Source organism: Argentina anserina, chromosome 2 (assembly GCF_933775445.1).
Source record: "Argentina anserina chromosome 2, drPotAnse1.1, whole genome shotgun sequence".
Lineage (NCBI taxonomy): Eukaryota > Viridiplantae > Streptophyta > Magnoliopsida > Rosales > Rosaceae > Argentina > Argentina anserina.
Window position 1 is genome coordinate 7,585,443 of NC_065873.1, and position 120,293 is coordinate 7,705,735.

Here is a 120,293-nt window from a genome sequence, read left to right on the forward strand (position 1 = left end):
GTAAAAGAGAGAGAAGATTGTGTGTGGGCAGGTGTAGGGTTTTTTTGTCTTTATAAATTGATCAAATAGTTAAGATAAGATGAATGAAATGAATGAATGAGATTTAAAAATGGAAATAAGAATTTATGAAAATTACTTTAAACTAATATATCTAAAACACACAAAAAACTCTAAAGTTCGTAGAAAATAAATAAAGTGTCACAAAAATATTACGTGAATACTCCCGTGTTCGTGACAACATGTAGTTCAATACAAAAATGATAGACTAAAAATTTGGCATCTCGTAAAAATGTCGGTTAGTAGTGACGACTATACCGGAAAGATAAATAATTTTTTTAGGGGCTCACACTCCGTCACCAAGGAGCCAGCCTTATTCAACGGGTCAATGCAGTAGTTTCGGCCTACCTTTGGCTCGTTAAGGGATCCGCTCCACACTCTGACCAGTTTGTGTAGGGATGGCTTAATCTCTTCTTCAGGATCAAGTCCTCGACTAACGATAAACTCCCCAAACTTAATTGGGTCGGTCTGCTTGAACTCTGAAAAGTAACACGCATATGCTCACACACTCCTTGATCCCAGAGCAATCTCACATGTGCTTTGAGCTCTATCAACCAACAACGCCTAGCAATAGACACTCTCGAAAGCAAGATGTGACATAGTAGTACCTTATCTGACACCGTTTCTTCTACCATGTTATCCTTCTAAGTTGACACCTCTTTAGAACATAAGCTTTCTTTCATTCTTCTTCTTTTGATATTAAATTATTTTCACCATTTCCTCTCCATCATATTCTTCCCCACAATATGCGTTTATTTTAGAAATATGAGAAGAATCAATTCTAACTCCATACTCTCTTTCTCAAGTCCTACAAGAATTTCTTTCTCCCTTTCAACACACGTCGAATCTCTACATTCTTCAGTTTGTATTATAAGGTCTGAGGTCTTCCACATTTCTTCTTATTGGGAAGTGTCATCACCAACCTTCTGTTCTCATTAAGCAATCTCAAAGACAAACTCAAGGAAGCGCCCCAGTTCATTTCTTTGCCACAAACCAATGATTTTTGTTGTTCATTCGTAGGGGGAGCTATAAAGACTATTTTAATTAAAAAATTATATTTAAGCTATTTTAGCAAAAACTATTTTGGGTTTTTTTTCTAAAACCCTACACCCTACACTCTAATACCCTCAACTCTAAAACCCTATACCCTAAACCCTAAATCCGAAACTATAAACCCGAAATTTTAGTTCCAAATCATCAATACACATGAATGTCATTTCAAATTCATCAATACACATGGACGATGCTCATACGTAGCACGTAACAATTAGAGAACCTGATACATCCCATGCTTGTAGACCATTCTTCCATTAAAAGTTTCAATTGTAGCCAAATGTGAGCATATTTGCACGTTCTGCCAATCAATTGTGTCCATGTATCAGTCAAAGCTTATAGAGTTTAGTGCTCGAACTAATTGTCTTGGTTGTGGAAATGGGGGTGAGGAAGTGTAGTTGCTCACAAGTTAGTGATGGATTGTTGGGAACGAATAAGTTCTCTCTTCATGAGTTAACAACAATGGAGATCTAATCAACTTGTTCCTTAGAAGCTCTCGTGAGATATTAATAAGCCAAAAATAATTAGGAATCTCTCTTTCTCAATCCATTTGTTTTTTTTTTCTTAATTAGTGACTCTTCTATTAAATTTTTTAAACTTAAATTCAACTCCCATTAGTAGAAAAGAAATTAACATGAAATTATTTGTGCAGTAAGACACTTGTGAAGCAAATTCAGCTCCAACCAAATCATATTGAACTACAACCAGCCAGATTTTTCGGTCCGGTAACATTCAAGCCTCTATCATTTTTAGAAATGTTTTACCACCCCAACATTTTTCTCAATACATACGTCATTAGTTGTAAGTAATGACTCACTTACAATACTCATATCCTTGATATCTTTGTAGATGGACTGCATCACAAGGCTCATATCGTCAGCTCATTCTACCTGCTATAAGCATTGATTATCTTGATTGTATTACAAATCAAGCCAAACCTCCTGAATTCATCCAACTTCATAAGCCAAATATTGTTGATACAAAGTATTGACAATTAATTATGAGACTATCTTGAGAGATTTGAAAGAAAATTTTATGATCGGATTCCGAGCGTGGAGAACTTTGAGGAGACAAAAATGATACCCCAATGAAGATGAAGCTGAAGCTCTAGCAGCTTAAGGTAAAGATTATTATATAATGGATTCATATTAAACTATAAACTATGAAAATCACATGTCGGCCGCGTTTTTGTGACTTCTACTTATTGGCTTAAAATCGCCTGGGCTTTTAAAATAAGTGTCTCTTAAAGTGTTTACCAAACACCACAATCAGCTTTACTTATAAGTTGAGGAGCTTATAAGCTCCCCCAAACGCAACCATGTTGTGTCACTTTAATTTTAATTTTCTTTCAACATAAAAAATCCATATAGAAATTGATGTTCACTACACATACAACATAGTTGAGATAACCAAAGAGATTATAAGCAAATATGGAGTTCTTCATCAAGAAGAAAATATAAGATTTAGCCCATGGTGCAGATGAGCCAAGAATCAAGGTCCCGTTTGGAAATTGAATTTGGATTTCAAATCATATGTATTTCAAATTTGACTAGTTGAAATCCTATGACTTTAAATTCATATGTTTGGGTAACAACTAAATGATGAAGATTTGAATTATCCATTTCAAATGAATGTTGTGATGTTGTCATGATCCATAATTGTTTTAGCAATACAAGTTTTCTTTTAAAGAGCAATACAAGTCTCGGAAGAGTAGAATTATCAATGGTTTTATCTTCTCACCATCTGAATTGAAATAAAAGTTACATATTTAAATTGAAATAATAAGATAATAATCTAACATGCTCATTCCTTTTTTTCTAATCTTAAATTGTCTACCCTCACTTGTAGTAGCTTTTTAGTATTCATTCGACAACAATAAACACGATTAGTCTACAATATGCACATGAAACATAATCTGACAAAATATGTTATAAATATAAACATATTAGTCTACAATAGTCATATATGTTAAAACTACCACAAGATCATTTATCGTGGTTGATGAGAGGACTTCTCATTTCTAATTCCCCCAATAGAATTCAATTGATTAATCCACTTTGTTAAACTCTTACAATCTTACATGATTAGAAGTTAGTTTTCTTTTCTTTTCTTCATAACTAAGTTTACATATCCAATTCTACACACCAAATAGAGATTTAGCTTACGAGTTAGGGATTCATCCAATTATGGATGCATTGCATCAATGACTCTCCAAAATATCCAACCAGGTGCAGAGCAGCCTAGCTATGGAGTATTCACCTTTTGGAAGGCTGAGTCTGTATGTGATGTTGTGAAAAAGAATGGAGTCAATACCTTGTACATTAGAGACAAAGAAGTCAAGGTCTACCCCTATGAGGTTAAGAAATAAGCTCCATAAACCTCTCAGTAAGGTTGGGGTTGAGTGACAAGATATGACATAATTAGACTGATGGATGAACAGTGGAAACAAGTCCTAGAGACTAGAGAGACATGGTGCATTTTTCTATAGCTAAAAGTTTAGTAATTTACATCTCATCTATTTTTTAGTTCATTGCTGAAAGTAGCTCAATGTTAATACCACACCTCCTACCTTGGAGGATGTGCATATCGAATCTGGCTTTAATGTTTAGATTATAGATTCCAGTAATTACAGTGTCAATTGATACATATTATATAATGGTTTGGTAGTGTTGATTTTTATTAAGAAATGGATTCTATTTTGTACCTAGTACCTACAAATAGAGGATTGTCTCTACTATTTCTTAATTTTTTTTCCCAAGCCGGTAGTTCTTACTTGATGCACTGTGGGATGCCTCACAAAAATTGATGGGTTCAGAATAATTTGTTGCTTTCAACGGATTGTAGCACTGTCTATTTATCATTTTTTGGTTTGTTTACATCTTACATCTGCAACAATGTGACGGATGTGCGGCGCATATGATTTCACGCTCTCCAAATCTTTTATTTAAATCTAAATTGAAGAGGAAACTATTGCTACGTATAAAATATTTATTCAGAAATCAATCTGCACAAGCACACAATATGTTTTTGAATTTCCAGCTTTTAAAGTATAATATCAGACCACCTTTTCATTTCTTATAGGTCTCTCTATAAGCTAAATTCTAAGAGAGATTCAATATAAACAAACACAATAATAATAATAACAATACAAATAGAAATTAATGATGGCCTTAACAGTATATATAGCAAGAAAGAAAAGAATTAAGCCACACACATATTTGTCTTATCATGATATTTTGATGGTAACAACAAGCAAGATAAAAAGATATGTGTCATCAATATTTTACTAGTACTACACTATTCTTCTTAGCTACTATGAGGACCACATTATAATTAAGATTTTCATTATCATAGTCCTTCCCAGATCTATAATCTAACTATTTAGATTTGGTTAAACCCAAAACATCTTCCTCAATCTAAGGATAGCTCTGCAAACCACATTATCCTTTCCTTTTCTACTTATCTCCACCATATGACTCAATACCAATCAATACACAAAACCACAATTTCAAATTCAACCAATGAAGCAAAAAAAAAACACCCATCCTAAGATGAGTTTATGGGATGAGCCATCAAATAACGAGACGGAAAACATACCACCATGACAAATTTGTCTAAGAAATCTAGCACATTGCCTGGGATTTGTCGAGAATCGGTGTGTAGCAAGACCGAGTTCTGGTGTTGCGAAAGGCGGAGAATAAAAGATTTGAAATAACTAGGATACTATCATTATTTCGAATCTGGGTTTTTAGTCAGATGAAATCGGTGGGCTAATTTCATCAAATCCAAATTCTGTGTGAAAAATATATCTCAAATGGGTTGCTTTGGGTTTGGGCCTCCCAAATCTAAATCCTTAAATCCAAATGCAGCCCAAAAGATATTGAAGTTAATTTCATTTGAATGGTGATGGATTTTTGTAGCAAAACAAGACTTATATGGCCATGATTAAATTGTTACCCAAATATAGGAATTTGGAATCTTGGGATTTCAATTGCCTAGATTTTATAGCTAAATCTAAATCCATTGTCCTAGCCAATGATCTAAAAATTATTGTAAGCCAATATGTGGAACCGGAAATAGCTAAAGAGCAGATTGAAGGTGTCCAGTTTCACGTAATGTAACAATAGAGTTTCAAACTTTTATCAACAAATATTTCGCTATTCAAGACCAGGGAACACATATGTTGCTACAAGCTGATCTTGTTGAACATTTGTTGGAACATTGTTTATGTAGAATCAAAACATAGAAGGTTGGTTGAGTACATGTATATTTTCTTTTCTTTCAATCAATGTCTTTACTTTTGTATTTGCAATTTTGCAAGTTGGTTTCTAACTAATGATGTTTGTTTTTGCAGAATGATACTACTAAGAAGTAATGATAGTGAAGTTAGAGTACGAATGCTTCCATTCATTCATCTAGAATAGTTTTGAATTATGAATTAGTGTATGAATGAGTAACTATATCATAAAATGGACCATGTGAATTGCAAATGAGTAATGGTTAAGTGATTATATATGCATTAGATTTTAGTATCAGAGACGTTTAACAATTGTTCTTGCACCTAAATATAACTTCATGTAATTATCATCTCGGACATTTATTGCACATTATGAGCTCGTTAATAATGTCAATTGTTGAGCTTTTAAATTCTATTCTTTTCTATATGTAAAGTTGAGACTAGTAGTCCTTATTATTTTGCATCTAATGTATACATTAACTAATTAACATGCATGCCTTGTTTTGATTGGAAATAAAACTTTTTTTTTTAAGAATGTTTCTCTAAAAGAGTGTAAGGTCTTGCTCAGAGTACATTTTATGCTCTTTTGTGGTGAGTTTTATCTCAATGTTGGTATTTCTCTTCTATATATATGTTACCATGCTGATGTGGTTCTAAATTTTTATGCTTTTTATTATTGTTCATCTCCGTATAATGGTAATAAATGATATACGACTTATTTACTTTTTCTCTAAACCTTTAGAGCCATTATCATTTATATTTTTTGCTTGACATCTTGAGGAATATATACTGGTGAATATTTATAACTTATACCAGTATTATGTACTTCTCAATCAATTTTTCTTCTAATTTAACTAATATAAGTACAATATCAGTAGAATAGTAAGTGTGGCATTAATTATATCATCTTTATCTGAATGACAGAGTTGGTTCGCAATCACTCTGCCCAGGCCATTGCTGGCATTGCATAATGAGATGACCATTGGTTAATTTCAACTTTGCAATAACTCTACTTAACAAGTACTTAACACATTTTGTGATAGAAATATTTTTTTTGAAAAGTGACGAATATGTCATATTAAAAAGTAGGAAAGTCTACAAACATGAAACATCCTCCATAGGACTTCAAGAAAATAGAACCATGCGAACCAACCAAAACTTAGAAACTTAAAATCTATCTAACTCTAAATTGATCAATTATGGCATAAAATTAGAACCAAAGTAACCAAAACCAATGCCTCAGAAAATGCAACACTACGCTTACTTATTTTGACTCTCTGAAACCACCGTACGTAGAGGAGGTCTCTCCGGAAGGAGAAGTAGGATGAGTCAGCCTAGCCTCATCCACTGGTGCACTTTGCTCCAAATGACCAACGGTGAGCATGAGCCAATTGTGGAAGAGTCTCAAACATCTAAAAAACCTGCAAGAGGTCCAAACTTCACACCATAAGAGGATCAACTCCTTATAAATGCTTGACTGAATACTAGAATGGATCATATACAAGGCAATGAGCAGAAATTTCAAACTTTTTGGAGAAAAATTATAATTTATTATCATGAAAACAAGACATTTGATAGTGATCGTTCCCAACTAATCTTGTGCCAACAATGGGGGGAAATACAAAGGTTGGTGAACAAGCTTTCGGGATGCATTGTAGCCGTATATGAAAAGAAATGAAAGTGGCAAGGTAAATTATTGTAAGACCAATTACTCATTGATTATACTTTATTCTTCAAACTAGAACTAAGTTTTAAGTAACTTGTCAATTTTCAGGTTCTAGATGCAAAAGCAATGTTTGAAGTACAAGAAGATGGTTGTAAGTTTAATCTTGATCATGCCTAGATATTGCTGAGATTTCAACCGATGACTAAATCAAGAGCTTAACAACAAGACTAGTAAGAAAAATCTAAGCCTCATGTCTCATCATCTTTGAATATAAGCATTGTTATAGATATTGAGGAAGAAGTTAACCTTTGCGATCCAATGTCTAGACCATTAGGCAAGAAAACTAAGAAAAGAAAGCTAAAAGAAACAATTGATTAAATGGTTCTATTTGAAAAAATGCATCTATGGGGAAAATAAAGAGATGAAAAGAAAATTGCAATTATGAAGCCATGAAGGAGAAAGTTGAAGTAGATAAAGAGAAATTGCGGATTAGGAAACTTGAAGCTGAAAATAAGAAGTTTGAAGCGGAGATGAGAATTGTGTCTATGGATACTTCTATGATGAATTATTATTCCAAGTTGTAGATGAAAATCTTGCGAGGTGATATGTGAAGTTTATATTGAAGTCTCTTTTGTTCTAGTTGTTGCTTCTCTAGTTTCTAGTTGTTATTCTCTAGTGTTCATTTAGTTGCATGTGTTGGTTTTTCTTTTCATGTTCTTGTTGTAAGCCTTTTGCCTCGTGCCCCTTGTGCCTTATTGAAACACTCTTTCATTTTACAGCAGCAAATAAGCTTGTGCATTTGTCTTTTTTTTATATGTAATTTGGTAACATAGCAGCAAACCAACCTTATAATAATGATTCAAAACAAAATCAGCCATTTGGTTATATGAGAGGTTCGCCCCGGCTATGCTCAAAACATATCAAAGTCCTCGACCCATATTCCTCAATGCTCAAAACCCACACTCCTCCTCATACCCACAGCCTCCCTAATCTACTTAAAGCTCGCATCTCACTGAGCCTCTTTTGTCATGGCGTCTCATTCCAGCAATCCGTTGTTAATGGGTTTCCTTCAGATGCTTGTATTGCCTCTTTAGTCCCAAGTGATGTGCGTATGTCCAAAATGCACGGAAAGTGTTCGATACAATGCCCAAGATAAATATGCTCCTTGGGCTTCCGTTATCGGGTGCTTTTAATGCGGTGGAAGGGTTGGAGTTGCGTTTGGTATATTTTGGTGAGATGCGGTGCTAGGGAGTTCCTCCCAATTCTGTCACTTTGCCAGGTTGCTCTCTGGAGCTTCGAAACTCATTGATTACAGGGTATGCACTTGAAAATTGAAACATCGGTTATTGTTATGTACTTGAACTGCAGTAATAGTGATCTTGCTTTTCAGATATTTGAAAGGACGATGCATGAGAATTGGACGTCTATGGCCTTAGGGCTTGCGTAAACTGATTCTGCAGACAAGGCTCTAATGGTTTCATGTCAGATGTCAGAATCGAGAACAAAACCATCTAGTGCCACCATAGCTACTGCTCTTGCAGCGGAAGTCTGTGTGTAACTAGGTTCTCTTTAGCCAGGAACCTCAATTCACGATTTCACGGTTATGTGTTGAGGCAAGGAATGAACTTTACATTCCTATCAATCAATTGTTCCCATGTATGCAAAGTGTGCACATATGGATCAAAGTCATGTTGTTTACCAAAATATGACGAAAGAGATTTGGTTTCTTGGAAGGCTTTAGTTCTCAGATATGCTCAAAATAATCATCTAGGCGAGACTCTGGTCAGGGCCGGCCCTGTTACAAAAAGATCTCAAGGCAAACAAAAATTGGAGGCCCTTAGACATTTGACAAACAAGAAAAAAAATTATATTAAAATATAAAAATATCATTGAAATATAAAGCGTCTTGCATTTTTAGATGCAAATGTGTCACGACCCCGAAATTTGGAGTATGAAACTCTAAAATCGAAGCCATGAAAAACTCAAAAACAATCTCAATAAATCGAAATCATTTTAACGTTACAGTGGATCATTACTGAGTTCATGGTACAACTCAATTAAATTGATTATTACAAACCAAATTTATAATTCAAGCATTTTATCAAATGGAAATGTAAAAATACTCTCAATCCTCACCACAAGATAAAATAAAACAACTTTAAAGTCTTCAGAGTTGTCCGTCGATTCCGCTAATCAACACATGCGGAACTATCTCATGCACTAAGATTGTAAACACAAACCCGGTAAGCTTTGTAGCTCGTATGAGTAAAACAACAATACAACTCGCATATAAATACATAAGAAAATACATAAAACATTAATCATAAATGCACTCATGAGTCATTGGATGACCCATCTGGTTGTCTAATAATATCATAAAATATATGTGCTCATGAGAAATCGGGCAACCCCTATGTTTACCCAAATACATTTATAACACGGGTACTCATGAGCGCTGGTACACCTCTGTTACCCCTCATGTTAGTACGCCGCCTGACATTGGGCAACCACTTGCTACACAATATCCAAAATATGGGTACTCATAAACCGATAACCCATCTGTTACCTCTCATGCAGTACACCGGCAGACAGTCTAGAGCTCTAACTGTATCGTAACTGTCGCCCGGCCAAGGCTAGGTTTCGACATGCCAACACGTCCGAAGACAGGTCCGAAGACAACAAAACGTTTTAACGTACTCAAGTTAAAACCACGTACAAAACAATCATCACATGATATTGTACAAATCAAAGTGACATGCTCAGATAAATAAATATCAACGTTATAATGAACTTATTCGCAAACGGAAATTATGACAGTATATAATATAGCAAACCATATATATATACCTATTTTACCAATTATACACATACACAATCCACTATATCATATACATAACATAGTTCATTCTTTTTAATTAAGTGTAATTATGAATCTCTGCAATGGTAGATTTGTCACTGTGAGATTTTACTCACCTTATACTCCTGAGTGTAATTCCCACAATTCCACAAGCGAATCTTTTACTTGTTGTGTCGATCACCTAGAATAGATAATAAGTGAATTTAGAAGCGTTACGTAAAACCTTAAATGCCGAAACAGTAATAATGTTTCACTGTTCAACATTTTTTGGTTTTTACGAAATTATTATTCACGTATTCCTATTCAAATATGTACTGTCTACGTATTACTTTTCATATACGTACTATTTACATATTAATGTACACCAATGTACTATACACAGTAAATACAATGAATAGTTTAATTTCAGGCTCTTTTGGTTGGAAAACTTCTTTTGGCTATCTCGGGTTTATGTCTGCTTCTAGCTCTCTGTGAGTTAGTAGATTTGATCCTATGGATTTTTTTAATGTATGGGCCGCTTGTGGCCACGGAGCTTGTCCCATTAATGTAATTATTCATGACCAAAAGAGAGAGAGCACGTTAGAAATCATGGATTGATGAATATATAAAAATATAAACCCAAAGAAAAAAGCAACTATCGAAAGTTTTCCAACACCTCTTGAAAGAAAAAAAAAGAACAACTTATCTAAATTCATTCCACTCACAGCTCACTTCAGTCAAAAGCAACTTATTTCAGTCAAAAAATACTTGGATCAAAAACACCACGCTTATATTAAAAAACAATTTGGAGCATGCTTATATTAAAAAAAAAAATTTGGAGGCCCTTTAATTGGAGGCCCCAAACACTGGTCTGCTTCGCCTTGCCCCAGGGCCGGCCCTGACTCTGGTTCTTTTCTCTGAGATGAGGGAAGCTCTTCAGAAGCCTTATTCTTTAACTGTGGTCTCCTTTCTCCAAACTTGTGTTTCGAATGGGGCTCTCAGTCAAGGAAACTGGTCCACAACTTTGCTATCAGAAGTTGCCTCAGACCGTGCATCTTGGGAAAACACAGCTCCGGTTGACATGTACTCATAATGCGGTGACACGCATCAGTGCTTGATTGAGATGCATGTCTAATCATGGAGCACTATTCTATCTGGTTATGGTTGTCATAAAAAGTCACTAAAGGAGATTGCTTTGGAGTTGTATGCAGAACTTCTGCAGAATAGAATCAAACCAAATTATGTCATTTTCCTCTCCATTCTTTCAGCTTGTAGTCATAATGGTATTGTCGGCAAGGGTTTGAACATATACCAATCGATGACTGAAGATTTTGGTATCGCACCAAGCCTTGAACATCGAGCTTGCATTGTCGATCTCCTCAGTCGAGCTGGAAGGGTGGAAGAGGCATATGATTTCTACATGAGGGTTGCCGAGCCTGCAGATGATGTATTGGGTGTAATTCCCTATCCTATCCATGTCATAAATCAAGGGCAATGTGGTTCTTGGGGACATTACTGCAAGATATATTTTGAGGGTGAGAATTTTTTGAGCTGGAAACTACGTGCAATTGGTGCATACCTCTGCTTCAATAAACAGATGGGATGGCATTCATGAAGCATGGAACCAAATGAAGTCTTTTGCCTTGAAAACACTCCCTGGTTGAAGTTTTATCGAGTTACATGGGTTGATCAGAATCCTCCCTTCACTTTGGTGGTTCGATATACAAAGAAAGAACAAAGCTAAAAAGAGAAGCCCCTGTTACATATCCTCCTTTCACTTGATTAAAGCGAAAAATAGCAACAATCATGACCTTTACACCATCGCCTAAGTTCAAATCCCTTTCCAATATGAATGTCACTACTTGTGCAAAGAAAAAAAGAAAAAACAAAAACGTCTTCTGATGGCAGATAACTACTTTGTCTTCAATCACTTTCTTACGTATACTAATAATTGACCTATCTGACAGTGTGAAATTACATTAAAAAATGATGATGACACTGATCTTTGGCAGCAGGGCTGGACGGATATGCTAAATTTCACGATTCAAGAACCATCAGCAGAATCCATGGAAGCAGCATCTTCAGAGTCTCTTCTTTTACTAGCAGTATGTAGAAATGAACCAGATATCAAGTAGCTTTCAACTTTCCCACTTTATAGGAGCCCATCTCCTCTGAATGGAGCATGCCATTGGGAGAAAGAAGCCGCCGGAGAGCCAGGAAAAATCGAGCCTGTATGAAACTCGTGTCAGTAAAATGCACCAACGAAATCAAATGTAACAAGTACTGAAAACTCCTTCCATAAGGCAGAGAGTCTCAATGAGCAAGAACAAGAGAGCTCTTATGCTTGGTCACTGATAACGAGAAGCCTGCATTTGGGGGCCCTTAACATATTTTGTGTTCGATTGTATTGTTGAAAAGACTAGAGTATCAGGTAGAGAGATCTAAGGGGTGCTTACTGCTTTGATATTAGGCACTTGGCTCAACGATAGAATGGTGTGTAGTATAAGCAACAAGAAAAGGGATGAGGATTTTTTTCTTACCCATTGAAAGCCAACAAGGGCAAACCAGCAGCCTGTCAAACCAAATCCTCTGCTGTTCAAAAGCTGATGACAACAAGAACAAGAGGAATTATAGTTATATAATGATGACTGACAAAATTGCACCACCACACCAGAAAATTTGACAGAACAAAAGAAATAGATCTATACCAACAGTAGAAGAGCACCCAAGGAAAAGCAACTGCTCATTGAGAAGCTGATGAAGGTAAGATCACGTCCAGCCTGAAACAGAAAATAAAACATTTTGATTCTAAAACACAAGGGTTACAAATACAGAGAGACACAATCCCTCAGTACTTGTAGCTTCTTTTTCTTTTTTTTTCTTTTGAAAAGTACTTCTAGCTTCTTGCATTTGATAATTACTAATTAAGTATCATAATCTATCTCAGTTGCACCTGATTACAACATGTGAGAGAAATTAATAAGATCGAGTAACCTATAATTGGGTATTCAGGAAGTCTCAGATTGAGTGATGTCATATATAGTTCACAGTACTTTAGTTGTATGAGAATTGAGTTTGTAAACAACATTCTCTACTCAAATTTTATGTTTTACTAATGTGTTATTCACCACTTGATTACAACAAGTGATTCTAGTTTAAGGGTTAGCATGAAGAGTTTCTGTCAGGGGATAATAAATGGAGGCGTCAGGCTTGAAATTATAGTTGTTATTTGTTATGGCTGCATTAGTACATAAAAATTATGTCTTTGAGCTAGTAGAAACTTCGGATACAAATATCAAGAATTAAACTAATACAACTCGTATATATGCTGCTACATAGCACATGCGTGTGATATTGAAGAAGAAAGGGGAGAATAAAAGAAAGAACAGAGGGGTCTGATTAGAGTTATCAAGCGTACCAGCAATGTTCCCTCAAGGCTGTGAGTACAGGGCGTAATAGATAAGGACAGGAAGAACAGAAACAAAACTTTGTGCATCTGCATGACACAGGTAAACATCTATAAGAAACATTCAGATATCCTAAGTTCACTGTTGTTTAAAAATGGATATATTCATATACGCATGAGTTAATGCATAATGCAATATCCAATTCTGTCAAACCTATATAGTTCTCATGTGCAGCATAAAATTTAACCACACAAATTATCACAGGCAATGCTGCAACCACTAAACCAGACAATCATCATGTACTTCCTCATGAAACATTTACTTCCCTTTTATCAATATATTTTTCTGTCAGATTAAAAATCACATATGAAATTAATGAAGTTTATACTTCACTAATAAGAACCAACCTCTTGTATGACTTTAAGATCAAATGTAAAGATATTGGGGAATAACCAAGGGACAGACATCCCAATAGCTCCTATTGCCAATCCAAGTACAGCTCCAATAATCATGAGTGACTTTAACAACATTCGGGCCTGTTCAGTATAGATAAAAATATCAGAACACGTTTGGCAGATGAAACATCATGGGTAAGTACTTTTTCAACAAGAAAATATATACATCAAGTTCATATGAAGAAAGGAAATCTGCATTATTCGCCTATCACAGACACATAAACATCTTGGTAGAAGCAGATCACAAAAATACACAAATTTCCTGACGATAAGTCAATAACGAACCTTCTCCAAACTTCGGTCAACTCCATATAGTAACTCAGGCATAAACGATTGCGCAGTTTGAGAAAGAGGCTCACCCCATACCACGCACATCCCGTACATCTGTATCATGACCTATATTTAATTGCACATGTCAAAAATAATTGTTGTTTGTTCCCTGTGGATAAATACTATAGCTACCTATGAGAGCAGATAAAGCTAACCAACCTGATGAGCAGCAACTACACTCATACCCATAGCGGTAGCAAAATAAGTCATCAGTGAGTAGAAGGCCACCTAATATATCAGATGTGTGAGATACTGAGATGTGTTCACATGTTAGCAATATTCAGCTATACATTACAAAATAGATGCGGCAAACCTTTGAGAACATTGTTACAAACACTGGACCTGCAATCCCAAATATTTGCAGACATTCACGAGGTGATGGAACAGAGATGGAAAATGCACTGAATCCTTTCTTGTTCAGAGCTTCAATCATCATACCAGCTGCAACAATCTGAAACAAATGATGATCAATGATTCAGTGGCAGGATATAATTTTTGTCTGAAATATTGGGCCAGGCTAATTAAAAGTGTTGGCCATACAATGGAACAAATAATTGAGATTGGATGTCATAACCATTAAAATCCTAATCATACATACCTGTGATGCCATTGTTGCCCATGCTGCACCAGTAATACCATAGTGTAAGAAGTTGCATAGGACAACATGACCAAGGCCATTCACAACACTAGCAACCACCAGAGACTTTAAAGGTCCCAATGAATCTTTCATGCCAAGACTGAAATGACAAGATATACCACTTTTAACTTTAGCTTGGGATATTTTGCAAATGGAGAAAAGACAAGGTAAAATGTGTACATGAAGTAGACTTCATGTGTTACAGAATTTAAGGTGTACCCATCAATCAGTCGAATAACTTAATTAGATTCAATCAGATAAAGAGTAAACCTAAGTTTCTAGCAACACTTGAGACTTGCAACCTACACTACCAGAAATGTGGAGTAAGATGAAATAGATTACAGGTAATAAACCTGATGACCTGTAGGGCTTTAGCAGTATTAATAGAGAATGCAATCATTATCCAATATAATAAAGGGATCTCCCTCCATGCCTCCTTATAATTTAGCATGACTCTATGAGGCTTAGTAAGATTGTTATATATGAAGTCCTTGCAAGTAATAAAATGATCAGTCTTCAAAATATCTATGCCAACTGATAAGTTGATCCATGATGCAGTAGAGAAGGATGGTCACCACACCTTGCACTTTGTGCAACCAATCCGAAAAGAATCGCAGGCCACGCTAACCCACGAATCTACGGACAGCAAAGAAACGTTCAGTTGCCAAGATAGTATTTTGTAACTTTGTACCACATATTAGAAGTACCTAAAAATAAGAGGAAAAAGTTTCAACTACAAGAAAAGAACCTGAACATATTTGCTTGCTGCAGGTATAATATGAGCATTCTTGGGCCCAGCAAAAGCTGTAAAACAAAAATAAGCAAATTCATCACATTTTGGCCTATGCAATTTGCTGCATTCAATGCTACCCCAAATTGGTAAACAAAATATGTTGTGACATTCCAAATCTAGCACATCATATCTGTGCCAACTGTGCATCTGAGAAAAAGACTTTCCAGTCTTCAATACCTGTTAGAGCCCATGAGCCAAGGAATTGTGTAAACAAGAGCATCAGAACTCCACAAGTCAATCCAACAAAGAGCAAGATAGATATCTGATGCTGCAGTTCCTTTTTATCCTGCAGAAAGAGTATTTTGTCAATATAATAGGAATGAATTCTAGTATCAACTAGGGACTTCATAGTAAAAATAAAAACCAATGCATAAGACCAGCAAGGGACATGGTTATTCTCACAAGTGTTACAAACATATAGCGTAGTATGCTAAATTTCTCTATTTTATGTAAACAAAATGTAAAACTAATCAGTAATTTCGCTAAGTAATCACAAACATATGCACTATGTAGTAAAGTCGGAAGCATCTATCCAAACACTACTTCTACAAACTTCAGTACAGGTTTATGTTATTTGAACTTCAATGAATTCTCAACTATGCCTTTACACAGGCCAAAAGAACTTCACCTCAGTTTCTCCTAAACTAGCAGCTTCTCAAAAACCACACAATCTCTAACTGACCCTAGAGTCGATTTATATCCTCTCCTCTTATTTCCCCTTGGTTTCTTTTGTTGGATGGAATTATCACTAAACATGTTCACTCATGTATGAACTTGATGTTATGTAAAGCCACATCCAAGCATATAATGCAGTAATGATCTCAGGAAACAAGCTTGTCCTCACAATATGTTACCAACCTTTTTGGCGAGCGCGGTGGCGACCATGTTAGAAGTAGCAATGGAGAGGAACATGAACAAAAGATTCATGTTATCACAAAAAACTGTTCCGGGACCTGCCCATCCAAAAAACCCAAACATCAACTGATCAAATCATTACTCAATTCAAACAAAATCCCAGTTCAAATAATAGTTCTAATTAACTGAACCACCAACAATTCCATAAGATTTGTTTTTCAGTAGTACTACACTACTACTAATTACCCAAAGCAGCAAGCTCAGTAGAGCTAGCCTGGCCGATAACAGCTGTGGAGATGAGACTCATCAACGGCCCACAAATCCACAGCCCTGTAGCCGGACCCGAGAACATGACAATGTCCTTCACCTGCTTCCATAGACTCCGCTCCACCAGCTCCTCCTTCTTCGCAGCCACCACCTCCACCACCACTCCCTCGGACTCCTCCTCTTCAAATGAACCAACACTACTACTTCCAGCAATGCACGCCGGAACTAATCTACCGGCACCCTCACTTCTCGCCACCAAAGTCGGCAAACCTCGGGGCTTAACGTCGTAACGAACAGAGCTGTTAGAGGTCCGAAGTGGGTTGTAGAAACGTGGAGAGTAGGATAAGCGGCTGCGGGTTTGGAGGTGAGTAATGTGGGAATGCAGAGACATGGTTTCCAGAATCATTTTCGATGATGCGAGAATGATTGAGGAGGAGGAAGAAGAGGTTGGCGGGTTGAAGAAAGCAGCCGAGAGTGTATATCATCATATGCTACCAGCGGCAATTCCATAACAACTTTTCAAACAAAACAAAATTGCAGCTGGCGTGTCGTTTTGAGTTGCGGGGTGGTGTCGTTTTGGCGTGTACCCGAAGTGGAAATTTGGTGGGAGTTAAGGAAGTTGTGGCCGCCAAGATCTGGGGGGTGTTACAGGTGGAATACGTCTGATATAAACTACTTAGTGTAACCGTCTTTCTTGCTCCCCTCCATTATTTTCTAGTATTTTTTCATTTTGGTACAACAACGTTAGGCTGAAATAATATGAATGTTTTGACCATGAGGCACGTACAACTCTACTACCCCTTGCATTGTGGCTGTGAAAAGCAACGTTCGACAGCGTTTGTGCGATGTTTATTTCGGTTACTTCCTATCTTCGTATTTTAAAACTCGGATATGTATTTAATTGTAATCTCTTAGAATGCAGTGATGCTTGAAAATAGAAATTAGAAAAGCAAATGATGTGACTGACAATCAAAAGCTCATGTTAGATTGTTCATATTTTTCAACATGTAACTTTAGAGACGTTTTTTTTTTCTTTTCTAACTCCGATTCTCAAAATACACCAAGAAGAAATGTTCAATCGAATGAAAAATAAAAACAAAAAAAATAAAAAATGAGGAAACAAACACACACTATCGACCACTAAACAATTTTTTCTCATTTAATATGTTATCGTTACTTACTTGTCCACACATATTTTCAAATTTCTAGACGTGTCATTTGAATGTCAAAATTATTTTTTCTATAACTTCTAATAATAAAGTTAGAAGAGAAGTCAAAAAAGTCAAATGTTTAAATTTTTAAATTGTCTAATTTACTTGAAATTTATTAATTATCACTAGGTATATTCTCAGGAGACATAATAGTGTAACTTGACAAATAATAAATAAAAAAATAATCTTTTTTTTACAATTATTATTGATTTGCTCACCACAATCTCTATAATCGAAGGGAATTACTATAATCATCTTACAGGCTAGTAGTGAAGTAAGACTCGGGAATATCACGTGTCTATGATCTAAGACAGGAAAACCATTAGTCGATAAAAAAATACTGGAGTATATATATACCAATTAAGTAATTTCGCGTGGGTATATATAAGGCTGTTCCCGCCCGGTGAAGCCAAAACCCTCTTTCCCATTCCATCTTCATCATCTTCAATGGCTTCTGCGGCAAAAGAGAAAGCCTCTCACGTCCCTGACCTGGCGGCGTTTCTGATACGCCACTACTCTCACCAGCTTCACTCCATCACTCTCTCCCCTGACCCCAAGCTCCATTACCCTCTCCGCCTCCAGTAATCTCTCTCTCCCTCTCTTTCTCTCCCACTCTAATCTCAACTCGATTCTCACTCGCTTCTAATCTCAGCTTCGCAGAGCTCATGGACGACGACCCTCCGCTGGCGCAGCTCGTCTTCTCCCAACCCACCGACTACCTCCGCCTCCTCGACGACGCCGCTCTCTGGGCTCATGTCAGTAATTCCAATTCCATCTCTCCATTTACTTATTGTTACAATTGCTTATACTCTTGATTAAATTGAGCACACAAGATTAGGATTATTGATTTGGATTAGGGTTTGATGTGTGCAGAAGGTTGTATTGGGGGATTTGCAAGGTTCGGGTAAAGGAGGGGTCAAGAAGGAATTCATTCATGTTCGGGTTGATGTCAGTGGCTCACCTCTCGAATGCCCCGGTTGGTTTGAGTTTGAGTTGTTTGACTGTTTGAGGATGTTGTTTTGTTTTGTTTTGTTTTCGTGTTTACGATTGTCGGTTAGATTTTGTTTTGGTTGGGTGGATGTGTCTGTGTGTGTAATGCAGAGACGTTTCCGAGCATTGGGCGTGTGAGGGTGAAGCAGCGCGGGATTCTGCTTACTCTCAAAGGGACAGTGATTCGGTCCGGGGGAAGTAAGATGTATGAAGGGGAGAGGAAGTATATGTGCCAGAAATGCAAGCACGAGTGAGTGACTTTGGACTCAATTACTGTGTTTGTGGGATTTGACAGAAATTTCTTGATTATCATGTGTTTTGATAACTGTGCTTGATAGATAAGATGTTTGTAAATTGGTGCATACCGTGGTATATTGCATCTTTTCTACTTTGAGGAAAAAGTTATCATGTGAATTAAGTTCGTCTTTTCTTGTTGGTTGACTATGCTTGTCTGCAGATTCCCTGTGTATCCTGAGCTGGAATCGAGAAACTCCATAAGACTACCTTCATATTGCCCCTCTCAGGTAATTACTTATTCCACCCCCGATGATCTAAAATTTTAAAACTTTTGATATTGATCATTTCCAAAAGTCCCATGAAAAAATTGAAATAGTTAGCTAATCCACTATCACATGAGGTCACCTGTGCACATGTAAAACATCATAAAGTCAGTAATTACTATGTATTTGTTTCTTCAAAATAGTGAAATGGTTATGTACATCTTTAATTGTATAGGATTAAATGCTATACTGCTTTAAGTGATCAAAAGTGAGAGGGGACATTGCATCTCAGTTCAAGTGTGACATTATTCTGTTGCATTGTATTTGGATTGGAATTTATTAGTTTAGAATGGAGGCCTTGCATCTGATTTTCAGTATGGTTGTCTTTAAAGTGTGTTTTCAGAGTTTGGTATCTGATCTGATGTATATGACAGGCTAAAGCCTGTGAAGGCACAACATTTGCGCATTTGGAGGGTTCTATATCATGCCATGATTACCAGGAAATTAAAATCCAAGAGAGTACCCATGTTTTGGGTGTTGGGGCCATTCCGCGCTCAATTCATGTCATTCTAAAAGATGATCTTGTTGATATTGTTAAAGCTGGAGGTACTTACATTAAATTTTGAAGTTTACTATATATATATATATATATATATAAAGTGCTAAATTTCAGATTCTTCTTGTTGGATGGAAATGTCATTTCTGCGAAGAAATTGTTGCAGTTGTACCATTTGCGAAGAAGTAATTATACCCTTTTGGATAGTAGACACGTCCTCTTAAGGTTCTTATTTTTTCTCTTTTTATTTTTAGGACTGAAATGAGATTACCAGATATTGATTGATCTATTAAAGTAATACAATACTGTTCAGTGATGCTCAAAATGAAGTTACTGAAAACATAGCAATATGAAAAGAGTGCTATGAGCGAGGAAGTCCCGAAATTGTGCCAGATGGCAAGAAAAAGAAGTGTAATTTCTATATTGTTTGTCTTTTCAAGTCATATTGCAGGTACTTCTGATTAACATCGAGAAATACCAAACTGACCCGGTCAAACAAAATAGTCAATAGAGCACTAGTTGAGATTGTAATTAGTGGCTAACCTCGACCTTAAATCCAAGTGCTTTTAACCTTTGAAATCAGTTTCCATCAGTTACTCTGCTGTCTTAGTCTTTAGAGTCCTTCAACGAGGGCAAAACAATATTATGACTTGCGGCTGCATTGTGTTTTCTCAACTCTCATTCATAGTTCTGCCATAGATGCATAAGTCAACAACTTATTTTTTCCTGGTATAAGTAATTCATAATATCATCAATTCCCATTGATATGGTCAAATTTATTGTAACTAAATGCCGATGCAAATGACATAATTGTTACTGGGATATTAACTGCAAAGTGGTCTCCAGACTTAAAAGATGTACGTTGTGACCTTGATCCTGTATTAGTCGCTAATTGCGTGAGGTAAGTATAATATATGTCCTTGTTTAACTTACATCATATACAAATTAAATAGTACTGAATTGAATATATGTATATATATATTTTTATCTTGTAGGTGTATAATGCTTGATATTGAGTTGTGTACTTGTATAATTGAAAAGGACATGAATAAGTACCAGAAAAATTGAAAGTTAAATTGATACAAGTAATTGATTGGACAAGGCTTTGTGCTTCTTCCCTAAGAAAGATGAGAATCATATTACTCAACATTAGGATATTAAAATATAAGCATACCTCGTCATTCAATTGCCATTGTATGGTTGGTAAAACTAATTCAATGTTTGAAATAATAAATAAGTCGAAGAAGAAACACTAAAATATTTTCTGGTATGCTTTCAATTTTATATATTCTTGTTTTGGAATGCAAAATCTTGATTATTTTTGTGCCTATCTTTATACATTTGTCATTTGATTCTATACAGAGAAATTGATTCCTTTCGTCTTTCATAATTATGAGAACTAATGAGCTGAAATCGGACATAGATATACCCCATGATGTTATCAAAAAATTTGAGCAGTTCTGGTTGGAGTTCAAAGATAGGCCTTTGAAAGGTAAATAGTAGTCCTTGTGCTGTGCGTTGAAGGGTGTATTGGCTTCAGCTATCTTCTGTTCTTTTATGGAATTATGTTATTATGGAATATATCCGTGCCTAACATTTCTTTCCGATATAACTCCATTTTTTTCTGGAGACTTGAACAGGGAGAAATGCCATCCTAAAAGGAATGTGTCCACAAATCTTTGGACTGTTTACTGTAAAGCTAGCAGGTATTCCCCACAACTCATTTTGTTTTTTGTTTACTTTATTTGGATTCAAAACAAAATCTTTGTTAAAAACTGATATGTCTAAAGAGGAGTGTGTATTGTGTCTCATGTTAGAGGAATGTGTATTGTGTCTTATGTTAGACAAATTTGTGAACATCTTTTGACTATACCAAAAAAAAAATTACTCGATATGTCTGTTTATTACCATTTACTAATATACTTCAATTTCTGCTCCCTCATTTTTTTTATTTGTATCCTTTCAGAGGTTTCATAAATACATTTTATTTGTTTAAATAGTTGCATTAACACTTATTGGAGGCGTGCAACATGTTGATGCTTCTGGGACAAAGGTTCGACGAGAGTCTCATTTGCTTTTGGTTGGTGATCCAGGTTCGTTTCTATAATTGATTTAACTATTTTAAACCTCAGCGTATGACATCAATAGTGACTTCTCAAGCCTATTTTCTTTATATTACAAAGAACTTGCTCTTTTTCTTGTGACATTACTTGATCTCATTCCGCTAGCTTCAATAGATATCAGTCTTAATGTACGCACAACTAAACATGCATTCACCTTTCAACCGTCTAATTACAGAGATGTTTCAGGATCACCACCAACATTGTGACCTTGCGTTCAACTCTTGGGCTGTACACCTATATGTAACCATTACTATTGAAACTCTCAGGCACTGGAAAATCTCAGTTCTTAAAGTTTGCTGCAAAGTTGAGCAACCGATCTGTTATTAACACAGGACTAGGAAGCACAAGCGCTGGATTAACTGTCACTGCAGTCAAGGATGGTGGTAGGTAATTGGTCCTTCAGCTTAAGCATCATGTTGTAGTTATGGAACTGGTTACGTTAGATTGTTCTTCCATAAATAATTTTCTATAAAATTCATTTGTTATTCTTTGCATTGGATATGTTAGTGTTAAAGAAAATATATCTTCCTCCTAAATTATGCCTGATTCTCTGCCAAAATGATTTCCATTTGTTATTCTTTTGTGTGATTATGTATTTATTGAATTCAATGCAGATTGTCAACTGTATAGCTGTAGTATAATCAGTGGTGAATCCTATATAATGTAAACTTCATAATGAGTTTTAAATTAATGAAAATTATCTATCTACATGTCTTTCATCCTTTTGTGACTTAATTGGAAATCAATAGGAAATAAAGCATCAATGGTGAGTACTGCATATCATATATACAAATTTTGCTGGAGGCCTTCTTAATGAGGAAACTATGTTTGTGCCACATTTAGGTGAGTGGATGTTGGAAGCTGGAGCCCTTGTTTTGGCAGATGGAGGACTTTGTTGCATTGATGAGTTTGATAGGTATGTCATTCGATTGTGTCATATAATATTTGTTTATAGCCTTTTACTTTCCCTTATGAAACTTTCTATCCATTGTTTTTCTCTTGCATCCAATATACATGCGTATACAACGACCTTACTCCATGATTATTTTCTTGTGATTAGAACTTTATAGTCACTAACTCACTATGATCAACTATCCAAATCATCTCACAGCTAAGCGAGCTTGTTCTAATCCATCTTGGAGTGGTTATTTTTGATAAGTCTCCCGTTGTTTGTGTTCTTTTTTTGTTGAAACAGAGAGGTCTCCTTTTAAGTTTTGTATTAAAACAACGTTATGAAGTAATATGCTATGATGTGAGTGAATCTCATTAGTAGGCGATTTTCATGAGGAAAACTGTCCAACTGTCAAAGAACATTTAGCGAATGGCCCAAGAACTTGTATCCAGTTGTATTCCCCGAGAACCCTGATATGGAATGTATCCTTTTCAACCGGTGGTAAATGCATTAATCATTTTGTAAGATCTATTCTTGCATATCTATTTTTCATGCTAATATTTACAAAACACAGAAAATTTAATAATAGAGAAATTATTACATTTTCAAACGTTGATCACTTGACTACACATCAAATAGATTCCAAGCAAGAAAAACTGATCCTCGAAAAGCTCAGATCAATCGACGAGTTCCCCTGAAGATGTGATGTTTCAGAAGCTTACGTTGGGATGGAACAGTATTTTGTATGCTTCGTTTTACTATATGTATGGAATCACTCTTTTCATTTACACCCAATGACAGACACCACAAACTACCTTATGGAGCAATTCAAGGTAGCCATAATTTACTCGCAATCAACATAACCCCTCCTTGAGTGGGTAAAGCTTCATTTATACTAGACTCGTATATATGCGATGCGTTTATCACAAATGTTACTGGGTAAAAATGAAGAAAAACAAATTTTATTTGTGGTTACATCTATTTTAATTTTTATAACACATAACCTTTTTGTGTAATTGTGTTTAATAAAAAGGGTGTTTCAGGCAAAATATATTTTGGTGATTTTTGAAAAATGAGACTTTATAGTTGTAGAGATGTACTTTCAAAATTAAATTCCTTGTGCAGTTAAAATGCTGAATGATGTGATATGACCTAAAGAGTAAATAAAAGGACTTTCAGGAACGGCCAAACAAAATGTAAAATTAAATGGCCCACAACCGCCTCATCATCTCTCTATTTGATGTTGTTCTCTTTGCCACAGTTCGTGCATGAAAGATTTTAGGTTTCCGGCAACGAAAAGAGCGACGTGGAGACGGACAACGGACATGAAGTCACCTCGGTCTATTCAATCCCTAATGAAATCCCAGGTACCTCCCTCTCCTCTGTTATACTGTAACTGGTTTCTTCACGCTGAACATATTTACCATCTCTATGTGATTCTGAATTATAATTCATCTTCTCCCCAAACACCATTACAGTATGCCCGGCCATGACTTTTCTTTATCAGTTACAAAGTTGCAAGAAGCTTGGCCCCTGGTGGAATTGGCTTTGGAAGAGTATGACATATCATGCACACTGAATCTGGTATGTATGAATGTTGCCCCTATTCTTTGTTGATCGGGTTTGTTTCACATTCGATGCACATATGACATTGTTGATTTGCTGAAATTTTGTCAGGTTGCGCGTTCCATGACAATCTCGACAACCGAAAGGAGTATCAATCGACATGTTATTAGCAAAGCTAGGGATGTCCTTGAACTTCTGTCAACAACTCCTGTCCCGCCATCTATGGCAATCGATATCCTCAATGGTAGTCGGAAGCATATCCTCATCAAAATCGGGGATCAAGAGGGTGTCCTTTGCTCAAAATTTGGAATCAACAAGGTAGTTGTTTCAAAAACTTCCTTGTCTGCTCTTGTCATTGTTGTTTTGTCAAACCAGATTAGTTATTGTCGAAATTGTTACCTACATATGGTGCGCTGTTATCTTACCCAGCTTGATATACATAAGCTCACGTTTCTGCCTTTCTCTGATCTATCCTTTGTAGGAGGACTATCTTAAACGACGGGAATGTCTCTTCTCTTCCTTTGAGGGTTGTGGAAGACTGCATTACTAAAAATGTGTGTCCTGCGACCGCTGTCCACAACTTTTTTTTGAAATGAAAAAGGCATATGTCGGACGCAGATCTTGCAGTCGACCCTCATAAGAAGCACTTGGAGATGGAGAACCCTGGTGAACACAGCATACTTGAATTGGCCTTTCTTTATGCAGAGGATTCCTCAAAAGAAAGGTACCTTCCTCTCTTATTTTTATTCTTCCTTATACTCTTGGTTCGAGTCTTGCATTTTCTGTACTAGTTTTGTGTTACTGCATTCATTTATGTCTTACTTGTATGCTTAACACCCTACTTCGATCTAAGCTTGCTACCTATGACAAAAACTGACCATGGCTTAATGTTCGATTGTTCTAAAAAAAGGTGGGAAATCAGACTCCGAACGTACTGATGATGTGTGAGGATAAAGGTTTAGATATAACATAGATCAATATTGAATGTCAAAGCCCAATCCAAAGAGTCGTTTAATTTCTAGAAACACCGTATGAAACTATTGTTAGTGCTGTCTACTTAGTGCTATTGTTAGTGTTATTGTTAGTGCTATCTTTTCTTAGTGCTTACTTAGTGCAGCAGCTTCTTTTGTTAGTGCTATCTTTTCTTAGCTAGTGCTTACTTAGTGTAGTTTCTTTTCTTAGTATTGTTTGCTTTACTAGTCTATATATAGTTGTTTCCATTGTAGCTACAAACATAATTCAGTTGTAAAAACTAGCAGTTCAATACATCATTCATATTCAAACTATTTCCTTGTGTTACCTTCTTCAGAAACTAACCCGAGTAAATTCCCATCATGTGCCTCATTATGTATAATGGGCTCTAATCCTATTAAAAGTAAATTCACCATTTTTAGGTCCAGAATAAACTAGAACACTTTAAGTCTCTGGTGGTGTACGTATGTATATATCATCCATGTTATATATATGTAGCGTTTTTATAGATTATGATTTGACTATTAGCGTTTTTATTGTTTTGTGCAGCAATAAAGTTGGATGCAGTATGGCCGATGGTAGAATCGTTGTTGAAAGATTATGGCTTTTCATGTGATCTGAATGCGGTATTCTCTTATGTTGTGTTATAAATTAGTGAATCGATTAATCAGTACGTGTTTTCTTATCAAATTACTGTCAGCTACATGGTTTGATCCACACGAAATTGATTATTAAATTACTGTCAGGACAATGGTTGCATGAAAGCCTGGATTACTGGAAGGACAGGGGATCCTTATATTGTTGTTGACAAGGCTTGGAATCTTCTTGAACTATTTTCGAAAACTGATGTTTCGGCTTCTATGGTACACATGGCAGATCATTTCTTGTTATATTATCAAATAACAAGAAGGGCTTAGGAATAGTAATGTAAAATGTTCTTTTATCAGGAAACATATTGAAATACTTTATGCTTCATGGTGAACAGTTATTACAAATACATATGGTTTTATGGAAATCACATGCTTATTATGTCACCTATGATACAAACATATGTTATATGGAACTGATTCTATTATTTTTTTTTTTTACAACAGAAGCTTTATAAACCACACAGAACAGAAACATAACAAAACAGGGGCCATGAACAAACCCTCATGGGGAGCACTAACTGCATCACACTGAAGAACATGAAGTCGAGTAGGAGGATTCTGAATCCAATTCAGACTTAACTCCGACTGAGAAGCTAAATGAGCTGCCATATCAGCAGCACGATTGCTTTTCGACTGGTCCACGACCAGGTAACAGAAGAAAAGGACAAGGAAGAGTTCTCGATTTTAGTGATCCAAGGAGCAACTAACTAAGAAACCAAGTCCTTAGGGGATTTCAAAGCTGAACTAAGAGACAAACAATCAACTTCTAAAGTAAGAGAATGTAATGACCAGAGACTGAGCAAGGGTAGGACCCAACAAAACAGCTTTAGCTTCAGCCACTTCAGCAGAGAGAGCAAAAGAGGTGGAAAACAGACCACCAACTAAAACACCGTCAGAGTTTCTAGCCAAAGCAGCCTCCACCGAGATCAAAGACTGAGAGTTCCAAGTAGCATCTGTATTTATTTTTAAAGCAAGTCCGATAGGAGGAGACCAAACAGGACAATGTTCAAGAGCTAACTCAGATTTCCAAGATGGAAAATTTAGGGAAACTGAAGCCAGGAATTCTTCAGCAGCACCATAGGCTTTCTGTGATATCAAAATTGGATTCGAGACTGAGTGATTGTAAACAAAGAACAAAAGCTGCTTCCAAAGATGGTGGACTTTGCTCAAGATTTGGAATCAAGAAGGTGAGTATTATTGGATAATAATGCAAAATGCTGATCAAAAACTTTCATTTGTCGTGAGGAAGGTTATGGAGCTAGCTTAGGGTAGTATGAGGAATCTGCATTTTAGTTTGTGTGCTGTTATGTAAAACTCCTTGTCTGACTCTTCTCATTCCTCTGATACTGAAAGAATGGGGGGTTACTAATATCTGCTGCTGTGGCAGGATCAATTCTCTAAACAGCGACGACATCTCAAGCGTGCCTTAAGGCTGTGTTTGTTTTAAGGAATGGAAAGGAAAGTGAGAATCCTTTCCACCAGGGAGGGAAAGTGAGAATCCTTTGGGTGGGTGGAGGGAAGCAGTTTCCGCCATATTTTCCTTCAAATTGGGATTCACTTTCCTTTCCTGCTCTTTTTACTTGGGATTTCAAACGCAGGAAAGCAAAGGCTTTCCTTTTTCATGGGTTACATTCCGTAAAACAAACACAGCCTAAAAGTGTGTACATATTAGCTTCTTCCCACTAAAAAAAAATATGACAAAATACTGGTCACTCCTCGTACTTTCACAAACTCGACAGTTTATTTCTTCAAGTTTCAATTTCAACTGATCACTCTTTATGTGTTCTAAATTCGAACAATCTGATAATTATGTCATCTATTTATTCAATTTGAGTGCTAAATTGCTGACTAGGCAAATTGACATGCCACGTGAATCCACCTCACTCTCTGTAGTGCCTTCAATACCCCTAGGTTATTATTTTTGGTATCTAACCCAATAACCCCCAAACCCAGCGCAAATCTCACTCCTCAAACCTAAAATATGAAAATTAGAAAAGAGGATCCCTAGATTTGAGAACGTCATCAACTCTAGTCACCATAATCAAGCCCTTTGAAGAAATAGATCTCTAGGTACTCAGATTTTTAGGTCTTTCAGCTGACTATGATTTAACTTTGGATGCAGGCACTTGCAAGCAAATTGAGTTGTGATGTGTTCATTAACGTAAGGGTCATTGTTCTTTTGATATGTTTATATAGACAAATATGCTCGCAATTTTTAACATGGTCTTTGCACCTCAGATAAAATGGAGTTTGTGAGCTGAACAATTTTCTATTTGCAAAAAATAGGCAAACACTGTTACTGTTGTGGGCATCTCACCTGCAGAATTAAAGCTGGTGAAGGATCTTGTGGAAGGCTACATAGTTAAAGATGCGAATCTTGAGGATACCATTTGGACTTTGGAGAACAAGTTTTAGTGTTAAAATGGATGGAGTGACAGAGAGACTTCTTTTTCTTTTCTTTTTGGATAATGATACTTCATTAAGACAGGCAATGCCCAAAGTAGGCTAGCCCAAATAATACAATGCAGAAACATGGAAGCAAAACAATTAGCTCAATCTATAAAAAGAAAGAGATATAGACTGAGTAGCTCAACAACAAAAAATTGGACAGAGAGCAGACCCTATGCTGCTCCCTCCTCCATCATAGGCGGCCCCGGCAAGCCATCACTTCGTAGAACATTGGATAAACAAAGTGGCAACGTTTCCGCCCATAGGTAAAGACCCACCTTCGACTTGGTAAGCAAAGCTACCATATGCGTAGCTCTATTCACTTCACGGGGACACCAACCCAGGTAATGGCATCAAAAAAACCCAGCTCTTCTCCTGATCCCTTCCATTAGAGGAAACAAGGGCCAGTCCTTACAAGATCGTATGGATTTAATGCAGGAAATAACATGGAGGGAATCTGACTTAATGCAGACCCTCTCAAGCCCCAATTCAATCCCCATAATTACCCCCAATCTGATAGCAAGTGACTCCGCCATCGCCGGAGAAGAACAAAGTGCATTGAAGCATAAAGTACTGCATGATAACATCATGTCGATAGTGATAATAATTTGAACATTTTCACTTCTCTCTCTAACTTCGCGTAGGGATGACACAATATTTTGTATCCTTTGTTTTTACTATGTATAGAATCATTCTTGTTATTTATACACAAATAACACAATGATACCACTCTCTATGTAACTAAACATTACAAAGTAACTTGACGAAAATGGAGCAATTCAAGTTAGCCATAACTTACTCGTAATCGACATGACCTCCTTGAGAGGGTAAGGCTCCATCTATATGTAGCTTCAAAATAATTATTTTCAGGATATTCGCATTTCTTTATACCGGATCATTGTGCTAGAGTTTGTCTTGTTTTTATTATTCAAGAGATTCCAAACAATCATCCTTGGTCTAGTAAATATTGCTAGAGACAGATTGCCCCAACCGTGGTTAAATACCCTATAACTTAAAACAGCTCAAGTCACAGTATCGGACATCAATTTTCTACACGTGGTTAAATATCCATTGACATTAACAACTTAACATATGAAGTTGTAGTGTCATAACAGTTCAACCGTAGTTTATACCACAAACTACACCAAATAACATCTCTTGAGCATATCTTAATGATGGAATATATTATGGATTAATGATTGGTAAATTTGAGTTAGAATCATTTAAATGAAGAGTAGGGGTTATTCTGTATATTAGGATAAAGAAATTGCTCTTTAGTCTAGTTTTTAGCAAAATTTTTATAAGGCCCTGTTTGGTTGACAAGAATGTCGAGACATGGAAATGAATTATTTTCTTTTGCAAATTATTTTGGAATGGAATAAGTTTTTGTATTTCCATCAATTTCATGTGTGTTTGGAATATATTGCAATTTGAAATTATTTTGGTAAGTTATTAGAATGGAATATTTAATCAAAATTTTTATTAAAACTCATTTATAAGGAAATAAAATACAATTTAAAATAAAATTAGTCTTTATCGATGAGAATGGAAATGAAATCTCACCCTTAGGTAGGTAATTCATTTCAGGATTAAGAGGGAGTCAATTTCCAGTCAAATCACTTTTTTTATTTTCATTCCAATATCAAATAACAACCAAACAACACCAAGAGATGAAAATTGAAATGAATTCATTTTCCATTGAATGATTTTCTGTTAACCAAATGGGGCCTAAAGGTGTCTTGGGCCAATATTCATTTATCCGAGTAATTTAATGTTAATAATATAATAATAAAATAAATAAAAGTTTATGCACTATCAAAATACCAGAATGTGTACCTGGGATTAAACTATGATTTTGATCCTGAGCATATTGAAACTAAAAAGTAAAAATTTCATTCATTTATGCCTAGAAACTTCTTCCACTAGAAATGCCTAGATAAAATGGTATATTTTATAACTATTTAGAGCATCTTTAGCAATGCTAGCTATATTTTAGTTAAAATAGCTTAAAAGTCATTTTGCTAGTCAATTTAGAATACGTCTGCATCAGTTCTTTCTATTTGAATTCAAAATATTAATTACATGCCTAAAATATATTTAAATTTAATTATAAATTATATATAATTTCATAAAAGGAATGTTTTAATTTTGAGCTATCATTCTAGAAAAAAATTTCGAGTGTGATAACTCAAAGTTAAAAGCAAAGTTATAATAGAAAGTCTGGTGGAGTTTCAAATTTTTATAGAAAGTTAAACATGCTCTCCAAAATAGCTAAAAAGCTATAATAGAGAGTCTGGTAAAGATGATTTTAGTCTTTCTTTTCTTTTTTTTTAACTATTTCGATAGTGCTGATAATATATCAACTTTCGACCAAAAATGATAGGATAATCTCAACTCTTACCTCATTCAAACAAGGTCATAAGTCTTTTTCTACAAAAATATGCTTTAAAGTTTCATCAAAGTTAAATGGTTATTGACATTGAAACATTTGAAAGTGACTCTACCATCCTAGTTACTACCTCTCAATAGTGAGGATTGGAAGAAGAATGTTTCGGTGGTAAGTCCATTGATGACTAGTGGATTGTAAGAATCTGGTTATTATACTGCTGTGTGGAAATGAATTTTAGATAATAGATCTATCTTACTGGAAGTAATGCAGCTGAACTAACTCGTTGGAATCCACCAACGACAGCCTTGAATTCATAAGACTAGAGTTTCTCGAATCTACGAGAAGTTCTGGAATCCACCAGGAATATTGAGAGAACTCAAAAGCTTTATAATATGAAAGATGTCTCATACAGCCACAAGAGGTAGCTTAAATACTAAAACGAAACCTTAGGGCGCTAACAAAAGCCTAATCAAGCCCATGGGTTAAAATAAAATAAATTCCAAAACAAATAAATTTCAAAATAAAATCGGAAAACACTAAAAGCTGTTTTTGAGGTCCTAAATGACGTCGGATGCCCAAAAAAGCACCCACGTTGTGGTGAAGCTACGAGTTTGATTTCTGAAAAGGTATCATTCGCCCTATTCTGAGCTCGTAGCCCAAACATGAACAATATCGGCCTTCCCTTTCTTGCGTCGATCTATTTGCTCTTCGATTCTTCGTGTCATCTGTTCTACATCAGTCTCCTCTACTTCAGAAGAACTCAACCCCGAGTTATTATCACCACTAACGGACTCATCCTCATGATACTCATGCATATCAGCAACATTAAAAGAATTGGAAATTCTCATAGAAGCAGGCAAATCAATAACATACGCATTATCATTAATCTTCTGAAGTACCTTGAATGGACCATACTTCTTTGGCTTTAGCTTGTAGTAAGTACCAACTGGAAACCTCTCTTTCTGCAGAAAAATCATGACTGAATCGCCCTCCTGAAACACTTTCACTTGCCTGTGTTTGTCAGCTGTAGATTTATACTTGGCGTTTGTCTTTGCTAGTTTTTCTTTTTATCTCCTCACGAACAGTCTAAACCTCTTCAGCCATCTTAATAGTAGCCTCACTAACACTAGGTTGTCTTTGGCTAAATCAACCACATGTCTTGGAACAGAGGTATAAACCACAGTAAAAGGCGACTTACCAAGAGCACTATGCACAAAACTGTTGTAAGCAAACTCAATCTGGGGCAAAGCAAGATCCCACTCTTAGGTCTATCTCCCCACACACTTCGTTTCATGTTTCCCAAACTCTTGTTGGTAACCTTAGTCTACCCATCTGTTTGTAGGTGAGCAGTAGTACTCATTTTCAATGTGGTGCCAAACTGTTTCCACAAAGTAATCCAGAAGTGGCTCAAGAATTTTGTATCACGGTCAGAAGTAATAGATTTAGGCACTCCATGCAAACGAAAAACCTCCCTGAAAAACAGTTTAGCTATGTTTGCAGCATCTGCAGTATTCTTGCAAGCGATAAAATGAGTCATCTGGAAAACATATCCACCACAACCGAAACAAAATCCACACCTCGTTGGGTTCGTGGCAGTCCCAACACAAAATCCATAGAAACATCCTACCAAATATCATCAGGGATTGGTAAAGACATATAAAGACTAATATTTTGGGACTGACCTTTAAAAACCTAACAAATATAGCACTTCCTCACAATATTACCGACATCCCGCTTCAAATGAGTTCAATATTAGCGTTCCTCTAAGCTTGCAATTGTCTTATCTCTACCCAGGTGGCCACTTAAACCTCCTCCATGCAAGTCTCGGATCAACTTCTCTCTAAGAAATGAGATGGGCACACACAACTGAATTCCTCGAAACATATATCATTCACTAGCAACTGGTTGTTTTTTAATGACACACTGCTCCCATACCTGCTTAAAGTCATAATCTGTCTCATATAATTCTTTCAAAAATTCAAAACCGATTACCTCTTGGATAAAGTAACCAACAAACTAGCTCGCCTGCTCAATGCATCTACTACCTTATTGAGAGTTCCAGATTTATGCTTGATCACAAAAGGGAATTTCTGTAGAAACGTTATCCATCTAATATGCATCTGGTTCACATGCTTCTGGCTATTTAGGAATTTCAAAGCCTGATGGTTAGTGAACAAAACGAACTCCCTTTGAATCAAATAATGCTCTCATTGCCGTAGAGCCCTCACCACGGCATAACACTCCTGGTCATAAGTAATCCATTTTTGGCGAGCTTCACTTAATTTCTCACTGAAGAATGCAACTGTCCTCTTCTCTTGAGATAACACAGCTCCTACTCCAACCCCACTAGCATCACACTCAACTTCAAATACTATGTCAAAATTAGGGAGAGTTAAAACTGGTCAAGTACAAAGCTTCTCTTTGATAAGCGCAAAGCTCTTCTCTTGTTCCTCACTCTAATGAAACTTACCTTTCTTCATGCATTCAGTGATTGGTGTGGTGATGGAGCTAAAATCCCTCACAAAACGCCTGTATAAAGTAGCCAAACCATGAAAACTCCTCACCTCTGAAACTGTCTTAGGAGCTCGCTACTCTCTAATTGCATACACAGAACCTCATCAACCTGTATACCATCTTCTCCAACCACAAACCCTAAAAACAGTCGTTTGTTGGTATAAAAAGTGCACTTCTTCAGGTTAATATACAACTTGTTAGCTTGCAGCACTTTTAGAACCTGCTTACATGTTCCAAATGCTCCTTCTTATCTCTATTATCAATAAGAATGTCATCAAAATAAAGAACAACAAAAGATCCAATGAATGGACGAAGAACCTGGTTCATAAGCCTCATAAAAGTGCTAGGGGCATTGGACAACCTAAATGGCATCACTAGCCACTCATATAACCCATCCTTGGTCTTGAATGATGTTTTCCACTCATCTCCAGGCTTCGACCCATTTAACTCATCAAGCATGTCTTTTAGACGTGGAATAGGGAACATGTACTTGATAGTTATCTTGTTAATAGCCCTGATATCCACACACATCTTCCATGTTCCTTCTGTCTTAGGCACCAACAAGACCAGGAATGCACATAGACTCATACTCTCTCTAATGAATCCCTGCCTCAACAGATCTTCAACAATCTCCCGTAATATTTCACACTCCTTAGGGCTCATTTTGTAATGTGGCAGATTTGGTAAGCTAGCTCCTGGAATAAAGTTGATCTGATGTTGGATGTCCCTCATGGAGGAAGTTCATTGGGGATCTCAACATAAATTAACTCTTTAAACCCCTCCAACACCTCCAATACCTCCTTAGGAACCTCCTCACATTGCTTCTCTGCTGCCATTAAACCCTTAACCACTAAAGGAAAAATGGTTTTGGATTCTTTGAATGCATCATTCATCTCCTACTCACAGTTGATAATGGTAAGGAAACTCGAAGTCTCCTTTCTGGAACCGGTAGAAGTGCTTGTGGGAGTCATCGCAATCTTGTGCTAATTCAAGGTAAACAACATTACATTATCCCTACCCTTGTGAGTAACATCCAGATCATATTGCCAAGGCCTTCCTAATAGTAGATGACAAGTATCCATATCAATCACATCACACATAACCTCATCATGATAGTCCTTCCCAATTGAAATAGGAACTCTACCAACTTCTGCGACACAAAATTCTCACAACTTCCATTGTCTACAATTATCTCACATACCTTGTTATTCACTTAGCAAGCAGAGCGAAATATGTTGTGTCGTTGGCTTTCCTCCCTTGGTGCCAGCATGACTCTATGTAACACTAAAGTAACTTTCTCCAGCCCTTCTTCGATAGCAAACTCAGCCCCACAATAATCATCATCTTCTCTATACTCTTCCTCTTCATCGTTCTCTCCTTCATTCTCTACTAAATTCATCTTCTTTCTGTATGGATAAACATTAGAACAATGACCAGGTTTCTTACAACGATAAAAAATATCTCCAAAAGGCTTAGTATAAGGATTCTTCTTCTGGTTTTGATTAGGGTTCCCGGTCTGATTAAGATTTCTGGACTTTTCAGCAGCTTTGCTACTTTCTCCTGTCTTGATATGAATGATAGTCCTCTCATATGTAGGATTATGCCTTCCTCGTTTGGATGAGTAGAAAGGTTTCTTCGCCTTTTCCATAATCTCAGCCATTAATGCTAAATTTTGAGTTGCAGCTACAGTCCACACAGTCTACAGTCTGATTCTCTCCTGAATGGAAGGTCTTAATCTACTCAAATACCTCGCCACCTGTTGAGCCTTTGACTCCCTCAATTTATTACGTTCTACTAGCCTCAGAAACTCATGAGTATATTCATCTATTGTTCTATTGCCTTGCACACAGTCTATGTACATGCAATAGAGTATTTATTCATAATCTGCAGGTAGAAACCAATCCCTTAAGAGTTGCTTCATTCTCCGCCATGTTTGAACTGGTTTCTTTCCTTGCCTCAGACGTTGTTGTTGTAACGTATCCCACCACACAACAGCACTACTCTTAAATCTAAAGGCCACCATCTTTACTCTCTTCGTCTCTTGCACCTCCATCATATCAAAGAATCTATCAACTTCTACCAGCCAATCATGGAAATCCTCAATTTTCAGATGCCCTGAGAAAGTTGGAATTCCAGCCTTCATCTTATAATTAGTTTGATTAATCGGATTATACTACCAGCAACCGAAATTTCTCCCTCCGACTCAGAGCCATCATCCTCTTTATGTTTTCTGATTAATTGTTATTGTTGTTGTTGTTGTTGTTTTTTTGGCCTAACAACACCAAAATCTGACCAATCTGATTTTGCAACTCAGTTATTTGAGCATTGAACTCACCCTTCGTAACAGGTTGATCAGCCATTGAATACAAATTTAAAACCACCAGGAAAATAACCTGCTCTGGTACCAACTAATGCAGCGGAACTAACCCGTTGGAATCCACCAACGACAGCCTTGAATCCCCAAAACTAGGGTTTCTCGAATCCACGAGAAGTTCTAGAATCCACTAGGACTATTGAGAGAACTCAAAAGTTTTATAATATGAAAGATGTCTCATACAACTACAAGAGGTAGCTTAAATACTAAAACGAAACCCTAGGGCGCTAACAAAAGTCTAATCAAGTCCATGGGTTAAAATAAAATAAAATTCAAAACAAATAAATTTTAAAATAAAATCTGAAAACACTAAAAGTTATTTTTGAGGGCCTAAACGACGTCAGATGCCTGAAAAATCTCTCACATCGTGGCGAAACTACGAGTTTGATATATGAAAGGTATCATTCGCCATATTCTGAGCTCGTAGCCCAAACATGAACAGTACCGGCCTTCCCTTTCGTGCGTCGGTTCATTTGCTCCTCAATTCTTTGTGTCATCTGTTCTACATCAGGAAGGTATACAATGGATTATTGGTAATGGTCAACACAGTCCAGCTCACCTGCGGGACCGATTTTGAGTGACAAAAAGGGACAGACGGTTAAAGGTCGTTAGATCTAAATGCACTAAATCAAACGGTTGATATAAAACTTGCAAACATTCACAACCCAAAGCCTCCTCCTTTCTCAATTTCTCCTCCCTTCTCTCTTCATTTCTCCTAGAAGTACGATGGCACCGGCTTGCCGCAAACATGCTGAGGGTGTCGGGGAAGGTGATCGACTTGATCATGAAAAGCAAGGTTCTTGAAAAGCGGGCTGGCGAGAAGTGATTTTAGCTCGCTTAACATGTATCTATGGCGAATTCCCAATTGATATGCCTTGTTGATCTACTATTTCAATCTAATCTGCATGAAATACTTTTCCTCAAGTTGACTAGACTCGGTTTGGAACTGGGCCGATCCGTCGTTTTGTGAGGCCCTGTGCGACTTACTTATTGAGGCCTTCCTACTTCTAATAGAAAAAAAAACAAACAAACACTACACTAAATTTTCAAAAAAGGGGTATTCTCATATCCTATGTTTACAAAACATAAGTACATAATCGCTGTTTACATGGCTTTAAGAGAAATCTAAGTTTTAGACCTCAAATCTAGCTGCAACAAGCACAAATGTAAAAACATAAGCCATGTTATCCATAAAAACATGTCTGATTGCCTTGAGATTTAGGAGTAATAAAAGTCATTAAAAAATTACTAACTAAAAGCAGAATTTTACCAAAAGAACATGATAATCTCATTAATGCAATACTACTACTTTTGGAACACTAGTCTTCTAGCCTTCTTAGATGCTAAGTCATCAATCAAATTCTCATAATCAAACTTTTCTAAAAACTCATGTTCAATTGAAATCAAAGCTAAATAACATTTAATCTTTCTTGCGTCATGGTTGATCGCAAGTAAGATTTCAAGAATGATAGAAAAATCAGAGAACCACATATTTATATAATTGAACTAGATGAAAAGACCAATATAACATCTATGAAACTAAAAAGTAAAAACTAACAAAATAAAGAGATCTAATAAGTAAGGATTTTAGATTACCTTTCGAATCATTGATGTTGAATTGTTGATTGCAATGATTGAATTGATTTCACTAGATTAGTTTTTTTTTCCTTTCGTGAATATGGGAAAACATAATAGGGGAATAGCATAAGAGGTTTTTTTCAGTAGAAAATATCTTTTTGAGTGTTTTATGGGTTGAGATCATGTGAAAAAAAAGATTAAAAAAAATTTGAGTGAAAAAATATTAGTAAGGTGATTCGAACCCAGCTCGCCACATTTAGAAGACGAAAGCATTGGTCAATTGAACTATTGAGTAACTTTGTAACTAGTGACTCTTTTCTAACTATAAGTAAGATTAAAATTTTTTTGAGGCTCTCACAAATTTGAGGCCCTGTGCTATTGCACAGCCCATGGGCCGCCACTGGTTTGGAGGCTCTAAGGTTTATCATGGTGTCATTTGAATTTTGCAAAGTTGGTGTTTACAATCAAACTTATTCATAGGTTTTATGGGTTTTGCCCGAGTCCTTATGCAAACTTATTCATATCTCCAATATGCTATATACAGTAAAATCTCTATAAATTAATATGTTCGGGACTGAAGAAATTTATTATTTTAGCAAGATATTATCATATCGATAAATGAATAATATATTAATTTATCAATTAATTAATAACTTATTAATTTATCAAGGTATAATAAATTTTTTCTATCAATTTTTCAAAGAAAAAAGTTTTAATTTTTGTTCATGCACCACATTCTTGGATTTATCACAGATACCATTGTTCAAAATATTATGTTGTCCGATGTCTTGTATTATTTTATTTGATAATAATTAAATCAACAAATGTTTAAAGAAATCCTCATAAATGTAAAATTTATTATATAAATTATTTCATTATTAATTTATATATTTAATAGGGTCTATATGAATTATCAAATTTCTATTATTTTATAAATTTAGCGAAATATTAATTTAGCACGTTAGCTCCGAATCAGGACCGGAAAAAGTATTATTTTAGCGAGGTTATTAATTAATTTGGTATTAGTTTAACGTGGTTCTATTGTGTCACATCCCAGGACCGGCTCCGCCATAACACGATATTGTCCGCTTTGGGCATAGCCCTCACGGTTTTGTTTCTAGGAGCTCACGAGCAACTTCCCAGTAGGTCACCCATCCTGGGAGCTCGAGCAAGCTTAAATTTCGGAGTTCTAATCTCCTCCAAAGCCATTAAGCCCCCAAAAAAGTCTCATGTTAGATGGAGGTGTGCATGTACATATAAAGTGCATCACCCCCTCTCCGTTGGCCGATGTAAGATATTATTTGAAGAGACGTGTCTTATTTGAAGTCGGAATTTGAGATGAAAGACCTAGAGAGGACGAAATTCTGTCTCGGCCTTGAGCTTCTGCATAGGGCCGACGACATCTTAGTGCATCAGTCAAATTACACGCAGAAGATGCTTCGACGTTTCAATATGGATCTATGCAGTCTATTGTCTACTCCCATGGTCGTCCGAAGTCTAGATATCAAGAAGGATCAATTCCGTCCTAAAGACGATGATGAAGAAGTTCTTGGTCTGAAGTTCCATACCTTAGTGCGATTGGGGCACTATTGTATCTTGCTCAATGCTCTAGACCGGACATATCTTTCGCAGTGAACTTATAGTTAGATTTAGCTCCGCGCCTACGCTACATCATTGGAAAGGAATCAAGCATTTGTTTCGGTACTTGAAAGGTTCCCTTGACATGGGATTGTTCTACCCCTATTGCAGAGAGAACACCGCCACGGTATCTCCCCACACCACCGCCGTCGCCGACCCCGGCCTTGCCGCCGTACGCCGCAGCAATGCCTCCGGCCGCCATGGCGTGGAGACCGTGCACGGTGCCGAGCGCAGCAACCGGTCCCGTGCAGCTCCTTCCACCGATGCAAAGACTCCAAACAACTTGTTAGTTGGTTATGCCGACGCATGGTACCTCTCTGACCCGCACAAGGCTCGTTCTCAAACAGGTTATATGTTTACCATTGGGAATACATCGATATCTTGGAAATCCACGAAGCAAACTCTTGTTGCTACTTCTTCGAATCACGCGGAGATCATCGCTCTCCATGAAGCAGTTAAAGAATGTGTTTGGCTACGATCACTCTTCGCCATATCCGTGATTCTTGTGGATTAGTCTCTACAATTGATCAACCTACGTGCATTTATGAAGATAATGCTGCTTGCATAGAGCAGACAAAGTTAGGTTTTATCAAGGGAGACAACACCAAGCATATTTCGCCCAAGTTCTTCTACAATGTTCAACAACAGAAGTTCTTGAATGTTCAGATCAATCAAGTGAGTTCAGAATCCAATGTTGCGGATTTGTTCACCAAGTCTTTGCCTAAATCTACTTTTGTGAAACATGTGAAGAGCATTGGCATGCGTTGTTTATCGGAACTCTAAAATTTGGTAGACTTCAGGGGGAGTCTACATCACATGTTAAGATCTTTAAGTAGTTGGTGCGTTGTGCTCTTTTTTCCTTCGATCAAGCTTTTGTTTTACCCAATAAGTTTTTGTTTTGCTTGACAAGGTTTTTACCGAGGCAACGTTGTGCGCCATGCAACCTAGGCATGCGACACAAGGGGGAGTGTTCCGGGAGAATTACTATTCTACCCTTGTGTCTGTCTTAGCCTAATAGGTTTCCTGTTAGGAGATAGATTAGCATCTCCGTAATAGATTAGAACTCCGAATCCTACGGGATTGTGGTTTTGTAAATGCCTATATATATGCCCCCATATCATTCAATAATACATAATTATTTCATCCTACATCAATACTTGCTTATTTTAATTAATAGATGAAGGAAAAACTTAGGCGGATGTGTTGACCCACCCATTACACAAACTTAAACCAACGATATTCTAGAATCACATTCAATTGTTCCATAATAAAGGTCGTCGCGCCTATTTGCGAAAGTCATCCTAATAAAACCTAGAGGAAAAACACTACTTTTATCAGAACTTTTGCATTCACTTATTTTGATTAAAATCCTCAGTAAGAAAGTGTGAGTGATGTGTTCGCCGCATCAGCTTAACCCTCCAGAACCAAGTCAACCAACAACAACATTTTTGCCAAAATATAACAATCGACTCTCATGTATTTGCAAGCAAAACCATAATAAATTCATACATTATTGACAGAAATCTCAATAAGGATAAGTTGGTAGCTAATCCTTCGCAGCTGATCCTCTATCCCCATTTCTCTATTCTCTTCTTTGTACCTCTATGAAATTGTGACATCTGGCATGCCGCCATGTATTCAAAAGCATATCGACCTACCCCTAAAATTTCAGTTTCTCTTAGAAGGCCAAGTGAGAAAGACTAACTCTCCTACTTGAACTATATGTACTAGGGGTGGCACTTTCGACCGAAAAACTGAGAACCGAACCGAAAAAACCGAACCGAACCCGAAAAAAACTGAACTGACAAAAAAAACCGAACTGAAAAAAAAAACCGAAAAAATCGGAAAAAATTCAGTTCAGTGGTCTAACCGAACCGAATTAACTGAACCGAACCGAACCTAATACTGAACTCGTAAAACGACGTCGTGTTACATATGTATATATCAAACTGGAAAAAACCCTCGCCTCACTTGAGTCAGTCTCACTCCGCCTCAAACCTAAAGCGAAAGGATTCGCTCAGCCTCACTTGATCTCTGCTCAGCTGCTCTCTCATCTCAAGACTCACGCCTCTCTGAGTCGCTTGGCTCGCAGCCATCAACCACGGTTCACCAGTCCACCGCACCACGGCCGACACCACTTCTCTACCATCCTAACTCCTAAGGTGATTTGCTTCTCCGATATTAATCTCTAAATATTCTCAAATTCTTTCCTTTTAAACTAATAGCTCTCAATTTCTTGATTTCAGTCCCATTTTAATTCAATTTCTATGTCCTGGGTTTCTCTGATCTGTCGAGTTCTCTGGCATTAGCCGAGTCCATGGCTTCACCTGGGCTACTCACTACTCTGTAGAAGATCCACTCTTCCTCCTCTATTGGTATGGGTAAGTAGTTTTCTTCGTAATTCAGTTTGGAGATTTTGTATTTTTCTTGATAAGCAAAATGTGAATCCCTGTAATTCCTCTACTGTATTGAATATGTTATTATATTCTGTATCTGCAATTAGACATAGCTTAATCTCAAGCATTATCATATCTCTCGGATTCAAATTGTTACAGAACCTCTTTATGAGACATATTGTAATTGCTTGCACTATTGTATAAATCTGAACTCTGTGAATGAGAAATGCATGAAATTTCTACATTATTGTAAGATTCCAATATCACCACCGTCACCACCATATGTGGTGGTGGTTTTGAATTCTTGATCCAAGCTTCTATTTTGGGTTAACTTATTTGATAGGGAATTAAAGAGTCTTTATAATTTCAGAATCTAGGCCTTGAAGAGCAGAGGAGCGGGAGAGAAAGGTTTCAGTTTGGAGTAGTTCTCTTTGGATGCAGACTTGTGATTCATGCCTTTGCCTCAATTGGATTTAATTAGAGGGTGAGTTGAGGTCATTATTAATTAACTTCAGTTGTTTGAGAGTAAAATCCTGGTGTTAATTTTGGTGGGTTGTTGGTGAAGAGCTGTAGTTGAAGAAATGGAAGACAAAGGTTGAAGTTTGGCGTGGTTTGTATTTGGGTATAGATATTATCATATGCTTAATTAATTTGAAAATTTGATAAATCAATATGGTAGCCAAGATGAATTCCCAGAAGAACAAAAGTTCAATTATGGAGTGCAAATGCAAGTTGATAATCCCATTCCGTTTCTGTTTAATCTTGTTGGATTAATATAAGTTACAACCTTATAATTCTTGTTTGTAATTGCTATGTTCACAGGTTTTTTTCATTAGTGCCATCTTGTTCCAATAAGCAAACCTTTAATTGGAACCAGTTTCATGATTAATAATGAAGTTGGTTACATGTGCAGACCCTATCTCCACCACTCTTTTAATTGGAACCAGTTTCATGATTAATAATGGATTACGATCTTCTGCTGCTGGTGGAAAGTTATTGCAGGTAATTTTTTGATCCGTGCATGGTTGAACTTGCCCCATTGTTTTATTGATTCTTATTCTAGGATGTTTGACTGCTTTGTATTAGCTATTCCCGTTTCCACTATAGCTTCGGAGTCTTGTTTTAGCACTAGTGGGAGGGTGATTGATCCATATCGTGCTTCATTAAGTCCTAAAATGGTGGAGGCGTTGATAATGTGTTCAAAATTGGATTACGAATGATAATGTTGTCATAAGTCATGAGCTCAGTACGGAAGAGGTTGAAATATGTCATGAAGTTGTTGAAGATAACATTTGATGTTTCTAATTTCGATGTTTTAAAGTTTATATATATCATACTTTTGTATTTTCTAATATGTGATGTTTCTCTTATTAATATTGGATGTAGAATTACGAAAGGAGTCATGTTCAAATGTGGTGGTGGGAAATGTTTGGAATGATGTGTTGACACCAAACACCACTTCATGGTCTTGAGAATTGATGAATGAGGGATTATGGCACTCACAAAGAGACTCATTTGTTATGAAAAATTTCATGTTTATTTGGAATTTGGTGAACTCAATTTATTTTGAAGTTTGGACTTTAAAATTTCATGTTTATTTGGACTTTGGTGAACTCAATTTACTTTGAAGTTTGGACTTTAAATTTGTGTTTTTATGGTGTATGAAACTATAAATTGTGTAAAATCATAATGTTTTGATTATTAGAAATGATTGTTTTAGGGTAAGAAAAAAGTTTAGATCCTCAAATAGTCAAATGGAACTATACATCATTCAGTAATTCAGTTTTTTTTTCAAATTTATAAAATTTCAAATAAAAAAAAACCGAAAAGAGACGAACCGAACCAAACAGTTCGGTTCGGTTTTCAGTTTGTCATATTCGAGAACAGTGAACCGAACCGAATCGAACCGAAATTTAATTTCAGTTTAGTTTTCAGTTTGAACCCAAAACTGAACCGTTTAAACCGAATGCCACCCCTAATATATACGTCTCTATTAATACAACCCAAACTCTTTTAAAGTCATACTGTTGCAGCAGGTTAGGTAGAGGCTTGCCCGCTGTTCCTCGTCAAACAAATCATGCCCTTGCCTCTCTCTCTCTCTCTCTCTCTCTCTCTCTCTCTCTCTCTCTCTTTTCAACTACAAAACACAAAGTTCACGTCTCTTTCAACACATCACCATCCTCTACCAGCCATTTTTATTTTAGAGAAAGATTTGATTTTCACAAGATTCGAAAAAGTGCTAAGCGGAATGTGTTAAACAGCGACAAACGTAACATGTTGACCAACTGTACCGATATTGTCATAACTTAGCCACATCACATGTATTGAGTTTTAATCACAAAAAGCATCGGTACAATTGGGTATTATCCACTCACTTATAATCTCTATTTTATTTGTCACTTCTTAGATGTGTGATATTTCCTCTCCAACACGCCCCCTCACGTGTAACCTAATTTTTAGGTATGTACGTGACAAATTAACATCCCACATACTTAGACGAAATAAACCAAGGTCCAGTAACCAACGACACTTATTGACCATCTAATCGGAAACCCTCTGATAGCATGATAATGACACCCATCTTGGGCTCATGACAAAGTGACACCCAATTCGGGCTTACGACATATTGGAGGCGCGACTGGAGAGAGGTCTGCTCTGATACCACGTTAAACAGCGACAAGCGTGGCCTGTGGACCAACTGTACCGATACTGTCCCATCGTAGCCACTTCACATGTGTTGGGTTTTAATCACAAAAGGCCTTGGTATAATTGGGTATTATCCACCAACTTATAATCTATATTTTATTTGTCACTTTTTAGGTGTGTGATCTTTCATCTCCAATAGTATGTAGGTGGACAACTACCTCCTAGACGATTAAATAGTCTAAACTCAAAATTATTTAAATTCAAAATCCGTACAAAAATATTAAAACAAAAAGTAAATTGTAAAACAAATGCAAGACTAAATCTCAAGTTCTTTTTCTCCAAATGTTTCACTAACTTATTCAGTTTCAGACTCAAACTCAATATTAATTTCTCCTTCTTCTTCTTCCGTGTGATCATCAAAAATAAAATATTTATGAAATTCTTTTATTTCTACTACCTTTTAATATTTTTTTTTCTAAAAGTCTACAGATTTTGACCGGTACGACCGCTGAAAAACAAGATGTACTGCCTAGACGGCCGCCATGCCATAAACGACCGAATAAATAAAAAACGTGGTGGTAACCCACCTCCAAACGCTTACGCGCTCCTTATACGGTCTAGGAGCCCTCGTTTTAGAACATTGGATTTTTACATGCCTCTAATATATTAAAAAACACCCACAAAAACAAAAACGAGAATCACAGTGTGAGCAGAGATTGAGAGAGAGAGAGAGCTCATCATCAACGACTTTCTCCGACTCCTATTTTTAATTCCCATTATTTTCCAAGGTCGAGGACGCCACCTTGGACCAGCCCACCTCCTCTCTATTTGTATCTCCAAATATTCCCCACTTCGTCTCTCACTTGTTCAAGCTCTTCCTCTTCCTCTCGTGCTCTGTTTGAGATTGTGGGATTTGGGTTCTCTGATTGGAGTGAGATCGCAAAATGGGTAGTTTGGGGGCGATGCTGAAACACCCAGATGACATATACCCTCTTTTGAAGCTCAAAATGGCTGCGAGGAACCTGGAGAAGCAGATCCCACAGCAGCCTCATTGGGCTTTCTGCTATACTATGCTTCACAAGGTCTCTCGCAGCTTCGCTCTCGTTATTCAACAGCTCGGTCCTGAGCTCCGTAATGCTGTGAGTCCTCTCTTTGGTGCTTGTTGTTTGCTGTGATTTCATCATTTTACGTTTCTTTTATTGTCGTTTTATGATGTTCGGATTCTGATCATGTTGTGTATTGTACAATGAAGAAAGATTGGATTTTTATTGCGAATTTATGTGAAAGATTGGAATTTTAATTCAAAGTTTGTGGCTTTGGTGTCCTTATTTGTAGTTCTAGCAAATGACTTCACATTATTGTTCACTTCTGTTATTAGTTGTTGCTTATAGAGTACCCATGGACCAATGCATTTCGTTTCGTTCACCTTATTTTGACTTTGATCGTTTCGTTTTGTTATTGCAGGTTTGTATTTTTTATCTGGTTCTTCGAGCTCTAGACACTGTTGGTAGGTTTCTGTAATCTTTAGTCTTTTCTAATGCTTGTATTCTGGTTTGTCTTTTCTAAGTTCTTCATTGTGTCTGAAAGATTGGTTTGGCTAGTTTCAGCTTAAGTCTGTAAAGCCCTCATTGGCCTCGTACATTTGCTGTTGTTTGTTGGGAAAATTGTCAACAGAACGTTTACCGAATTTTCAAATTTGACTTGACTAGACAGTAACCATTTTTTAATTCACCTTTAGCCTTATAAACATTATTTGGTCAGCTCATAATTATTTAACCTTGTGTGACAATCCCCATTCTATATCTTGATGATAAATTCTTTTTCTGGGAGGAATTTTTTTCCGACATCATACTCTTTTCTTTGATAGCAATTGATAATTTTTGGGGTATTGTTCAATCATTGAGTAAAAAATGGAACTAGGAACAGTAGTTCTCAATGCATGCTTATCTAGTTCATGGTTAATGAATTAAAGACTGCATAACATTGCTTCACTAAAACTAAAAAAGGCCAGATCTTGCTGATTCAAAGTTATACCCTTCAATATTTTATTAGCATCATCTTCTACTACTTGGGCCAGGAAACTGTATTTCATTGATATAGAATCTGCTCCTATTTCATGTGTCCTGTTAGTAGTGTAGTTTGTTTTGGAGCTTATGTATAATCTCTATCCTCACTAATCTTATTTCGGTGGAATTTTTTACAGAGGATGATACAGCAGTAGAGACAGATGTCAAACTTCCTATCCTGATAGCTTTCCATCGTCACATATACGATCCCAAGTGGCATTTTGCATGTGAGTGATTTCAGATTTGACTACTCCATCCTTCATTTCTCTGTAGCAAAACAATGAAGAACTTATTATGCATCAGTGTACTTTACTGATGCAATAGTTTTTATTTTATTTTTTTATAATGATGCTTGACATTGGTTAATTTTATTTTTCTTTTCACTCACACACACACACACACACTCGCACACATTAACTTCAAGTGCATGCAAAAGCTCCTGGATTTACATTTAAATATAATGCTGAGGCACCTTTGTTTTAGCCTGTAGGTCTGTGTAAAGTTACTTGCATGTTAATGGGAAACGTAGTCTGCTTGCTCTAATAATTGCTTCTTTGTCTTAGGTGGTACAAAGGAGTACAAAGTTCTCATGGACGAGTTTCATCATGTTGCAACTGCTTTTCTGGAACTTGGGAAGGGGTAAGTTTTTAAACTTGTAGCTTTATCCATATAAATTGTTTTTTTTTTGTTTCTGGCGGATTTCCCATAATCTATTCTTAAGTTTTTAACCTTGATTTATTTTGTTTTTGTTTTTTTTTATCTTGTTACTGTTGTGAAGGCTCCTAAAATACTTCATTTAGCTTTTTAGATTACATACAAGTCGTAGGTGATTAGACTGGTCCACTTTCAGTTACAGCAAATTCATGCACAAATAAAGGTTGCGAATTGAATCTAGCTGGTGCATGAATGCTTGGATCTTTTTTTAGCCTAGATCTGCTAAATAAAGTGGTGCATATTTAAAATGTTGTGCAAATTTCATTTGTTTGCTACAGGGCGGAGTGTGAAGCATTTATTATAAAGTATCGCCATATCATCTCACAAATCTATCGGGATCATTGAGTAGGGAGAAAGTTGTGACTGTTATTATTACTACAACTTTAAATATAAGACATTTAATCTTATAAAAGACAAATACAGCATTGCAATCTTGTTGGTCAACCCTCAATTCAATAAGTGTTAAGACTTCCACACCAGTGTACACACTTGACTTAGGAATCTACCTTGTGTTGAAGCTCCTCGTATTGATTTTGTGAGGTTATTTACTGAAATCTCTTGCATATAGTGGCCAACTGTTTCTGATTTGCCCTGCCTCTAAGAATTTCCTGTGTAAACATATCTCAATTGGTGCCTACTTTGCTTGAATCCTGCATATATTATCAACAAGTGCTCCAGTCATAGTGGTCCTTTAAGACTAATAAGATAAATACTTTACAGACTATGATACATGTCCCTTGACATGAGTTTGGTAATGATTCGATAGAATTACTTGTATTGGAAGGTTGAATTGTGATCCTTAAGTGAGGCTTTTAATTCATCTTGTAATGACTCTCTGCATCTACGTTTCCATCGATAGTTATTTCTTTATCATTTTAGTTGTAATTAGTAATCCATATGCAATATTGCAGTTATCAGGAGGCTATTGAAGATATTACCAAAAGAATGGGGGCAGGGATGGCAAAGTTTATCTGCAAGGAGGTTTGTAGTGCATTTACGTACAAAAGTTGGAGGATGTTATATAATTTCTGTCATGAGTCTCATGTATTCAGTTCATGTCACAACATATTGCACACAGGCTGATGATAAGGTCCTAGAGTTGTGTACGGGTTCATAAACAATTTTTTCGGCAACCTATCATTTCTACCAATACCTTATAGAGACCTTTTTGCCTTTCAACCGATTGCATTGGTTTTTCTATGCTACTGGAGTACTAGACTTGTGGATGAAATTGTACAGTATATACTGACTAATGAAGCACACACATATATTCATAAGCATGGGATGTTGTTTTTTTCTGAGTGCTATCTTACAATGGTCTTTCTAAAAGAGCCCGTATTTAGATCAACCTTAGAAATGATTTAACTTCCAACTAAGATTTTAAAACTAAGATTGTATAAAGTAGCTTCAGTATTATCAGTTAAAACTTGCAACTGTACATTGAATAGAAGTTCATATTCTGTGGTCAACCACATTGTGGAGGCTTTTGCTGTATTTTATGTCCACAGTTTATAAGCATATTAAAGTTATTTAACCTATGGATCATACTGCAGGCATGCATGACATATAAAGCTTGTGTCTTTGGAAATCAGATTCTGCAATGAAGTGCTTACTGCTTAGTATTGTCCATATATGACTCACTGCACTGGGAGTTTAAATTAGGCACAATGTGTAAAAAGTGCACCACCACTTACGTTTCCCCTCATCTTGCAGGTAGAAACAGTTGATGACTATGATGAGTACTGCCACTATGTGGCTGGACTTGTTGGTTTAGGTTTGTCCAAGCTTTTCCATGCTGCTGAATTGGAAGATTTGGCTACAGATGAAATGTCAAATTCAATGGGTTTATTTCTTCAGGTAAATAAATGTCATATGAAGCAAGAACTGCTTTTGATATCAAGTTTGATTTGAAAGTTTGATTCTAAATAAACAATGTATGGATTTGCTACTTGCAGAAAACAAACATCATTCGAGACTATCTGGAGGATATTAATGAAATACCCAAGTCTCGCATGTTTTGGCCCCGCCAGATCTGGAGTAAATATGTTAACAAACTCGAGGTATATAATCTCAGATTTTATTATATTAACTGAGGCTATGTATTTGCTTGTCTAATAACCTTTTCCCATTATATTACTACTCATCATGAAAACTTATGACTGTTGGATGACCCCAAGTATTTAGATTTTTAAGTAATTTAACCACTACACAGTAGAAATTCTTTACTGAAGTGATTTATTTTTAATGGTTGCAGGACTTGAAATATGAAGAAAACTCAGAAAAGGCAGTGCAGTGCTTGAATGATATGGTGACTAATGCTTTGATACACATGGAAGACTGCTTGAAGTACATGTCTAATTTGAGAGATCCCGCTATATTTAAGTTTTGCGCTATTCCTCAGGTATAAGATTTTCTTGACAAAAAATTGTTACTGTAGGTCTGTCTTACGTGTCATAGTTTGACACATTTACCTTGTCTATGTATTGGAAAAGAAAACATGTTGATCAGATATTGTGTGGAAACTGTTGTGACAGCCACTATCCTCATAAATTTATCATGTTTATCCATAGAAACCACAGTAAGAGTTTGCTTCATAGATAAATTGACAAGAAATAAGGGTTTCCGGACTTTGCCATGTTGGGTAGGGGGAATTTATTTAGTCTTAGTGATAAGAGAAGGTTGAGGATTCTTCCATTAGGAATGTGATCAGTGATTCTAAGATGGCCTTTGTACAAGTGAATTGTGGCTTCAATAGTGATGAAAATGCTATTGATCTAAGAATTTAGGTTAGGTACCAATAAAGTTAGTGAATGATGAGACCTACTATTATTTGTATACTAATAATTGTATTAAATTGCTGGTTGGGCAGAGTATATAGTGGTGTTGCTTCTGAGATATCTCACCTTTTTTTACTAAATAGTAACTCCCTAGAGAGCTTTTGAATTTCGATTCTTGAAGTATCTGATGGCTTCAATATACTGTTTCTGATTGAGTCTTTGTCAACACTGCTGTATTTGTAATTGCCAAAGCTTACCAACGAGTTACAAAAGTCAATATACTGTTCTATAATTTCATACATACAATTAGTTTTTTCAATAATTATTCTCTTGTAACTGACAGATCTCTAAATGAAGTTTGAATCTCATTTTCTTTACGTTGGTTGTACTAGATCATGGCAATTGGCACACTTGCACTATGCTACAACAACATTGAGGTCTTCAGAGGTGTAGTGAAAATGAGGCGTGGTAAGATATCAACCTGTCCAGATCGTATTTGTTTTCAGTTGAAACTGATACTTTCCAATTTGTTCAAAACAACTGAATATATTATTTATCAGGAAATGATTTGTAAAAGAGAATGGTAGGCATAGGCCATATGATTTAGTGTCAACTTCAATTGATCCCTAGCAGCATTCTTTTCGTAGTATATAGATATCTCCACAATCTACTGCCACGGATTGTCTTTTGATATGCATATCCATACTAATGCACCCATCTGAGTATTCTATATATGGATAGAATAAGTAGAATTGTGATACTGCTTTGAAATTTGTCATACTTGTGATGTTTCGTCCTAAGCGAGTGACAATCTTCTATTTATTGTCGTGTCTAATAGGTCTTACAGCAAAAGTGATTGACAAAACACGAACAATGGCTGATGTGTATGCTGCTTTCTATGATTTTTCATCAATTCTAAAGTCCAAGGTAAGATGCTTCTGTAAACAAGGATGTACTAGCTTGTTAAATTATTTCCTTGACTGACAATAAACCCTTGGGACCAGCCTTAGGCATACCTGACAAACTCTAACGGTCTGCTTGGACTGGGATTGATTACTGTGTCATTATTTTCAAAGAAAACAAACGGAGAAAACTAAACAGTACATGACTTACCGTCTTTTGTAATTATAAAAGTAGATAAACAAATCAATTACTTTGGCTTCTATGCTTACTGAAAGCTCATTCTGGTGTTGCTGACAATTCTACAGCTATTACCCATGCTTTCATATTGATGCAAAAGTTTCTATGTCCATGTTCTGTTGTAATTCTCAGACATTAATTTGGATCTTGGTTACAGGTTGACAAGAAGGATCCCAATGCAACAAAAACATTGAGCAGGCTGGAATCGGTGCAAAAAACATGCAGGGACTCTGGAGCCCTTACCAACAGGTATTTCATAGTGCACGGCTCTCTTATCTGAATACTGAATGTTCTTCCGTGATAATTTCTAACAAGTATCTATGGATCAATGCAGGAAATCATATATAATCAAGAACGAGCAAAGTCACAATTCAGCTTTGGTGAGTTACATATAGAATTAGATTATTGTTTTAGAAAGGGATCCATATCATTCCAGAGATCACATTGACTAATCCATCTCTGGATGCAGATTATGGTGATGTTCATCATATTGGCCATCATCTACGCGTACATCTCTGCCAGCTCAAGATTCTAATGTAAGTTTCGTAAATTGGTTAATCAGTAGCTGGTCTGATAATCTTTGGTCCTAAACTGCTACTGCATGACCCTTACGCCACTACATCTGCTTTTCTTCTACAGCCTTTGTTGCCCAGAGTTTCCAATACAAATAGTTTTTTACAAAAAAGACATGCCTTGCTCCATGCGGCTAATGTCTGTACACAATAATGACAATGCTGCTGCAGTTGTATATCATCATAAAGTGGCTTAATTTATTACTGTAGCTTGCAGCGTCATTTAGCATGTCACGGAGTGAATATTTGATTTGTATTTATCGTAACAGAATTGAGGCTTTGCTTTGTATCTTTTTGGAGATAATATTTGATTGTGCAAAATTACCATGTCACGGAGTGAAATAGTTACTTGGCTTCCATGTTCATATGCAGCATATCTTGTGTAAATATCCCTTGCGCCCCAATCATAATATACTTGTTCTGGCACTTGGAAATTAAAAAAAAAAAAGTTTACCAAGTTTTCAACCGAGTTTTAGAGAATTGACATCAACTAATATCAGATGGATCGTTAATAGTGAGATTCAAACCGAAGATCGTTACAATTTTGGGTCTTTCAGGAAATTAATAGGCCCCAATTCACCAGCAGAATAATGCTCTATATATTGTCACTGAACGTGCCCCTGAAAGATTCACAGAAAGCAACACCACTAGGCCAGGAGGCTCAAGTGATCCTTCTGTCTTTTTAGATGACTTAAAAAAAAAAAACACACAAACTGCAACGAAAAACCTCTAGGAACTCTCCTTTCCAACCAATTCAAATGGAATGCTGGAGACATAAAAGGGGAAGATAAGAAAACCAAACTAAAGGAGATTGAGTGTCCTAAAAGAAATTGTTACACCCCTTGACATAGCCTAATTGGAGCGGGTCAAATACCTAGAAGGGAATTAGTAGCAGAACTTGAAGTGACTAAATCAACGTCAAAATTGCCTTCAAGGTTGATGTCCCCCGGTCCTTGACAACAACCTTCTAAGTCACATTATGAATAATCCCAAATCAAGGTTTAGTTTTTGGGAGTATTGATGACACCAACCAGACTATGAATGAGAAGCTTTAAATATCCCTTGACTTTCAGATGAGAGAAACCATGTAGCATGCAGACATGCTCTTAAGGCAAGTCTTGTAAGAACTGGTCTCCCGTTAGCATCTCGGAAAATAGAACACATGTATGATTACATATGATTGAGCCATCAAAATTAAGCTTGGGATTCCGATTTAAGTGGTTGCCGGCGAATAAGTACTTGGATGGAAGCAGATGTGCAAAGTAATGGTTTCCTAAACCAGTCATAGAAACAAGTGTAAGGGTTGTCTAGAAATACGACCATTTCTTTTCTAGCTCACCAAAGCAAATAAGCTCTGAGCAGTACCGTGTATAATACCGTAATAAAAGAACTGGTGCTAAGAACATTTCCAGATAAAAAAAATGCAGAGTTAGTGCATAATTACCGTTTACCATTACTGATCTAAAGCCATATAGTAGAGGGCACTTTCATTAGTAAATAGTTAAAACAGCAACCCACTTCCAGGCCTCTTACCTTTTGCTTTGTGCATAACAAAGAACACCAGAATTAGTCCATCCAATTCGCAATACCACTGGAAATTTTTTCTGAATCATTCCCATGACCACCGGAAAATGAACCATATAAGCTTTCCTCGATTGTGTATCGACAGCCTAGGAGTCTAGTAGCCAAAGCCAACAGGCAACAACATTCAAAGTTGTTAACTGGGAGAATTCTATTCTGAACGACTGAATCTTAAAATGGGAGTTCTATCCAGCATACTTGGTTCTACATGGTTTCAAGCTCATCTACCAGTAAATGAAATCAATCCGTTTCTGAATCAAATTAGTCTACAGTCTACTTGGCATATCGGTACATTAACGTACTACCAATTTCGCTAACAATCTGACGAGAAAACAAAAAGGATCCACATGTATTCAAACAAAATAATCAATAAGCAAACCCATGACAAACAAATCAAATCATGCAAGTCATACTTTTTTTTAGCTTTCAAGTTGCAGTTAGTTAAATATCACAACAATTTGATCTTGCAAGAGAAGACCGAAGACATACTAATACAAGTCCCAGCTTGAAAAGGTTCAAGGTCTGTTAAAGGCATACATCATACCAAGGATAGTCTAGACAAAAGGATTTAAGTTTGAAGAAGAGACCAGAAATCAATCTCCACTGGCACAGCCCCTGCAGCCACAATGCACACACTCTATGACCTTCTCCTCCCTTAGATGCTTGGGCACTCGGCAGACGCATGTGGTGGCGAAGTTGTGATAGGAGCACAAAGTGTGACGTTCTTAATGTGATTATGCCCTATTCTTACTCTTTGTTACCTCTTATTTAGTATGTTTTAGTTTCTTTTGTAAGAATAAGTGTCTAGGTAGAGCTTATATCAATTATGAGTGAATTGATGATGAAATCGTGCTAAGTGTTAATAATCCTTGTTGAGATATGATTCCTTGTTCGAGTAGGATTCATCCTTTCGTATTTCTTTGTTTCTAACATACTTATTCTTATTAGGAAATACAAATCCATGTTGGAGAAGGAAAGCAATCCTAGTTCCACAAGGAAAGAGAAGAAAATACACTTAAAAGCCCAATCCATTCAAGAATCAAAATGCTGTCAATATTCATAGTCCAACTTCGACGGGCTCCCCTGGATAGCTCCGATCGAGTTAGAAGACCTACTTTATATGGAAATAAAGGTATTTGAGTCTAGTTTCTGTAGGATTTGGAATCAAATCAATATCTTATTCCTACAGAGAGATATGACTGAATCATTGATCGGAGGTCCAATGAACTCGGCGGAATTATCTCAGCCATTGATTTGCTTTTGATCCAAGGGCTATGAGGGAAACTTGGGACTTTGTTCCTCCTGCAAATAGAGCACAAATATGTATCAGAATGTCCATAAATCCCAGCACCAAAGAATGTCAAAGAAGGCATGCAGCAAATTAAATGAGAAGAGGCAAGAAAGTCAAAGAAGGCATGCAGCAAATTTAATGAGGAGAGGTAAGAAAAATCAAACATGGCTGCAACAATTAAGACTGTTGCTGCCTCCCTAATTCAAAGGAAGAAATTTGTGCAAAAGAAATCAGCAATAAAGGAGGAAGAAGATATGTAATTAATGCAAAAGATATGCAATCCTTATAGAAATCAGAATTCTGGCAGTGCAGATCATCCAACTTTGACGGGCTCTCCTGAACAGCTCAAAAGGATTGAGAAAATGTACCTTATATGGATGAAAAGCCACGGAAGTCTAGTTGAAATTGCCAGTTGGAATCATCTCAATATCTATTTTCTAGAGAAAGTTATGGCCACAACAAGGGACAAAGGTCAGATCTGCCGAATCTAGGAAACCTCAACCAATTTGGTTTCAACTTTGTGGACTTTGTGGCCATCCTCCCTTGGGTTTCTTCCTCTATATATAGCACCTCAATTCCACAGAAAAAGATCATCAACCTTGCTCACAAGACTAGCCAAAGCTCTGCCTTAAACACTACTCATCATCCTCAAAGCCATTCAAGGCGAAAACACCATCTTCCCTTCATTCCATTCGATCCAAAGCGCTACGCCTCGGATTGCCATTCAAGTTGAAGCCGTGCTGCCTTGTTTTGATACCGCTAAGGAGATTTACAAAGTGTAACTCGTTACTTCTTCACTTATGTTTTCGGTTTGGATTCTTTGTGTGATGTTGTGTTTATGTTTTTGGCTAGTTCCGAATTTGTGGAATACTCTTATGTAGTTTACGATTTTGCAAGATGTTATAAAGTAGTTCTGATTTTGTTTTCTATGATTTCTATGTAGATGTCGTGAGTTTATAATTCAATGATTTAATGATTCTCTTTCCTGTGCGTTAACTATATGTGATTCAAGGCGCTAAGTTAGTTTTGCATATAGGATTCTTAAGTGTTTTGTTAACTTGTTAAAGTAAGTGACATGCTTGACTTGTTAGTAATCACTAGGAATTAACCATGATCCGTTTGTTATCTAAGATGCGCTAAGTAATTAGATAAGAGATGAATCAATAAAGTGGTAAGATTGAGATTGACATGTTACCTTGTAATTTCTAAGCGCTAAGATAGGATTACCAGGCCATGTTTCGAGTTAGGGATGCGCTAAGTAACCTAGTTCGGCATTAGGTTTTTGTTTGTTCACTCAATACTTGTCCGCTAAGGCTCGGTGATTGCATAGGATGAGATTACGATTTTGAAGCTACTTGTGACGTTTTGTTTGGTGATGTTTATGTGTTGGTTGGTTGATCACATGTATATATTAGTTTAGGTTTTATTTTCTGTTTTTATCTTTCAACCCGATCCTATATATCAAACTCTTTTAAACTCGTATGAATTCGTTGTTAAATGTTTGTGATTCTTTACCCTGGTTGGATCCCCGGTTTGTGAACGATACCCTCTTGCTTTATACTACTAACGATGCTTACAGGGTTAATATTGATCTCGAGTAATCGAACCGATCAAATGGCGCCGTTGCCGGGGATCCATCTTTATGGATCTCTAATCTTTTAATTTCGAATTCACTGTTCATATTGTAAATTTGTATATGCTTTTCTTACTTTGCTCTAACATATAGTAATTTTATCTTAGGTTATTATTTTTAATGATTGAATGAATGATTGTTGTAGGTTGTAAATCAAATGGAATAGGTAAGGTCCCTTTTGTTAATATTAGCCTTAACCCCTCATGTTTTCTTCCAAATTTTTTTTTGCATGAGGTTGAGGGCGGCTTTTATTAACACTTGGAGATTTGTCTAACACCCAAGTTTGTTTCTAGCTGAGTAAGGGGCACGCTCTTTCATTACTCTGGTGCATGGGATCAAAATTGGATCTCAGAGAACTATTGACTGACATACATCTCGGTGATGGAGTCGATAGGGGGCTTGCCCTCCATAGTTCAACAAATGAGTCCTACCATGTTCACTATCTCTGAATTAGCTATCCGGCCATCTGAAACAATGATTCAAACTTGTGTCTAGGCATCCATACTTAGGCCGCACGTCCACCTTGGTTTACAACTTAGAATCAATCGATCATTTAATTGTTTGAATAACAACTTAAGAATGTTGAACCATGAAATTGATTGAAAAGTAACTTGTAAAAAAAAATTGACATATAATAATTGTAATTGGGTGTATTTTTTTTTTAGGTTTATTTAGTTGAGAAATTAAAACGAACTTAAACATAAGATTTGACATTATGTTGGATTGGTTGTTAAGCTTGTTTTCGTTTCCTTTTCCCCTTAACATGTTCTTATTATATTTGAATGACTTTTGACATATTTTTAACTTGTATATCAATGACTTCCTAATTGTTATTCTCTAACTTTTACATTGCATCTTAATGATCTCATTCTAATTGCATTCATTTTGCATCTCATTCATGTTGCATTTTAAATTCCACCGAATATCATATGGCTAGAGGAACATAGTCTCTTAAGGACCTCGTGTCCTATGTTATGTTCGGTAAGTTCTCACTTTCACTAATGATTTTAATTGAGATTCTACAGGTTTATAGTGAAGTGACCAACAATGAGCTCGAGAATATACTACAAGGTTGGACAACAAAATGACGGAGGAGAAACACCATAACGTGTCACCTACAAAATGATTGAAAGGAAAACTCGGTCTAAGCTATTAGACTTTAAACTTAAGCGCTTGTTGGGAGGCAACCCAATTTGTTTTCTTTTCTATTTATTGTTTTTATTTATTTTTTTCTTTTTGATGTGTTTTGTGTTTGTGTCAATTAGTTTTCGAGAAAACGTGAAGAAGATCCAAAAATTTTCGTTCAACAGAATCTGGCAGAAACAGTCCGTCGATTTCGGCATACTGTATCTCCCAGCTCATAGGGCGTTGGAAGATGTGCTTTATATGGAAACAAAGATCTTTGAGTCTAGTTTCTGTATCTTTTTACAAAACTGGATTTAGAGGTCTACATCATTCTCAGTTGCAATTTGAAGGCAGCAAGGTCGTGTCAGAAATTCAGAACTCGTGCAGTTGCAGTTCGGAAACGGCAAAACAGCGAGCACTTCCGGCCTAACTGGGCAGTTGTGCCATATATGGATTGAAAGCTTGTTGTGTTATCTTCAACTTTTATTCAGGCCATGTTTCCATTCCAGCTGTTTAAGTCAACGGAATTCAGGTACAAATAGATAAAGGTCATTCCAGTTTTTGAATCTATGAACTTGTTTTTCGTGATAACTTTGCAGGGGCATAACTTTCTCCTCATTTGGAGTTAGCGGATGTACTTTATATGCATGGAAAGCTAGAAACATCAGCTTTCTATTCCCACTACTGTCACACTTATCGGAGATTATTTTCAAACGTTATGAAGCATGGAATGCAGGCTGTTTGGACCACATCATGGGGGAGCTTTTCTCATCATTTTCTCAACTTTTCTCATGTTTTTATTTTTGTTTTTGTTTCCTTCCACTATGCTTTTGTCTTTCATTGCATTATTTATTTTTGACATTCATTGAGGACAATGCATGATTCGAGTATGGGGGAAGGTTTACATGTTAGAGTCATAAAATAAAATAAAAAAATTTATTTGTATTTTATTTTATTTTGTTTTGAGTCTTAGGTATGCCTTTAACTGTCTAAGATGAGTTGATCTTTGAATGATTGGTTGAATGATGATCACAAGATTGGAAATTGAAACTTAATTGCAATTTGATGGTTAATCAATGTGTAGATTTTGTACGAACATGTAGTAGATGAGGATTTTGAATCTTAGGTACAAAATGAGCATGTTCCTTGTTTAAATTCATGTAACCTTTGTAAGTTTCGAGCCATATATGTGCTTTCTTTTTGAGTGATATTCTATCGTTTATTGGCTATATAACCTCATTACATCTATTTTGATCAATTCATATGCCGTAGAATTGCAATGAACTAGAGAATGCTAGAACTTACTTTGTGAAACTTCCAAAACTTTTATCATAATATACTCTGATTTTGAAAAGGATTGTTGGATCTTTTTAGGATTCCACCACTTAAACCAAAAAGCCGTATGCCTTATTTGTGCCCTGATTGGGACACCTTAGTATGAACCCCTTTGAGCCAACATTAAACCTTTTCTTTCATTACCAACATGTTAATATCCTTGCTTAGTATAGTTATATCTCTACCTTGTTCTCGAGGCTTGGCAGAGCTAATATTTGATGTTAATATGGAGTGATGATTCGATTCAAGTGTGGGGTTATGCTATGTATGTATTTATGCCGTATGAAAAGAGTGAAAAAAAAAATGAAAGATGCCGTGTGAGAAAAAGAAAAGAAAAAGATATATACACGGTTAGAAAAAAAAAGATAGAAAAAGAAAGAGAAGTAAGAAGTTACGGCATAGCTATGTTTTGTTGTGAATTTGGAGTTGTGATGTATTTGTTGAAGGCTCAATAATGTTGTACTTTAGCCTTTGTCCATTTTCACAATGTTTAGAGTGAAGAATGGGTTCAACATGATGAAAATTGGCCCTTGTTTTATGGAGTATGACGACATAAGGTGAATGATTCTTGCTCTGCTAAGTCTTGAGGATGACCTTTGTGATTCCTTTTACCTAAATAAATCATATCCTTACCGAGCCTAAGCCTACCTTTTATAAAGATCCGCATGATTCTTAAAATGAGTAGCTCTTGATTTGTGGAGTTTGTTTCATGAGTAAGCATATGGTTTGGGTTCATTTGTGCATATGATTGGTATCTTTCATGAGGTTTTCGAATTCACTATGTGTTTATAACTCTTATGTGTGAAAAGCTTTTAAGCATATGCCATGTTGTTGAGAGAAAATATTTGGAGTGCATATCCCTTATGAGTTGAATTTGAACTTGTTTTGAACATGTTGAGCTTCATATCACCTATGTTTCTGCCATGTCTTACTTGTTCTGCGAGATCACATGTTTATTAACCATTAAATTCATTCTATCTATTTCGATTAAGTGTTATTCTTGATGCTATGAGTTTGAAGATCGTTGAGACAAAATTTTGAAGGCATTATAGTTGAGTCATTAGTTTAGTTGTTTTGATTTTTGTTTTATGTTTTTGTTTCCCTTTTCTATTATTTGCTAAGGGACTAGCAAAGTTCAAGTGTGGGGTTGTTGATAGGAGCACAAAGTGTGACGTTCTTAATGTGATTATGCCCTATTCTTACTCTTTGTTACCTCTTATTTAGTATGTTTTAGTTTCTTTTGTAAGAATAAGTGTCTAGGTAGAGCTTATATCAATTATGAGTGAATTGATGATGAAATCGTGCTAAGTGTTAATAATCCTTGTTGAGATATGATTCCTTGTTCGAGTAGGATTCATCCTTTCGTATTTCTTTGTTTCTAACATACTTATTCTTATTAGGAAATACAAATCCATGTTGGAGAAGGAAAGCAATCCTAGTTCCACAAGGAAAGAGAAGAAAATACACTTAAAAGCCCAATCCATTCAAGAATCAAAATGCTGTCAATATTCATAGTCCAACTTCGACGGGCTCCCCTGGATAGCTCCGATCGAGTTAGAAGACCTACTTTATATGGAAATAAAGGTATTTGAGTCTAGTTTCTGTAGGATTTGGAATCAAATCAATATCTTATTCCTACAGAGAGATATGACTGAATCATTGATCGGAGGTCCAATGAACTCGGCGGAATTATCTCAGCCATTGATTTGCTTTTGATCCAAGGGCTATGAGGGAAACTTGGGACTTTGTTCCTCCTGCAAATAGAGCACAAATATGTATCAGAATGTCCATAAATCCCAGCACCAAAGAATGTCAAAGAAGGCATGCAGCAAATTAAATGAGAAGAGGCAAGAAAGTCAAAGAAGGCATGCAGCAAATTTAATGAGGAGAGGTAAGAAAAATCAAACATGGCTGCAACAATTAAGACTTTTGCTGCCTCCTTAATTCAAAGGAAGAAATTTGTGCAAAAGAAATCAGCAATAAAGGAGGAAGAAGATATGTAATTAATGCAAAAGATATGCAATCCTTATAGAAATCAGAATTCTGGCAGTGCAGATCATCCAACTTTGACGGGCTCTCCTGAACAGCTCAAAAGGATTGAGAAAATGTACCTTATATGGATGAAAAGCCACGGAAGTCTAGTTGAAATTGCCAGTTGGAATCATCTCAATATCTATTTTCTAGAGAAAGTTATGGCCACAACAAGGGACAAAGGTCAGATCTGCCGAATCTAGGAAACCTCAACCAATTTGGTTTCAACTTTGTGGACTTTGTGGCCATCCTCCCTTGGGTTTCTTCCTCTATATATAGCACCTCAATTCCACAGAAAAAGATCATCAACCTTGCTCACAAGACTAGCCAAAGCTCTGCCTTAAACACTACTCATCATCCTCAAAGCCATTCAAGGCGAAAACACCATCTTCCCTTCATTCCATTCGATCCAAAGCGCTACGCCTCGGATTGCCATTCAAGTTGAAGCCGTGCTGCCTTGTTTTGATACCGCTAAGGAGATTTACAAAGTGTAACTCGTTACTTCTTCACTTATGTTTTCGGTTTGGATTCTTTGTGTGATGTTGTGTTTATGTTTTTGGCTAGTTCCGAATTTGTGGAATACTCTCATGTAGTTTATGATTTTGCAAGATGTTATAAAGTAGTTCTGATTTTGTTGTCTATGATTTCTATGTAGATATCGTGAGTTTATAATTCAATGATTTAATGATTCTCTTTCTTGGGCGTTAACTATATGTGATTCAAGGCGCTAAGTTAGTTTTGCATATAGGATTCTTAAGTGTTTTTGATAACTTGTTAAAGTAAGTGACATGCTTGACTTGTTAGTAATCACTAGGAATTAACCATGATCCGTTTGTTATCTAAGATGCGCTAAGTAATTAGATAAGAGATGAATCAATGAAGTGGTAAGATTGAGAATGACATGTTACCTTGTAATTTCTAAGCGCTAAGATAGGATTACCAGGCCATGTTTCGAGTTAGGGATGCGCTAAGTAACCTAGTTCGGTATTAGGTTGTTGTTTGTTCACTCAATACTTGTCCGCTAAGGCTCGGTGTTTGCATAGGATGAGATTATGATTTTGAAGCTACTTGTGACGATTTGTTTGGTGATGTTTATGTGTTGGTTGGTTGATCACATGTATATATTAGTTTATGATTTATTTTTATGTTTGAATCGAAATATATCTCAAATCTTTTAAACTCTTATGAATTCGTTGTTAAATGTTTGTGATTCTTTACCCTGGTTGGATCCCCGGTTTGTGAACGATACCCTCTTGCTTTATACTACTAACGATGCTTACAGGGTTAATATTGATCTCGAGTAATCGAACCGATCAAGTTGTGATCCCGAGGCTGCATGCACCTCAAACAGCAGAGGCGTTCATAACCAGGCTGCAAAGACAAACCAGATATTGTTACACTTGATCTGTCAAATTAAGAGACTTTGACAAATATAGACAACACAGTAAATGATTCTGATGTGAAATTTTACAATGGTTTCCCAGTAAATTTAGATAACACCCTCAATATTTGACATATGTAATCCCTTAAGCACTGCAATATCAAATAAGGCTGTGTTCGAATCTTAATTAATTATTTTTACATGGACCCGAGATCCAACCCATGTTAATTATTCGGTTCGGGTTTTGTATTTTTCAAGATAGGACCCGAGCGGATCTGGATCCGAAATGAATCGGTTCGGTTCTTGATTCTATTCAGTTCCAAAATGAATATGTAATCTTGTAATCTCTGTAATATATTCAAGTCTTTAGTGCAATATATAATTATATAAATTTTATAAATATATTAATAAGTAAGAGAAATATATCAACCAAATTACAAACTATCCCACAATATAATATATAAAATCTTAGACAATTAAACCAACATTCAATTTGAAAGAAAAAATAAATAATAATCCCCAATAAAATTCTTAGTTCTTTCAATTAAAGCACCTCACACGAAATCAAAGGCACTATAAGATTTGTGAAAGTGGAATAGCAGGTTTGATTCTAAATAGCCCATCACAAAAATTACCCTAATAATCTAACGGTTCATATCATTATAGTATATATCTAACAGTAATCGATTCCTATATTTTTGTTAGAATAGGATCCGACACATACCCAAATTTTCTTAATCGGTTCGGGCCCTAAATAAAAGACATTTATTTTTTTTTACAACCCGACCCGACCAGCCTCATTTGGCTCGGATCTGATCGGTTCTATTTGGACCCGATCCAAATGCACAGCCCTAATATCAAACATAGCTTTCCAATTCATGTATGAAGCGAACTAATGATAAGCAATGTCAAACACATTTAGGATATGCAGGTCATTTTCCAACATACAAATAGAAGCAACTGTCATTTAAAAGAAAGAGATTCTGAGACAAACCTTCTTCCACTTTGCAATCAGATTGCCGTCAGCATAACCTTGGTCTAGGCAGAATTCATACAATTCCTTGGAAATTTCATTTCTCCGATGGTAAAGATCAAAGATATAGCGGCTCTTTTGATGTGCTATTTTGAAAATGGGCCATAATGTTTCACATTTTCTCTTACCATCATCAGTATCATTCTCAGCTTCTCTCATCTTTGCTTGCAGTTCACGTAGAGTAGGCTCGATCAGTTCCCAGCCTTCCGGGTAGTAGACACGATTAGTCTTTACCTTGGGCATGTTCTACCTATCATCAATGGCAACTTAGGATGAGTACATTATCTGGAATTTTAAAAAGCAGTAATATCAAAACAACAGTATGTCCTGACAACATAGGAGCAACTCCAAATGACATGATCAGTACAACATTCATCAAAACAACTTTACCATTACTAATGAATGATATATATAAATGCACTACAAAGCAACACACTTAAAAAAAGACATCAGTAGCAGCACTGCAGCAGTAATCCACAACAAGAAAAGTGAGTCAACGATTATGTTCTGTTTTCTCTCGTTACGGTTTCAAGAAACAATTGTAATGTTCACATCATCAAGCTAGTTCTGTCCCATTAATCTGGCGCACTCCATCCTAATTGCACAATATAATAAGAGATAGCTGTATTAGCATATCGTATTGCACCAAGCCATTTACAGGTCCATCTGGTTCTTCGACCTAAGTTTGACTGACCTAAGGGTTGAGACAATGAGACCTCACTGCATTAAAGCGAGGTTATAGCCACTCGGAAAATCGAGAACAACAATTTTACAATGACATGTTTGGTTACATTGATAACTTAATCACCTCAGAATTAATTTGTCAGTAGAATAAGCTACAATCTTATATATTGAACTGAGTAATTACAAGGTATTTATAGCATTCTAAACTATCAATTATCAAGTATGAAACCAAAGATTTGTTTGTCAATTTATACGGCTAGGGATTTGGTTGGTGAGATTTGGTTGTTGTATGTTGACTCATGCTAACACTCCCCCTCAAGTTGGTGCATACATATCGACCATGCCTAACTTGCTAAGTGAGTCATAAAAAACCTTTTTAGACACTCCTTTTGTGAGTATATCTACAAGTTGATCTTCTGAAGGAACAAAAGGAAAGCTAATGGTCTCAGCATCTAGCTTCTCCTTTATAAAGTGACGATCAACCTCAACATGCTTTGTACGATCATGTTGTACAGGATTCTGTGAAATATCAATAGCTGCATTGTTGTCACAGTACAGCTGCATAGCACACTTAGGCTTAACACCCAAATCTTGTAGCAAATTTCTAAGCCATAACAACTCGCACACTCCTTGAGCCATACCTCTGTATTCTGCTTCAGCACTTGATCGAGCTACCACCTTTTGTTTCTTACTCTTCCAAGTAACAAGATTACCCCCAACAAAGGTAAAATACCCTGATGTGGATCTCCGATCTGTAATATTTCCAGCCCAGTCTGCATCTGTGAAACCACAAACCTCAATGATATTGTTGTGTTTAGAAAACATCACTCCTCTCCCTGGAGCTGACTTCAAGTACCTCAAAATCCTCACAACAGCATCCATATGATCCATACTGGGATTATGCATGAACTGACTCACTACACTTACTGCATATGCAAGATCTGGTCTGGTATGTGATAAATAAATCAGGCGTCCAACTATCCTCTGATAACGAGTCTTGTCAGTAGGCACCTGATCTGAGTACTCTGCTAACCGATGGTTCTGCTCAATAAGAGTATCAATTGGAGTGCAATCCAACATACCTGTCTCTGTGAACAGATCAAGGATGTACTTTCTCTGACATAGATAGATACCATCACTTCCCCGGGCTACCTCAATGCCCAAGAAGTACTTGAGTGTTCCTAAGTCTTTCATCTCAAACTCTGTAGCTAGCTGCTTCTGTAATCTATCCATCTCAATAGTTTCATTACCAGTAACTACCATATCGTCAACATATATAATTAGGGCTGTTACCTTCCCTTGTTGGTGTCTGAGAAATAATGTGTGGTCTGAATTACTCTGCTTGTAGCCAATTTTCTTCATGAATTGTGAAAATCTTCCAAACCAAGCACGAGGAGACTGTTTAAGACCATACAAAGACTTTCTTAATCTGCATACAAAGTTATCTGGAGAAGCTGCCACATATCCAAGAGGAAGATCCATATACACTTCTTCTGTAAGTTCTCCATGAAGGAATGCATTCTTAACATCAAATTGTCTAAATGACCAGTTTAAAGTAGCAGCAAAAGAGAGCAATACCCGAATAGTGTTCATCTTTGCAACAGGTGCAAATGTCTCATCATAGTCTATGTCATATGTTTGGGTGAACCCTTTTGCTACTAGGCGTGCTTTATACCGGCTTACTGACCCATCTGGATTATGTTTCACTGTAAACACCCAACGACATCCCACTGCCTTCTTGCCATGTGGTGGAGATACAAGCTCCCAAGTGTTGTTCTTCTGTAATGCTTCCATCTCTTCTTCCATCGCTTTTCTCCATTTTGGATCTCCCAATGCATCCTGCACTTTGTTAGGTATTGATACAGCAGAAATTTGATTCACAAATGATTCATATGACTTAGACAATCTTTTGGTAGACATAAAATTTGCCACAGGATACTTAGCTTTAGCCTGAAGGGTAGGTTCATATGTTTTTGTTGGCTGACCTCGAGTAGACCTATTTGGCAAGACATATTGTCTACTATTAGCTTCACTAGTATTAGCCCCAATAGAATGACTAACCTCAGATGAGTGATCTTCTGTACCAGGGGAACGTTGGTCAGGGGTATAAACAATAGTAGGGGAGGCAGGAGGGGCAGTTGTACTCTCAGCTTCTGGTACCTGAATCTCTGGAGTGACTATACCAGAATCATCAGTAATCTCAACCGAACTTGTCACCATATCTCCTGGCTGACTTGTCTCCCCCTTTCCATGATACAGCTCTTCAAAATATGAAATCTCCCCCTGAAGGGCAGTATCAGAAGACGTAAAATAACTCATGTCCTCAAAGAAAGTAACATCCACAGTGACATAATACTTTCTGGTAGGTGGATGATAGCACATGTACCCTTTCTGATGCCCTCCGTATCCAACAAACACACATTTAACCGCTCGGGCATCCAATTTAGACCTCTGATGTTTTGGAAGATGGACAAAAGCAACACAACCAAAAACACGGGCGGGAAGATTATGAAAAGAGGGTAAGGAAACATGGGATGCAAGCACCTCATATGGAACTTTGCCTTCAAGGACACGAGATGGAAGACGATTAATGAGGTGAGCAGAAGTTATGACAGCATCACCCCAAAGGTATTTAGGCATATGGGCACTAAAGAGAATACACCGAGCCATTTCAAGTAAATGACGATTTTTTCTTTCGGAAACTCCATTCTGCTCAGGTGTGTAAGGACACGTTGTTTGATGAATAATGCCATGTGCGTTAAAGAACTCCTGAAAGACATGATTCACATATTCCCCCCATTATCAGAACGAAAATTTTTTATTGTGGCATTATATTGTGTTTGGACAGTGGTATAGAAGGCTTGAAAAGCCGAAAAAACCTCATTTTTGGTTTTCAGAAAGACAATCCATGAAAGACGTGTGCAATCATCAATAAATGACACATAATACTGCATTCCCGAAACAGTAGACTCTTTGGAGGGTCCCCAAACATCAGAATGAATTAATTCAAAAGGAATGATACTTTTATTAGAAGTACTAGGGGAATAGGTAGACCGATGACTCTTGCCTAAAACACATGTTTCACAACGAAAAACTGACTCATCCATACCAATAAACAAAGTAGGCATGGATTTTTTCATTACACTAAATGAAGGATGCCCCAAGCGACGATGCCATAACCAAACTTAACTTAGCTTATCAGAAGTGGAGAGTAAAGCGATCCGGGACTGTGCCCCTGGTTTCTCTCCCGCATATGTCTAATCCAGATGAAACAATCTGCCCCGTAGATACCCCCGACCAATTAACTCCCCGGTGAGAAGATCCTGAAATATCACATACATGAGAAAAAATGTCACAGAGCACTTAGCTTCAGTGTTTAATTGTGGGACCGATATCAAATGATGAGATAAAGCAGGTACATATAACACATTGTGAAGCTCTATTGTGGGAGTAATACGAACTAACCCTTTCCCTAATACTGGGAATGCCTCACCATTAGCATTAGTAACATATGGTACTGGTGGAGGAGATAATATAGTAAAATAAGATTTGTCATAAGTCATATGATCGGATGCACCAGAATCAATAACCCATGTATCAAAACCACCAAAGTGAGAAATATGTAAAGCCATACCAATCTTACCACGACCAGCTATTGATGCTGTGGGTGTTACTCCTCCTGTTGTATGATGATCGTGTCCAACTACACCATAAATATCTGTTCCTGGATCAGTTGAATAGCTGCTTTTGCTTTAGGACGATAATTAGGCCTTTGGGGCCTAAGGTGTGGATACAACTTCCAACATGTTGCACGAGCATAGTTGGTATCTTAACAATAAGAGCAAGGAGGGCGGGGCTGATTCCCGAAGCCTGGTGGTGGTCCTCGGTGATGAAGTGAAGATGAAGTGGCCTGCTGAAGGGGCGGTGTTGAAGATCGAGCACGAATAGTAAGGCTGGAAACTTCAACTTGTGTCTGATGAAGGCTATTCTGCTGAGATTCATCCTTACGGATATATGTGAAAGCTGTAGTTAAGCTAGGTGGCTCGGTCTGGCGGAGCAATTCCCCTTTCGCATTGTTATGTTTAGTATCAAGACCTTTCAGAAAATGGTGAACTCGCTCAAGTTCCTTCTCACGTTGGTACCAAATAATATCCTCCTGATGTTTGATCATGCAAGGACGTTTCACATCAATCTCAGCCCAAATATTTCTTAGTTTGGTGAAAATCCGTGAAATATTGCGCCACCGGTTGCCCATCTTGTTGCATCGCCAAAGCGGTGCACATTAACTCATGAACCTGTATGAAATCAGAGTCATTAGTATATAAGCCTTCAAGTGTCAGCCATATTGCCTGCGCAGTGTCACATGCCTCCACCAAATCAATTATCTCTTCATTCATAGCTTTCCACAAGACGGACATCACAAGGCCATCATCGTCGTCCCATTTAGTGTAGGCAATAATATCATCTGCACTAGGAGCTTTAGTTATTCCGGTTACATGCCCCATCTTGTGCATGCCTCGAAGGTGAGCCGTCATAAGTCGCTTCCATTTGCGGTAATTGGTCCCATTGAGTTTAGTTCCCCCAAATGACCCACTATCAGAACTCTTGACAGATACCTCAAATTTCGGAACATCAGCTTCGTCTCCAGAACCCATTGAAAAAGAATATGAAATCCGAGTCGGGTCGGGTCGCAATCCGGGTCGGGTCACAATCCGGGTTGGGTCACAATCCGGGTCGGGTCACAATTGAATGCGGGCTGAGTTGAAATTAATTGCGGGCCGGGCTGAAATTGATTGCGGGCCGGGTCAGACTGGGCAGATATAAGAGAAAAGCGATGGAAGCAGAAGGAAGGAGACGCTTCGTGTTGCGGCGGGCTTGGCCTGAGGGAGCCGTGCCGGGGTCCAGAGAGCGGTGCCAGGCGTACGACGGCGACGAGGTCACGGTGGCGGTGAAAGGGGCGAGGCAGCTTGCAGCGCCGGTAAGTATGGATCTTGATGAGGAGCGCTAGACGATGGCGATGTCGGAGGCGCGTGGAGGGCCGGGAGTCCGGTCGGTTTTAGATGAGGAGCACGACAGCGGGAGTCCGGTCGGGTTTAGATGAGGAGTACGGCAGTGGAGCAGCGGAGGAGCACGGCAGCGGAGCAGTGGTGGAGAAAGCGGTGCCGAGCTTTGCCAAAAAAAGGTAAACAACAAAGAAACCCAGGAAAAAACAGAGCAATGCTCTGATACCAAGTAGAATAAGCTACAATCTTATATATTGAACTGAGTAATTACAATGTATTTGTAGCATTCTAAACTATCAATTATCAAGTATGAAACCAAAGATTTGTTTGTCAATTTATACGGCTAGGGATTTGGTTGGTGAGATTTGGTTGTTGTATGTTGACTCATGCTAACACATTTTTCATCAAGTCATACACCCAAAAACATAAAATAAACAGATTGAATTCAGTAATCAAATATAACATCTACATTACCTCTTGCTCAACTTCTTTCACTCGATCAAAGTGATGAAGAACCTCCCTGGTGTGGTCTACATAACAAACCAATAGTAAGTTCAACGGACCAATCTGGGTTTCAGAGGAATTATCAGAACTGATAGAAATGTCAATACGACTAAGTGAAGATTTTACCTCTGTGAGACTGACGATTCAATTGAAAAGATTAAGGGCTCATTTTGTTTTCTGGGTTTCTTCGGTATAGAGTTTAGAGTTAGGATTCGCGAGCTTCCGGGTGAGGACTGAGACGTGTTGTTAACCAAGATGGGATAAGGGCATCACCGATGAACTGAGACAGTGAGAGGCGAGTGATACTGAGATAAATCTGAAATTCAACACTTAATCGTCTTGTTAAATGTATCAAATTGTTCCGCAGAAACGTTCTTAGATGACTTTGGGATAAATCCCGATGTGTAACTTTATTAATAGAATATGTGCGCTTTTAAATAGGAGAATACAAGATGTCATATCTCCATTTTCAGATGTGGGATCCTATTCAACTTAGAGAAATATTTAGAATAACGACTAAGTAAATAGTTCTACTTCTACGAAGACTAAGCAAACCTATGAAGAACCTATTTCTTCACAATACTCCCCATTGTGCGTGTCGGCATAGTAATAATACTTTCTATGTTGTCTCACTAAAACCTTGTCAAGTAATAAAAACCATCGTGAGCAAAACAAACCTTGGTCGAAGGCAAAAAAGCACAACACGCCACTTCACGTCTTGGGATGGGATTGGCATGTGAGACAGCTAGGTAATTCCCCTCGGTGTTCATGCGCTCCCCTTGAAGTCTGGATCAGTCCTCTAGGATATCAGAAAGCCTTTTCATTCCGATGCTTTGAACATGTTTCCCAAACGTGGACTTTGGTAGCAACTTCGTGAACAAGTCTACTATGTTGTCTTCTGAACGAACCTGGTTGACTTGAATATTTAGAAACTCTTATTATTGTTGATTGAAGAAAAACTTCGGCGCTATATAGTTGGTGTTATCGCCCTTGATGAAACCCTGCTTCAGCTACTACATACAAGCTGCATTGTCTACATAGAAGATAGTGGCATCATTTATGGTAAACCTCAAACCACATGTCCTTCGTATATGTGTGATTATGGACCTCAACCATACACACTCACGCACTGCTTCATATAGTGCAATGAAATCTGTGGTTAGACAAAGTGGTGACTAAGGTCTGCTTAGTAGACCTCCAAGACACGGTAGTGGTCCCTATGGTAAAGACATAACCAGTTTAGGAATGACCTTTATGAGGGCCAGAGAGAAACCCTACACCAGCTAAGCTAACAAACGTACACATCTATAGGTGTTTGGTTATATGGGCAGTAGGAGCAAAATGGCCCAGGCTTGTGGTAACTTCAGTGACAGAGGCTAGAGCACCCGCAACTTCAGTGAGCCTCAAAGTCTATTTGATTAGAAGGCACAAATCGGTTGACTACTTTCTTGGTAAGTTGGGGGTCGATATCCCTGAAGTCAGTACTGCACGGTTGAATACGTTCTTGGTAAGCGATGGACTATTACCCGCCTTACCACATTCTCTATCTGGATAGAAGTGGCCCAAATCAATCGTTCCTCTTAGGTAACAAAAGACTGTCTTTACGCCTTCCCAATGACGTTGTGTGGGAGTAGAGCTAAATCTAGCTAGCAAATTCACAGTGAATGAGATATCAGGTCTCATGCACTGAGCTAAGTACAACAATGCACATATTGCACTTAGATATGACACCTCAGCCTCCAAAACTTCTTCGTCATTATCCTTAGGATGAAAAGGATCTCTTCGTGGATCAAGGTTGCGACCAACCATGGGAGTGCTCGCAGGATGGGCTTTATCCATATTAAATATCATAAGCATCTTTTGGACGTAGGTGGACTGGTGAATCAGAATTCCAACCTTATGGTGCTCAAGCTCTAAGCCGAGACAAAATTGTGTCTTCCTAAGGTTTTTCATCTCAAACTCGGATTTCAGATAGCTTGCTATCTCACTCAACGCTTCAAGAGTTCTAATGAAATTCATATCATCAACATACACAACAACTATAGGAAATATGAAACTTGTCCTTTTGATAAACATGCATGGGAATAATTTATTGTTCACATACCATTTTCCAATCAAGTAATCACTCCGACAGTTATACCATATCCCTCAGGACTGCTTAAGTCCGTAGAGTGAAAGACACAACTTTATTGCGTTATTGCGTACATGTTCCATGGTCCAGAACTACTTGACTTGGGAACAAGAAGTCATTCGGGGATGCTCATATAGATATATGTGTCAAGATCCCCATATAGATATGTTGTTACCATATCCATAAGCCGCATGTTTAGTTTTTCAGAAGCTACCAAACTAACAAGGTAGTAGAACATCATGACGTCCATTACAAGGTCGTAAGTTTCCCTATAGTTGACTTCAGGACGCTGTGAGAAGCCTTGCGCCACAAGGCGAGCTTTATATCTTACAATCTCATTTCTCTCATTACGTTTTCTAACAAAGACACATTTGTATCCAACAGGTTTTATTCCACTAAAACCTTGGAAATACGGGCCCAATACCGTTCTCTTTGTTAGTGAATCCAACTCAACCAGGATCGCTTTTTCCCATTCAGGCCAATCGGCTCTACGTCGACATTCATCAGTGGAGCAAGGTTCAATGTCATCAAATAGGATGATCTCTTGTGCGCACGCATACACAATACGTCATCAACTATGTGTAGATTCTATCCATCATCCCATACACATCAGTGTAATTAATCAAGATCTCTACATTTGAACGGACAAGCTCTTCAACCATCTAGGCGCCCCCTAACACAGATAGCTCTTTATGGACATGGCCATAATCCAAAACGGATTATCTATATCAATGATGAGCATATTAGGTGCCTTTGTACTTCTTCTAACTCTTTTGTACGAATTCGTTGAACCTTTGGGTCTCCCACACTTCCTTCGTGCAGACCCGGCCCTGGTCACGTCACCACCATTATTGGCGGTGGTGCCGCCAGAAACCCCGGCCAACGTCGTACCACCCCAGCCCGGAATGCATATATGCACACCCAGTAAATCCAAGCTCTGGTCCTGACTGCATCTACGGTGCTAGTGTGGTGTCAACGTCCCGAAATCTCTTAGTGAGATAAAATTGTTGGGACACATTTGAGTCTACGGTTAATTTCAGGCACCTCCATCCTTGCAGGTACGTTTGTAGTAGGTATATGAGATCTTGTCACTCTAGCAATATCCGAGAAAGCATCAGGGAGAGAATCTACTATTTTCTGGAGATCTAAGATTCTCGCACTTTGATTTCTCTCTATGCAGTAGGGGATCGTGATGAGAGAAAGTAGGACATGACCATATAATTTCTCGTCGTTCTTTGTAAATGCTAGCATTACTACCTCCCCCTAACCACAAGAAAACGGTCTCATCAAAGTGACAATCCGCGAGACATGCGGTAAAGAGATCACTTGTCAAGGGTTCAACATAGCAGATAATCGCGGTGACTCAAAGCCAATGTAAATGCCTCTTCGACCTTGAGGGCCTAATTTCATATGTTGTGGTGGTATAATAGGCATATAAACTTCACACCCGAAGACGCGTAAGTGTGAGATACTTAACTCGTACCCAGTCACTAACTGTAACGCGAAAAACTCTTGGGTGGCTACATGCCTCGAATGAGCATAGTTGCGTGCAATACTGCATGTCCCTAGGCAGATAGTGGGAGATTGGTGTGCTTTATAATTGTCCTTCTCACGGTTTGCAATCTCTTTATTGCAGCCTCTGTGAAACCAATCTGGGTGTGCACATGCGTAATCAGATGCTCAACATCGATTCCCACAGACATGCAATAGTCATCAAAATGCTTAGATGTAAACTCACCATGACACGACCCACCCCAAATATTACCCTAATATCTAGAGTAAGTCGTGCAAGGACTACTACCAAAGGAGGCATGCAAGGTCCGATTTACGCTTCCGTTGTGTTACTCTTATGTGGTTACAGTTGGTGATTTTAGAGTGATGGTCGTGTGGCAGACCCTTATTTTCTATTTTATTTATTCAAGTGTGATCCCTAGGTGCTAAATATGCCTCCACGTAGGGATCGACCTATGAATTATCTCAAGGAAGGGGAAATAAGTAATGTTGGTGGATTGATTGGCATGCTTGAGCGCTTTCTTAGGAAAGTGTCAGATAAGATACCTAATCATAATGATCGTCTGACTGTGAGAAGGAAAGAGGTATTGGAAGCAGGAGCTTATGAATTCAAGGGTGTCAGGGATGCGATGGATGCCCATGAATGGATTTCTTGAATGGAAAGAGCATTTGTGGATGCAAGAGTTTCTGAGAATCAAAATGTGAGCATGGCAGTGTATTTTCTAGACCGGGCTACTTATCATTGGTGGGATGGTGTCAAAGTTGAGCATGGGGGAGCTAATGAGATGACTTGGGAGCAGTTCACAACCCATTTCTATGCTTGATTTTTTGGCCAAGCCCACCATAGTAAATAGCAGCAAGACACTTCTTGAATCTAAAGAAGGGTGACGTGAAAAATATTATATAATTCGAGAAAAGTTCATGTGACGATCTAGATTTTTATAGGTTTATTTAATTGGTTGTTTGTTTAATTTTGGTCTGATCATGTACAATATATGTTAATCCACGCATGATATATATGCACACTACAAACAACACGTACAAGCATGATATATATGCACACTACAACAACACGTACAATATACATCAATCCACGCATGATATATATGCACACCACAAACAACACGTACAATATACATCAATCCATGCATGATATATATGCACACCACTAAACAAGAAAACAATTAATGAATCATGTAGGAAAGCATAGTTCAGGAATTCACGTATACAAGAAGAAATAAGATAAAAAAAAAGTGTAATCCCTGCATAATAACTTAGTTCAGGAGATTACACTGGACATAAGAACAATTAGTGATTCATTCAGAATAACGTAGTTCAGGAAGTCACTTATCAAACAGATAAATCTAAGAAATAAGAATCATACATCATAATCATTTAACATAGTTCTTAACCATTAACCATTTTAAAAACCATAACAATAAAATCATGTTTTACTTACCCATGGACCGTAGTCCTCAAGTCCATGTATTTTCAAAATAATTATATTTTTAGAACGATTTTAAGGTTGGTGGATTAAGAACCCTGCTAACAAGTACACCAACACTAACACAATGTCAAAACATTCAACCTTGGGCTGCAGCTATGCGAGACACACACACTCATAAATATTTTACCATCAAGGCTGCCACTAAAGGCAAAACACATTGATACTCACCACATGCCACTTGGCGAAACCATACAAGCACAACATCAATACTATTCACACCACTACATTCAAACATCAATAATACCGGAAGGTACATTTTTCTTCCTTTCCGGCCAAACAAAACACCCATACACTTCAACTATACAATTATCCTCCACAAACCTCCAATTTACCGAGAGGTACATTTTATTACAATCAATATAATCCAACAAAACGCGCACAATATCTTAAGGCTATAAATAAAATATAACAACATATAAACAATAAAATTATATGCATGATCTCATTATCACTTAAAGGTATATATATATATATATCACCATATATATATATATATATATATATCAATCTCACAACATACAAATAATCAATGCATACTAAATACGTCTAGTTACCGCTATGGGTAACTAGCTTAACATGAGGTTTACTCACATTTTCGCTCCCACTAGCAACTTGCAACCTCAATGGAGTAAACCATTACTCCAAAACATGACCCAAGACACCGCCAATAGTAGCGGCACTACCACTGTTACGGTGACCACCAATGAACACCCAAATTTACCTTGACAATCTAAACAACATTTTCAACAACTTTCTAGCTGATAATAAAGTCTAAATGCAAGCATAAACAGTCCAATCGACGAAGAACATAAAATCGACACTATCCACAAACCTTAGAAAAAGAAATCATCATTTCTCCTTGTCTATTTCGAAATAGATAAAATTGTTTTAGAGAGCTGATATACATCTTACAAGTTTCAAAACACAAGAAGAATCATCTTAATTGGTTGTCGGAGGAATGAGTTCTCCTTACTTCTTCAAAACGGGACAGCTGCTTTGTTCTTCATTTCTGGGCTTCAAACAGCTCGAATCTCTCCCAAACACTAACTCAGATCAGTAGGGGACGAAGAGACGGTTCCAACGCCACCGGTCTCACTCAATTCCGTTGCCGGACGACGGAGATATGGCCGGAGAAAGATTTGGCAAAAAAGAGGGAAAATTCATGTGAACAGTAACCGAATTGATTTTCTTAATTTCTAATCTCCTCTTCTTCCTTTTATACTAATTACAAAATCAGAAACCAAACTTCCGTTGCTAACAACTTTCACATACGACATCCGATTAAAGCATGCCGCGCATCTACGAACTCGTATTGACGGACCCTACAACTTTCACGAATGAAGTTTTCTGAGATTGCTAACGAATAAAAAGTCAACTCTTGACTCCTCACGGTAACGTTTCCGAGTAAAAATCGCTCGAACACTTTCGGTTTCTCCCTCGTAATATATAATCGGATCACCACCAATTTAAATATCTCCAAACAATAATTAGAAAATAATTATAAATTTCTGGATATTGCACTCTTACTCAAATTAAAGCTTCATGTCTTCATCTATATATTCAAGATTTCAGTAGGACCAGCGTTGCACAAACCAACTAACATTTGCTGCTCAGATTTTAAAATTAAAGAAATGACATGAATGATGATCACCCTCCATACCTATGTTCAATATATGTATTTACATATAGATTCTTCGCCCAACTGTCCTTGTTCTTGAAATTCAGTGGAAAAGGAGCTCGTGAAGCTGCAACCTTCATGTGGTTGATCCTGATCGAGACTGAAACTCACTTGACTAGAAGTATAGATCAGGATCCTGAACATCTAGAGGAATTGGTTCAAAGAAGTCCACAGAAAACGAAGTGTCATGGCTTTGTGTAAGATCATATATAGACCTCAGGATAACCTTGATCCTCAACACCCTGCATCAGCTGATGATCTTGATCCTCATGACTCCTCTCTTCCACATATGGATTATCAACGACATAGCTAATAAATAGTTGATCCTCACAAGTCTCAGCCTTTTTGGTGCTTTTTGGTTCACTATCAACAACAATCCCTTTCCTCTTCTATCATTGACCTTGGTAGCCGCAGTACTACCAGTAGTAGTTGATGTTGATGGCGGTGGATTTCTTGGGTTCTTCTTCAACGTGCACAATACCAACGAATCAGTGGGGCACAACTTATACTCTTGCAACAACTAACATTTGCTCTGATCAGGATTAGACCCGCCCTCATACCTAAAATCTCTTCTAACCCCAATAACACGATCACCAGCCTCAACGTTTGTAGGAAACTGCCCGCTCCAAGTTCCAGAGACAACTTTACGATCAAACCGGCTGCTTTTGGGATTCAATCTTTTGCGTTTCGTGAAGAAAAACACAGGTTCTCCATCCTCCAAACCACCATTCTTGTCCCAAACAACCCACGGTTCTTCATCGTAAAATTGAAAATACTCGAAGATGACATCTGAGTGGAACTGGTCACCCAAAGATAATAACCCACAAGCTCGGCCTCCGTGGGATGAAAACGGAACCCAACTGGGTAACCATTTGAGATTTAGACAAAATTCCTATAGAGTTGTGAACAAAGACTTAATGAAATGATTGATGTTTGAAACGCTTGAAGCATAAGAATAAGAGAACAAGAGAACACTTAGAATAGAAACGCTCATGTTTCCTATTTAACAAAAAAAGATTGGGTGAATCCATATGGGTTAAGGAAAGATCAATGAATTCAAATGGGAGAAGAAAAAGGAACGATGGGTGAGTCCTAATGTAAGAAGGGAACGCGCTAAAATTCCAGGAAATAGCTGTTCATAGAATTTGATCAAGAGTTTGTGCAGTAGTGCGTAATAGTTGGATCACTTGGATGACAAAGTCATCTCCTGCATGGCTTCATATTTTCCCTCCAAAACAATAACTTCCCCAACTTCAAATTCCAATCGATCCAAATTTTTTGGTAATAATCGAAACTGTTATCACTTATCCGTAGAGAGGGAAAGATGAAGGTGGCAAAAGCAGGGGCGTCATTGGACTCGCTAATCGAGTACTCGTTATTAACTTATTGCTCGAAAATGCATGAGAATATTACAGCAGAATCCTCTTCAGTTAACGACACACATAGATAATGTAAGGCCCGACCTGTTTTTGAGTATCATCTTTCTCGATAGCTTTGGACATGAGCTCAATTAACAACATGCATGCATATATATCAAGGGATAATGATACAAAGGATAATGACACAAAGGGTATCTCACATTTTCCCCATTCCTTATATCATTTTGGTATATAGAATCGTTAATTCCGTTAACACCGTTAAGTTTTACTGATAGAGCATAATAGGCCCATAATTATGTTTGTTTATTTTAATATTATTCAGCTAAGATCTAACCTATGTACTCAAAAGTAAATATTTATTTTTATTTGAAATTATTGAATCAGTTTATACTCAATTAGACTATCTAGTATTTTGGAAAATAACTTATAAAGAATTACAAAAAGAAAAGAAAAAATTAAGAAAACTAGAGAATTTTAGAAATAAGCTTACTAGAACTACTCCATAATACTGAGGTACCATTTATCAAGTACATAGAAGAATATATTCTGTCAGAAGATATATTAAAACTCTCAAAGAAACTCTAATAAAACTCCAAATTTTTTTTAATAAAAGTGTTGCCGACGCATAAAGACACACAACTTTGTTTTGATAAAAGTAAAGTTATCAAGATAAAATTCCTTGTCGTCCACTTATTTTTGACTAAGTTTTAAATGTAGTTTGGAGTCGAGAGTTTATAAAAGGAAGCTCACCCTTGTAGTGGAAGGGGCATCAAAAATAAAAATCAAGAGAAAACTTGAGTGAAGTTCCATCCCCCCTTCAGGGAGAAGTTCAGCTTTAGAATAGTGTGGGAAAAGTGTGAGTGTATATTATAGTCTAAGTGTAAGAAGTGCTTTGTGAAGTTTCCTACTGTTGTAATTTGGTGTGGAGTACTTGTGCTATAAGTAAGTTGTATTTATTTCAGTCATGAATAGCTAAACAACTTTAACTGTTTACCTCATAGTTGAGGTTCTGGGTTTTAGTTTGTATTAATGTCTAAATAAATAAAATATATTGTGAGCCCATAACACCGTCTTTGTGTTTATACCCTTAAGTCCCCAGGTGGCGGACTACCGCCTAAGAGTGGATCTAAGTGTTGTTGGTTTAAGTTTTGTTTTTTACTTATGTTAATTTTACTTATGGTATTTTGTTTCAATCTGTCTAAACACTTTCATGAATAAATCAGCAGTGATTCCGCTAAATCTAAGTAACCGTAGACATGAGATCGTTAGGTAAAAAATTTTTGGCATGTTGAAGACTAGTTATTTTTCAGATAATGTCTGATAGCTGATAAGGATTACTTGAAGTTAATAAAAAGAAAATCTGTTAACTTTAACGGAAGTGCTAGTTTTAGATCCCATTCTAATATATACTTTCAAAGGTGAGACACCATTCTAATATTATCAAAAGGGTGAGATATGAAAAATTAGAATGAAAAAAAAGTCAGATATTGTTGGTATCATTTACTCATATATCAACATTAAACACATAACCAACATATCAACAAAACTATATGCTTGATTTTCTTCATTTATTCCTTGTTTGAGAAGGCTGAAGACGTGCATCCATGGAAGTTGGGTCTCCTGCTACTGAAGAGTTTGTTGTCATGTGATGTTGCCGACCTGGTTCAGGGCTTTGTTGTGGCTCTTGCGTTGATTCTAGTCAAGGTTCTCTAGCGGTAGATTTGACAGTCGGTGGCTTGATGCCTCGCTTTCTCCATGTAGGAACCATCTATGTGAGGAGGGTTTGTTGGCTTCGGTTGGTGTGCCACCCATGGAAGAGGTGGAGGTGATTGAGCATAACCAAATATTAGTGTAGTGTGGATGTGTTTAGAGGACCCTATTCTGCGTAGGAGGGACATGAGACAACGAGTCGGTCGTGAGTTCACGACCCTTCACTTACAAATTAGATTTGTTCGACATTTATGTTTTATTGATTATTGAATTTCATTTTCGATTTCTATTTCAGAATAGTTTAGAAGTCACTTGGTAACGTTTCATACACGCATATGGGTAAAAACGTGTTCACTACAATAGTTTCATAAAGCAAAAAATAGAGAATATTTTAAAGTTTCACAAAACAAAAGTGAAAACATTAGGGCCTGTTCGTTTACGTTTTGCAAAATAGTTTTTTTTAAAACAGTTTTCTAAAATAAAAATGGATGATTAAATTAAGTGCATCTGGATTTGAGAATGCATTCGGCTGTTAAATTTGTAAAACAATTTTTTAAAAATGAAAATGGAAAATGTTTCGGTATATAAATTATAAATATAAAATTTAAAATAATATCCAACAAAAGTACATCAAAGATTTAAAGGTGAAGGATAAAATAGCCATTTCTAAGGATGAGGGATAAAATCATGCCACTGTTCTAGAAAAATTACTATTATACCATTGTGTGTGTCTTAGCCTTATTAGGTTTCCTGTTACAGATAGATTCGTATCTCAGGACTCCGAATCCTGCGGAATTCAAGTGATGTAATGCCTATATATATATATATGCCCTCATATCATTCAATAATATACAATTATTTCATTCTGCATCCGCCACAATCTTTCTGCAATTTCTAACATTTGTCATCGTGCAAGGTTCTCTTGTAATACATATATATAAAAACAATGAATAATACTTATACGTAATCTCTACTACTATAAAGTGTGGGCACTTGCATAAATCACTAAATTAAGAACACTCAGATTTGCCCTTCCACCGTCTATATCTCACAAACAAAACGCAAGGGCTAGTTCGTAAAGCTAAAGCAACAAAACCAAAAATTAATACGAGAGCAGGAGTGGGCTACGAATAAACTCACCCGACCACTCATCTCAACTTCCCCACGATCTCCGATCTTAAGGATAACTGCCAGGGAAAAACTTGCGTACAAACTAGTATGTACGCGTGCGTCCGAACTTTCATTTATTTGCACACTTTGGGAATATAAATACATGATTTCAACCGTTCAAAAGTTTAGTTTATTACTAAAGATCATTTCTATAAAAGATCAACATAAACAAAAATCGTTTGCTTTGTCGATTGCATCAAACAAATGAACGGTTATGGTGAAAGTTAGTAGTCTCATGATCAACCGTCAATTTGTTTGATGCAATCGACTATGAATACGATTTTTGTTTATATCAATTTTTTGCAAACATGATATTTAGTAATAAACTAAACTTTTGAACGGTTGAAATCATGTATTTATATTCTCAAAGTGTGCAAATAAATAAAAATTCGGACGCACGCATACATACTAGTTTGTACGCAAGTTTTTCCCTAACTGCCACTCAGCCAAGCCACGATATGAGAAAAGAGATGGCTATATCATTACTCTCGAATCACAAGCTACACACCTCTCTCCCAAATTGCAAGCTAAGAAATTACAACCGAACAAAGAGAAAGAGCGGCGGAACGAAGAGAAAGAGACGAATTCACTTTTGGGTTCATCTCATTTAGCTCTTACAGGTTTACCAATTGAGTTTTTTTTTCCTTCATTTAATTTTCCCCCCTCTCTGCGATGAATTGAGGAGTTCATGTTCGTATGTCTTTGTTTATGACCAAATTGCAGTCATTGGATGGTTAAATTGAAGATTACACCTATTTAGTTGCAATTGGGAGGTGGGTAGTAGACCATTCGATGCATTGGAACAAACGGGTGTTGCAGCACAACTTAAGGCAAAAGAGGTCAGAATTCTAATTCCTTATGTTGTTCGTCTAATCTATCTATCTAACCGCATAGAACACTTTTAAATCGTTTTTAAATATTTAAAATCTATTGTATATAAGCTTCATATCCTTATCCTTAGTTCAAGCTTCATGTTTTTTCTTTAAAGTGATGGCAATTGAGTAAGCAAGAAGTTCTTTCAGAATCTATCTAGCTATCCATTTTAGAGCTGTAAATAGAAGAAAACTACAATCTAATAAAGCTTCTGTGTGTACAAGCAAGTAATGCATGAATATCAGAATTGTAAACATATCTACTATGATACAATTAGAGAATAATTTAAGTTTCAAGCTCAGCTTTCAATTTATATCATATCTTTATATATGCGTAATATGCTTGCAGGGCTGTTAAGAGGATTGGGAGGTGTGTGATCAATTAAAAGGATTCTTATGCTTTTGTTTTCTGTCCATTTGTAGGGCTATTAGCTAGAATTGGCATTCCAAGTTGTTTGTAGAGAGGCCAGGTCCCCTCTCTCTCTCATCGGTTAATTGTCAAGTTCCGTGGGTGCAAGGTAAGACTTGATCATTCTCTAAGCTTCCCGTTCTGATGATTAGAAGTGGTTAGAATTAAACCTGGGCACTTAGATGTCAGTATTGTGTGTATCATCATCCCTTTGTAAAATTAACTCATACGATGATTAGATCAATTCTTATAATTCAATTTTCCTGATCTGTAGTGCTTCATTTCATTGCATATTTCACTCCTAATGCTCACAGAGCTCATCCAGTTGTAGATGTTTTCTATGAATCAGTGTGTTAAGAAATGCACACCAGGTGTTTGTGAAAAGTACCAAGATAAATGTTTGTGTCTTTTTACGTAACTAATGAATTTTTATGTGGTATCTGGGCAAGTATTATCATTGTATTTAGAATGTAGTAGTGTGTATCATCATCATCAAATTGGAGCAGTCTTTGATCAGTTGTGACTGAAAAAATTAGCCATGATTAGATCACTTTGTATTGATAATATCTTGCTATCTTTGTACCTTGATTCTTGGTCATTGCATATCTACGTTTCCATTTACGTCTGTGAGGGTTATATGATGAGTAGCCTATTACCCCAGACCATGTTGTGCCATGTTGGAGATGATAATTTTGATGAATGTTTTCACAACATTCTCAATTTATGATCAATGCATTATTCTATCTAACCATCCCTCACTCAAATTTTGTTGATAGGCAACTTCGCTGCTGCAACATCATATGAGCTACTCATACTTTTGCAACCATTTCGTAGGTTACTCACATATGCATTGATATATGTTTCTATTTGTGTATACTCATACATGCCAGTTTTCTTTAATCAGGTGTGAATTCTACAATTGTGTTGCGCAAATAAAGGAATCCAGGGAGTAAGCTAATCATAAAGGTCATGTTTACGTACTCATGAGACTCAGTTACCCATATGTTACCCCTCATGCAGTACACCGACAGACACTAGGCAACTCATATGTTACCCCTCATGTAGTATACCGACAGGCACTAGGCAACCCATCTGGTTACCCAAAATCATTTAAAACATGGGTACTCATGAGACCAAAGTACTCATCTGTTACCCCTCATGCATTACACCGACATGCACTGCGCAACCCATTTTGTTATCCAAAATCATTTAAAATATGGGTACTCATGAGACCCAGACAACCCATTTGTTACCCCTCATGCAGTACACCGGTACACAAACTAGAGCTCTAACTGATCGTAACTGACACCCGGCCAAGGCTTGGTTCTGATTACTGCCACAACGTTCGAAAACCAGAAAACGTTTTAACAAGACTAAATGTTAAAACCACGTACAATAAAACAATCAGCACATGTTTATTGTACTACAACCAAACGACTCTTGCACAACAATATAAATATAGTCACAAAATTATAATCTCACATTTGAAATAAAACCGAAACATTATATAATATAGCAATCCATATATATGTATCGTATTTACAATTTTTGTACACATATACAACCCACTATATTATATAAATGTCACAGTTCACTCTTTTTTAATAGAGTTTTTTTCACCAACAGTCCCTCAACTCTGGTGTACCTACCAATGTGATACCTCAACTCTTAATCGTACCAATGTGATACCCAGACTCTAGTATTGCTATCATTGAAGTACTTCCATCAGTTTTTTTCAATTTCTCCGTCATCTTGGTGACGTGGCAAGTACGTGAGGCCCACACAGAGGGTTAAAAGACAAAATTAACACCATCTGAGAGGAGCAATGTTTTTCCCGCCCTTTACCTTGAGAAAGACACCCAACAATTCCAATTTTGGCGCCAATTTTCCCTCCATACTCCTTAATTTGTGTCTCTTATCTAAACTAAAGAACTACAATCTGATAAAACCTAGATCAATCTCATTTTCTATTTTTACCCTAGCACTTGTTAAACTAACAGAATAAATATAGAAATTTATATGGAACATCTCATTTCCACAATCTCATAAGAATATAGAAACACATAACTTAACGAAATTCAAATACATGTTTAAGTACCATTAGTTGCCACCTTTTATGTTGATCTGCCATGATTTTTGCTTGTAAGAACTAATGGTACTTAAACATGTATTTGAATTTCGTTAAGTTATGCGTTTCTATATTCTTATGAGATTGTGGAAATGAGATGTTCCATATAAATTTCTATATTTATTCTGTTAGTTTAACAAGTGCTAGGGTAAAAATAGAAAATGAGAATGATCTAGGTTTTATCAGATTGTGGTCGACTGGTTGGCGGTAGTTCTTTAGTTTAGATAAGAGACACAAATTAAGGAGTAGGGATGAAAAATTGGCGCCAAAATTGGAATTGTTGGGTGTCTTTCTCAAGGTAAAGGGCGGGAAAAACATTGCTCCTCTTAGATGGGGTTAATTTTGTCTTTTAACCCTCTTTGTGGGCCTCACGTACTTGCCACGTCACCAAGATGACGGAGAAGTTGAAAAAAACTGACGGAAGTACTTCAATGATAGCAATACTAGAGTCTGGGTATCACATTGGTACGATTAAGAGTTGAGGTATCACATTGGTAGGTACACCAGAGTTGAGGGACTATTGGTGAAAAAAACTCTTTTTAATAATTCAAACATATAAGTCACCGCCAAGTGTAGACTTGTCATAGTGAGATTTACTCACATTCACCATAGTCCATAATCACTAAAATATTTTTAAAATCATTTATTAAAGTGTTTCACTTACCCATAAACCGTAGACGATGATCAAGTTTACGTAACTTAAACAAAAAAATATTTTTAGAATAATCTTTATAAGATAGTGATGCAACGACTATATTAACAACTCAAACTAAATTCAATAATTATAACACTACTTCGATCATGATGATCCTTGTGAGGTTTACTCACCTTATTTCCTGCATGTAACTGCCATGACACCAAAATTAATTTCCTCACTCGTTTCGTCGGTCACCTAATAGCATGATAAAATGTTTAGAAAACGATACGTAAAATATCAGGTGACGATTTCATTACAGCTAAACACTGCTCGTGATTTACTGTTCACATAACACTATTGACGAACATTGTTCACAATTACTGTTCATGCGCTGCCACTATTTTCCGACCACCACCAATGACCACTACATTTCATCACCACAATCTAAATGACATTCATAACAACTTTTTAGTTCACCATAAAGTTCAATTTCGAGCCTAAACGCTTCAATTTAACAAAAATTGAAAAGCCCCAATTTAAAACATATGATTTCTTTTCTTCGATTCTCTTAGCACAAAACGATTTAGGTTAAATGGTTTGGAGGGTTTGTATTATGGAAGGAGACCTTCAAAATGGGACAAGAATCTCACCGATTGGTGGCCGGAAGAGGGAGATCCGGCGAGGTGTAGTTCGACAAAATGTGCTCTTTCAGGAGAACTTCTGGGCTTCACCGCTCCCAGACGGCGGCGAGATGGCGGGTGACGTTGCCACCAATCGACAAGGAACGCTACAACCTTTCAAACGGGACCGGTGCGCCACTCTATGGTGGCCGGACGACGGAGATCTGGCGGGCCAAAGTCGGCCGCTCGGGAGGGAAAAATCTGGGTTTTTCGGGGGTGAACAGTGTTCCCCTATTTATACTATTTTTCAAAAATGTCCAAATACCTTTTGATTCGTAACTTATTCATACGAACTCCACTTTAGGCGTGCCGCATGTCCACAAATTCGTATTGACGAACTCTACGATTTTCATGAATGAAGTTTTCTGATATTCCTAACGGATAAAAAGTCAACTCTTGACCCGTCACGGTAACGTTTCTGTGTATAAATCAATCAAACACTTTTGTTTTCTCCCTCGTACTATATAATCGGATCACCACCAATTTAAATATATCCGAACAATAATTATAAAATAATTATAAATTTCCGGGATATTACGGATGAGGAATGTAAGCGAAATTAAATAAAATTATATTTGCATAGTGTTATTCATTACTTTGTCCATGCATGATTGTTTCTATGCTATTATTTATGTTTACTACATTTTTGTTTTCGTTGTTATTCAATTACTTAACCACCTTTCTATATAAAAATAAATAAAAGTTATCCCCTATTTTGAGCTTATGAGAGTGGAGTTGACTTATTAACGTACAATACTTCTTTCTATTTATAGGAACACTGCAAGGAAGATATTTCCCAATTAAGAAAAGAAGTCAAAGGGTGAATGCTGGTGTCAGGAGACGTGTTTCATTGTATTTATCTGGTTGGCGGAAGGCAAAATCAAAAAAAGAATATTATCGATGGTGTTTCAATCTACTCAACTGGTCACTGCAAAAGAATATGGGTGTAATTGAATATTGTTGATCTAAGGAAATTGATTCTCAAAGAGTGGAACAAAAAGAAAGAAGAGCAGTATGTATTTTGCATCTCCTTTCAATTCAAATATATATTTGAAACATATTTAATTGTATTTGCATGTGAAAACTACAGCTTGCGGTACGAAAATGCTAAGGAGGAAGTGAAGACTTGCACAAGATCTCAAATCAAACAAACATGGAAAAAAGTTTGGCGAATTAGGTATATACTATGATACAAATTTATTCATTGTGCTTGAAATAATTTCAACAAAAATACTGTTATATGTATACTCATCAATGTTATTTAATATACGAGCAGGAGAACAATTCATCAAGTGAACCAAAGTGTCCTAGATAAGGTATTGAAATTTGTCTGCTAATTTGATATGGAACGTTAATAAAAAAAATCACAAAGAACTGTATGTTTATTCTTAAAGTTCTACATCGAGCATGAGAGGAAGATGAAGCGTATAGAGGATCTGAAGTGTATGAAATAGTTCAAGCGCATAGAGGTGTTGAAGCGTATTCTTGAGGTAAGTATGAGATTAATTGATACATATACTATACTTGATCAAATACTATAATGTCTAACAATTTTTATTTCATACGTCTCCTCTTTGGATAATTGAAGTAAGAGTGTGGCATTAAATGAATTATCTAAATGCATGGTACGTGCTCTACTTAATAAAATTATTTCATTTCATTTATGGGCGACCAAGATCACTTTCTTATGTTCTAGCTACTCTACATTTGTAGTCTGAGCAACGACTGTTAACAAACGGGTGGTTGACTGATTATCGTGACATAGTTGTACATCTTTATATATACGTATATACATCAGTTTGCTATAATTTATGAGACAATGTCTTTATTTTAAGTAGACTAAAAGGCGTGATAACCTAGCCTTTCACGGGTTCCAACCATTTAAATTGTGTATATTTAGACAAACCTGTCTTTGTACAAAGATTTTATGCTATACCGTTTGATTAATTAAATGCATTTTAAAATATTTAAATGTGTTTAATAATGTGCGTGATGACCTAGCCTTTCACGGGTTCCAACCATTTAAATTGTGTATATTTAGACAAACCTGTCTTTGTACAAATATTTTATGTTATACCGTTTGATTAATTAAATACATTTTAAAATATTTAAATGTGTAATTGTTTAATAATGTGCAACTAGTGATCAATGAGAATTAAAAGTTATTGTTACAGCTAAAGTGAAAAACTTATATACGCATGTGCTCATTGAAGTTTAAATTATCCTCAAATCGACGAGATTATTGATATAATTTCAATGTACGTAATATTGATCCTTTAACAAAAAAAATGAAAAAAATATATATATGCACACGTGAGCGCGGCCCTTCCGCACATGCATCGCACGGGCATGAAGGCTAGTAAAATGATAATCCAAGCAACAAAGACAAAATACTAAGCAACAAGACAACTACAATGCAAATAAGGATTCTAAAGAGCTTCTAGCCAAGCTCTTCTTCTTCTTCCATCTGACATGGTAATTAAGGAAAAGTCTCCTCCATTCAACAGTTACAAGCTTGTTTATCAATTTGATAAATGTTGCATTGTCAATGTCTCCCAATGATTCCATAATCTGGACACACTCTTCAATGAAGTACTTCTCCTTATTCTCTGTAGCATTTGTTTTCTTTTCTTTCTTGTAGTTTTTCTTTCATCACCTCACCACAAATTTCTAAATAGGCTTCCATTTTGTGTCATTTTTTGGTATGGCGATTTGAAGATGGAGCATCTGTCATAGCTTTTCTTTTTCCTCTTGTCTCACTCTGAGCATTAAAATCATCATCAAGATTAATGTGAACTCCATTACTAAGAAATTTGTTCTCTAACTCGCGCTCATCATTTGAGTTGGGAGGGAGTTGGCTAGAGGCATAATGTAGTTGACCCGTTGCAGTAGTAGTATTAAATATTTCCCCTAAAATGTCATAATGTTCCAAGCCTTTCTTAATAAAAAAGAAATTTTTTATTTAAAGCAGAATCACCTAATTTCATATTAATAGTCAAACGTTACATTAACTTTGAGTATACCTTAATATATGTAGCCCATACGTCATCTGATGCGGTAACAGTGTTTGCATTAGGATCCTATCCAAATCCAGTATGCTCAATCAAATCAGAAATTTCACATTGCTTTTTACGAAGTCTATTGAATTTAGACTTGAGTTGTGGCACAATGTATCTTTTTTCAGTTTCAGCAAACAACTCTTCACTTATTTATGTCCAAATTTTCTTTTTGAAAGTAGATGATTGCATATCTCCCTTTTTCACGTGCTCGTGCAACGAATGAATTTATGAATCTGCCTTCATTCTTAACAGACCATTTGACCTTGTCATCAACTTTAACTTCATTAGAAGCCATATTCCTTGAACACCATTTTCAGTCAAATTTATTACAGAAACCAGTAAAACTCAACAAAAATAAGCATACTGAACATATACCAATCAACTCGATCCCAACTACTATGTAGTATAAACTCTACAGGAAACACATACCAACTTAAAGCATATCATTTGTGTCAAAATCCAAATACGTACTATAAAGTCAAAAGTCTCTCAAAGTTATCATATGTCTACTGCATGTAGTGTGCAGTGTGCACTCATGCTCGTCCATAGCCAATATCCTCTTGTTTTTTGATAAAGTCCATATAGCAGCCAATATCTACTCAGACCTAACTCTTTCTTTGATAGAAACTATTATAAATCTAGAACAGACAAAAACAATACATGCATTTGCTATAACATACATGCCATAATCTTAATTAATCTGAATTCGGCAAATATCACACACAATCCAAACCAAAGCAAACGTGGAATTGTATAGTTATCGTTATTCTTGCTATACACAACAGTATATTATATCAATCTATCAGATTATATCAACGCATATATTCTAAACAAATTCGAAACATTATTCTTGGCAAATCAGAACAAATCTAGACAGAGGGATGAATGAAGTAAACTGTAATACCCCGATTTTTCGGGTTCGCATTGTAAAAATTCTTGTAACTCATTTAAATTGAGAATTGAATAAATCGCATTTTTCGTTTTCTCGTCGAGGTCAAACGAAACAAAAACCAACTTCGGAAATTTAAAAGTTAAAAACGTTACGGTTCCGCGACACGGGAGTCGACTTTTACTCCGTCGCTCGTCTCTGAAAGCATCCTTCATGGAAGTTTTAGAGCTCATCGATACGATTTTGTGGACATGTCATGCACTTTAATCGGACATTGTATGTGAAAGTTATTGACGACGGAAGTTGGTTTCCGATTTTGGAAACCCTAGATTCCAAAAACAAAAATTTCTCTCTCTCTCTCCCTGCAGTCGCTCTCCCCCTCTCGACCCGACCTCCCACATGAGGGGTAACAGATGTGTTACTTGCTTATGAGTACCTATATTTTTGTGATATTGGGTAACAGGTGGGTTGCCCAATGTCTGACGGCGTACTGCATGAGGGGTAACAGATGAGTACGTGGGTCTCATGATTATAAATGTATTCGGGTAAACAGATGGGTTGCCCAATTTCTCATGAACACTTATATTTTCAGATATTATTGGACATTCAGATGGGCCGTCCTATGACTCATGAGTTCATTTATAATTAAATGTTTTCAGTATTTTTCTCTTGTATTACTATGCGTGTTATACTGTTGTTTTACTCTACAGGTGTGGATTAGCAGAATTAGAGGGCTACTCTGAAGATTTCGAAGTTTCATTATTTCTATTTGTGGTGAGGATTGAGAGGATTTTACATTTTCATTTGTTATAATGCTTGAATTTTAAACGGGTTTTGTAATAATCAAATCAACTGAGATGTACTATGAACTCAGTTATGATACGATGTGACTATAAGATGATTTCGATTAATTTGAATTTTGTTTAGAGTTTTTATTTCATGGCTTCGATTTTGAGTTTAACACTCGAAAATTTCGGGGTCGTGACATAAACTCCATCCCTTTTGCAGGCCAGTAGAATCAACACTAACCTTTTCCTGTAACAAAAGCAAATTGTGAATGAGACTAAATCAGAATGAAAGGCAAACCTAATACCTATAAAGTCCAAAGAAAATTCTCGTTCTTTCCAAAATAACAGAGCCGAATGAATCGATGAATATATATAGTCGTGAAGTAAACAGATAAAGCCTTCGAGTGCGCAAACCTCCTTCTCCGTTCTTTTACGTCAAATGAATATCTCGCTCTTCAACTTTTCCCAAAATCGCTGTCCCGCGTTTTTTTAAATTTAGGATTTTGTTTTCAGAATATATGGAATACGCTAATATCTCGTTTTGGAAAAGATAGTGTAAAACTGATTTTGTTTTTAAGATAGAGTTTCTGGTGAATTAGGAATCCTTTTGCCGAATGCAATTTACAACTGTTTTTATATATTTGAAATATAAAAAATAGTATTTGGAAACGATAAACGAACGCGACCTTAACGTTACTCTTCTCTTTCACTCTTTCGTATTCTCATTTTTATGTTTTAATTTTTTAAAAGTTATTTTAGAAAAAAAAACGTTACCATGCCAAACATGTCATAAGTTGCTCTTAAGTTATTTCAGATATTTTCATTTTTCCGTTAGTCCGTGAGGTGATGTTACCGATCATGTTGAAAGATCAATTTTTACAAGCAAAAAAAAAAAAACCTAAGAGAAAAATAGGTGAAACTCCTTGTGTACATATGGCAAGGGGACCAAATCACCAAAACAGGAGACCAATCAAAAGCACTCCAAAGTTGTTCAAAAAAGAACCACTCTGAGGTTTGAAGTGGGTCTCTCTGCATATATTTTGAAAGTTCAAAACCCAGAAAAAAAAAAGCTCGGCTGATTCTGAATGGATGCTATCAGAAAGCACGCCTCCAGGCTCCGCGAACAGGTCGCTCGCCAACAACAGGTCTCTCTCTCTCTCTCCCACATTCATCTGCTGGATCCATTTCATTTCAATCTCTTAAATCTTTTCTCCAAATCATTTATTCATAATCTTTTTCTTCTGGCAATGTGTTTTCCGTATTGGGTTTCAAATTTTTTATTTGTCTTTCACATTGTATGATCCCACAAAATGCCTTCTCTTTTCAAAGTTACAAACTTTTGTACAATTTTGTGTGTATTCAGATTTGATAGAGCTCAAAACATGTAATGAGGTGATCGTGTTTTGTGTATTGATCTTTGAACATGCTTGGGTAATGATATGCTTAATTGGGTGGATTGGGAAATTGGAAAGGAAATATATAGAACATATAAATTTTGAATATTTGATTCATTTTTGCAACCTAATGTGAAATCTGTGCCTGCCAACTAATTTTTAAGCATCTGTAAATATGGTATATGTATTCAGTCACAAAATTCGATGACAAGTTGACCAATTACGAAGTTTTCATATGTTGGTGCCTTTGTTGTAAGGCTGGTATAGATCTCTCCTTCGTGTTTCGTTTCTCATACATGTAGTTGTGTTCGTATGTATATGTTTCATAATGTATAAGATAATGAACACATCGTGTTAGTTGGGAACCTGGTGCATTTTCAGCTCTGATCCCTCTAATTTGTTTGCATATGTCTTTGCTAGTGGGAACAGTTTTCCATTTTTCTCAACGAGAAAATTACATGGCTAGTTTCAGTGAGAAAAGTTCAGTTTCATTTCATTTTGTATTGGAGAAAAAGAAGCATGCTGATTACATTTGTTGTTACTTTAGGCTGTACTCAAGCAGTTTGGAGCCGGAGGAATTGGAGGTTCAGATAATTTAGTTACTGATGAAGCAGAACTAGTGCAGCATCAGAAACTTGAGAAGCTTTACATATCAACACGTGCTGGAAAGGTTGCCTATTTTCTGTATGGCATTTATCAAATTTAATTTACTTTTTGACCTCTTACTCAAGGAATACTTGGTTCATGTTTTAGCATTATCAAAGGGATATTGTTCGTGGCGTGGAGGGATATATAGTCATTGGATCCAAACAGGTTGAAGTAGGTGAGTTTGGCAATACCTATGTCATTTGTCAAGTATAATATTTTCTGAAGGCGAAAGATTTATAGTCTTAACTTTAGCCTCTCTTTCTAGGAACAAAGTTGTCTGAAGATAGCAGGAAATATGGAGCTGAAAATACATGTACTAATGGTAGTACTTTATCAAGAGCTTCATTAAGCTATGGACGTGCTCGCGCTCAAATGGAGAAGGAGCTGGGGACTCTGTTGAAAGCTCTAGGCACACAGGTTTGATATGTTTTCTGCAGTTATACAATAATTATCTGAAGTAAATTAGCAGAATATCTTTTTTAATGCTCTTCAGTATGTAGTGGAAGGAATAATACAGTTGCATATTTGACTTTATTTGGTTGACTGATAAACTTTAACCCTCTAAATGCATTTTGAAGCCTACTTAGGACTGTCCTTAAGATGTATCTCGAATAGTTCTTCCTCCTAACTGCTATCAGAACTATCTTATGATGTGGATTTATAACTGTTATCAGGTGGCGGAGCCATTAAGAGCAATGGTAATGGGCGCTCCATTGGAAGATGCTCGGCATCTTGCTCAACGATACGACAGAGTGCGACAAGAAGCTGAAGCTCAGGTATCTTTAAATTCTGATTACCAAATACTCTCTGATTGTGTTTAATCCTTCGTATTCGTGCAATAACATTTGGTTGGACTGTATCACTATAATGTATTGCATTTAATTGATGTTCCTCATAATTATATGCATGCAACTGAAAACGGTAAACCCTATAAACTTTCTATTACAAGCACGTCATTGTGTTCTCTTTTGAACCTAGACAGGCTATTGAAGTTTCCAGACGCCAAGCAAAAGTGAGGGAAACACCAGGCAATTCTGTGGATGTAATGAAACTAGAAGCATCAGAAGCAAAGTTGCAAGATCTTAAGTCAAATATGGGAATACTAGGGAAGGAAGCAGCTGCCGCAATGGCCGCAGTCGAGGCTCAACAACAGAGATTGACTCTCCAAAGACTAATTGCAATGGTAATGCAAGTTCTTTTAATTTCTTTGATGAGTGTTTGCTGTTATTTAGTTTGAATGAGAAACAAACTTTTGTTGAGATAGAAATTATAGATCGGTAAAGAGACATAAACTGTATTCCAACCTAAGAGAAGTTTATTATGAGATAGCACTTATAAAAGCAGTTGCGTAAAGGGGAGCATCCCTGTGTACATGTCTGTATCAAAATTCCTAAAGGCTTTGCTAGAGTGGCAGATAATCTAATGAGGTATGTAATTTGGATAGTGCATGAGAAGATTTGAAGGGACACTCGATGATACGTTTATAAGTTTCCTGACTTAAAAAAAAAATTAGGAGGTTTAAGGTTGGTGATCTGGTTGCTAAGTGCCTGGGAGTTTTAGATAAATTGTTATTCATGTGGCAGTGTGAGCGGAAGCAAATGTTTAGTTAGTACTTAATAGAAATGCAAATAAACATATGAGAGGGTCAACTAGAATCCATTGGAAGGATTTGCTTCAAGGTTATGGGTTTCTATTTTTGAATCCGCAAAGTGAAGGTGGGGACTGGGGACTGGAGGGTGTGGTGATAGGGGATATTTGAGTGGCATATACAGTCGTAAAGAACAGTGTCAATTCTGTATTGCTCGATAGGTGTGCATGGTTACAGAGTACTGGCTATATTAGACAGCCTGGGGCTCTATGTTCTTTCAGACCTGTGTTTTAGAAGGATATAAATCTAATTGTGACTCACCAGCCTTACACTATAAAATCCCCATTGAAAAGATCAGCTTTTCCATTTTATAAGAAAATGGACGAGAGGAAGTACCTACAGTGGCTTTGGTTGCTCTTTTATTGCTGAACAGATTGGGTCCAATGATTTTGTGGTGCTGATATTTTCTGGGATCTGCAAAGGGCCGCTGTCCTCTATTAAGTGCAAGGTTGGGAGAATAGCAAAACCCATGTGCAATTGCAGTCTTTTGGCTTTTATATAGGTAATTTGATTAAATAGCAAAATTGGATCTTCCAGGAGGATATAGAACAGGTCCTCAGGTCTATCTTGGCTTTAACAGCCATAATGGGTGTAAATCTGTGTTCCATTTTGTGAAACTGAAAGGTAGTGGATTAATGATCTGCAAAGTTTCTTCTAAGTTGGATGCTTTGTATTTTTCTTTTTGATTTAGTCGAAATTATTTCAGGTGTGGATTCTTGATTCTTCTAATATTTTGTGAGAATATGAACTTTACCAGAATGAAAAGGAAAAAAAGAAACTAGAACCACGCAGTTTAGGCTCCCTAATCACCAAGAGTATATACTAACTGCACATTTGCCTCTATTTATGTCAAGTCTTGAAACAGATTACAGATTTCTAGTATGTTGGGCTTCTGAGTAGAAGAACTGTAAATATGTTGGAATTTAAACTGCTTTCATGAACTTCTTTTCATCTTTTAACTGGTGTAATAATTCTTCTCATCGAATGTGCTCATGACTGAAGGTCGAGGCAGAGCGTACTTATCATCAAAGGATCCTTCAGATACTAGATCAACTTGAAGGAGAGGTATGTCATCTTCATCTTAGTCAGAAATGATGGTTTCTTCATCAATACAGACTCCAATACTTGATTTCTGCATTAAATAATGATATTTGTTATAAATGTTCTTTCAATGATAGATGGTATCAGAACGACAACGTATTGAAGCACCTCCTAGCCCCATTGTTGACAACAGCATGCCTCCACCCCCACCTTATGAGGAAGTCAATGGTATATATGCTTCTCATACACATAATGGATTGTCAGACGGCATGAGTTACTTCTTGGGGGAGGTTCGTAATCAAAGAAATTTTCTCATTGTTTATGGTCTGAGTGATGCAATTTCTCCAGTAGAAGTGTATACCACAGCTGTATTGATTTATATTGTCTTACTTGTTAATCTATTGCAGGCTATGTTTACATATCAAGCTGTATCTGACGTGGAGCTCAGTTTATCAATTGGTGACTATGTTGTTGTTCGAAAGGTTTACATTCATTGCTCAAATATCATTAATCTGACTTGAATTAGGAGTGACCCAATGCGGACAAACCAACAATGTAATCTATATATGAAAAATTGATTATGGTTTTAGCCTTTGATAATTAATGTATGATGCTGGCTTTTCAAAAAGAAAAAAAATTGTATGATGACTGGATCCCAGACCCAGTTCAGATTATTAGGTTGAGACAAGCTAAGGTTTGAATGAAATAACTGTGCACAGATAATTTTCTATTGTTAGGTTCAAATTGTATTCTATTTTGGGTTGCCTGTTGCCTTTCGTTTGACTTCTTGCTGTTAATATGAATGCTCATGATAATTTGTCTGTGTTTTTAACAGGTAGCCAACAATGGTTGGGCAGAAGGCGAATGCAAAGGCAAAGCAGGTTGGTTCCCATTTGGATATATTGAAAGACGGGAACGAGTTCTTGCAAGCAAGGTGGCTGAAGTGTTCTAAAGTTTTCTGATGAGTAATGAGTTCCACCTACGAGCAGTTTGTTTCTTATTCTTCTGTTTGTTGTGTATGGTTTTGTTTTGATTTTTCTCAAAGGTGGAGCTTGCCTTCTTTCAACTGGAAATTGGCACATCCTCACCTCTGTTGTGATATAGATACTGTTCTTTGTCTACCTATCAATATGAGTCCCCATTATTTATTGATTTACAAAAATGGTCATCCTTTGTTGATAGAAAACTCACCTGTATTTGTTGTTAGTCATACATGTCGCTAGGACTTCATTCCACTTTTTAGTTGCAATTAGGGTTATATCGGATTTGAGTGACTTTGGGAATGTATTCTGATATGCATGATTACCCAAGAAGAATAGAAGGCCAAATAGTACCAGTTGTGTGTCAGTTAAGGATATGACATTTGTAGATTTGGTATGACAACACAGGACTTGTATTGTAATTAGTGACATTCCAATAATCCCAACCCAACTTTTTGCTCTTGCAGCATGCATTTCTTAATTCCTTCGTGACAACTTTCTGCGAGATGTGCTTTATTAATCTCTGTTAGCCTGAAGTACTAAATGTTTTGGCACTACAAATCCTTCTCTTATCTTTGTGATTTTAATCCTGAATGATGAATGAAATATTAGTAGTGAGTAGGCTTTTAACTTCTTGGAGATAAGTGACTAGCTGGGTACCTGGTAGTACTGCACTACTGCTAACTGCTAACTGCAAAGCTGGGATCACCCTTCACAATTCACACACAAAACATTTAACTCCGAATTATCTTCGCCACGTCAAAATGATTCAAGAATTTCTGCATCATTAGCTTATGCTCAGACTCCGAAAGAGGCATGACAATGGAGGCTGGAACATTCTTCATGTTGCAGCTGCAGAGTCAAGCGGAAATGGTCGAAATAATGCTTGGAAAGGGCAAGCTTTGAAATGCTTAATAAAGAAAGAGATAACCTTGGAAGCACTTCTACACATAAGCTGTTCAGAACTTGTATCCGCGGATTGTCAAAACTCTGACACAGCATAAGAGAGTTCCCCCTATATAGATGATGGAAGCAGAAACTGTATATAATCAACAGAATCATTCTGTTATTGCAGAAAGCCAGAACCAATTCTTGACATTGTGTTACTGCAGTCACTGGTATGACTCACCAGTTTTGTTGTACTTTCAGGTAAAATTTACTTCCATGGTTTGAATAAATCACATCCGGCGTGTGCAGAGAAATGTTTAGCTTCCAGAAAAACACTTCTTCAACTCCATTTATGCACAAGCTTTTGCCTTCATAGCTTGGGTCAAAGTTTAAAGTTTACATGCAATGTGACCTTGTTTTCAACTTGGACACATGCTCACTCTCTGACATATATCTTCAATGGCACAAATAGCTTCCACAATATACAATTTCAGGAACCTACAATTCATTCATTCTAGTAGAATGGATTGAATATGTGATATCCTAGACATTTGGTTTAGTTATATTATATATACTAGAAACATTCTGAAGGAAAAAGTCAGCATTCCATGAAAGAATAGGTTCCTAATTTCCAAATAACAAAGTCAATAATTTCAATTCCAGGCATTGCCTATATATATGCTTATACACTCAAACCGAGACTCCAATCCAAGATCAATATGTTGTGCTTCAAAACTCTCCCTCTAGTTTTCTTAGTCTTCTGTCTTTTCATCCACTCATCCTTCGGTGCTTCCTTTTAGCCTTGCTTCGACTCGTGGTGGCCAAAACAAAGCAAGTGGCCTACAGTGGCGGATCTACGGTTTGAAAGATAGGTGAGCGGAAATTTTTTTTACAAAAAATCAAGAATGACTAAAATTTTTGATAAGTCAAAACGCGATTTTTATCTAGTATACATCAAAAAATAAAAAATTAAGGTTTGTGTATAGAAATTTAAGTTGGACTGAAAAAAGAAAATGCAAGACAATCTCCTCAACACTCACTAGATCTACATAATAAGTCTTCTATATTTCATGAATTTAGTAAACAAAATTCAGAAAATAGGATTAAAGTAGTTGGAAATTACAATTCATGGGATGTAGGTACTAATAGTTCATTTTTGGCAGTAATTCAAGTTAGAATGTGTGGTTTTTTCTCACTGTTTGGATGAAGTACGTATTATGACTCGGCAACAATTATTTTCTTATAATTAATAACATATTTAATCAGTTTAGATTGGAAAATAATAGAATTGCAATCAATCACAAACACTCACCATATATGTTTTGCTCTCTATTTCCCCCATTAATTATTAACTTCTCACTCTCTCCTTCTTATCTTTCTCAAAGTCTACCCAGCAGAAATTTAAAAACACGACTGACCCATTCAAATTCTGCCCAGCAGAAACTGGGACTGCTCTCTCTTAGGTCCGCCTCTGGTGGCCTAGCACTTTTGCCAAGGCGATGTCTCGAGTGAAATTGCACTACTTGTGTGGTTGAAGCAAGCAAAGATATTAGAGAGTTCTGCCCGAACAGCAAAGGAGCCATAATATGGTAAAACCACTGCCTCTTAAAGTACCCAAATGGGGGCTTCTTTGGGAAAATTTATAACACAAACAAGCTCTACGTACATGTGGAACGTGCAAGAAGTAGAAAATCCCACACTATTTAATGAGAGAGTAAAGGAATTGTCGAGTGGATTAGCTATTGCAGCTTCTGAGGCTGCTGCTACTGCGACGTTTTACGCAACTGGTGAGCTACAGCTTGATACATTCACAACACTATATGGTCTGGCTACGTGCACTAGGGACCTCTCAGCCCCAGATTGTAAGAAGTGTCTTGATGGGACATAGACCAATTGCTAATTTACTATACATCTGAATGAACTTGTGATGTGAAATTGATGTATTCCCTAATCCAGACTATATATGCCTATAGATAAAATAAATGAATAAATGATACAGTAATTAAATTACGTACTAAACCTACCAGATTGTTGATTGAGTGAATTATTTGCATCGAAAAGGGTGCTTTGTGAGATGCTATGAGAATGGAGCTCTGCGTAACAGATCGACACTGATACATATATCTGTCAGAGACATAGTTACTTCACTTACTTGTACGTAAGATCGATATCTTCTTTTCTTTATTTGCATGAAATTTCATTACCATATATAACAGGGAAATAAACTGGGACAATGTGCAGTCGCTCCAAAAAGAGCTGTCCCTTCTTACAAGCCTGCTAGTAGCTACAGCCTACAGAGCCTCCGGCCCTCTAGTTAAGCTAGCTCTACGCGATGCATGACCAACATGAATACATGATGCATGGCTGCCTTTCTTAATTAACTTGCTCTCAGAGTTCCAGGAAACCAATCTAAGTTTATGTAGATCGATGTCAGTCATGTCACTTGATCCACTTATTATTCCATCAAGAGCCCTACCCATGTCATTTGGGTCCAAGCCAGTTGCATGCAGGGACTACTTCAATTTGACTAGCTTGCACCCCGGCCAATTACGTATCAAGCCAAAGAGCGGTGGTGCCTCAATTGATCAGCTGCCAACGCACTAGTTCCCCGTTAACCGGAATGTCCATGCGAATTAACGAAGAGAAAGAAAGCATAAGCATTTTGCATTGTGAGTGCTTTGTCTATTATACGTTAATTTGATTTAAACGCCCATGCATGCTGCCATGCACGTACAGACGACTCAGTTCGATTACTTGATATCTTTAACTAAAGTTCACGAAAAGAGTTCACCTAAGTTAATGCCTACACCTATTCAGCTTCAAGATGATCAACTGGACTAAACCCTATGCTGCATGAAGCGCAAGTTCCAACTAAAAGTTCATGGCCTTCAGTTCGATCAGCCAAAACCACACATGCAACAGCAGATCAGGTGGTTGTGTTCTCAGTTAACTGTCTGATATAAACTATATAGTAGCTAGCTAGGACACTAAGACCCAAACAGAAAATCCACGGCATGTTCCGGTCCGAAAAGAATGGTGAAATACACCTTACTGCACTTCCATGAGAATATTAGGAATTTAGGATTTCATTCATTCAAATCGACGGACTATCGTGCTCCAATCATCTTTAAGAAGACCCTAGCTATGTAGTTTTTTCACAAGAGCAACAAAACTTGTCGCACAAACTCTTGAATTATATAATAAAAAATGATTAAATACTTGTAACACCTTATATTTTAGGTGTAAAAATAATTTTGGCATTCTACTTTTAAATTTAATTTGTATATTCTCTAACTCTTATTTTTTAATAATTTTGTCCATTCTATTAGTAGACTCCCAATTCAAATCAGATTTTTCTTTCTTTCTTTTATTCTGCCTTTTTTATTCCTTGATTTTTCTTTTTGTTTTTCTTGTTTTAAATTTAATTCATGATATGTGCTATCAAATATATATAATTGTAATCAACACAAATTATTAAACATATATATATTTATATAAATACAATATGACAATGCTATCAACATAAAATGTCAAATTTCTCATTAGTTCATCATAAAAAATCCTCTTAGTATCAACCTAGAGAGAAATATTATTAATAAAAGTGTTAAAGAAAAATATTTAAAAAAAAGAAAGAAAGAAAAAAAATTTATTTTTTTGCTGATGGGAATACTTCAGTCATTTAAATGTCAAATTTTTGCCACGTCAGCATGATAACAGATTTTTTCACATATAACTAATGGAATTGATTGACAAAACTGTTAAAAATAAGAATTGAAGTATATACATATTAAATTTGAAAATAGAAGGATAAAACTGTTTTTACACTTAAAATATAAGGTGTCACAGATATTTAATCCAATAAAAAATATAAAAAATGTAAACCACCTCTACTAGATCAAAAACTCGTCCTCGATCGCTCTCTCCAACTTTTCATACTGTGCTCACAGGAGTCACAGCCTTCACAGTTGTGTCTTTCAGGGATTTGGGATACGTCTAAAAGAACACTAAAGCTAACACAACATCGTAAACCAAGGTTGATACGATCGATTTTCTTCTTAGCCATATATATATTAGCACTTGTAGTAGGATTTAATAGCCTGACTCGCCATGCTGACATATATGCTGTGTTATTAGCATCTCATAAGTCATAAAAAAGACTCATCGATCATATCCAGATTTCTTTCCACTGAATTGCGTGAACAGTTATAAATAATGCCTTGATGTGCTAAGCATAATCAAGATTCCACTAACGTACTACTAGCTTTGAGTCAACATTATCATAAGAAGCTTATCCTGAACCTATATATCATCAGTTATAAGTAATTACTACTGAAGCTACCAGATTATTGAGTGAATAATTTCCGAATCAAGTGGCACATACATGTAGCTTTCAACACATCATACAGGTTTTGCAACTGAGATCATCTAACTATTAACTTGGGGAGAGAAGAGATGTACCCAGTCTGAACATCTGTATTGAACCATTGATATAGTAATTAATTAGTGTATAAATGATATGTATTCGTGTACTTCCTAGTTTACTTATCATCCTTATATATCCACATAGAAGCGTTTAGGCACCACTTGATTATAAAAGGGCGCTCTTTGTGAGATGCTGCAAGAATTATGGAGCTCTGCGTAACACACTAGTTACTAGCTTGTACGTATTACGTAATATATCTTTTTCTTAATTATTTGAATGAAACTTCATTACCATAATAAGGCAATACTGGGAAAACATCCAGTGTCTCTAAAAGAGCTGTCCCCTCTTAATTAATTACAAGCCTCGCTATCAGCCACTAGCCCTCTAGTTAAGTGTAACAACCAAGGAGGACTAACCTAGTGGCGGATCTACAGTCTCAAAGATAAAGATAGGTGAGTGGAAATTGTTTTCACAAAAAATCAAAAATGATTAAAATTTTTGATAAGTCAAAACGCGATTTTTATCTAGTATACATCAAAAAATCAAAAATTAAGGTTTGTGTATAGAAATTTAAGTTGGACTAAAAAAAAGAAAATGCAAGACAATCTCCTCAACACTCACTAGATCTACATAATAAGTCTTCTATATTTCATGAATTTGGTAAACAAAATTCAGAAAATATGATTAAAGTAGTGGAAATTACAATTCATGGGATGTAGGTACTAATAGTTCATTTTTGGCAGTAATTCAAGTTAGAATGTGTGGCTTTTTCTCACTGTTTGGATGAAGTACGTATTATGACTCGGCAACAATTATTTTCTTATAATTAATAACATATTTAATCAGTTCAGATTGAAAAATAATATAATTGCAATCAATCACAAACACTCACCATATATGTTTTTCTCTCTATTTCCCCTCATTAATTATTAACTTCTCACTCTCTCCTTCCTATCTTTCTCAAAGTCTACCCAGCAGAAATTTAAAAACACAACTGACCCATTCAAATTCTGCCCAGCAGAAGCTGGGTGTAATAACCCGATTTTTCTGAATGATTATTAGACTTGGTTTTAAGTTTATAAGTTGTGAAATTCTATAAATAGTGGTTGTTCCGCTTTGTGACGTCGGAAAATCGAAACGGAAACGTTATCGGAACGTTTATTTAGAAAAACGTTATGTTTCCGCGACGTGAGAATCGATTTTTATTTCGTCGCTCGTTTGAGAAAACGTTCTTCACGAAAGTTGTAGAGCTCGTCGATACGAGTTCGTGGACGCGTCACACACGACCCCACACCGCTGGCCACAGTACGGACCCCACGCTGGTCTTACAGCGGTTGACCGCCATAATGAATATTGTAAGCGCACCGCAGTCTAAGAGCCCGAAGATTACGCCGTACACGGGTGAGGGTGACCTGTTCCGGCACATAGATAACTTCACAAAAGTCACTGCCAGCAGAGAATTTGATGACGCCACACTTTGTCACATGTTCACAAAAACGTTGTATGGGGACGCCATGAACTGGTTTTTCGAGCAGCTAGCGAACTCCATGGAGTCGTTTGCACAGTTGACTAGGCGTTCCTTGACCGGTTCATCCTCATGGCTGGCGCGCACACACCACAGACGGTCTGTTCCAGGTGAAGTAGGAGAGCAGGGAGACAGCCGCCTCCAAATGCCGCAACCTCAACAAAACACTTGCCTTGGCTGCATTCAAGGAAGGACTGCAGTCTGAGAATTTCTTGTTCCACAACAACGTGGACCCACAATTGCGTGACGCCACCTATGATGAAATCATGACAGAGGCGGTGCGATATGATCAGGCCGAATATGTCACATACGGGGAAAAGCGAACGCCCGTGCCATCAAACAAGAGCAGTATGCCGCAGTCGTCCATACCTCCAGGCACGACCCCTATACAGCGCGAGCTCTTCCCTGCCACTGAAGACCGCAACAAAGGAAGGAAGAGAGAGTGATACCAATCAAACCGCCATGATGGGCATAATCATGATCGGTAAAGAGGCCGGGATAAGCACCGGAGGCTCGGCGACGAACGCCGCGACAACATAGACCCTCGTCAAGTTAACGCGATGGCTCACCGCGGTGACCAGACACCACCGAGAGAAGAAACCCTAGAAGACTTCTTCCACAAACACAAGGAGACAATGAGAAAGCCAGGGACGCCACAATGTCCTCAAGATGAGGCAGAAATTGATAAGTGGTGCAAGTTTCATGAAAATGGAAGCCATCACACGAATGATTGTAGAACCCTCCGCTCAGTGAGAGCCAACGGCGATACAAGGGTTAGGGCAGCACATTCAAGATCACAGCAGAACGTGGTGGCAGCAGTTGAGAACCTACATTGCATCAATGTAATTGAGGGCGGAGCCCCAATGACAAGCATGTCCAACCGTGTGAAAAAGAGCTTCGCCCGCAGCCATCGCCCAAGACAAGTGTGCGCCATCACGGGGGGAAACGCCAAAAGGCAGGAGGAATGATTGAAGCAGATCACCTTCACGTAAGAGGAAGAAATCGGCATCTCCGTAGCCAACGACGATGCATTCCTCATAGATGCAATCTTGGGTGGACAGTGGGACGTGGGCAAAATGATGATCGATACGGGATCCGCAGTTAATGTTCTATTTAAGGGATGCTACGAAAAGATAGAGCGTAGTGGTAAGAAGTTAGTACAAGACGTCGAACCACTGATCAGCTTTTCGAAAGACATAACTTAACCTCTGGGTTCAGACTACATGACGGTACACATTAGAACTGCGCCATGCATAGTCTGCGTTGAAGCCGAGTTCATCGTAGTCAATGCCAACAATTCTTACAACGGGATCATCGGTCGGCCTACTCCAACTGAATGTGAACATTCATCGCGGGAAACATGATGTTCATCAAATTCCCAACCCCAAACAGAACAAGGCAGGTCCGAGGATAACAATCTGTGGCAAAAGAGTGCCAAGCACGCGCAACCGGCATGAAATCTTGGCAGTACATGCTGCAACAAACTTAACCGAAGTAGCAAAACGTAGCCCAGCCCCGCAGTACTGGTTATGCCCAGCCATAATCAGTGTAACTCTTAGCACACTAATGCTCATATATAGCCTAGCCCCGTAGTACCGGCAGAAAGCCAGCCACACTGGCTGTGTAATGAGCCGTCCTACTACCCAAGCCGACTACGGACGCGCTCTCACGCACATCTCAAAGGGAACTCTAGAGAACACCTCAACTGGACTTAGTCCCACAATCAGAAGATGAGTGAATGATCTACCTCAACTCAACTATAAAAGGACAAACCTTTGACATCATAAGATAAGCAAACTAAACCACTCATTGTTACTCAGTTTTTTTTTGGACCTGATCTACTTTGTTTGATAAGTAATTTTTTCTAATCTAGTGATGACCAATTATTTTTAATGATTAACTAGTGACCTACATTGGTCAGTAAGTAAAATTTATCTTGTATCGAAAAAAGTAAAATTTATTATATTAGCGGTAAGAGAATATGTATATACTGAGCCATTCATAAATGAACATCCGCAAAATAGAAAAAGTGCGGATGATGAAGATCACAACAACATCAAGCATCGACGGTGTTGCTGTTCTTCCGGATGTAGACCACAACTATCCTAATAGTGTCGGCATGAAGATGGAGGTCAATGTAATCGAGGTTGAAAATTTTCCCGGTAAACCATCACACACCATCAAGCTTGGCTGCAAACTCATAACAGAAGAGTCTGATTGCAAAACGAAGCTCCAGATCAAAGCTCGGTATCTTTCTAGCAAGAGCAACGCTGTTATCAGTGCCCAAATCAAGCTAAAAGATGGACGACGGTGGGGAATCCGCACTTTTCTACTTTGCAGACGTCCGCTCTTGAACGGGCCAATATATATAGGGAAAGCTTCCATTGAGGACCTTATAATGAGGACTTGGTGAGGACTTTCAAAATGGACGGTTGATGAATAGTTTATACAATAAAACCTCGTTAAATTAATATCTGATTAATTAATAACCTCGCTAAAATAATAATTGTGCCGGTCCCGACTCAAGGACAACAGGCTAAATTAATATTTCACTAAATTTATAAGATAATAGAAATTCAAGAGTTTACATGGAGCTCATTCAATATATAAATTAATAATTTCTTACAACACATAAATAATTTTACATTTACGAAGACTTTTTAAGACTCAATTATTGCATGTTTCCTCTTGAAAATGGTGTCATCTTGAATCCCATGATGCACTTTTCTTAACATGGTAAGAACTTCTGGTGTGGTTTTCTCATAGTGCAACAAGAAATTATTCAATGTCTTCACTATCATATATGAGAGCTTATTTTCGTGAAATGGGCTCCATAATAGAACTATCATCCTCAATTGAATCATCACAAAGATGTTCCATGATGCTCTCAATTATCTTCTCGATAGTCATCAACTCTGAAGTTGTTCTATTTTCATCAGGGTAGTTCAAAAGGAATTTGACTTCCATTCCGTTACTATAGTTCACCCTCTAATTGTTTGTCCAAATTCTAAAAAGCCATGTCATCCGTTGATCGAATTTTACAATGACGAAAGCAAATAGGAGCCTCTATTGATAAGAACTAGGAAACCTATCTCTACTTCTGTAAAAATAAACCTATTACTATAAGGAACTTGATGTACGTTCCTATAAATTAATAGGTTATTAATTTATTAATAAATTAATATTTTATTGATTTATCAATATATTAATAACGCGGTAAATTAATAATTTTTGCTAGTCCTGAGGCTATTAATTTATAGAAATTTTACTATAGTTCAATTGATATTCTCAAGTTTTAGTGTACATCTCATCCAACTGTCCATTTAAAAGTCCCCACTCCTACCATCAAAAGCACAAGTCCAAACTAATCAATTCCATCGCTAAAATGATTGCATGTAATGACCAACTTCGTGAAGTGTACTTCACTAATTATTTTTAGTGACGGGCCTATAGTAATTACCATTTAATGACTATTATTTATTTGTCACTAAGACCGATTAGTGACCAAAATTGCCATATTGTGTGACCACATTAGCTGTCACTAATACCGATTTTTGTTTAGTAGTGGTGGGTAGATGTAGGCTTCATCATTTAGCCCGCGGATCTGATGTGTCCACAAAGACCCGCAAACCCGATGGATTTTTATCCAGCTCGGCCCGCGAGAAAGCTAACCAAAACCCGCTTCCGTGGGTAGAGGGCCGGGCTTAGTTTAAAGGTGTGAAACCCGGCCTTGTCCACCCAAAGCCCGCAAGGCCCGGCCTGTAAAAACTCGTAAGGCCCGCCAAATACATACATATTATATAATTATACATATATCAATTATATATGTCCATAATACTAGATTTAAAATTTTTGTGACCTTTATATTATAACCTTCATACTAGATTTAAAATAAAATTGTAGCATTATGAAGCGATTATATAAAGGAAATTTTCGGGATCGATCAACATCATCCGAAGTGATCGGTATATATATTTAGTGACCATGTAAAAATTTCATCCAATTTGGACCTCGTTTGACCGTCGAAATTTCCGGTAAATAGAAAACACCACTAATATGCCCTAAGGGATGACCCATTACTTAGATGCGAATGCAAAAAGCGATTTACATATTTGAAATTACCTAATTTTTGTCACCGAGTGTGCGTGGTCGAATCGAGGAAACCTATTTGGTAAAGCCCCGGTCAATGAGGCTGTAATATGTCAAAACACATCTTTTTTGGTTGACCGTAGGTACGGACGGTCAAACCATGTCTAAAACGGACGAAATGTTTAGAGGGTCCCTAAATATACATATCAATCACATTCGCTGGTGTTGATCAACAATTTTTCGAAACTAGAATTTATTTGTGACATTTTTTTAGAATGTTTTTCAAGATTCTTTTATTGTTTTAAAGACATGAATTTGGTTTTAGGCTTTGAGACATCCCATGCCTAGCTCTTTCGTCCTTTAAAATTCAAATCCCGAGCCTAACTCTTTTTTCTCTCATACGACACAACAATCTCTCACTCTTTCTCAGTTTCTTTGTTTCTAGATTTGTTTCTCATTTGGACTTATCTTTGTTCCTCATTTGGACTTAGCTTTGTTCCTCATTCCCTAATGTTTTGTATCAATTGACATTTAATTTTAATAGCTTGAATCAGATGTAGGAATGATCCTCCTAACTTGGTTGGGTTCCAAACCCTTAAATACGAGTATTATGTTTTTTTTCTTCCTAATATAAGCCCGCAAGACTCGGCCCGTAAAAGCTTGCAAGACCCGGCCCGCTTTAGATGGGCAGGCTTGGATCTTCCTATTTGTGAAAATACTCAGTCTGTCACTTATCTAAATGTACTAAGGCCTGGGATGGCCCGTTGACGAGCCCTAGGTAGATGTAGTATTTGGCCTCCTTGATGCGTCCCTTTAGCAGTTGATAATCTCGGTAACACACAAGTTTACATATTACATTGTTAATTTATAAACCCTATCGATTGTAGTAAGAATAAGTAGGATCGTTCTTTAGCTGGGGATTAGGGTAACATTCATATGAAGCTACTAACTAACTAAATATATACACATATACAATTTACAAGATAAAAAAGCATTTGCAAAAGAATTGTGACGCCAATGAATCAACAACAAAAAATGCACGAAACAACTTAGAACTCTAGACATTTATCGAATCACACAAGCAATCAATCAAGAACATAGATGGTAATAGTCATTGACCTACACTCTTATTACTTTCTCTGCAAATAACTCGAGCGGTACCAATCCTTGACCCACTTTCTTCTATCCAAACACACATAACCTTAGTGATAGTTAATCACTAGAACTAAGCATAAAGAACTTTACGAATAAGGGATATCTGATTAATCACAGTAACAGTGATCATAGTGACATGGTGGCAACCCTCAATCGATTCATCATATTCCTAGGTTTCCACTTAGTTAACTAAAGTCTCCTCCAAATCAGCATCAATGTAATGAACTCCTTCTCTCACTCTAGAATTCTTACGATGTCCTAGGGATACTCTTTAGTGTGGCATTCTAATACATAAAACATCCTAATCGTTTGCAACAAAATAAAATAAAAAAGTAAAAGATATGCATGCATGAAGAACATAATCTAAGAACAAGTTGATACGATAATCATCACATCTAGAAAATCCTAAATCAATAAACATGTTTCATGGCATTCAAAAACTAAATATACTGACATGCTTTCAATCTAAATAGCAAACGAAAAATCCAAATATCATAGATAAAAATCAAAAATTCAACTTGCAAGTTATATAGAAAACAAAACCAAAGGTGTCCATGGTTACAATTTTAAAGAAAACTTCAAAAGGATGGATGATGGATCAGTGGAGATGGGAGGTGGCTGACTCAACTTGCTTCTACTTCTTGGAGAATTCAGACTATTAGAGAGAAATGGGAGCGGCGCGTGAACATTAATATTAAAATGAGCTCCACGTGCTGCCACTGTGGAGTGGCGCGTGAACATTAATTTTAAAATAGTAAATTTTTGTAAAATTATTTCCTGTACGGTGAATGTAAATTATTTTACGTGCAGTAAATGTAAAAAGTAAATTACGTACAGTAAATGTAAATGTAATTTACATATAGTAATTATAAAAGTAATTTCTGAAGGGTAAATCGGTAATTATTATTTACTAAGACAATATTTACGATGGAATAGTACATGGATATACAGGAATACGTAAATAGTATGTACTCGTGCAAGAATACATAATTAATATGTATTTGTACAATAATACGTGAATAGTAATTACGTGAACAGTAATTTCGTAAAAAAACCATAAATTGCTGAACAATAAAACATTATTACTGTTTCGGCATTTAAGGTTTTACATAACGCTTCTAAATTCACTTCTTATCTAATCAAGGTGATCGACGCAACAAATAAAGGATTCGAGTTCGGAATTGTGGAAATTACGCTCAGGAATATAAGGTGAGTAAAAATCTCACAGTGACGAATCTACCCTTGTGGAGATTCATAATTACGCTAAATTAAGAAGAATGAACTATGATATGTATATGATATAGTGGATTGTGTATGTGTATAATTGGTAAAATAGGTACATATATATGGTTTGTTATATTGTATACTATCGTAATTTTCGTTTGCGAATTAGTTCATTATAGCGTTGATATTTATTTATTTGAGCATGTCACTTTGATTTGTACAATATCATGTGATGATTGTTTGTACGTGGTTTTAACTTGAGTTATGTTAAAACGTTTTTGTGGTCTGTGGACCTGTCTTCGGACGTGTTGGCATGTCAGAACCTATCTTTGGCCGGGCGACAGTTACGATACAGTTAGAGCTCTAATCTGTCTGCCGGGGTACTAACATGAGGGGTAACAAAGGTGTACCAGTGCTTATGAGTACCCATATTTTAGATATTGGGTAGCAAGTGGTTGCTCAATGTCGAGCGGTGTACTAACATGAGGGGTAACAGAGGTGTACAAGCGCTCATGAGTACCTGTATTATAAACAGAGGGGTTGCCCGATTTCTTATGAGCACATATATTTTCATATATAATTGGACAACCAGATAGGACGTCCAATGACTCATGAGTGCATTTACTATTGATGTTTTACGTATTTTCTTATGCATTTATATGCGAGTGATATTGTTGTTTTACTCATACGAGCTGCAATGCTTACTGGGTTTGTGTTTACAATCCCGGTGCACCTATTCGATGGTGTATGGGATAGTTCCGCATGTGTGGATTAGCGGAATCGACGGACAACTCGGAAGAGTTGAAGTTGTTTTATTCTATCTTGTGGTGAGAATTGAGAGGATTTTTACATTTCCATTTGATATAATGCTTGAATTATAAAGTTGGTTTGTAATAATCAATTTAACTGAGTGTACCATGAACTCAGTAATGATCCATTATGACATTAAAATGATTTCGATTTATTGAGATTGTTTTAGAGTTTTTCATGGCTTCGAAATTCGAGTTTCATACTCGAAATTTCGGGGTCGTGACATCTTCAATCATGGTGGTATACAACTTCATCGTTTCTGAAATGAAATTTAACAATGAGCATAATAACACCCCTCAAGGAGAACCACAACTCAAAACAAGATGTTCCGCAGAACAAGACCCTTAAGAAATAAGGCGAATCTAGAAACGAACTTCACTATTCAACCAAATTCCAACAGGTCATAACGGCATTTACTTATATAACACACATTGAGTGCAAGGATGTACAACTTTAGCATAGGCACATAGCATACAATAAGTATCTAAACCTGCTAGATGATGAAGTTTGTATACTAAATTTCCATCATTGCTCCGTAGAGTCCAGTGTACCCTCGATGTCAACTTCTCTTCCTGCCCACTCTCACCACCCCACTATAGGTGAGCCCTTCAACTAAATGGTTACACGGCGCCACTCTAATAGTTTTCTCTTAAGGGCAAAATACATTTAAAGGAACATATTGCACGGTAGGGCATTTAGGAGACAAGCTAGACATTGTTGTCTTGAATGTCACCAACTTTCGAAAATATTCAACGAACCTTAGAGGTGACTTCTCTTCTCTGACAAATCTCACTACGCTATTGAAGAATGAGGTTTCGAGGTTAAGTGGTCTCCCAGATCAACACTACATAATTTCTGTTTACACTGTGTTGCTATCAAGTCTTAGAAACCGAAATTTCCAAGTCTATTGGACTATTTTAGTATTCAACTACTCCATACCTCCAACTTCTTTCCAACAGACCATCTGTCACATGTTCTAACATCAATAGCCACATGTGAGCCACCCAAGTTAGCATGTTTGTAATGGAACCCGACCATCGATAGATGATCCTCCCGAAATCTAATGATGTTCTCAGCATAGAGACGTCAACATACCATTTTGTCAAATTCACCAATACCTTACGATTAATAGGCTATACTCACGTTATGAGCTAGCCCCTACCACTAAGCATGGTCAAAAACTCTCGACATCTAACATTAGTCAAATCAATAATTAACACATGCCTACTACTTACATCACACGCATTGGTTTTCAAATAAAAGTGCTTTATCACGACAATACCTTCATGACTTCACCACAATGCATCGCTAGAATCACGAACCTACCATTCATTCCAATTAACAAAACAATCTCCTTACATGATCATCTCATTATAAATCACAAAAGTTGTCATGCATGATGCCCACACAAACACCTCAATCGTAAATGCAGCATGATAAGAATCTTAACTCACTGAGTCCACGACCACAACAAAACACCACCTTGGACTAAGAATTACTCTCAAAGAGTTCACCTGAGAATTGAATAACACACACACAAGATAGTAGGGAGCCTCTTCCGCCACCACAAGAGAGATGCATCACGCACCCTACCACCCTCACCAATTCTTATAGTTGGAAATCAATTACAACTACATGCTTATGTGAGTGGTATGCCATAATTTACAGGACAAACATAAAAGATATTTATCTTCCGATAGCGGAACATGAAAATTAGGTGGACTTTCCAGCACAATTCATAACACGACCACAACTGAGACATACCCTACTTCCCTGCTTCTGGCATGCCTCAAAGGCATGACACATGGCCCCACACAAACACCCTAGTGGCACAATCTAAAGTGTTGGTTTTCCCATAGTTGTAGTACTAATAAATTCAGTAACCATTCCAACAGAAACATGATATTGGGTCCACCATCACTTCTAAACTCCCCAAAATTATCAATGCACTACCACTCTAAACAATTATTTCTTTACTTTCATGAAAAACTCTTAATGGCCACCTAATTATTTTGAGAAGCCAAATGCTCCTGCTCAATTGCCAAAACATTTGGCCAAAATAACTGTTCTGCAAACATCAATTAAAGGATCACTTCCTTATCATAAAGTTTAGCCCTTTGTTGAACTCTTGAGTTAACATCTCCTTATCCACAATAAACAACCTGATGCATGGAGAGAACTAAGCTTCCAAGTCTCCAATACTAAACACCATTTGTACTCGAAAGAAGAATTTGGTCCTCAACCTCTCCTTTACCCCAGTTAGTAGGTGTTTATCACGAAAATTCGTTTAAACACCACTAAGCTAAGGTCATCTCAGTCCTTACCTTTAATAGAATTACTTCACCGCCACTGCATCTCATTTGGATCAATGACATAGCTACGTTTCAAATTCTCAACACCAGACAAATGATTAATTTCACGACACATTAGCGTTCTCAATTAAATGCTCATCTAGAAAATAATTAAATCATAATGCCATAAATGAAATTTCTCCAACACCTTAGATTTTTTAGTCAACCAAGAACAATGAGTAACATCAATTGTCTATGGCCCAACCAAAACAAGTTGAAACACAACGGCGACCTAATGTGAATCTCAACTCAAGAATTGCATCACCTAATTAAGGATGTATCACACACCCTACCCCTCCATTACCTATAATGTTTGAAATGCTTGTCACGAAAATTTTCGGTAAACCACTTCCAACCTATGGTCTTCACATCCCTTACCTTAAAAACAATACTTCAACCTCATTGGGCCTCAATTTAGATTAGTTGCATAACTACAATCCAGTCCTCAGCATTGAAACACTAAATATCCCTCAATGCAGGATCAACGCTCTCCATCAAGACTTCTTGATAGGTCTTTGCCCTGTTGGAAATCTATCTACTCAAACCAGTTAGCATTCATGTAACTTCTTCACCCTGAGTTGATGGAAACTAGATCTCAGATCAATCTTAGAGAATAATGTAGCCCCTCTAAGCTGATTGAACAAGTCATCAATCCTGTGCAAATGATACATATTCTTGATGGTCACCTTATTCAATTCCCGATAGTCCACACACAACTGCATGGAACTATTTTTCTTTTTCACGAATAAAACCGGCGTAGCCCAATGTGAGACACTAGGTCTAATGAACCCTTGGTCCAATAGGCTATCTATCTGCACTTTCAATTCTTTAAGCTCGTTCTGCCCTATCCTATAAGGCGCCTTTGACACAGGTGTTATACCATGTACAACATCAAAAAATAAATTGACAACTCTCCGAGGAGGTAAACTCGCTATCTCCGGAAACACCTCACTATACTCGGATACTACAAAAATGTTTGTGATAGCTACTTCCTGATCCACATGTGCCAAGACTCCTGCTCTCATAGTATTATCCGACTTGAGGCAACGATAACGAAAATCTGGCTTCCCGGGACTATGGAAAAAACACTACCATGTCCAAACAATCGATCAAAGCATGATGTGACCTCAACCAATCAATTCTTAAGATCACATCATAGGTGTGGTCCGGAATAACTATCAAGGAAGCAGAGAATTCTCTACCCCCAATCACAATAGGACAAGTCTTGCAGATTGTCTCAAGCTCAAGAGACACTCTAAAAGGTGAAGTAACACATAAAGAGCTTCTAAGAGATGTAGTAATCAACCCTAACACCTCTACTACCGAACTAGCAATACAAGAGTGTGATGCTCCCGTATCAAACAGTGTTCTAGCAAGGTAGTCAAAAATATATAAGGTACATTCCACTCCTGTGTCCCGCTATCAACCAATATATTTAGAGGGAAGATGAATCATCGAAGTATTATCATAATACTTCTATTTAGAGGACCAAACCTTGAGGTGTGGCTCCTAACACTCTTGCGTACCCAGTGACATATCAATACCGAAGAGCATGTGATGAGAATCCGCAGCAGTCGGACCATCACTCCTGGATGATATTGATAAATCGCGAAATATGCAACCTACGCTCTGATACCAACTGTCACGACCCCGAATTTTGAATGATAAAAATTCGAATTCGAAGCCATGAAAACTCTAAAACAATCTCAAGTATATTGAAATCATCTTATCATAACAGTGTATCGAAACTGAGTCCACATCATGAATCAGTCGACTAGAATAATACACAACAAGTGGAAATGTAAAATTCACTCAATCCTCACCACAAACAACAGAAATAAATCTTCGAGAATCTTCAGCGAAAGCCCTCTAATTCTGCTAATCCACACCTGCAGAACTATCCCATACACCATCGAATAAGTGCACCGGGATTGTAAACACAAACCCGATAAGCTTTGCAGCTCGTATGAGTAAAACAACAAAATAACATTCATAGTAATACGGGAGTAAATACTGAAACAATCAATTATGAATGCACTCATGAGTCACAGGACGGCCCATCTGGTTGTCCAATAATATCTAAAAATATAAGTGCTCATGAGAAATCAGGCAACCCATCTGTTTACCGAATTACATTTATAATACGGGTACTCATGAGACCCAAGTACTCATTCGTTACCCCTCATGCAGTACACCGTCGGGCATTGCGCAACCCATATGTCACCCAAAAATCCCAAAAATATGGGTACTCATAAGCTGGTAACCCATTTGTTACCCCTCATGCAGTACACCGGTAGACAGACTAGAGCTCTAACGATATCGTAACTTTCGCCCGGCCAAGGCTAGGTTCTGACATGCCAACATGTCCAAAGACTGGTCCGAAGACAGAAAACACATCCGAAGACAGAAAACATTTTAACAAAACTCAATGCTAAAACCACGTACAATAACAAGCCACTCATGTTATTGTACTACAGCAAGCGACTCTTACTCACACAAAATAAATATAGTTGTCACAATATAATTCATTTGGAAATAAGAATGTAACAGTATATAATATAGCAACTCATATATATGTATCGTATTTACCATTTTATACACATACACTATATTATATACATGTCATAGTTCGATCTTTTTAAGAAAACGTAAATGAGTCACCACCAATGGTAGGCGCGTCATAGTGAGATTTACTCACATTCACCATAGTCCATAATCATAAAAAACCTTTTCAAAATTATTTATTAAAATAGCGTTTCACTTACCCATGAACCATAGACGATCAAGTTCATGTAATTTAAACCAAAACATATTTTTAAAATAATTTTTATAAACTAGTGATGCAACGACTATGGTCACAACACAAACTAAATTCATAATTATAATACTACTTCGATCATGATGATCAATTTGAGATTTAATCACCTTATTTCCTGCGTGCAACTTCCACGACACTGAAAGTAATTTCCTCACTCGTTTCGTCAGTCATCTAATACCATGATAAAATGCTTAGAAAATGATACGTAAAATATAAGGTGACAAATTTCAGTACAGCTAAATGTTGTTCATAAAACACTGTTCATGTTTTACTGTTTTTACTAAACAATGTTTGAATTTACTGTTTAGTAAACACTGTTCGTATTACTGTGTATCGAGACTGTTCATGACCACTGTTCATGCGTTACCACTGTACACCACCCGCCACCAATGACCACCAAATTTCACCACCACAATCTAAATGACATTCCTAACAACTTCTTAGTTCACAACAAAGTCTAAATCAAAGCTTAAAACCTCATATTTCGGAATATCCGAAAAATCCCAAATCATGAACCCTAGAATTGAACTTTCTCGATTCGAGTTCTTACCTTTCGATTTAGCTCAAAACCATTACAGGGGTTGTTGACGATGTTGAGGCAAGGAGTTTGAGACCGGTGGTGAAGCTTAAACTCACCGGAGATCGCCGAAAAATTGAAAAACACAACCTGGTCACCGACGAGTATTTGGGTCGACTTCCGGGCTTCGATGCGTGGATACCGCCGTGCTACTACACGATCCACCACCACAGGGAGGTGCACAAGGAGGAGACGAAGCTATCTGGGTTGGCCCGGTCACCTAAAACCGCTGGAGTCGGCTGGAAAAGTCGGGTCTGGTCGGGTCGGCCGGATCCGGGTCGTGTCAGAAGGAAATTTTCGCCTCTAAAGGCACGGGTGCGGAGAAAGGGGGAGACAAAATGGGGTTATGACATAGCGAAAAGCCCTCAAGCCCCCCTTTTTATCTACAAGTTTAGATATTACGATTTACTGCCGGCTAGTTTTTGAAATGCGTTGTAAAGCCTAATCTGGCCCTGCCCAACAAGTTAGTATATATGGCCTACATTGAAGCATTTTTATTTCAGTGTAAACAACAAATTGTACAAATATCAAAATTAATTCTCATAAAAATAGATTTATTTAATTCCACGACTAAGTCACATTATTTTTTCAGTATAAAGACTACTATAAATAGTTGTCAAACTATATTGTTACAATTCATGATTATCATATTGCAATCACCATCATTAGGACGTTTTCATTTTTATTGTCTTGATGATGAATACATAACCCTAGCCATTGATCCACAATTACTACTAATAGAGTCTCGAAAACTTGCTGAATTTCTGACAATTTTCTCTCGGTTTTTTATGTGACTATAGCAACCCTTGACATCGATTAACCAAGGTGAGATCTTTCAAACTTCGTCTTCTTCTACACTTTTCATAACATTTATTTAGTTTGGGTGTGTGCTGTGTTTTCAACCGATTTTGAGCATCTTTATCGCTCTTTGACCTCTAGTTTAATTTATTTTTATAATGTTCATACTTCTTAGTCCAAGATTTTCATGTTAGATTTATCAGTCAATTGAATTGATCTATAAATTTATCTACGTCTCTAAAATAAACATAATTCATTTCATGTAACACCCCTAAATTCAGAACAGTAAAAATTTGAATTTATGGATGCTAACACTCTGATATAACTTCAATAAATGAAATTACGTTAGAGCAGCTGAATATCTTATCCAAGTTTAACAAAACACTTAGACTTCAAACTGTAACAGAACGTAAATACACGTGGAAGTTGTACAGTAGTCAACTCTCACAAGTCCTCACCAAAATAGGAAAATGAACAGAAGTAAAAACAACACCATGCTATTACACTGCTCACTCCTTCCTTCTCTACTACTGCGAAGTACCTGCAGTACTACCCCTGCACCAATAATGGTACACCAGAATTGTAAACACAAACCTGGTCAGCTACAAAGCTGGTATGAGTAAACCAAAAGAAATACTCAAGGATAATGTAACATATTTCTAAACACTGAAATATATATAAAACAACATTATCATCACAACACTAACAACGTCAACTCGCAACCAATGCCACAACAAATGCCACATATTGCTACACAAGCATAATCACAACTCACAATCACATCGCAACACATGCAGAACATTCTGGGTTAATTCGACCCTCAAGTCGCACCCAGAAGATTGGCAGTAATACTAGAGCTCTAGATGATCATCCCTACAACCGGCCAAGGAGTGGTTCTGACATATGCCTACGCCACTAAGGCCGCCAAACAGGCAGAACATTGAAATACATTTTGCCACTTGGGCCACCGCTAAGGCTAAATCATATGTATTCATTTTCTTTCGCCAAACTGGGCGCCGCCACTAAGGCAGAACAACTCACACAAGTATTTTGCCTAAAAAGGCCGCCACAAAGACAACACCACAACCACAAAGTTACACACGCAATAATCAAACCGGAAGGTACATTTTCTTTTCTTCCGGAAACAACAAAATAATCACAACACAATAACGCCCGAAGGTACATTTTCTTCCCTTCCGGTCACACAACATATAAGCACTTCGACTATACAAATATTCCATCCAAAAACCTCCAATTTACCGAGAGGTACATTTTATTCCCCCTCGGTCTCATCCTCCACAGTTCAATGAAAACCAACTAAAAATACACAATATATTTCACAAATATAGTAGTTTTATATACTTAGTAATAAATATATGCATATCATATTACCATTTAGATATACGTATATAAATCACAAAATATATACACATTTATATTCAATCACGCAACAAGTAAAAATATATAAAATGTAAGTTCACATGTCTAGTTACCGCCAAGGTAACTAGACCAAACGTGAGGTTTACTCACCTTAATGCTTGCTTCCATTCTAACTCAACAAGTCGAACACTTGTTTCCAACTCAAGCACCTAAGTCAAACAAAGCTCCACTTAGTAAAAAGGAACCAAAACAAACCAAATAATGAGCACTTCATAAATGTCGGCAAGAATGCTGAAATTACTAAGGTCACCCATGCTACACACTAGTGGCATCTACTCAAACCTCTTCACAATTTCTTCTCTTACTTTCCAAAATGTCACAACTTAACTAAACAACTTCCCTAACAATACCATGGCACTCCCAAACATCTCCTACTCCCTCAAGCCCCCCCCCTTGCTTTCCAAAAGAACCCCTTCACTACCAAAACACCAAAACAGTGGCCTAACTACTTCCACTGTATCAAAATCTCTCACAGGAATTCCATCAAACACCTTTTGTGCATTCCCTTCAACCCTTCCACTTCTCACAACCAAGACCCCAAAACTTACAATATCTCTTGACCTTTAAATAACTCACCATTACCACTAAGAACACAACCAAACAACAATATAATATAACCAACAAGGAAAAACGAAATTACCAAGCTGAGCTCTTCAAGTCACTGCCCAAAATTAGCAGCAACCAACCAAGCCACTGGTGCACACAAGCAGTAGTTTTACTAGCACCTCAAGGTCTCCTTCTACCGGCTACAGCTGCAGCAACACTCCCCAGGCAGCAGCAGCAGGGGCAGTAGCAGTAGGGGCAGCAACAGCAGGAGCAACAGCAGCAGCAAACAACAAGAAACAACAAGCAGTACGGTGGTTGGGTGAGAAGATCAAAGGAGAAGAAGAATTTATGGAGAGAAAGAAGAGAATGACAGTGGGAAGAAGAAAAAGAAACTGAAGAAGAAGAGATACGTTCGGTGGAGAAGAAGAGAAAGAAATACCTAAATGTGTGTATTTCTCATTCTATCCCTTCTCTTTCTAGTTCTCCAAAATCGGAAACCCATCTTCCAATAATGATAACTCCTTCTCCCGACTTCCGAAAATTACGTGCCAAATATCTACGAACTTGTTTTGACGAGCTCTATAACTTTCATGATGAAATATTTCAGAAACGAGTGACGGATCAAAAGTCAACTGTTGAGTCAATCGAATTAAATCGAAAAACGACTTAATGATTCTCGAACCGATTCCTATTTCGAATGAAGGCTATTTAAAAGACGTAGAGTATTGATATAACCAAAATATCATTTCATTAATCTCCATGAAATTACAAGAAATGAATAACGAAATTCGGGTTATTACATTTCATATTCAGCCTCTCAATTGAGAGCATTAAATCTTCTTAAAACCTCATCACTTAAATCGATTAAATCTGCATACTTCTTAGTTTAGGGTTTTCAATTTAGATTTATCAATAAAATAAACTTATTTGTAAATGTAGCTACATCTCTAAGGCAAACATAGTTCATTTCATCAAATTTAGCCACTCGAGAGCATTAAACCTTCTTAAATCAGATCATATCAATCTTGTTTTGAGCTATATGCTTTTGTTATATTTTCTAAACAAGTAGATTACAAAGAAAAATCATATGACCAAAATACATAGATCGAGAAATAGAGTGATAAAATTTTAAAGAACTCATAATATCATGCATTAATTGATGATATTGTTTAAGGCTTTGAGCCATAGTTTGTGCCCATAACAAATTATTAGAGGAGAGGTTGTAACTAAGTAGCACGGACACGAACACGAGTGTCCGTATTGGACACGATTCGATACGTAGACACGGCATATAGAAATTTTTTTGGACACGGACACGTGGTGGACACGTTAATTAAATATTATTTTTAATATATATATTTTTATTAAAAAAATTATTTTATAAATTTGAAAGTATTTAGAATTTTAGATGTATATATATGTCAAAGTGTGTATTAAAATGATGAAAACATAACTTGTTAGAATGTCTAAGGACTTGATATATATGTATCTTGGATAACCAAGGTTCGAATCTCACCACAAGCATTCTTATTTTTACCACGAGTTTCTCTCCTTATATATATTAAAGTGTGCATAAATATAACAAAAACTGAATCTGTTGGAATAATTGAGGAGTTGTTGAGTGCCTTGGATGACCAAGGTTCGATTCTCACCATAAGCACTTTCACTTTCACTATAATGGCGTGTCCGTGCAACCTAAGGTTGTAATTAACATTTGAAAAAAAAAAGAGAATAATAAGCCATATTATGTGCTCAAGAAAAAAAAAATTAATTTATCTCATAAAGGGACTTGACAAACTTCTTTGCATAACATTAGCTTTTAGACGAGTGCCTTTATTTCATTAAATATCGTCATAAGCGACATTATAAGATTACTATTTGTTAAAATAAGCAAATCTAAAATCGCACGTGTAATGCAATATATTTATCTTAAAAAATGTATAATAATGCAAACAGATTGTTATAATATATGAACACCAAATAAATAATATTCACTAGTACAACCTTATGGGAAATTCTAGTATGAGTCATCCAACTAGTAATATTGTCCTCAAAATTGTAATTGTGTTGATAAAGTTATAAATTTTTAATTACAACTTGGGTTATTAATATAGTTCTCAAACTTGTAAGTTGAATGTGTTGACTTCATTATTCTTGTTGAGACTCAGGTAGGTTGGGAGAGTGTCTACGAGCATTTCCATTTGTTTGATTTTCTCATGAACCCTTACATGTGTGGCCAGTCCCTCCTTCACTGTATAAGCTTCACCACACTCTTCGCAAAAGTAAATCATTGCTGCAAATAATAGTGTGATTTAGTTTAGCATGTAAAATGACCAATTATACTTTCTCAACATCATCAATCGTATTAAATACCCAACTATATATTGTCATATATGAGATAGAGATGAACGTACAAGATGCATCAATTCCATGACTACATTATATACAATTACAATTTTGACGACTCAATTACCACTTTCAAC

General features: G+C 36.9%; 5 protein-coding genes, 3 long non-coding RNA genes and 2 pseudogenes across 11 annotated transcripts; 8 read left to right on the top strand and 2 right to left on the bottom strand.

Moving 5' to 3' along the window:
- The first annotated feature begins 8,156 nt into the window (after positions 1 to 8,156).
- Positions 8,157 to 11,678, top strand: LOC126783906 (pentatricopeptide repeat-containing protein At4g04370-like; annotated as a pseudogene).
- Positions 11,616 to 17,024, bottom strand: LOC126782438 (protein DETOXIFICATION 46, chloroplastic-like). Its single transcript, XM_050507688.1, has 14 exons — positions 16,573 to 17,024; positions 16,330 to 16,424; positions 15,649 to 15,757; positions 15,427 to 15,482; positions 15,259 to 15,314; positions 14,640 to 14,778; positions 14,355 to 14,492; positions 14,201 to 14,269; positions 13,997 to 14,107; positions 13,664 to 13,792; positions 13,268 to 13,345; positions 12,558 to 12,629; positions 12,390 to 12,452; positions 11,616 to 12,078 (listed from the first exon to the last, which is right to left on the bottom strand). The coding sequence occupies exons 1-14, from the start codon at positions 16,997 to 16,999 to the stop codon at positions 11,977 to 11,979; spliced, it is 1,644 nt and encodes a 547-aa protein (XP_050363645.1). The 5' UTR covers positions 17,000 to 17,024; the 3' UTR covers positions 11,616 to 11,976.
- Positions 17,025 to 18,232: 1,208 nt separating this feature from the next.
- Positions 18,233 to 27,516, top strand: LOC126782439 (probable DNA helicase MCM9). The gene is made up of 19 exons (XM_050507689.1): positions 18,233 to 18,385; positions 18,457 to 18,559; positions 18,678 to 18,780; positions 18,906 to 19,044; positions 19,252 to 19,318; positions 19,729 to 19,900; positions 20,652 to 20,751; positions 21,248 to 21,342; positions 21,491 to 21,556; positions 21,851 to 21,943; positions 22,240 to 22,356; positions 22,817 to 22,889; positions 24,127 to 24,232; positions 24,373 to 24,449; positions 24,543 to 24,749; positions 24,913 to 25,155; positions 25,953 to 26,029; positions 26,150 to 26,266; positions 26,498 to 27,516. The coding sequence occupies exons 1-14, from the start codon at positions 18,252 to 18,254 to the stop codon at positions 24,442 to 24,444; spliced, it is 1,440 nt and encodes a 479-aa protein (XP_050363646.1). The 5' UTR covers positions 18,233 to 18,251; the 3' UTR covers positions 24,445 to 24,449; positions 24,543 to 24,749; positions 24,913 to 25,155; positions 25,953 to 26,029; positions 26,150 to 26,266; positions 26,498 to 27,516.
- Positions 27,517 to 40,954: 13,438 nt separating this feature from the next.
- LOC126783370 (uncharacterized) lies at positions 40,955 to 42,296 on the top strand. Of its 2 annotated transcripts, XR_007670869.1 has the most exons (4): positions 40,955 to 41,156; positions 41,241 to 41,375; positions 41,761 to 41,874; positions 41,964 to 42,296. It is a non-coding gene; the product is annotated as an uncharacterized LOC126783370 (long non-coding RNA). The 2 variants fall into 2 exon arrangements; XR_007670868.1 differs by having other exon boundaries at positions 41,761 to 42,296.
- A 2,481-nt stretch (positions 42,297 to 44,777) lies between these two features.
- Positions 44,778 to 51,632, top strand: LOC126785305 (squalene synthase 2). 2 transcript variants are annotated; one of them, XM_050510944.1, is made up of 14 exons: positions 44,778 to 45,175; positions 45,501 to 45,543; positions 46,240 to 46,329; positions 46,666 to 46,741; positions 47,728 to 47,797; positions 48,530 to 48,673; positions 48,772 to 48,876; positions 49,071 to 49,217; positions 49,986 to 50,061; positions 50,432 to 50,520; positions 50,891 to 50,982; positions 51,068 to 51,113; positions 51,203 to 51,269; positions 51,373 to 51,632. In XM_050510944.1, exons 1-13 carry the CDS (start codon positions 44,981 to 44,983, stop codon positions 51,266 to 51,268), a joined length of 1,239 nt encoding a protein of 412 aa, XP_050366901.1. In that variant the 5' UTR covers positions 44,778 to 44,980; the 3' UTR covers position 51,269; positions 51,373 to 51,632. The 2 variants fall into 2 exon arrangements, with proteins under 2 accessions (XP_050366901.1, XP_050366903.1); XM_050510946.1 differs by having other exon boundaries at positions 51,203 to 51,632.
- A 1,410-nt stretch (positions 51,633 to 53,042) lies between these two features.
- Positions 53,043 to 69,284, bottom strand: LOC126785306 (protein BUD31 homolog 1-like). The gene is made up of 5 exons (XM_050510947.1): positions 69,033 to 69,284; positions 68,877 to 68,932; positions 62,677 to 62,965; positions 61,617 to 61,672; positions 53,043 to 53,579 (listed from the first exon to the last, which is right to left on the bottom strand). The coding sequence occupies exons 3-5, from the start codon at positions 62,956 to 62,958 to the stop codon at positions 53,480 to 53,482; spliced, it is 438 nt and encodes a 145-aa protein (XP_050366904.1). The 5' UTR covers positions 62,959 to 62,965; positions 68,877 to 68,932; positions 69,033 to 69,284; the 3' UTR covers positions 53,043 to 53,479.
- Positions 69,285 to 80,431: 11,147 nt separating this feature from the next.
- LOC126784428 (uncharacterized) lies at positions 80,432 to 82,585 on the top strand. Its single transcript, XR_007670926.1, has 4 exons — positions 80,432 to 80,613; positions 80,717 to 80,766; positions 81,289 to 81,383; positions 82,179 to 82,585. It is a non-coding gene; the product is annotated as an uncharacterized LOC126784428 (long non-coding RNA).
- A 1,560-nt stretch (positions 82,586 to 84,145) lies between these two features.
- Positions 84,146 to 86,459, top strand: LOC126784427 (uncharacterized). Of its 2 annotated transcripts, XR_007670925.1 has the most exons (4): positions 84,146 to 85,731; positions 85,810 to 85,896; positions 85,996 to 86,035; positions 86,114 to 86,459. It is a non-coding gene; the product is annotated as an uncharacterized LOC126784427 (long non-coding RNA). The 2 variants fall into 2 exon arrangements; XR_007670924.1 differs by having other exon boundaries at positions 84,146 to 85,896.
- A 3,976-nt stretch (positions 86,460 to 90,435) lies between these two features.
- On the top strand, positions 90,436 to 95,492 carry LOC126782478 (SH3 domain-containing protein 2-like). Its single transcript, XM_050507733.1, has 10 exons — positions 90,436 to 90,600; positions 91,397 to 91,519; positions 91,603 to 91,672; positions 91,763 to 91,914; positions 92,172 to 92,273; positions 92,480 to 92,680; positions 94,148 to 94,210; positions 94,324 to 94,476; positions 94,594 to 94,668; positions 95,022 to 95,492. Exons 1-10 carry the CDS (start codon positions 90,541 to 90,543, stop codon positions 95,136 to 95,138), a joined length of 1,116 nt encoding a protein of 371 aa, XP_050363690.1. The 5' UTR covers positions 90,436 to 90,540; the 3' UTR covers positions 95,139 to 95,492.
- Positions 95,493 to 97,578: 2,086 nt separating this feature from the next.
- LOC126783907 (cysteine-rich repeat secretory protein 38-like) lies at positions 97,579 to 97,942 on the top strand (annotated as a pseudogene).
- Positions 97,943 to 120,293: the final 22,351 nt, after the last annotated feature.

Excerpts from the sequence above, each read along its gene's own strand:
- LOC126782438 (XM_050507688.1), bottom strand. The coding sequence starts at position 16,999 with ATGATTCTGGAAACCATGTCTCTGCATTCCCACATTACTCACCTCCAA. Across the intron at positions 13,346-13,663 it reads ATCTTAAAGTCATACAAGAG|ATGCACAAAGTTTTGTTTCT; the intron begins GTTGGTTCTTAT and ends TGTGTCATGCAG. Across the intron at positions 12,630-13,267 it reads GCCTTGAGGGAACATTGCTG|GCTGGACGTGATCTTACCTT; the intron begins GTACGCTTGATA and ends TTTCTGTTTCAG.
- LOC126782439 (XM_050507689.1), top strand. The coding sequence starts at position 18,252 with ATGGCTTCTGCGGCAAAAGAGAAAGCCTCTCACGTCCCTGACCTGGCG. Across the intron at positions 22,357-22,816 it reads CACTGCAGTCAAGGATGGTG|GTGAGTGGATGTTGGAAGCT; the intron begins GTAGGTAATTGG and ends TGCCACATTTAG. Across the intron at positions 24,233-24,372 it reads AATCCCTAATGAAATCCCAG|TTACAAAGTTGCAAGAAGCT; the intron begins GTACCTCCCTCT and ends TTTCTTTATCAG.
- LOC126785305 (XM_050510946.1), top strand. The coding sequence starts at position 44,981 with ATGGGTAGTTTGGGGGCGATGCTGAAACACCCAGATGACATATACCCT. Across the intron at positions 45,176-45,500 it reads GTCCTGAGCTCCGTAATGCT|GTTTGTATTTTTTATCTGGT; the intron begins GTGAGTCCTCTC and ends TTGTTATTGCAG. Across the intron at positions 51,114-51,202 it reads AAAGTCACAATTCAGCTTTG|ATTATGGTGATGTTCATCAT; the intron begins GTGAGTTACATA and ends CTCTGGATGCAG.
- LOC126785306 (XM_050510947.1), bottom strand. The coding sequence starts at position 62,958 with ATGCCCAAGGTAAAGACTAATCGTGTCTACTACCCGGAAGGCTGGGAA. Across the intron at positions 61,673-62,676 it reads TGATTGCAAAGTGGAAGAAG|CCTGGTTATGAACGCCTCTG; the intron begins GTTTGTCTCAGA and ends TTGTCTTTGCAG. Across the intron at positions 53,580-61,616 it reads CAGCCTCGGGATCACAACTT|CGCCACCACATGCGTCTGCC; the intron begins GATCGGTTCGAT and ends CTATCACAACTT.
- LOC126782478 (XM_050507733.1), top strand. The coding sequence starts at position 90,541 with ATGGATGCTATCAGAAAGCACGCCTCCAGGCTCCGCGAACAGGTCGCT. Across the intron at positions 92,681-94,147 it reads TCCAAAGACTAATTGCAATG|GTCGAGGCAGAGCGTACTTA; the intron begins GTAATGCAAGTT and ends TCATGACTGAAG. Across the intron at positions 94,669-95,021 it reads ACTATGTTGTTGTTCGAAAG|GTAGCCAACAATGGTTGGGC; the intron begins GTTTACATTCAT and ends TGTTTTTAACAG.